At 43.0% G+C, this 144,179-nt stretch overlaps 3 protein-coding genes across 3 annotated transcripts; 1 reads left to right on the forward strand and 2 right to left on the reverse strand.

Annotated features, from left to right (window-relative positions):
* The first annotated feature begins 22,355 nt into the window (after window positions 1-22,355).
* On the forward strand, window positions 22,356-23,572 carry LOC147459768 (brefeldin A-inhibited guanine nucleotide-exchange protein 3-like). Its single transcript, XM_086509900.1, has 3 exons — window positions 22,356-22,761; window positions 22,873-22,905; window positions 22,998-23,572. Exons 1-3 carry the CDS (start codon window positions 22,616-22,618, stop codon window positions 23,146-23,148), a joined length of 330 nt encoding a protein of 109 aa, XP_086366026.1. The 5' UTR covers window positions 22,356-22,615; the 3' UTR covers window positions 23,149-23,572.
* An 18,336-nt stretch (window positions 23,573-41,908) lies between these two features.
* On the reverse strand, window positions 41,909-99,382 carry LOC147459769 (ATP sulfurylase 1, chloroplastic-like). The gene is made up of 6 exons (XM_086510976.1): window positions 99,124-99,382; window positions 98,464-99,022; window positions 97,732-98,137; window positions 97,272-97,532; window positions 43,034-43,120; window positions 41,909-42,626 (listed from the first exon to the last, which is right to left on the reverse strand). The coding sequence occupies exons 1-6, from the start codon at window positions 99,158-99,160 to the stop codon at window positions 42,489-42,491; spliced, it is 1,488 nt and encodes a 495-aa protein (XP_086367102.1). The 5' UTR covers window positions 99,161-99,382; the 3' UTR covers window positions 41,909-42,488.
* LOC147459770 (uncharacterized) lies at window positions 53,752-57,372 on the reverse strand. Its single transcript, XM_086509901.1, has 2 exons — window positions 53,960-57,372; window positions 53,752-53,885 (listed from the first exon to the last, which is right to left on the reverse strand). Exon 1 carries the CDS (start codon window positions 55,512-55,514, stop codon window positions 54,297-54,299), a length of 1,218 nt encoding a protein of 405 aa, XP_086366027.1. The 5' UTR covers window positions 55,515-57,372; the 3' UTR covers window positions 53,752-53,885; window positions 53,960-54,296.
* Window positions 99,383-144,179: the final 44,797 nt, after the last annotated feature.

Here is a 144,179-nt window from a genome sequence, read left to right on the forward strand (position 1 = left end):
AATAATCTTAATATGGGGTCTCCAACCTATAAATAGGCCCCTCTCCTTCTTGTAAAACAACCTCCAATATCTCACATAGCACCCCAACACTCTATGCGTGAGGAGAGACTTAGGTGTAGCAACCACTTGTGAGCTTCACTCTTGGTGTGAGAGAAGCCTTCAAGCTACACATTGCAAGTGAGAGAGCGTGAGTTCTAGAAATCTCAAAACCACTATTGTATATGCTCCTTCATCATCAATAAATTGAGGTTTGGTGCATCAAAGGCGTGATTCGATGTTCAAATCTTCGTCCTTCCATTTGTGCAATACGGTTTGGTGAATTCAAGGTGACTTGTGTATTTTGAGTTTTTATCAGTTGATCTTGATTTTAGGAAGTGTTTAGTGTGTTTTTCATTGTCAATTTTGTGTCCATTGTAAGAGGGTATTGTGGTGAGAGGTCTCCCACACCCTAAGACAGTGTGTGTGTGTTTTGGCAATGTTCAGCAATCACTAAGCATTGAGTGAGTTTTGTACAAATTCTACGATAGCAACCTAACGAACCATCTCCATTTGCAAGTCACAAATAAGGTATTATGCAAGATCCTTTTCTCTCTCTCTTACCTTTGCTCTAGCTCTCTCTGATCCATTTTGTGTGTGTCTTGGTGTGAGGTTGCTTGTATGTGTTGTGTGGTGCATCTTCTTGGTTGTACCAAAAATCTCTCTTGTGTCCTAGTTCGCATACCATAACTAGGTGGTGCCCCTATCTTGTTTGGGTTTGGCTGTGGGTTTGTTGTTTTGTTGTGCTTGTGGTTGCCCCAGCCCCAATTGAGCAGCACGGGAGCCTTGAGGGGTGTTTAGAGGCCGCCTTTCTTGTTGCCCGCCCCGGACCGCCTCAGCGCGTTGCAATCGAGACCTCCACTCTCGCTTTTTCTGCATCTGCCAAGATTCTCCTTCATTTTCTTTTTCTACAATTGGGTACCCCTTACTACCACAATATTGACACAGAATGGTAAAGAAGCTCAACTTAAGCTCCCTAGCCAAGTTTCATAAAGTTTGGATAATCCCTGTTCAAATGGTCAACAATTTTGTGTATGCAGACTGACGTTATGACTTTGGCCACAATTTTCACTTTAATGATCCAAATCTTACCAAATTTGATTTGTGGGCTCAATATAACATGCTAAAACTAGTAGTATGTTGAGTTTGTCAAAGAAGTTGAAAAATGAGACAAAAGTAAATAATTGCGTTTATTTACTCCTGTCAAATTTTTGTATCGTTTTGGTCAACTGAGCATATACACTTGTTGAACACTTTAATATAAGCCTCTAAGTCAAGTTTTTCTAAGTTTGAACAAAATTTTTCCAATTCACACTCAAGTTCTCGACAATCAGTATAGATTTCAGTTTTTACCAAGGTTTTGGTGAGTTTGGTGATCCAAATTCCATGGGCCCTTACAAAAGATGTTTGTACACATGCATGGAGTCTTTGGTATCAACCTTGGTCATTTTTGAGCTGAGAGTAAATAATTACAATTATTTACTTTTGGCCCAAAATGAGAACTTTTTTTAATTTTTTCAGTGGACAGTCTTTTTATGATCTATTTTAAGCCTCTGAGTCAAGTCAAAACTTAATTTGGCTTAAAATGTCAAGAAAAAGTAAATAATCGCTTTTTGCAAACTCTTAAAATTTTACTTCAAATGCATCCTTAAGCTTATCCGCTGGTTCATACAACTTTCAAAGCATAATCTCCAGTCGTATTCAATGGTTGACAGTCTTTTGGTGCTGTGTAGACCTGAAATTCTGCAACTTCACATAAACAACTCATAATTAATTCTTCTCGAGAGAGCAATGTTCTGAGATCCCCACCTTGGATTCTACTTACTCTACTCCTAGATTCTACTGCAATCGGGTTGTGAAAAGTGTCCACAAACACTCGTTTTCTTGTTTTTAATGGTTTTTTTGAGCCTTGATCTTAAGACTTGTCTTGTCCATCAATCATTCTCAAAATCCTAATCTAATCCTACAATCCTACAGTCCTAAAAGATACTTAGCAAGTACAACCTACTTCCAAGCTATCTCTACACAACAAAAGACGACAATCTTAAGCTATGCGATCTTAAAAAGAAAGGTTTTGACTCTAGGTGATCCTAAAGGAAGTTAAAGGAAAACTACACAAGACGCTCGTGTTTTTTCCTAGTTTAGGTCTCTTCGATCCCCGGCAGTGGCGCCGAATGTGGAACGGGTATCTAACCTCACTCCTATCTTATTGCAGACATAGCGAGAACCACGAATATAATTGTCAATCCATGGGACGAAGCTGACTCGACTAGTGCATAGAGGCTACAAGAGGTTGTCAATCTCTTGGAAAACAATAGATAACTTGCATCTATCTCAAGCTACACTCAAATGACAGAAATCACCAAAAGCTAGTCGCTAATCGACAAACAAATCATAACCGTTACAGCATCAAACGACATCCAAACGTTACAAAACTTCTAGGACATGTTTATAAGACCTAAGCATACATGCTTATGGTCTCAAATCTCACTTTAGGTCAAGTGCAAAAATTACGATTATTAATAGCAGCAGTGAGTTTTTGACCTAGTTGTTTTCGACCCAGAATGCATCTAAATGCTTAACAATGATGCCCCAATACCCCGCCTATACTTATTTTATGATTTTTAAGCTTAAATTTGATTTCCAATTTATCAAAATAATAAGTGTTTTCACAATAAAAGCTCCGAAAAATGTTACCCGAGTTAGATTGCTCCTAATATGGAGCTTGACCATGGTGATGATCTTCGACTGGTTGGCATTGCTCCACTCATTCAGATGCATGCACCACATGTTTCTACTCGCAGAATCCTCAAATGTTTGATTCAGCATACCAGCACTTTGCAATTCGCTATGGTTACATACATTACAATCATATTCAAAACGAGTGCACTGGGAGGATTCAAAGGAACATCTGGAATCACAAGTGTATGTCATTCATACTCATTTTGTCACTCCGTACAATAGGCTAGCAATATTGCTAGGGAATGCTTGCATCATCAGTTTAGTAGGCGTTCAAGCTATGTAAATGGCAACCAATCGAATAAGTTGAGACAACAAGCTAGTAATCTGATTGGAAGTTGGATCAATTGTCTTGTCACAACACTCTGGTCGGCACCAGATCAATTCCAAGCTCAAAATCAGATCAAAATTTGGCCACATCCACATTCATCAGGCATCTGGTTGTTTCAGAATTGAGTACCAACTTATGCTCCTCACAAGAGTTGGCACTGCATCGTGATTCTCTCTCTACCCTTGTAGTGCTTCAAATTTGGATCTGGTCTACATTAGACATTTGTCTGGCATCACGATCTGGTTGGCATTGGATCCTTACTGGGATCTCACCAAAAATTTGTTCATCACAAGCCAGCTGGGGAGGATCAGTGCTATTTGGACTGCTCGTAGTCAAATATCTGGGCTACAAGTCCGATGCAAGTTTGAGGATGCAATTGGATCAACATCATTTCATTGTCTTTGATTCTTGGTTGATAAGAATAGGGTAATTGGGTATGGTTATCATCCCAAAAGCAAAGCTACTGGTTCACCTTGGGTGTTTGATACAGACCAGTAGGGTTCAATATGGCTATCGAGATTTTTCAGACATCTGGTTTGGCATTCGCCAGTGGTTGCACCAACAAATTATTTTTTCAACTTAGCAGGTGTTCACATTGATGCACCAATCAGATCGCCTAAGAATCAAACCAAATCAAGTCACTTATCTGAAATCATACCATTAGCTGATATGTGATGGATCAACTTTAGAAATCGATGCACTACAGACCGTCAAATTGTCAAACGGCTCATCTGGGAATGTGTTGGCCATTTCAGATATCTAGTCAACAAGCCATCTGGAAAATAAAAGTAGTGAGTGAATGTGTATAATCGCTGAACTTGGTCCAGATTCACCTTATGTTTTTCAGTGCATTTCTAGGAATCAGCTTTGCGATATGATCGGGTACACATCATATGTGATAAACAATGGATCAGCTCATTCCTCTGGTCCATGACAACAAGCTCCTTCAATTACAGACAATTGGTTCACTTCCATCAAGCTGTTTGTGAGGACACAAGCACGTTCAAAAAACGGGGAGTAGATGGAAGTGGGACCATATGGTATTGTAAGGTGGCCGGACAAAGGAAAATGAGTATAAAAGGGAGCCTTGGTTAAATAATTGAAAGGGGGGGGGGGGACTTGACAAAGCGGAATGTTTACTATAAGGGAAGCCAGCTATGGGAACCTTCATGTACAGAGAGCAGTGGTGAATCTCGTAGTCAGAGAGAGTAGGACTTGGCTTTAGAGCTTGTACTCTCACTTCACCTTTAGGCTCATCTAAATACACTTGTGTTTTTCTGTCTCTTTTGACATTGTTGTGTTTTGAGTAATCAAGCAGACACCATTTGCACCTTCTACACTCTCTCTCTCTCTCTATCTCTCTCTCTTCTCTATTATCTCTCTTGTGTGTGAAAATTATATCTCTCTATTAAGTAAACCACTCCAATTTCTACTTACATACGTCTTTATTCCTAACAATACAATGTATAGGAGTAGACATCAGTTTGTGAAGGCTTTTGGTGTTTATCATCATTGGAACTGGTTTCCATTGAGAATGCAAAAATTTTACCTCAGAGTTTGCTTCATGCTCTCCTATGAAAGACGACAAAACATTCAATGTTTCAAGTTTACTCTCAGCAAATACTTTTGTTCCTTCATCACCGTATAGAGATTGTATATCTCCAAGATAGAACTCATGATCCTTGTTGATCTCTATGATAGGTGTAAACTTAAAAGTTTCAATATCATCTTTTCTATTCCGTATTGTTTTCCATAAGGCTTGTGGCCATGGCTCTTCCACCTCTACGATTGGAATCATCACCTATGACTTTGGCATCATCCATGGTATCAGCCAATACCCTTGTGTCCAATGGTGTTTTACTCTCAAGTTTCATTTGATCCATTGTGTCCAATGATGTTTTACTCTCAAGTTTCATTTGATCCATTGTTTTATTTCCTTAATACTCAAATTATCCATCCTTTTTTTGGATTAATACTTCTTGTTTGGGAATGTTTAGTTTATGTGGCTCCTTAGAGCTTGAGCTCTCTCTATGATCTATTTGCATATTTCTAATCTTTATTTCTCAACTTTGGGATGTGGATATGTCAACCATCTTTGTTTTAAGGTCTAGTTGGTCTTAAGTCTAGACTTGTCAGCTTGCAATAGATCCTCTAAATGTTCTAGAATTTTGTCTACCAGGGCCTATCCTCTTAATGATATTTTGCATACGACACTACTCTTTTCGCTCGTTTCTTGTTTTCTCTTTCATGTTTAAGTTGCTCTTTGGTTTGTTAAAGCTCTATTTTCAAGGTGGTATTCTCTTTTAGCCTTTTTGTTTTCATTCTATCTCTTTTGGATCTCCAAGATTTTCTTTGAGTCCTTAGCAACAAACTCTCAAATTTAGTTTGAATTGGCAGTTTTGTTCATCCTTGATCGGTGTGTTTATTGTAGCTTCTTGCACTTGATCTCTAGTCACCACATTTTTAGAATTGTTGGCTTGATTTCTAATCCACTCAAGCATGGTAGAATCCAATGATGTTTATTGTCGCTTTTCCTTTGTTGTCAAGATTTTAAGGATAGTTCAGAAGAAGATGATCAATTTCTCATCCATCAAAGAACCCAAAAATCTTCTTGCATGCCTTGTGTGGACAAACTCTTGGCCAATGATCACCTCCACATCCATAGCAAGGACCTTTCTTTTGGGATGCTTGTTGATCCCCCATTGGTTGTCCTGTCCTAGGAGGATATCCTCTAGGTTTATAGTTCTCATTTTCTATGAACATGAGTATATTTTTGTCTATCATATAGTGATTCTTTTTATAGTGAGCAATGTATGATGTATTTGTAGCATTCTTTATGCTTACCCAAGAAGGATAACCTTTGTTGGCATATGCAATACCCTCAGATTCTCTCTCATAAGTCTCAATTGATTCTTTGTAATATGAAGTTGGTGGCATCATTTGTTGGTTCGTGAGTGTTTCTATTGGTTTGTGTGTATCTAACAAATTCTTGATTCTCGTGAGGTAAATAAGGTTGTTGGCCAAACAATAGTTGGGTCTTATCTCCTCCTTGGCCACTTATTTGGGCCTATTTGGTACCTCGATGGTGGTGGCAAAGGTTGCACCCCAGACAGGCTATACGGCCTTTTTCTCATGTAATTCCTATTATTGAATCATTTGTTTGTCTCATGATTAGTATACTTTTTCTCCATAGCACACCACCTCAAGACTCGTGGTACATTTTCTATTGTTGCTAATGGTTGTTGTATACTTGGGTTTTGTAGATAGCTTTGGTTCATTCTTTTGATCACTTCCTCGACCATTTGATCAACAATTGACACATTTGTGGCTTGGATACTCCGCTTCATTGTGGACTCACTTATGGTAGAAGAGGCACTGTTGGTATTATTGTCAGCATCTTAAACTACCTCTCCGTAATCCTTACAATTGTCTACTAGATACAATGCTTCTCTAGTGACTTGCTCAAATGTGATTTTAAATGTAGATCATTTTTTTGGGTTTTGTTTCTCAATCCCTCTTTAAAGAAAATTGAATCTCTTGTCCTATGGTAGCTTGCATACAGGATATCTCTCTATGTACTGCTTGAAGTGAAACCTTATAACGGCCATGTTGGTGCTTTCTCCTCAAGACACCAGTCATTCTTGTCAGCTTGGTGGGCTGAGTTTGGAAACCTTGCGTCCCTTGGCTTGGCACTTGGCACACACCATGACCAAGGAAAGTTTGGGTGACATGTGCTTGTATTTGTTGAATGCTTCCTCTTGTTGACATCTCAATCTGCTTGGTGAAAGAGTATTTGCAAGGATCTATTTGAAAGTTGTTGCTCGAAGGCCTCATTCTAAGAAGAGCTATTCTCCTCTAGGCCACCTTCAATTTGTTGAAGAATATGTCAAACATCATTGATGCATATCAACACCTCACGTTGAGTGGTAGTGCTGCTAGAAAGGACCTCCTCATTAGGTTGCTCTTCCACTAAGGTTCCACAATGCTCCTCGCATACGGTGTCCACTTTGCTACACTAAAACGTACATGGTGAATCCGCAAATCAATTACACATTCTCTACATTCCATTCTTTGTTGCCCCTAACATCAAGCCATGCCCCCATAGGGAACGAGCAGCATTCACTTGGAAAAATGGTAAAGATATGTGATATACCAACCCACATTACAACAAAAATTGTGGCTTGGTGATATGGAGAATGGTGAGAGACGCTTTGATTTGGATCAAGAGAAAGGGGGGGGGGGGGGGGGTTTTTCTTTAAAGGTTATGGCTTCTCAATGGAGACTTTTAATTGTGTAATCCTAGTCATTTACATGCTCGAAAAAGGTTCCCCTCTCAAATTCCATCCCTCGTGATTACTTCACATTCACTTTAATGTTCACCATGTGTTTGCTTAGGTTCTTTTGTGGTTCACATGAGGATTACATCACTATGTATCCTTGGCCAATCTAGTGATCACTTGATAATCACATAAAGGATCACTTTTGCAACACTCAAATTTCACTACATGAATACTTGAGGATCACAACCCAGTGTATCAATGCCCACAAGGGTCCCCTCTTGGGTTCCATTCCTTTTGATCTCTTTAATGTCACTTCTAGTTCACCTTGTGATCACTTTTGGATCTTTTGTAGTTCACTTGTAATTGTTTTTGTATCACTAGTAGTTCACACAATTGATTACTTGGGATCACATAACTGTGAATCCTTGCTCACTTGGGTGACTTTTATTCCTTTAAATAGCTTGGAGTTCACAGTGATTTCACAGTTAGATCACCTGCAAATATCTTCTAGATCATTTGAGTGCCACTAATAGTTCACATGTAGATCATAGTAGAGGGAATCCTTGATCACTTAGAGTGATTTCACAGTTAGATCACTTGCAAATATATTTTAGATCATTTGAGTACCATTAATAGTTCACATGTAGATCATAGTAGAGGGAATCCTTGATCACTTAGATTTGCTATTAATTTCCATTCCTTTAGATCATAAATATTCACATAGAGATTACAATTAGGTCACTAGTAGATCTAACATAAAACACTTGAGCATCAGTAACAGCTCACATGGGGATCACATTTGGTAATTTCACTTGAAATCCACAAAGAGATCACTATTGGGACTCTTGTAGTAGTTGATTATCACTAATAGTTCACATGGGGATCACAATATTGTGAATCCTAGGTCCCTTGAGATTCTTCTATTTCCCCTTTGACAAAGATCACTTGGAGTCCACAAAGAGATCACTTTTTGAACTCTTGTACATTACTTGATTGTCACCAATAGCTCACATGGGGATCACATTATTGTGAATCATTGATCACTTGCATTTGTTCATGGGCCCCATTCCTTGGGATCACATGGGGTTCAAGAGGAGATCACTTTGGGATCTCTTGAACATCATCAGAAGATCACATGGGGATCACACTACTGTGAATCCCCGAGCACTTGAGTTCACAAAGTGCTGACCTCTACGTCATCATGGGGTCTTCTCAAAGTGCAATTTTAGATTATTATAGATTGTGTGATTATTGGTGTAGGTAGTTTCTAAAGGTATTGGTCATCTCAAGTCAAGGTTTGGCAAGTACTTAGAGCGATCAAGACTTGAGAAAGAGGCTCGCATTATATATCATCATGTTTGCATTATACAATGATGTTTGCAATGCCACAAAATCATTTGCAATGTTCTAAATTTGTATCCTTTGATCCAAAGAGGTTTGCATTATTCCAAGTGATGTTTGCATCATACTATGAGCAGGGAATTACACTATGTTTCAAAACAACGAATCACATTGAAAATGAAGGATGCAACATAGCACTCCGTTAAAGGTACTTCCACGTATGTTTACATCATAAAACATGATGTGAGACAAGAATGCCAATGCTGAAATGTGGCACTAGAAAAGGAATTGTGAAAGAAGATCTTGCAAAGTCCTAGACTTGTAAACGCATGCATTCAAAAGCATGCCCAATCCTTTCTCAAGCCTTTTTTTTTTATAATACTTGAGATAAAAAATAGTGTGATGAAAGCTAAAATCATAAAGTACAATAAAATTTTATACCGTAAACGAATTCTTTGCCATTAGAATCATCTATCACTTAAGAGCTTTGGGTCATTACTTAGCCCCAAAACAGCCTCCATGGCAATGGATACATTGGAGACGACCATGGTTAGTGGCACACTTGACGGGGTGAGTGGAGAGTCACCAACAATGTGTTGGGAGGACCAGCCCAACACTCCAATGCCACATCTGAAATTTACACATTGAGCAAACAAGGGGATACAAGAGACAATGTTCAGTTAGAGCAAACAAGGAAATTTATACCTTGATTGTATTTGACTTGGACAACGAAAGATTCAAAGCCGCCCTACAAGGATCCATTGTGCACACCAAAGGAGTGCCATCTAAGAACCTCTTTGGGATGATTTCCTTTTCGGGTGCTAATAATGGGCCATGATCATCTGGCATAGTACGATTTTTCTTCCATTGAAACAAGATCATACTTCAACTATGAATCCTTACCAAATATTAACATTTTTGAAAGAAAGAGTGGAGATACAGAAAAGACTCACTAGAGTGGCAAGCATTGCATCTTCTTGAGACATGCCATTTGGCGTTTTACCAATGCCCATTGGTGGACATTTCTATAACAATGCAAATTCAATCAATGGAAGAACTAAAATGTACATTTCAATGGAGGTTAACAATTGTAGTACAAATTTAAGTGCAGGTCATACCCCTTTGCAATCCTTTTATGAATGCGGGTCATTCGTGATTCTTTATCTTCTAAATAGTTCTTCGTAGCAGCTACCACCTTTTCTTTGATATAGCTATCTGTTGAGGGCACAAGAAAATTTTCTTCTTCCTTTAAATCTTCCCAATCTATTTCAGCCCTCCTCTTTTCTCTAGCTTTTTGTGCCTTAAAAATTCTTATTAAATTTGTGCTCCGCATTTGAGAATTTCGCACGGCATTGTTTTTCATATGATCTCGATGCCACTCCAATTTTGGGAGCTCCAAAGTGGATGCCTTGATTTCACTTGGGAATGGCCACCCTAAGGCGATGCACATCCCACATATGGTTGATAAGGTCGACCGGATTGATATAACGAACATTGCACTCATGGCACTCGGTGCTTGCAAGACATCTTCTAGATGTCCTACCATCCTCAAGGACAACATCTTTAGAGTATGTGTTGTTTTCATCGGCCAATTGAGCCACTATATAGTGAGTGTTCTAAATTTGTATCCTTTGATCCTTTGTTCTCTTGATTTCCAAACTTCATCGAAGGCCTTCAATTGCATTGAAAAAGCAGTTGTAGATCCCACCTTTAAAAGGGGGTGTCAAATAATCACAAGGGCTACACACACTCTCCATCTCCATGTTCAGACACACACACTCAATCAAGACTCAAGAGAATAAGTAAACAAAAAATTCATTGAAGGGAAACTCATGCAAAAGCTAGCTAAGCAGTTGTTGTCAATCAAATAAGTTTGTGATGCTCAAATTAGACTCAAAGGAGCACCTTAAGAAATGCAATGAATATATGTAAATTGAAGCTTGCAGCCACAAGAGAAGCAATTATTTTGCAAGGCAAAGGAAATGAAATTATATAGAGATGCAATTAGGCAAAAAAATAATGTAATGGAAATGGCCTATGAACTTTGAGAACAACAGAATTAAGAGAATTAGAGTGAGCGAAATTAAGAGAATTAGAGTGAGCGTTTTTGTGATATTACTTTGAGAACATAGAGGGTGAACTTAATTGATGGTAGCAACATAAATATAGTACTTAATTAACTTGGCATGAACAATACTTTTGCAAGAGAGAGTATTAGAGAACATGACAATAGTTGAGGACCGGTTTTACTTGGAGCCGGTCCCCCTCCATAAGACGTTTGTATTATAGATTCTCCCATCAAGAGAGACTTGGTACAATACAATCTTTGTGTTCCTTGTGACCTAGGAGATGCAATGAAGATGGAAAGCTTCATGCATCACAAGCATAACATAAACTTTACAAAAAGCATTAACTATCCCAAGCCTCAATTCCAAGGTCTCAAACACCTTCGAAGGTGGAGAGAGCTAGCGGGGAATGAGGGTAGGGAAGATGAAGAAGAATCATTCATAGGAGAAATAAATAGTTCCTCACTTATCATCACCCTTCTTGCTTAGCATAACATGATAGCATAATAATAAAGATGAAGAATATGGCAAGCTTAAGCATTGAAGCATGGATCTTGGTTGGATTTGCATTCCATAGCCAAGAGTGTTGGTGTAGGCTCTCAACTTCTCAAAAATCTTGGAGAAGGAGATGGAGCTCTTGCACTTTGCACTTCACACAATGAGAGAGAGAGTGCGTATGTGGAGAGTATACCGCCTCTCATGCTTGGTCCACCTCTCTCTCTCTCTCTCTTGTATTATTTAATTATATCATTTGGACATGCCTATTGCCATGGAGAAGATAACCATCGTGCAAGGTGAGTGGTTCCTCTTTCTTCCCCAAAGCAAAGGCTGACATTACATCTTTAAAGTTAGGGTCAGTAGTATACTCATCTATCAAAGAAGATAGATCATTGTGAGTTGTTATAGACACCGCATTAACTTTTGATCGTTGTAAAAGTGCATCGGCCACTTGATTGTGCTTACCAGTAATGTGAGCAATATGAAAATAAAATTGTGAAAGAGAATATGTCCACCTCATTTATTTGTCGGGAAAGCTTGGTTTTTGTCATGAAGTACTTGAGACTTTGGTGGTGTGTTCGTAAAATGAATGGAGTCCCCAATAAACAGTGCTTCCATGTGTCTAAAACATGTAGAATAGCTAAAAGCTCTTTCTCATAAATTCCCAAGACCCGTTCATCCGTATTGAGCCTTCGGCTCTCATATGCTATGGCATGCCCTTCTTGAAGCAAGGCTGCTCTAAGGCAATCACCTTAAGCATCACATTGGACCTCAAATGGCTTTGAGAGATCCGGAAGCATGACGATTGGTTGAGAGGTAAGCTTCTCTTTGATCTTGTCAAAATCATTTCGCTCCTTAGCAGTACATGAATACTTAACGTTCTTCTTTGTTAAGTCACGTAATGGTCCTACTATTTGAGAAAATTTTGCTATGAAGAGTCTATAGTATGCACACATACCAATAAAGCTTCTTAGCTCATGTAGATTCCTTGGATTAGGCCATGGTTTTATTATCTCTAACTTCGATGGATCCATACGGATACCATCTTGAGAGATAATATGACCTAAGTATTGAATCTCTTGAAGAAAAAATTCACTTTTCTTTTGGTTGAGAAAAAGCTTGTTCTCCCTCAATGCTTGAAAATCACTTTGAGATGTTGCTTGTGTTCCTCCAAGGACTTGGAGTAGATGATGATCAAAGAACACTCCAGTGAACTTATGGTAGGGTCTAAAGATTTTCTCCATCAAATGATTGAATGTGGCTGCTGGTGCATTGATCAAGCCAAAAGATCTTCATAAATACTAAATGTTGTACAAAACGCGGTCTTTAGTATATGTTCATCCACTATCTAAATTGATGATAGCCACTTTAAAGGTCAATCCTATTGAAGTAGGTAGAGCCTTGTAGCTTATCAAATAGATCTTCTACCCAAAGCACGAGAAATCTATTTTTGATAGTGATATGGTTTAGTGCTCGATAGTCCACACATATACGGTATGTACCATATTTCTTTTCCACTAAAAGAACTGGAGAACAAAAGGGAGAGGAGCTAGGCCTCACCTTCCCTTTGTCTACCAATTCTTGTACTTTCCTCATGATCTCCTCTTATTGAGCTTGGGAAACTCGATAAGGAGGCTTGTTAGGCGGTGAGATTCCTAGTAGGAGCTCATCATCATCCCCTCGTTTTGGAGGTAATTCCATAGGGATATCATCGATAAAAACATCTTGGAATCCATTTATAAAAGTAGACAAGTCTAACTCTTCTTGAGTCCTACCATTTTCATATGATAAATAATTAGCGTCATTAGTGGATTCTTTGACAAACATCATGTACGCAGAAACCGAGCTTTTCATTGACTTATCAAAAGCCGATGAATTTACAAGTGGTATAGTACGACCAGACACATTAGCATCTATATACATGCTCTTTTCCCTGTAGGTGAAGTAGATTCTCCTTTCAGGGAAATTTATGTTGGCGGTTGAACCACGGTGACCCTAGGATAGCATCCTCATGTTTTAGAGGGGAGATGAAAAAGTCTTCTTTGTTGACATAGATTTGGACATGAAGCCTCAACTTCCCAATCAAGGGAGTAATGGAGGCGTGTTGTCCCTTGAAAGCTGTGTCAACAGTTATAGTATCTCTTATCTCAAAAGCTGAATTCCCAACTTGGTTGCCAACTCCGTTGATATGAAGTTGTGAGTAGAGCCAGGGTCAAACAAGATGAAGGCATCATGTTCCCTTACCTTTCCCCAAGCATAGGAGAGAGGTGATCCTTTGCAATGAGCATCCTCTTTTGGAGCTTTGATGGTGGAAGCTCTAGGAGTCTCACTGCGGACATTTCTCTTGGGGCAAGAACGATAGCTATGTCCTTGCTCCCCACACTTAAAACACTTATGGTCCTTGTGAAAAGCTTCAACCTCTTCAGGAGAGAGTTTGTTTTTACCTTTGTAAACTCCCTTCTCCTTGGACCGATTTTTGTTGTTGTTGTTATTGGAATTGCCTTGGGAAGAATTTTGGGCATTGGTTTTCCCCTTTGCATCACTTTTGCCTTTGTTTTCCATGGGCTTGACATTCCGTCTAGCCCCTTGCTGGAAATTGATGCGGTAAGCAACCATGGTGTGGTGGATTACTTCGGTGATAGAACCAAGCCGTTGGGAGTTCACGTACTTGGCCATTTCTTCGGGTAATTCCACACAAAATTGTTGATTTTGCTCAACAAGGTCTATCTTTTGGAAGACAATAGCCTTGAGATGTAAATCCATAAACATGTAAATGTGTTTGTAAATAGACTCATGGGAGAGAAGCTTCAAATTGCACCATTTGCTAAGTACTTTGTCCTTTGCATCACTTGCAAAGAATTGCTTCATGATGGAAATTTGTAGAGTTTTCCATGTCTTTAAGGCTTCACCATTTCCATGAAGGCTAGCCCACCATTGACGAGCCAATTTCTGGAAGTGCATATCTACATGGCATAACTTGGACGACTCCGTGAAGCCCTCGTCTCCAAAGGCCACATCAAATTGTTGGATGAAGGCCAATACTTTGTCAGTGGTGTCAAAGGTGCCATCATTGGTAAGAAAATAGATACTCTTTCCTTCCTCTTTGAACTTCTTGAGCTTTTGTGACCTTCGCCATGCAGCGTATGATTTGTGATGTCCTCCCCTCTTGTATTCTCAAGGAGAATAGCCATAGCTTTCGTCGGAAGAGGAGGAAGGTGAAGAAGAAGGAGAAGACGGTGGCCTCTTTCTTGAACTTTTCTTCCTTTGTTTCTTCTCTTCCCTTTTGGAATGACAAAGAGAAGGACTATGTGTTGAGTGTTTCCTTTTCGGCGGCGATCATCTAGACCGCCATCTTTGTGGAGCCACATCTTCAGAGGAACTTAGGGATTCATTACTTTCTTGTTCTTTGGACTCCTCCTCTCGTATGGGAGAGAGTCTTCTTTTGGGGGTCTCATCAAGAGGCTGACATCATCATTAGCACCTTCATGTGCAAAATCAAAGTTATCAATGTTCATTCTACTCTCTTGGTTATTGTCAACCGTGCTAATTATACTTATGTATTTACTTAGTGTATTCTTTGGCAATTCAAAACCTTAGTTGCTACTCTTCTTAGCCTTTGAAAATCAGCACTTAAGTATCTACACCCACGGCTCAAATTGGTTAATTATAAAGAGTAGTGGAGTGGGTCTAATATTGAAAATTGAAAAATTATCGAGAGTTAGCTCCTTTTGGAATTCTTATGGCTCAATAACGGTAAAGCCGTAGGTAAGTCTAAAAAGACCCCATTATTAAGACCAAAGCTCCCGAGGTGTGCACCATATCCAACGTAGTGGGCTCAACAAAATTGATAATAGATCTCAGTCCCACTTACCCTAATATAATTAACAAAATCAACCATTCATAGACAGAGCATTTGCTTTCTCTTCTTAAGCAAGAAAAGAGAAACCAAATGCTCTAATAGCAATGTAATGGAAATGGCCTATGAACTTTGAAAATAGCGGAATTAAGAGAATTAAAGTGAGCATTTTTGTGAGATTACTTTGATAACATAGCAAGAGAGAGTATTAGATAACATGACAATAGTTGAGGACCGGATTTACTTGGAGCCGGTCCCCCCTCCAAAAGGTGTTTGTATTATAGATTCTCCCATCAAGAGAGACTCGGTACAATACAATCTTTGTGTTCCTTGTGACCTAGGTGATACAATGAAGATGGAAAGTTTCATGCATCATGAGCATAACATAAACTTTGCAAAAAGCATTAGCTATCCCAAGACTTCAAACACCTTCGAAGGTGGAGAAAGCTAGCGGGGAATGAGGGTAGGGAAGAGGAAGAAGAAACATTTTAGACGGAGCTCCAACTTTTCAACAAGCTTGGAGAAGGAGATGGAGCTCTTACACTTTGCACTTCACACAATGAGAGAGTGTGTGTGTGTGGGGGAGAGTATACCCCCTCTCATGCTTGGTCCACCCCCTCCCCCCCCCCCCCCCCCCCCCCCCCCTCTCTCTCTTGTATTATTTAATTATATCATTTGGACATGTGTCCTCTTTTTCCTCTTTGAGAGAAAGAACTTAATTATTTATTTTTATGCATTTAAATTCTCATTGGACCCCTTTAAAGCCTATCCAATAGGATTCCAACACATCATGAGGACCAAATGGGGAGGATCTTGACATGTGTCTTTTATGCTTCTTAAAATATCATGTTTAAATTGAACACTTCAAGCACCTTAGTCAGTTAAGCATGAAATTTGTTTATGCCTCTTGAGAGATTATGTTTGAATTGAACACTTCAAGAACCTTAGTCATTTAAGCATGAGAACCTTAGTCATTTAAGCATGAGAAACACCTCAAGCTTACAAAAGGTTTTCACAAACACCTTAAGCACCTTAGTTAGCAAGTACGATAAGCACCTCATGCTTGGATAGGATTCCCACCTCAAGGTCAGCCCTAGCTTGCCTAAGGTCAAAGGACTTTTTAACACTAACTTTTGGAGGTCTTTAAGCTCCATTAGGTAGCATTGTTCTTTAAGAGACCATCTCTCATTTGGAACCCTTTAACCTTAGTCCCAAGTTAAGGCAGATCCATAAGCACATGTCTATATTCTAACCTTGTTCCTGTTTATTCTCCCATATTAAATGATCAATTTAATATGAGAAAATCATTTGGGTCAGTTAGATATTAGATTTTATGACAATTAAATACTTAATTATAGATCTTACTAGACTAAGGATCTATTATTGACTAAGAAGTGCTAATCACATTTAGTGGCTTTGATATCATTTAAAAGCTTTAGGATGGAGGGAGTAATGAACCATTCATGTTGAAAATGAACATAGTGATTGCATTGAAAAGTGCATTGTGAATACAAAGGGTTGCTTTATACAAATTTGTCACATGACCCTTGCCTTCTAAGCATGCTTCACACACACACATCTTGTGTTTATCAATGGCACACACTATTCCACATGACTTCTAAGCTAGACGGTTTTCCCATGAGTATGAGTTGCTACAATGCCCGCACCCTAACATATGTTGTTGTCCTTGAGAAAGATATGACTTTACATGCCCCGCATCACTTTTTTTTTGGGGGGGGGGGGGGGGGGGGGGTAGGGGGTGGGGTGTGCAAATAGCTTTAGGTAGGCACACTTTAGAAATTTTTACTTCACCACATTTCATTGTGTGTTGTCTCCATGTTCAAAGAAGTAAAAAGAAGGTTATGCTACAACTAAGATAATGCTTAGATTTGTTTGGAAAGATCTTCTTTTTTAATTCCTTAAAGCTGGCTAATTGTGATACATTACATAGAATGGAATTGCAACCAAGATGTTTAATTTTGTGTACCTAATCTCATTGCTTATTCAAAACTTCGTTTGTTATGGATTTGTAGGATTTCTTACAAGAAGAAAGTTACCACAATTCCAACCATTTCTCCGAACTTGGATTTGCTCTTCTTCTTCATAATGGAATTTATAAATATTTTCTTATATGGATTTGTCTACCATTGCAAAAAACCACCATTCAATTCATACATTGAGATATATAATTTGACTAAACTTTTCAAAAAGTCATAAAAAAGTGTTTTAAAATATGCAAAGATACATAGCTTTACATAAAATTGAAGTTGTGATATAAAACACCTTGATGTGCCATTCCAAATGCAATCCTTAATCTTATTCATATTTTCTAGAATATATGCTCGTGATCATGAGCAATGTCTGCACTGACTGAGTTGGCTATATACAAGACAATCACTGGACACTTACCTTAAGAGCAAAATCATAAGCATATGAAGAGTTTCCATACCTTTGTGTTTCAAAAACATTTAACAATCCTTTGATACCATGTCCTTAGAGCCTATTTTGACTTATGCAATGCTTTAGTCAACTTGCATTCAAACCTATGGTAGCATCACAATCAAAGGACAAAGGATATTTTTCCTTGTTTAAAAATGTACTTATGTCTATAAGCTAACAACAGTACCTACTAAGTGTTATGCAAGTGAAACTTTTTAGAAGGATGAGTGTCCTTGAAAAATAAAATTGAAGAGCATGTACCATATATATATTTTTGAAAAAAAAGGACCTAATTAGTTAGAACACTAACAAATGTTTGGGTCGAGATCCAACTTTACAAGTCTTCAAACTCACATTAGAATTTCTCAAATGACAAAAATGACCCCATTTGACTTTCGGAACGTTGAAAACCATCAACATATGGCTTAAAATCGCCCCAACCTGCAGTTCAAAGTTATGACCCCAAGCTAGAGCTCGGATTGGGGTGATTGTAAACCCTATGTTAATGTTTTTCAACGTTGTGAACGTAGCGGCGCGGTCATTTTTCTCATTTGAGAAATTCTATTGTGAGTTGGAAGACTTCTAAAGTTAGAGACCCAAACATTTGTTAGTGTTCCAACTAATCCATATTAACTTATAAAGTATATTTGCAACAACAATTTTTGACCAATCTAAAAAAATATATTAACATCTTAAGCATATAAAATAATAGGCAAGTTATGACCCAAAAGACTGCCACAAAGTGGTGGTTGCACCACATGTGAGAGGGGGAGGAGTGATGGTTTCTCCCTCCCCTCGCATTGAGGCACGACCACCACTTTGTGTTACTTTAGTCTGAGTTATAATTTGAGCTCTAGGATTAAGTGCAAGTATGTTGGGTTTCTTTTACAAATGCCAAGAAAAATGCGGATAGGGAGCAAGCAATTGGATTGAAAAAAATGTTTCTAACGTTTAAAGGCAATAGCATATGGGAACTTTAGAAAAAGAAACAGAAAGAAAAATACACACATATCCAAATATATGAGCCAACGTGCTAATCCAAATACATTAATTTCCAAATATGAGTCAAATATGCTGATATTTGAAAATATTAAAAAGGAGAAGGGTTGGAAACTTCAAAACGTCATTTTTAGCCATTGAAATGGCATTTTTCGTGACCCATGCAAAACAAGCCAGAAATGAAATGGAAAAAAAGAAAAGGCCTTTGAAAAACACAAGATCCGAAAAAAATTAATACTAAGCTATGCTTTCAAAAAAGCTGCACGTAAATTAATATCATTTAAAATTAAAAAGTAGTTTTCTTTCACTATTGACAAAGAGAAGATTCATGTAATCTCAATGTTTAGGAGTCTTTCTGGTGCCATTTTTGAAGAAGAAGAAAATAAGATAGCAATAAAAAAGTTCGGAACCTCCGTTACGATGACTCGCCTCTCATTGGACCAATACCTTTCTGTCTCTACAACTAAAAGGCATGATTTTGAGTCAAAATTTTTCTAATGATTATGGCTTGCATGCAAGTGAAGTTAAAGATCCCATGTTGTTTTGTTGCTTTTACTATGCCAATGAGCTTGCTCAATAATTGGCATAGCAACTCTAACACAAGAACTCCTAAAAATTCCACCTTTATCTCAAATAGACGTATTCATACAAGGTAGACGTACATGACGACCTTGCACAATATTCCTTAAACCTTTGTAACAGGCCATTGTGGGTGGTTATCTCCATCAAAACTTATTCTTGATAGAAGACATGCAAAAACATCTTTGTTGTTGGCTATGGCCACTAACTTCACCTGATATAAAAGTTGTTTCTACATTAAAACTTCACAAACCAAAGTGTTCTTGTTAGCCAAAGCCCATGTAAGAATAAAAAGTGCTTGATTTGCAAACCTCTATGCGATTAAAATTTCTATCAAAAGGGACAAAATTGTCTGCAAACTACTACCTATAGTCAAACCAAGTTGGAAATGAACCCGTACAAAATTTTTGGGAACACCAAGCTCTACAAGCTACTCCTTTGGAACACTCACTAAACATTGCAGCTAGAATATTCTATGTGATGGCCTCAAAGGGTCAGGATGGATGAATGATCATAGATGCCATATGCCACTCTCTTCTCCTTCCAATCATGTACCAAAAAGAAATATGCCAATAATCAAGGTGGAACGACAATAGGCATAGTTGATGCAGCTGCAGGTAATAAACGACCCCACAAGCACAAGTCACAATATTTGGCTACATTGGAAAACCTCTCTCTCTCTCTCTCTCTCTCTCTCTCTCTCCTTCCTTTTTTCCTACGTGAATTGAAACTGATTGTAGCGAAGAAATCATGAGCTTCTATTGAAGAGAAGCTATGCAAGGAAAGGAATGGCCAACTACAATGGGGCCCATTTATTTAAAAGGTAACAATAGCTTGGAAAATCTAGTATCTAGGAGCGGCAGATTTAGTTTTCAAGACTCGGTAGAGACTTGTACAGTGAGTGTCGCGGGATAGCTTGAAACTGCAGCCGGAGATGGCGGCCAAGATGACGGGGCGATTGAGGAGGCCGAGCACGCCCAGCGGGATATTGTTGCACACGCATGGTAGCGATGACGATTTGATTACCTGACAACATGCACTCCCCAACACCGGCCTTGGTGGTGCCGCCCCCATCACGTAATTGACACACTTCATTCTTAGCCCCTTCAAGGTGGTCGAGCACAACGCTGCCCCCTGAACCACCTCCGCTCCCTACAAGGCTCCACAACAGGCCATGAACACAAGGACAAAAGCTATTCCCACTCTCAAGCTCGTCATATCTGCTTCGCCTCACCATGAAGTTTGCCTCATCTGCACCTGATTGCACTTAGATCTGGAGTTGATGATCCTCTCTCTCTCTCTCTCTCTCTCTCAAAATAAAACAACCCCTCCTGAAACAATTCGCACTAGCGTGGACCACTTCAAGAGTTTTTTTTTTAAAGTTTTTGGACGTCATCTTTTAATTTGCATCTACTATGCCGACACTCTTCTGACCTCTCTCTCGCTCGTGTACGTATCCCGTAGCAGGTAGATTGAGCTTCCTATGAGTCAATCTCTCTCTCTCTCTCTCTCTCTCTCTCTCTCTCTCTCTCTCTCTCTCTCTCTCTCTCTCTCTCCCCCTCCCAAAACCTTAAAAAAAACTGCTGGAAACAGTCCAGTAGTGGACTGTTTCCAGCAGTTTTTTTTAAGGTTTTGGGAGTATGTGTGCGCACATACTGGAAAAAGTGCTAAAACAAGGAATGAGTAAAAGATTCCATTAAATGTAAGGGAGAAGTGCGGCCAATTGGCAGGAGGGGAAGAGGCATGTGCCTTGACAGGTGGAGGACAGTTGTTGAGAATGTCTCGAGCGACTTCCACACCGACCTCGGGTCGATTTCATTCGATACAAACTCTCTCTCTCTTGCCCCAACCTGCGACTTGCTGAGCCTGCAGTCGATTGGTGTGCAGAGGGGCAAAAGGGCAAGCGGTGATGGTAGTACTTAGGTATGTGTGTGTGTGTGTGTGTGTGTGTGCGCGCGCGCTGTGGACAACGTTCAGACCTTGTCGTGTTTGCAGACATGGTCATCACAAGCCTTAGGTTGGGAGGCAGGACAAGGTGGGGGTGTGACAAAGGCGCATGAACATAGGGTGGGTCTACAGGTTCCGAGTTTGTCAGTGCCTATTGTGAGCGGGACGGAGGTTGCTAGGCAGGGGCACCGTTAATGTGATGAGCCACAGCCAGTTGACGAAGTAAGGGGGTGGCGACGAGGGAATCATGAAAAGTATTCAGTTTTCTTTAAAGTATGTCAAATATGTATGTATTACTGGGGGGGGGGGGGGAGAGAGAGAGAGAGAGAGAGAGAGAGAGAGAGAGACCAAAGCCTAAAAAAAAACTGCTGGAAACAGTCCTCACCCGTAAAAAAAAACTGCTGAAAACAGTCCGCGCCGGCGCGGACTGCGGACTATTTGCAGCAGTTTTTTTTAGGGAAAATTACCAAAATACCCTTCTAATTTGAGGAAATTCCCAAAATACCCTTGTATCTATTTTGGTTGGAATGTTCAAGATTTCTAATCTTCATTCGTTTTTGACTTGAGATCCATTTTTGGGTGCTCAGCATGTAATTTGTCACCAGTTACCATCGCAAAAAAGGCAATTATGTCTAAAAATAATGAAGCAATTCATCTCCAAAGCCTACGTAACCAACTCAAATTGTAGTTTTAGCATCTTGTACGATAGACAATCACTCTTCTTGTGAAGACCTACAGAAAAAATTATTTTTCGAGAAATTTAGTCTCACAACCAGGGGTATTTTGGGAATTTTGGAAAATTTGAAGGGCATTTTGGGAATTTATGACAAAATATCAGGGGCATTTTGGGAATTTTTGAAATTTGAGGGGTATTTTGGGAATTTCCTCAAATTAGAGGGGTATTTTGGTAATTTCCCCTTTTTTTGAAGGTTTTGGGAAGGGGGGAGAGAGAGAGAGAGAGAGAGACGTATTGGCAGGCGTTGAAATGAGCGGACTGTTTCCAGCAATTTTTTTAAAGGTTTTGGGAGAGAGAGAGAGAGAGAGAGAGAGAGAATGATTGGCAGGCGTTGAAATACCCATCACCGGGGCCGCTCCTCTTGACGAGCTACAAGAGAATCTGGTGTCTGATCCAACCACCTCACCCGTGAAGACGCCTCTCTCTCGACGGAGAATTTGGTGCCTGATCCAACCACCTAACCTGTGAAGACGTCTCTCTCTCTCTCTCTCTCTCTCCCTCCCTCTCTCCCTTCTCTCTGTGTGTCTCAAAACCTTAAAAAAAACTGCTGAAAATAGTCCGCACCGGTGCGGACTGTTTTCAGCCGTTTTTTTTTAAAGTTTATATTGACGGGTACCGGGGCCGCTCCTCTTGACGAGCTACGGGAGATATGGGCAGGCTCGGCCATATTTTGTAAGCTGCCACAACAGTAAGAAGAAGCAATGCTTCTGGAGTCGTTACTACAGAAAAAATGAACAATCTTGTAACCAACAAATTGGAAGGTTTGAGATGAATCAAATATTTACACCAAGTCAAAATCTCAACTGTGAAGCTATAGTTGATTTTGTAAAAGCATTATGTAAGGTCTCCATGGAGGAACTTCGATCTCCTACTGATCCCCGGGTCTTCAGTCTTACAAAGAGTGTGGAAATCGCGTATGAGACGTTAAACTCATCTTGTTGGTTTTCGATAGTGTTTCTGTCTCCAATTAGGAGCAGCAGCTTCTCCATGTTCTCACCTGTTCTTTTGTTTGATTGTTTGCACAGGCATTACAATATGAACAGAATCAGGCTGGTCTGGTCGTCAATTTGGCATGTGCTCTCAGAATTTTTTTATTAGTGTTGGCTGCTCTAAAAATCTTTCCATTGCCATATTTCTTTGAGCTCTGAAGGAAGCTGCAAATAGAGACATTACTTGATGTGAAAAAGGTTGTGGAAAGTGCAGAGGCACAAGCGGCACGAACTATGCATCAACATGGACTAAAGACTGGCTACGCAGAAAGAAATGACAGCATGGAACAGACTGCATTATACCGTGTCTGATATCAAGTCACGCATAGCTGTGCAGTTACTTCTTGTCCAGGTTAATTTTTGGCATCCTCCTGCCAGGTAGTGCTTCGTTGAGGTCTCACTATGGTTGTTCACTTTTGCAGCAAGAAAGAAAAATGTGCTTTCTTATGTAGCTTCCTGAAGCTTTTGTTGGCATAGCAAGGTATTTCAAAGAGATTTGAGTGATGTGAGACCAAAGATCCACGTTACAGGTTACCGACAGGGGCGGTCAGTCGTGTTGTTGCTACTTCTCTGCTTGCTGCTTCATCCCTTCAGTTGTTGCTACCACTTCAGTCTGCTGCAGACTCCCACAATACTCTCTCACGGCACCGTTGTTGCTACTCATTTTAAAGATTCCCTCGGATCCTGCAATCGTGAAACCTCATCTTGTTTAATTTAATTGGTAAGCTTAATGTGCCGTTGTTGCTACTCATTTTAAAAGATTCCCCGAATCCTGCAATCGTGAGACCCCATCTTGTTAATTTAATTGGTAAGCTTAATGCCCGTTCATCAGCAACACCACAAATGCACACCTTCAACGGTATAAATATCTTGATCCCGGGTGACAGATTGAGGCAATTGTTCATTCAAGCCAGCTTTCTGTTGATAGATTTTCGTTGCCACCAAAAAACGAGTAGTCATCTGAACCCGAGCAACAGAGCTGTGCCTCCAAGAAGTCAGACACTAGATTTGAGCTCGCAGGCGAGAGCACTGCTGTTGCAGTTGCCACAATCTTTGCTTTAGCGTTTAGTAGCTTCATGCTTTTGCATGTCATACATGATTTATTTTTGCAATGCTTGTCAGCTACCAATATCTCCTCAATTTCATTCTTGTACTCCTTGAGCATCAGACGCATGCACTCCATCAGCATTCCTGTCAATGGACTATTCTTGTTTTCAAGCAACCTGCATCCACCCAAAAAAAGGGATTGAAGTACCTTTCCTAGAGTAAGCTCTTGTTATGAATTTTACCTCTTGAGCTCAATGAAGATGGGTATTGCATTTTGTACAAGGTTTCTCTTGCCCAGTTGTGACACAACCCTTCCCTTGGCTGCTGCAAAAGCTGCTGCTCCATCTTCTTCTCCTTTAAAGTTCTTCGCAGTTGCAGCTCCTCTCAACTCATCGATTCACCTGTAGAGTCTAGACGAGAGAGAGAGAGAGAGAGAGAGAGAGAGAGAGAGAGAGAGAGAGAGAGAGTTGTGGAGCTTGCGATGGCTGTCGATCTTTCAGTGGACATGGTAGAGCTCTGCTCGACCAAGCTACACAACGCCGTCGCGACTCCATGTGCAGTCTTATATCCTCTGAGATATAGACATTAGAAACTGTAGCTGTTAATAACAAAGCTCAATGTTTGTGAGAAAGTAGCTCGGTTTTTTCTTTGCTCGCCTAGGTTCGCTCGCCGTTTGGTAAGACTCCCCCCCGACACACGACGGTCAGGAAAGGTCAATACATTGACCTTTCTCTGCAATGAAGCTCTCCCAAGATGGCTCGCAGCTCCCTCTGGTCACCATCTAGTCGCTTGCATCACAAGGAAAAGTCAATGCATGACCTTTTCCTACCCCTTAGCGACATAGGGAAAGGTCAGCCGATGACCTTTCCTTGTAATCGAGATGACTCATGGAGACCAACTGATGCCAGGATCCATGGGGAGCGTGGATTGAGGGAAAGGACAACCAATGACCTTTCTCGACCATCAATTGTCGAGAGGAGAGCAACAACCAAAATTTCACTTTTATGCAGTGCAACCTTGGGGGATGCACTACGTAATCATGTTAATGCACCACGTGAGTTCATTAGGAGGGGTTTTAAAATGCAAAAAGTTTAGGCAATTTAATAGTGATACATTAAATAGGTGCCTTTATATTCAATTTTACAAAAAAAAAAATCCTAAAATAAGGGTCATTTTATTCATTCAAGCATGTTGAAAAAGGGATTTTTTAATTACCTAATGAATGCCCGTTATATTTGGGGTACTTGTTGGAATTAGGGTTGCAGAGAAACACACACAGCTTGGAGAAGATGAAGAAAGCTCAAGACACACAATAGACTTAGTATGCAATAGAAAGATAGATAGCCCTAGAGTGATGGGCGTATATACAATGCTCGGGAGAAAAAACCTCCTAAAGAGGGAAAAAATGCCCCGGCGGTCCTAGTGTGTTCACACACATCACTACCACATGTATATGGTAAAAAATCCCCCCTGGAGTGCTGCGGTGAACGAGAACTGGCACATGAGTAAAGGGAAGTGCCATGCCCTGAGGACACGATCAATCCACAAAGGGGAGTAAGCCCAAAGCTTTGCGGAAAGCTTCAAGCTTCTCACGAGACAATGCCTTTGTGAAAAGATCTACAAGGTTGTCCTGTGTTGGCACATAAGCCAAGCCGATCTCTCCTCCTGAGAGCCTCTCCCTGACATAGTGGTAATGCACCTCAATGTGCTTTGTGCGAGCATGAAAAATTGGATTCCTCACAACTGTCAATGTGCTCTGATTGACAGTGTAGATAGTGTTGGCAATGTCCTGTCCAACATCCAAATCAGCCATAAGGCGTTTGAGCCATACACACTCAACCGTAGCTGTGAAGACTGCCCTGTACTCAGCCTCACAACTCGAAGTGGCCACAGTAGGTTTCTTCTTGCTCAACCATGATATACATGAACTGCCAAGCATGAAACAAAAACCACTTGTGGACACTCGCATGTCAAAACAACCAGCCCAATCTGAGTCCGAAAAAGCATGTAAGTCTGGCGGCAATGCTCCCCCCTTGGGATAAAACAAGCCAAGATGTAAAGTGCCACTAAGGTAGCGGAAAATCCTCTTGACAGCCCGCCAATGCTTAGACCCTAGGCTATGCATAAACCTGCTGACCTGTGAGACTGCAAACTGAATATCTGGCCTCGTGTTGCATACATAAATGAGGCAGCCAACAGCAGTTTGGTAAAGAGTGACATCAGCAGGATCGCCAGAATCATGTAGACTCAACTTCAAACCTGTTTCCATGGGAGTGGCAATAGGTTTGCAATCCTCAAGTCCAAACTTACATAGCAATGTCTCTATGTAACTTTTCTGACACAAGGCAATACTACCATCACACTGCTTAAACTGTATACCCAAGTAATGATGCAACAACCCCAAATATTTCATCTTGAAAGTAGCATTCAAATCAGCCTTAGATTCATCAATATGTCTCTCATTTGGTCCAGTGATCAACAAATCATCGACATAAAGAACCACAATGAGAGGTACATCACCCTCACGCTTTACATACAATGTGCTTTCTATTGGACTGTTACGAAAGCCTCGTTTAACCAAATGAGTGTCAGCTTTCTCATACCAAGCACGAGAAGATTGCTTCAACCCATACAAAGCCTTCTTACATCTGCACACTTTGTCCTCTTGTCCTTTTATGACAAAACCGCGAGGCTGCGTTACATAAACTTCCTCAAATATGTCACCATTCAAGAAAGCAGTAACAATGTCTGATTGATGTACATCCCAACCAAAATGAGCTGCCAATGCACATAGAAAAGGCACAGTAGTCATACGACAAGTGGGAGCAAACGTCTCTTCATAATCTATGCCTTTTTGTTGTGCATAACTCTTTGCAACAAGTTGAGCCTTATGGCGATCGATCTCACCATCCGGCTTGCGTTTCAACTTGTAAACCCACTTCGTACCAATGGCCTTTTTGCTAGGAGGCAAATCACATAAAGTCCATGTGTCATTTTCTATAAGTGCATCATATTCTAATTGCATGGCAACCATCCAATTTTTTGAATTTTGTGCTTCATCAAAAGACAGAGGCTCCTCAACATCATGTAAGCTAGACACAGCCAAAGCATAACAATCTGATGCATAAGACGCATGGCGAGAGCCTGAACGAGTACGACTAGACAAAGGTGCATCCAATTTACTGTCACGCAAAGTGTGCACCAGCCATTTTGGCATACCTCTAGCCTGCTCATTTTCAGCCCTTTCCTCATCAAGTACATCATGTACATCTGCATCAGCAATAGGCTGATCTGTACGTTTTCAGAAACCCCCATAGGTTGTACATTTGCCTCATTGGAACTTACATTCGTATTTCCACCACTGAACCTAAAGAGGGAACAAAGTGTCATAAATGTCCTGTGAGCTTACATTACTGTCTCTAGTACATGACAGCAAGGGCTGAACAGAATCTTCCACAAAACACTACATCCCGTGAAACCAAAATACGCTTTGTTTGCGGATGATATAACCTGTAACCTTTTCTTTCAGCACTATACCAACAAAAATACATTTGACAGCCTTATCATCCAATTTTGTGCATTGTGTTTGTGGCACTAAAGCATATGCCAAACAGCCAAAAATACGCATGTTCTCAATAGAAGGCTTTCTATCATGCCATGCTTCATATGGAGTAATAGACTGCAAAGCTTTCGTAGGACACCTGTTAAGTACATAAGTGGCACACATAATGGCCTCAAGCCAAAAAGAATGCACCAAAGCTTGACTTTTGACCATACATCGTGCCATTTCCGTCAGTGACCTGTTTTTCCTCTCATCAACACCATTTTGATGAGGTGTATAAAGCACTGTACATGGTGTTTTATCCCACGACTAGCCAAAAATGCATTAAATTCATGAGACATATACTCCCCCCCTCGATCGGAACGGAGGGTGCCCATAGTACATTTCGAGATATTTTCAACCATAGCCAGAAATTGTTTGAAGCACATAAAAACTTCGGACTTCGCTCTAAGCAGAAATACCCATGCATGCCTAGAGTAATCATCAACGAAAGTCACGAAGTAAAGGTAATTGCCCAAGGACGAAGTTTGCATGGGCCCACAAACATCACTATGCACAAGCTGTAACCTGCATGTGGCCCAAACTGAACCATCCTTTGAAAACTTAGAACGCTGCATCTTACCCAAAATACAGCCTTCAAACATGTTTGACCGGTGCTTCAAGAGGCGGCAAAGAAGCAACCATATCAGATTTCTATAAACGCAGCAAACTCGCAAATTCAGATGACCAAAACGTGCATGCCAAAGTTTTGCATCTGAAATAGCCTTTGAATCTACAACAGCATTTGCAAAATTTTGTCCACACTTGTCATACAGAGTGAGCTTATACAGCCCACGACACAAAAGGCCAGATGCAACAATTTCATCATCAAAACTAAGATCATGAATTGTACATCTGTCATCCACAAATTTGACTACAAGTCCAAGTCTAGCAAGTGCGGATACAGATGAGAGATTCTTCTTGATCCCAGGTACATAAAGTACATCAACAAGTGAAGGAGCTGCCATTTGCAGTAGTAAGCACAATCTTTCCAACTCTCTGAACTGGATAAGAGACATTGTTGGCACAAGTTACCGAATTCCCATGAGGGATAGACTCGAGAGAGGTAAACAATTCACGATGTGAGGTAATGTGCTTTGTAGCACCACTGTCGAAATACCACACATGTGAATCTGCAACAACTGACAAGCATGCGTCATAGAAAAGAAGATTGTAAGTGCACTCTACACTAAAAGCCCATTCTGCATCAACATTAGCAACACAGTCTCCTTTCACAGAAAGACTTAACAATGGCTGCTCTTGTAGTGGAACCAGCATTTGCAGTGGAACCACCCTCTTTCTTCTTAGCCTCTTTGGCCTTCAACTTAGGACACGGCTTGATGAAGTGATCATTAGCTTTACAATAATGGCAACGCATATTCTTTTTGCCCTTATCACCAGAATTTCCAGAAGAATTGCTGCCAGCAGAAGCATTAGGAACAAAAGTTTTGCCACTCGCAGCAGAACCATAAGAAGTGGGCGCATTGCTGTTACCACCCTTTCTTTGAGAAGCAATAAAAGCCTGTTCAACTGCACGCTGCCTAGTCGTGTTTTTTCTGGAAAGTGACTCTTGCCTATGCATAATACATCAAACTTGACAACTTCAGGATTTCCTTGGGTCATCAGTCTCTAAGTACTAGCAAAAGTCTGGTAGGAATCTGGTAAGGCATCAAGAACAGTTGCACAAGGGAACTGTTTGAAATGACTTCACCTGCAGAAATAAGTTGCTCATTGATATCCTTGACACCAGCAAGGAAAGTGTCCATATCATCTTCCTCATGCATAATCTTCGACTCCAGCTCTTTACGCAGCAAAGCAATTTTAGCCTCATTACGACTTGCATAAAGACCTGCTAGAATATCCCAAGCCTGTTTTGAAGATTTTGTTGAACGAATGTGAGGAACAAGGGTGCGCTTCACAGACAACGCAATCAATGCATGAGACTGCGCATCCTTTACATCCCAACAAGCTTGTTCTACCGTAGGCAAAACAACTCTAATAGCAGCAATCCTTGTAGCAAGACATGCAACATCCTCAACATCGCCTACATCCTCAGAACCAGGACGTACATCAATGCCCTGCAGAATGTTCCAGACGCCCTTTGACACAAGAACATGTTGCATCATATAAGCCCACATAGGGTAGTTGTCCCCATCCAACCTGTCCTCAGCAGCAAACATTTTGAACACATCTGTGTTGTTGTCAGCCATGGTAAATGCTGCACCTGATGTGAAAACTGCCAGAAAATAGGAGAAACGGAGCGGGAACAACACGTGCTATATAGCACAAACCATAGAAGACTATGAGGCACCTGTTATGCAAAAAACGGCACTGACAGAAATTTTGCACAAAATGACAAAATAGCCTGTGCAGTACTGCCTGTAGTGGAAACGGAGGCCGAAATGAGCCCGAATAAAAAAATCTGAGTAGACAAAGCTCTATGAGCCTACCTAAAAATTTTATCGACCTATGGAACGCTTGCCAAAGCTCACTGAAATCGGAGAAAGTGAGCAGGCGTGTGTTGGAGCTGCTGGTGACTAAGCCCAGGAGGATGCAACCTGATCTGATACCAGTTGTTGGAATTAGGGTTGCAGAGAAATGCAAAGCTTGGAGAAGACGAAGGAAGCTCAAGGCACACAATAGAGAGTGTGTTACTTAGTATGCAATGGAAAGATAGATAGCCCTAGAGTGATGGGCGTATATACAATGCTCCGGGGAAAAAACCTCCTAAAGAGGGAAAAAATGCCCCGATGGTCCTAGTGTGTTCACACACATCACTACCACATGTATATGGTAACAGTACTCAATAGTGCACCCCCGAGAGTGCAATGTACAAGGTTGATGCGATTTCTAGTGATATTTCAATGTCCAAGTTGTGATGTGGAGCTTGCTCAATCACGCAATTTGCGATTGAACGTTCTCAACGCTAACTTGTCGGCACCCTGGTCCATTTCCAACGTTGATTTTTGTCAACAAAAATCACACCATGATCCATTCCCAACATCAATACCAAGATGACTCTCAACGGCTTAGCCTCCACAGTCTATGCACTCATCATGACATCTCTGCTCGTTCTACGTCTGTGCTAACGTGTACAGCTCCCTACAAGCCTTCTTGAAAGGGTTTAGCCAAGGTGGAAGCATTGCTTGATTGATAGTTTAAATATCAATTGAGTTCAAGCAATTCAAGTTGTTACCTAGTTTTGTAGATGTATATAGAGTAAAGGAGCCAATTTCCATAGTAAGTGTTACCATATACATGTAGTACTGATGTGTGTGAACACACTAGGAGCGCCGGGGCATTTTTTCCTTGCAACCCTAATTTCAACAATTGGTATCAGAGCAGGTTGCGTCCTCCCGGGCTCAGTCGCCAGCAGCTCCAGCACACGCCTGCTCACTTTCTCCAATTTCTGTAAGCTTTGGCGAGCGTTCGCAGGTCGACAAATTTTTTGGGTAAGCTCATAGAGCTTAGTTAGCTCAAATTTTTGATTTGGGCTCATTTTGACCTCCGTTTCCACTACAGACAATACTGCACAGGCTATTTCATCATTTTGTGCAGAATTTTTGTCAGTGTTGTTTCTGCATAACAGGTGCCTTACAGTCTTCTATGGTTTGTGCTATATAGCACGTGTTGTTCCCGTTCCGTTTCTCTCTTTTTCGGACAATTTTCACATCAGGTGCAACATTTACCATGACTGACAATAACACAGATGTGTTCAAGATGTTTGCTATTGAGGAAAGATTGGATGGGGACAATTACCCTATGTGGGCTTACATGATCTTGTGTCAAAGGGCGTCTGGAATATTGTGAAGGGCATTGATGTACGTCCTGGTTCTGAGGATGTAGGAGATGTTGAGGATGTGGCAGGTCTTGCTGCAAGGATTGCTACTATTAGAGTTGTTTTGCCTATGGCAGAATAATCTCGTTGGGATGTAAAGGATGCACATGCTCATGCATTGAATGCGTTGCAGTTGCAGCTGCAGTTGTAAATGCTTTATGCATGTTGATAAAGAATCAAAGTTTAAAATAAAAAATCTGCTACAAAGGGCTTTACATATTTTTTGCAAATAAATTTGAAGTCTGAACCAATAAAGTCCATAGTCAAGAGGTAAGAGTGGGGACATTGCGACCTTACACAAGCTTCGAAAATTAAGTAGAAAGGTAGTGCTAATTTGCACATGTGTAAAGAGGAATTTTCTGCTAGAATCAGGCCTTAGAGAAGAGGTGCAAAGTGTGCACTACATGTGGATGGCCAAGCTTTTGCGATGCCATGTGCGGCCATCATTGCATTAACTTCAATTGCTCAGTGCTAAATTGATATGGTAGAGACTAGACATCACTAGAGTACTAGAATTCAACATTGCAAGCCCACCTCAATATAGGGATGAGGCCCTAAGGCTTTCTTTCTTGGACCTTCCAAGTTTCCAACATGTCTAGCTCTTCCTCTCCATCCCCCTTTGCTTTGAGCTCTATTAACCCCACCACTCGTCACCGCGTCCATCGTCCATATAATGGTAAGAGCCACCTCGTTCTTCGCAGTTGCAGCTCCTCTCAACTCATCGATTCACCTCTAGAGTCTAGACGAGAGAGAGAGAGAGAGAGTTGTGGAGCTTGCGATGGCTGTCGATCTTTCAGTGGACATGGTAGAGCTCTGCTCGACCAAGCTACACAACGCCGTCGCGACTCCATGTGCAGTCTTATATCCTCTGAGATATAGACATTAGAAACTGTAGCTGTTAATAACAAAGCTCAATGTTTGTGAGAAAGTAGCTCGGTTTTTTCTTTGCTCGCCTAGGTTCGCTCGCCGTTTGGTAAGACTCCCCCCCGACACATGACGGTCAGGAAAGGTCAATACATTGACCTTTCTCTGCAATGAAGCTCTCCCAAGATGGCTCGCAGCTCCCTCTGGTCACCATCTAGTCGCTTGCATCACAAGGAAAAGTCAATGCATGACCTTTTCCTACCCCTTAGCGACATAGGGAAAGGTTAGCCGATGACCTTTCCTTGTAATCGAGATGACTCATGGAGACCAACTGATGCCAGGATCCATGGGGAGCGTGGATTGAGGGAAAGGACAACCAATGACCTTTCTCGACCATCAATTGTCGAGAGGAGAGCAACAACCAAAATTTCACTTTTATGCAGTGCAACCTTGGGGGATGCACTACGTAATCATGTTAATGCACCACGTGAGTTCATTAGGAGGGGTTTTAAAATGCAAAAAGTTTAGGCAATTTAATAGTGATACATTAAATAAGGTGCCTTTATATTCAATTTTACAAAAAAAAAAATCCTAAAATAAGGGTCATTTTATTCATTCAAGCATGTTGAAAAAGGGATTTTTTAATTACCTCATGAATGCCCGTTATATTTGGGGTACTTGTTGGAATTAGGGTTGCAGAGAAACACACACAGCTTGGAGAAGATGAAGAAAGCTCAAGACACACAATAGACTTAGTATGCAATAGAAAGATAGATAGCCCTAGAGTGATGGGCGTATATACAATGCTCGGGAGAAAAAACCTCCTAAAGAGGGAAAAAATGCCCCGGCGGTCCTAGTGTGTTCACACACATCACTACCACATGTATATGGTAAAAAATCCCCCCTGGAGTGCTGCGGTGAACGAGAACTGGCACATGAGTAAAGGGAAGTGCCATGCCCTGAGGACACGATCAATCCACAAAGGGGAGTAAGCCCAAAGCTTTGCGGAAAGCTTCAAGCTTCTCACGAGACAATGCCTTTGTGAAAAGATCTACAAGGTTGTCCTGTGTTGGCACATAAGCCAAGCCGATCTCTCCTGCTGAGAGCCTCTCCCTGACATAGTGGTAATGCACCTCAATGTGCTTTGTGCGAGCATGAAAAATTGGATTCCTCACAACTGTCAATGTGCTCTGATTGACAGTGTAGATAGTGTTGGCAATGTCCTGTCCAACATCCAAATCAGCCATAAGGCGTCTGAGCCATACACACTCAACCGTAGCTGTGAAGACTGCCCTGTACTCAGCCTCACAACTCGAAGTGGCCACAGTAGGTTTCTTCTTGCTCAACCATGATATACATGAACTGCCAAGCATGAAACAAAAACCACTTGTGGACACTCGCATGTCAAAACAACCAGCCCAATCTGAGTCCGAAAAAGCATGTAAGTCTGGCGGCAATGCTCCCCCCTTGGGATAAAACAAGCCAAGATGTAAAGTGCCACTAAGGTAGCGGAAAATCCTCTTGACAGCCCGCCAATGCTTAGACCCTAGGCTATGCATAAACCTGCTGACCTGTGAGACTGCAAACTGAATATCTGGCCTCGTGTTGCATACATAAATGAGGCAGCCAACAGCAGTTTGGTAAAGAGTGACATCAGCAGGATCGCCAGAATCATGTAGACTCAACTTCAAACCTGTTTCCATGGGAGTGGCAATAGGTTTGCAATCCTCAAGTCCAAACTTACATAGCAATGTCTCTATGTAACTTTTCTGACACAAGGCAATACTACCATCACACTGCTTAAACTGTATACCCAAGTAATGATGCAACAACCCCAAATATTTCATCTTGAAAGTAGCATTCAAATCAGCCTTAGATTCATCAATATGTCTCTCATTTGGTCCAGTGATCAACAAATCATCGACATAAAGAACCACAATGAGAGGTACATCACCCTCACGCTTTACATACAATGTGCTTTCTATTGGACTGTTACGAAAGCCTCGTTTAACCAAATGAGTGTCAGCTTTCTCATACCAAGCACGAGAAGATTGCTTCAACCCATACAAAGCCTTCTTACATCTACACACTTTGTCCTCTTGTCCTTTTATGACAAAACCGCGAGGCTGCGTTACATAAACTTCCTCAAATATGTCACCATTCAAGAAAGCAGTAACAATGTCTGATTGATGTACATCCCAACCAAAATGAGCTGCCAATGCACATAGAAAAGGCACAGTAGTCATACGACAAGTGGGAGCAAACGTCTCTTCATAATCTATGCCTTTTTGTTGTGCATAACTCTTTGCAACAAGTTGAGCCTTATGGCGATCGATCTCACCATCTGGCTTGCGTTTCAACTTGTAAACCCACTTCGTACCAATGGCCTTTTTTCTAGGAGGCAAATCACATAAAGTCCATGTGTCATTTTCTATAAGTGCATCATATTCTAATTGCATGGCAACCATCCAATTTTTTGAATTTTGTGCTTCATCAAAAGACAGAGGCTCCTCAACATCATGTAAGCTAGACACAGCCAAAGCATAACAATCTGATGCATAAGACGCATGGCGAGAGCCTGAACGAGTACGACTAGACAAAGGTGCATCCAATTTACTGTCACGCAAAGTGTGCACCAGCCATTTTGGCATACCTCTAGCCTGCTCATTTTCAGCCCTTTCCTCATCAAGTACATCATGTACATCTGCATCAGCAATAGGCTGATCTGTACGTTTTCAGAAACCCCCATAGGTTGTACATTTGCCTCATTGGAACTTACATTCGTATTTCCACCACTGAACCTAAAGAGGGAAAAAATGCCCCGATGGTCCTAGTGTGTTCACACACATCACTACCACATGTATATGGTAACAGTACTCAATAGTGCACCCCCGAGAGTGCAATGTACAAGGTTGATGCGATTTCTAGTGATATTTCAATGTCCAAGTTGTGATGTGGAGCTTGCTCAATCACGCAATTTGCCATTGAACGTTCTCAACGCTAACTTGTCGGCACCCTGGTCCATTTCCAACGTTGATTTTTGTCAACAAAAATCACACCATGATCCATTCCCAACATCAATACCAAGATGACTCTCAACGGCTTAGCCTCCACAGTCTATGCACTCATCATGACATCTCTGCTCGTTCTACGTCTGTGCTAACGTGTACAGCTCCCTACAAGCCTTCTTGAAAGGGTTTAGCCAAGGTGGAAGTATTGCTTGATTGATAGTTTAAATATCAATTGAGTTCAAGCAATTCAAGTTGTTACCTAGTTTTGTAGATGTATATAGAGTAAAGGAGCCAATTTCCATAGTAAGTGTTACCATATACATGTAGTAGTGATGTGTGTGAACACACTAGGAGTGCCGGGGCATTTTTTCCTTGCAACCCTAATTTCAACAATTGGTATCAGAGCAGGTTGCGTCCTCCCGGGCTCAGTCGCCAGCAGCTCCAGCACACGCCTGCTCACTTTCTCCAATTTCTGTAAGCTTTGGCGAGCGTTCGCAGGTCGAATTTTTTTTTGGGTAAGCTCATAGAGCTTAGTTAGCTCAAATTTTTGATTTGGGCTCATTTTGACCTCCGTTTCCACTACAGACAATACTGCACAGGCTATTTCATCATTTTGTGTAGAATTTTTGTCAGTGTTGTTTCTGCATAACAGGTGCCTTACAGTCTTCTATGGTTTGTGCTATATAGCACGTGTTGTTCCCGTTCCGTTTCTCTCTTTTTCGGACAATTTTCACATCAGGTGCAACATTTACCATGACTGACAATAACACAGATGTGTTCAAGATGTTTGCTATTGAGGAAAGATTGGATGGGGACAATTACCCTATGTGGGCTTACATGATCTTGTGTCAAAGGGCGTCTGGAATATTGTGAAGGGCATTGATGTACGTCCTGGTTCTGAGGATGTAGGAGATATTGAGGATGTGGCAGGTCTTGCTGCAAGGATTGCTACTATTAGAGTTGTTTTGCCTATGGCAGAATAATCTCGTTGGGATGTAAAGGATGCACATGCTCATGCATTGAATGCGTTGTCTGTGAAGCGCACCATTGTTCCTCACATTCGTTCAACAAAATCTGCAAAACAAGCTTGGGATATTTTGGCTGGTCTTTATGCAAGTGGCAATGAGGCTAAAATTGCTTTGCTGCGTAAAGAGCTGGAGTTGAAGATTATGCATGAGGAAGATGATATGGACACTTTCCTTGCTGGCGCCATGAGCAACTTATTTCTACAGGTATAGTCATTTCAGACAGTTCCCTTGTGCAGACTGTTCTTGATGCCTTACCAGATTCTTACCAGAACTTCTGACCCAAGGAAATTTTGAAGTTGTCAAGTTTGATGCATTATGCACATTGCTGTTGCAAGAGTCACTTTCCAGGAAAAACAGGACTAGGCAGCGTTGCAACCATTGTTGAGTCTTCTGTGAAACGAGACTGTGATGCTGATGTTGATGCAGAATGGGCTTTTAGTGCAGAGTGCACTTACAATCCTGTTGTCCATGATGCATGCATGTCAGTTGCTGCAGATTCACATGTATGGTATTCCGACAGTGGTGCTACAAAGCACATTACCTCACATCTTGAATTGTTCACCTCTCTCGACTATGTCCCTCATGGGAATTCAGTCACTTGTGCCAACAATGCCTTTTATCCAGTTCAGGGAGTTGGAAAGATTGTGCTTACTGCTGTAAATGGCAGTTCTTTCACACTTGTTGATGCACTTCATGTTCTTGGGATCAAGAAGAATCTTTTGTCTGTATCTGCACTTGCTAGACTTGGACTTGTAGTCAAATTTGTGGATGACAGATGTACAATTCATGATCTCAGTTTTGATGATGACATTGTTGTATCTGGGCTTTTGTGTCGTGGATTGTATAAGCTCACTTTGTATGACAACTGTGGACAAAATTTTGCAAATGCAGTTGCTGATTCAAGGGCTATTTTAGATGCAAAACTTTGGCATGCACGTTTTGGTCATCTAAATTTTGCCAGTTTGCTACGTTTGCAGAAATTTGACATGGTTGCTTCTTTGCCGCCTCTTGAAGCACCTGTCAAACATGTTTGTGAAGGCTGTATTTTGGGTAAGATGCAGCGTTCGAAGTTTCAAAGGATGGTCAATTAGGGACACATGCAGGTTGCAGCTTGTGCATAGTGATGTTTGTGGGCCCATGCAAACTCCGTCCTTGGGCAATTACCGTTACTTAGTGACTTTCATTGATGATTACTCCAGGTATGCATGGATATTTTCGCTTAAAGCGAAGTTTGAAGTTTTTATGTACTTCAAACAATTTCTGGCTATGGCTGAAAATGTCTCGATATGTACTATGGGCATCCTCCGTTCCGATCGAGGGGGGGAGTATATGTCTCATGAATTCAATGCATTTCTGGCTAGTCGTGGGATAAAACACCAATGTACAGTGCCTTATACACCTCAGCAAAATGGTATTGCTGAGAGGAAAAATAGGTCACTGATGGAAATGGCACGATGTATGGTCAAAAGTCAAGCTTTGCCGCATTCTTTTTGGCTTGAGGCCATCATGTGTGCCACTCATGTACTTAACAAGTGTCCTACAAAAGCTTTGCAGTCTGTTACTCCATATGAAGCATGGCATGATAGAAAGCCTTCTATTGAGCACATGCGTGTTTTTGGCTGTTTGGCATATGCTTTGGTGCCACAAACACAGCAACGCAGAAAATTGGATGATAAGGCTGTCAAATGTATTTTTGTTGATTATAGTGCTGAAAGCAAAGGTTACAGATTATATCATCCGCAAACAAAGCGTATTCTGGTTTCATGGGATGTAGTGTTTGTGGAAAATTCTGTTCAGCCCTTGCTGTCATGTACTAGAGACAGTGATATAAGCTCACAAGACATTTATGACACTTTGTTGCATCTTTTCAGTGGTGGAAATACGAATGTAAATTCCAATGAGGCAAATGTACAGCCTATGGGGGTTTCTGAAAATGTTACAGATCAGCCTATTGTTGATGCAGATGTACATGATGTACTAGATGAGGAAAGGGCTGAAAATGAGCAGGCTAGAGGTATGCCAAAATGGCTAGTGCATACATTGCGTGATAGTAAATTGGATGCACCTTTGTCTAGTTGTACTCTTTCAAGCTCTCGCCATGCATCTTATGCATCAGATTGTTATGCTTTGGCTGTGTTTAGCTTACATGATGTTGAGGAACCTCTGTCTTTTGATGAAGCACAAAATTCAGAAAATTGGATGGCTGCCATGCAATCAAAATATGATGCACTAACAGAAAATGACACATGGACTTTATGTGATTTACCTCCTGGCAAAAAAGCCATTGGTACGAAGTGGGTTTACAAGTTGAAACGCAAGCCGGATGGTGAGATCGATCGCCATAAGGCTCGACTTGTTGCAAAGGGTTATGCACAGCAAAAAGGCATAGATTATGAAGAGACTTTTGCTCCCACGTTTTGTATGACTACTGTGCGTTTTCTATGTGCATTGGCAACTCATTTTGGTTGGGATGTATATCAATGAGACACTGTTACTGCTTTCTTGAATGGTGATATATTTGAGGAAGTTTATGTAACGCAGCCTCGTGGTTTTGTCAAGAAAGGACAAGAGGACAAAGAAGTGCAGATGTAAGAGGGTTTTGTATGGGTTGAAGCAATCTTCTCGTGCTTGGTATGAGAAAGCTGACACTCATTTGGTCAAACAAGGATTTCGTAACAGTCCAACAGAAAGCACATTGTATGTAAAGTGTGAGGGTGATGTACTTCTCATTGTGGTTCTTTATGTCGATGATTTGCTGATCACTGGACCAAATGAGAGACATATTGCTGAATTTAAGGCTGATTTGAATGCTACTTTCAAGATGAAAGATTGGGGGCTATTGCATCATTACTTGGGTATACAGTTTAAGCAGTGTGATGGTGGTATTGCCTTGTGTCAAAAAAGTTACATAGAGACATTGCTATGTAAGTTTGAACTTGACGATTGCAAACCTATTGCCACTCCCATGAAAACAGGTTTGAAATTGAGTCTTCATGATGTTGGTGATGCTGTAGATGTCACTCTTTATCAATAGATGCCTCATTTATGTATGCAAAATGAGGCCGGATATTCAGTTTGCAATCTCACAGGTCAATAGATTTATGCATAGCCCAAGGTCTTAGCATTGGCAGGCTGTCAAGAGGATTTTCCGCTACCTTAGTGGCTCTTTACATGTTGGCTTGTTTTATCCCAAGGGGGAATCATTGCCGCGAGACTTACATGCTTTTTCGGACTCAAATTACGTTGGTTGTTTTGACACTCGAGTATCCACAAGTGGTTTTCGTTTCATGCTTGGCGGTTCATGCATGTCATGGTTGAGCAAGAAGCAACCTACTGTGGCCACTTCTAGTTGTGAGGCCGAGTACAGACAGTCTTCACAGCTATGGTTGAGTGTGTATGGCTCAGACGTTTTATGGTTGATTTGGGTGTTGGACAAGACACTACCAACACTGTCTACACTGATAGTCAGAGCGCATTGGCAGTTGCGAGGAACCCAGTTTTTCATGCTCGCACAAAGCACATTGAAGTGCATTACCACTATGCCAGGGAGAGGCTCTCAACAAGAGAGATCAGCTTGGCTTGTGTGACAACACAGGACAACCTTACAGATCTGTTCACAAAGGCATTTGTCTCGTGAGAAGTGAGAAGCTTTCCGCAAAGCTTTGGGCGTGCTCCCCTTTGTGGATTGATGATGTCCTCAAGGAATGGCACTTCCCTTTACTCATGTGCCAGCTCTTGTTCACCGCATCACTTATACATGTGGTAGTGATGTGTGTTAACACACTAGGACCGCTGGGACATTTTTCCCCTCTTTAGGAGGTTTTTCCCCCGTGCATTGTATATACGCCCATCACTCTAGGGCTATTTATCTTTCCATTGCACCACTAAGTAACACACTCTCTTTGAGCTTCCTTCTATTCTCCCAGTTGTGCGTGTTTCCTTGCAACCCTAATTCTAACAGTAAGGAAACTCATGCATCCTCAATTTAGAGATTAAACTTGGGAATATGCATGGAATCTTACTTATGTGTCCTCTTGCGATTTGCTAAAAAAAAGTACCACTACTAGGACTTGAGTGTCTGTAAAATCTCAAGAAGCCTCAAACCAAGTTTTCTCACATAAAGCATTGTGGTTAAATATTAAACATATCGATTGCAATATTACTTGACCCATCTTTTCATGTCAAAGCTAATGCAATCCTCACATTTCAACAATCACTAGATATGCAAGGTCCCCCCCCCCCAAAAAAAATAAAATAAAATTAATATGTTTCAATTAGGGCTCAGACGTTTTATGGTTGATTTGGGTGTTGGACAAGACACTACCAACACTGTCTACACTGATAGTCAGAGCGCATTGGCAGTTGCGAGGAACCCAGTTTTTCATGCTCGCACAAAGCACATTGAAGTGCATTACCACTATGCCAGGGAGAGGCTCTCAACAAGAGAGATCAGCTTGGCTTGTGTGACAACACAGGACAACCTTACAGATCTGTTCACAAAGGCATTTGTCTCGTGAGAAGTGAGAAGCTTTCCGCAAAGCTTTGGGCGTGCTCCCCTTTGTGGATTGATGATGTCCTCAAGGAATGGCACTTCCCTTTACTCATGTGCCAGCTCTTGTTCACCGCATCACTTATACATGTGGTAGTGATGTGTGTTAACACACTAGGACCGCTGGGACATTTTTCCCCTCTTTAGGAGGTTTTTCCCCGTGCATTGTATATACGCCCATCACTCTAGGGCTATTTATCTTTCCATTGCACCACTAAGTAACACACTCTCTTTGAGCTTCCTTCTATTCTCCCAGTTGTGCGTGTTTCCTTGCAACCCTAATTCTAACAGTAAGGAAACTCATGCATCCTCAATTTAGAGATTAAACTTGGGAATATGCATGGAATCTTACTTATGTGTCCTCTTGCGATTTGCTAAAAAAAAGTACCACTACTAGGACTTGAGTGTCTGTAAAATCTCAAGAAGCCTCAAACCAAGTTTTCTCACATAAAGCATTGTGGTTAAATATTAAACATATCGATTGCAATATTACTTGACCCATCTTTTCATGTCAAAGCTAATGCAATCCTCACATTTCAACAATCACTAGATATGCAAGGTCCCCCCCCCCCAAAAAAAATAAAATAAAATTAATATGTTTCAATTAGGTGTCTATACTGGCTCCTCTAGCCTATATAGAGGCTTGATTCTTGGCATCATTTAAGTTGTGCGCCACAAAAAATGCAAATTGACTTACAATCATTGCTTGGATACAAATTTCCCAAATTTAAATATGAATTTGCCCAAATCTTTCCAATTCAGATGCAATTTCCCTTGCATATAGATAAGGTCACCTTGCCAATTTGAATGTAATCTTGCTCACCTTGCTTTGCTCATTTTTGTAGATTTTGCAAAGGTAGAATGTATTCACTATCATTGGCAAGAGAAGAACTCATGGGTAATCTGCTAATGCCTACAAAGAATGTGAAACCCAAAAGACAAAATGAAGGGTGTGTTTAACTATCCACTATCTATAGAGCTCTGCTTCCTCTTTCAATTCGAAGACGTGCGGCCACTTTACCCACCACATATCTCGGGACGAGATGCTTATTTAAACACGCCATGCCAACTTACAAGTCCAAACGAGAACGCATCGATCTTACTGCAGAAAGTCATGAAATGAAGGCATTGATCTCATAAAGACAATGAATTAATAAAAAAGGAAGGCACCAATCTTATCTTGGAAATTGATGAACCTTTGTTGACACAATGTATCATCTAAATTAGTTTGAAAAGGTCAAGAGAAGAGGCAAAGACTCAACAGATGGACAGGCGAGGTCCTCTCTGTTTCAGCAATGTGTTTCTTCTAGCAAAGATCATTGAGAGAGAGCACATGCTGAATAAGCAGCAATATTGCTACAGTTTCTTACTTGAGCTTGGATAAAAGAGTCGCAGCCTCGTAAGGATACCATGTTACGGCAAGGGCTGAGGCGTCAGTCATCCACTAGTTTCCAATCGCATGAATGATTTGATAATGATAAATAAATCTCACTGATTACGACAAGGCAAGTGTCTCCACTTGAGCTACGCTCCCGAAGAATCACAAAAAACAAAACTGCTTACAGGTTAAAAACAATGCTTATGCTAACAGCTACAGTCAGCAATTGTTGACTGGCTACTTATTGGGGGCAAGATTCTCTGCGCGAAGGCCCCCTCCATGATGTCTTCTCTGTTTGCAAGGGTAAGCCTGGCATTGCCCTTTTAAGGGGGGCATCTACACAACAAGGTGCTCTTTGGCGGCCTTCGATTCCTCTGCAGCCAGACTTTTATAATAATCAACCAATACCTGCCAGCCACCTGGACACATGAAACCATCTGGAGGATTCTCTCCATTTTTGGCAAAGTTTCGCATCTGTCAAAAAGGGCACCCATCAGCAAAATAAAATGAGGCCAGGTTCAGCAAACCCTCTGGCAAATAGAACTAAAGTGTATACTAGGGTAAAGAAGCCTCTAATCATTTTTGAGATTTGAAAATTGCTTTGGATTCCCATGACAAAGTGCATTAAATGACACCAAGATTAGTATTTTTCAGATTTTATCTTAGCACTCTAGTTTAGAGAATTCAATTTTTGAGGCTTCTTGAAGCATTAGAGAGACTCAAGCCCCAGTAATGGTACACTTTCAAGCTAATGACAAGAGGACACATAAGCAGCATATTCCATTATTTTCTCTCTAAATATGGGGTGTATCCATTTCCCTATTGGGGCATGTCTCACAATTGGTTCCTCTACCATATTGATAGCATGATACAAAATTTACCTTTGTTCCTGAGATAAAAATAAAATCCTCTGCTCTGCTAGGATCGAAAAAAGCCATCTTCCTCTGTGACTTGTCATAAGCAGCTACCTGTGGTATAAAACAACACATGAGAAACATTCCGATCAACGGACACAACAAATTTAAGCTGCACATCTTTCACTCCCTGCTTACCAAAACATGACTGCAACCGTGGCACAAAAAACTATGTACTCAACACAACGAATGCAAACTTAAGATAGCACTTGCCGGCGAGCACACGTGTCCCCAAAAAGAGAGGGCATAGAGAAACGTCTATTAGAGGCCAAAATCGGTCTATGAGACAAATCAAAGTACATGAGGTGGGTGTCCTCTGTGCATCCGTAAAGGATAAAAGGTACAAAAGTAAATGTAGTGTCCAGTGTAATGGCTGGGGAAGGAGGGGAGTGATACAAGGGTGGAGCTCTAAATCTAGGGGAAAGATGCAATCCTATATGCTAGGGTAAATACAATCATGAAAAATGCTATCATATCTCTAGCTCCATCCAATCCCATAATCAAGGTGTAAAACATAATGCATGGGGGGATAGGGTGTGAACAGTCCCGATGCTGCTGTGCCTCCAAGAGAAAGCGGCCCAATTGTCACTGGTCTCTAGACTCAAAAGATCTAACGTAGAGTGGGCTTAACTATGAACAAGTTCGGGTATTTGCCTCTAATCTCCTCATATGCTCTACATCTGCATACATAGTGCTCCTTGCTCTCAATCTCTGTTGTGCAAAGGCGGCATATCCTCTCTGCTCTGGGAACATATGCAGCTCTCCCAACCTCAATCTCTAGCTGGTGTGAGGATACTCTGAGCTGTCCAGTTGCAGCCCGTGCTCTATGTGGCATGTAGACATCCATGTATCTCGGTCTCTGGATGAAACCATCTCTAAGAATGGTCAGGAAGTGGTCTCTATAGTACTGCCTCTTTGTGGGGAGAGGCTCTCTGGGTGTGATCCATGTCTCCGAATATATAGCTGCCAGAGATCCTCGCTGTGAAATCTATTCGTCTCATTGTGTGAGAGGCGTGTGTGGGGAGAATCGGGGTCATACAGGAAAGGGAGCACTCTATGACCTGTGAGTACCATGCTCTCGTGTGCCCCTCCTGATGCAGCTGTATCCATGCCTCAAAAGCCTTGCGTGTGAGTCTGTCTGGTGGGAGCTCTCACATAGGCTGGATGAGGCAAACTATCTGAAATAGGGCCTCTACCAGCATTGGTGGCGCTTGGTGCGGGGCTCCTAGAAGCGGGCCTGGTGGCATCTGCTCTCTAGAGTGGCTAGCATTGCATATCCTCGTGTAAGCTGGTCTTTGGCTGCCTGAGTCATAGAAAATCTACCCGTGGTGCCAGTAAAAAGTCACCCCCAAATATACATATGAGTCTACCACCTCTACCTGTCCGCCTGCTGCGATGAGCACTGCCCTACTCCGGACCATCCTGGAGGTATGGAAGATCATGACCTTGGTCTTGCCAAGGTCACTGTGAGCCCTCTGTGTATGCAGATATCATCCAAAGCTCGTAGGTGGCTCTGTAGTCCCTCTTGAGTCATGGAAAATCTTCCTGTGGTGCCAATAAAAAGTCACCCCCAAATATACATATGAGTCGACCACCTCTACATGTCCGCCTGCTGCAGTGAGCACTACCCTACTCCGGACCATCCCGGAGGTATGGAAGATCATGACCTTGGTCTTGCCAAGGTTCACTGTGAGCGCTCTGTGTATGTAGAAATCATCCAAAGCTCGTAGGTGGCTCTGTAGTCCCTCCTGTGTCTCAGAAACTAGAATGATATCATCAGCATAAAGCATAATATGGACTAATAAACTTGCCGAGTCTAATCCCGCTCCTCCTGCTCGTAGACTGTAATTTGATATCTCGTCGATGTAGAGACCAAAAAGAGTCGGGGAGAGGGGGCATCCTTGCTTCACACCAATGGTGCTAGCAATGGGATCTAATAGTCCACCTGGGCATCGCATTCTTCTTGTGACCTGTGCATACAGGGAATGAATGGCCCATATCATCTCAGATGGTATTTGTAGCTCCCGAAGGCGCTGAAAGAGTCTTTCTCTGGGATAGTCTTGCGGAAATCCACAACGCAGCAGTAGAGCCTCCTCTACCATGCTTTCACTCTGTCGATCAAACAGCGAAGCACGAAGATGTGGTCAATAGTTGAGAAGGTGCGTCTAAAGCCCGCCTGTCAGGGTGCGCGTAGCCCCGATGCCTCAAATGTATGTGCTAAGCTCTGCCTCAAGAACTGCCCCATAGAGTTGTGGCCAATCATAATAGTCTTATAGTTCCCTGGATCTAGGGTGTTGCCAGATTTTTGGATAGGCACAATGGTGTGCATAGTCGACTCCTCTAGTAGTCCCTCAACCAAAGCTCCCTTGAAGAGACGTGCTATCAGGGGGGAGAGAGTGTCTGGTGCATAGATCACGTGCTCACTGTCTAGCCCGGTATGATCTGCTGAGCAACCATGCTGTAGACGTTGAATAGCCCTCTTCACCATACTAGATTTACGGCTAGTTCCGTACATTCCTTCTCCTTCCCTGAGAAATTTGTGGTTTTGTATGGAATCGTGGTAGTTGGACCACCCTGTGAACGCCCAAAAGCAGCAACCTACGTCCGCAGTTGCTGGAGATGGGTTTCACCCTCGGAAATACGCGCACTCGTCGATTGAGCTATATTTTCAAGAGCGGTAAGCCGATGTAAGGTGCAGCGGAAGTGAAAGTTGAACTTTGCTCAAGATGAGTGCTCCGAATTGTGCTCAAGGGTTCCTTTTAGTTAGGGAAGGGAGAGCCTTCCGTTCTTTAATGAGAGAGTGCAAGTGATCACAAACAAAGTGGATGAACACTGTGAATGAAGGTACTGAGACTGAGAGATAGAGAGAGAAGAATACGACACCAGAATGTTGTCAAACCCTCCTCCGAAGGCCCGACTCTCTATGGCAAGAGCGGTCTACCTATGATTGCACAAATCTCTACAATGCTTTGGACTCGACGACGATGAGGACGACGACGAGACGGTTGAAATCTGAAAATACTAATGGCTAAAATCTGCAGATCTTTATCTACTGTATTCTGACTCTATGTCGGTGACTATATCGATGACAACGATGCAACGAGACGCGTTGAAAACGCAGATGCTGAAATCTGCGTTTTCCGGGCTGAAACTGTAAACTTCGCGGGATCTGACCGACGGATTGCGGCGAGGATGTGCTGCAGGAAGGTGAGATCTGTGAGGTTCGGGGATGTGCGTAAATGCTGAAAACTGAAAACGCTGATGCTAGGGCTGATTTCGTCGCGAAGATCTGCAAAAACGCTGAGGTGTCTTGCGGATGCAAAAACGATAGGGCTGAAAATCTTTTGCTGCGGTGGAAATCTGCTAATTGCTGTAGAATCTACTACCGCTAGTGGATCTGCTGTCTGTTGTGGTCGTCGGGGCTGATCTGTTGTGCAAAAACGCCAGGGCTGGTCTATGGTGCAAAAACGCCAGGGCTGATGCTGTGTTACAAAAACGCTAGGCCTTACGGGGGGGGGGGGGGTCTTGCTGAGAAGTTGCCTGTTGAGCAAGGTGCTCCTGCTACCTCTTCTGCCAGAAAGTGCTAGCACTAGGTTTCTATATATACAAAATTAGTAAATTTGTCCTATCTAATTTCCAACAAAAGTCACTTAAAAATAATAAGTGAAAAATGTCAAAAACAGGGAAAATAGGTCTATGCACTGTAAAAATGCTCCTAATGGGTTCTGATGGAAATCTGATGCTCATGCTGTGTGCAACCAGAGGATATGCATCTACTCTAAGTATCTAGACATGCACAGTCTGCGAACAAACTCACAAAAGTGCCAGAACACTTCCTATTCTAGACTGACTTGACTGAACTGAACCCTGGTCATGTTGTAGCTTGTCCACGGACACATAGGGTTAGATGTGTCACGTGACATCCCCTCCTTTTCAAAGTGAGGTACTGGTACCGAACTGTATGGCGTCGAGGGAGATCGCCAATAGCATCCAGAATCCTGTGAAGGACTCTTCGCCGGCCCACTCTGATGCGTGGGTCATGCGGTACTTGAACTTCATAAAGGTCTGCAATGTCTTCTTCTTTGGGCCGCGCCGAAAGCGACAAAGTCATTTGTGGCTCCTTCAATGCTTCAACTTCGTCTATAGTCATGCGTCTATCTTCTTCAAGAATCTCCGAGGATGAAAATTCCCAAAACCGCTTCCAACACAAAAGCATGAACATACCCATTCCATGTAAAATGACTGGAAAAAATCTTGTCTTCCTCAAAGATTGTGCATGCAATGTAGATGAACAAATAGACGGAGTGCCAAACTGTTCACCACACACACGCAAACAATGAGATCCAATCTTGTTTTTCAGATCTACATCAATCAACTGTGGCAATTCACAACGGAAATGCCCATGCTTGGTGTTCATACTTTCTTGTGCTCTTTCTACGACTGTGGCATGCCAAGGAAGAGACATTGAATGTGACTTCCTTGACTGCAAACATTTCAGCTTTCCATGAACAATCCGCATACATCCGTGCTCATTCATGAGTGAAACGTGCTCAACGTGCAATATGTCATGCCTATGAAAAGGGATCACATAAGGACGGTGACTAAAATATAGGAAAGTGTCACGAATGAAACACTCGAACAATGCGTGCTGACTAATCATTCAAACACATAATACTTCCTAAGAGGGTTCGTTGGACCTACGCTCGAGAGACAAGATCGGTTCTTCGGGGATCTATCGAATCTTCCTGTGGGGGTTCTGTGGACCTCGACTCGAGAGCCAAGATCGGTTCTTCGTGATTGGTCGAATCTGCAATGAGATTAGCTTCACTAGAAACAGTATCAACTAACCCATCATTCTTGTGAACAATCACATCGTGGTCATACAAATCATCATGCTCGTGAGAAATCACATCTTGATCATGCAAACCATCATATGCTTGTCATTATGCTTAACCTTATCATGCAAATCCTGTATATCTTGCTTTGGAAAAGAAGAGACTGAGAGAGTCTCCTTTTCTCAAAGCTCTTGCATATGTGTCTACACTTGAGAAAAGAGTCACAATATCTCTTTCATGTGGATCGGTCGTTCATTGCTTGTCTTGCTTTGTTCTCGCGATCAAATGCTGCTTGTCTTGCTTTGTTCTCGCGATCGAATTCGGCTTCTCTTCCTTTGTTCTCGCGATCCAACTTTGCTTCTCGTGCTTTGGCTTCCAAGCGTGCTTGCTCGTGCTCACGCTCTATGGCTGCGTTCACGCTCTACTTCTGCTTTTCTTTTTGCGACCTCCAAGCATGCTTGCTCGCGCTCATGCTCAAAGTCGGCCATTCCTTCTGCTTTTCTTGCTTCGCGTTCTAACTTCCTTTCCATAAACAACTGCTTTTATAAAATCCTTGGCGTAGATGGGGAAGGGGGAGGGTCGGAAAACCCTCTTGGTGGGGAAAATTCTTCTTCGCCTCTCTCATGCTCATCACCTCCAAGCGAAGTATCCATTCCGCTTCGAGTGATGACCATCAACTTAAGTCGTGGATTCTTGTGGTCTTGGGTTCTTAAGTTCACAAGGAACTTGGATTCTTGAGTTCTTCAGGTTCTTGCAGGTCTTGAGGTTCTTGAAATTCTTTTTTAGCTTGCAATTTGTGTTAGAGAAGGATCGTCTCTTCACTCGAGTTCTGCTCTTTTTTGCGGGCGCACCCCTTGTCGGCCTTGCGCTCACACCAAGGTTGCTTTTTACCACCTCACATCGATTGGCGGGCCACTAAGTGCACGGTCCGCTCTCAATGAGTGAAAAGAGGCACAAGGGGAGGCTGGACAAACCCTTCTTTCTTGAGTTTCCTGTCACTCTTCAAAAACACGATTAGGAATCGACACGCCCAAGAGGACTTGGGTTACGTGCGACCTCAACAAGCAAAAAAATAAATTATGTGGTTCTTGTGGTTCTTTCCTTGAGGGATACAGAACACTGCCAGAGCTCTGATACCAATGTAAGGTGCAACGGAAGTGAAAGTTGAACTTTGCTCAAAATGAGTGCTCCGAACTGTGCTCAAGGGTTTCTTTTACTTAGGGAAGGGAGAGCCTTCCGTTCTTTAATGAGAGAGTGCAAGTGATTACAAACAAAGTGGATGAACACTGTGAATGAAGGTGCTGAGACAGAGAGATAGAGAGAGAAGAATACGACACCAGAATGGTATCAAACCCTCCCCGAAGGCCCCACTCTCTATGGCGAGAGCGATCTACTTATGATTGCACAAATCTCTACAATGCTTTGGACTTGCCGACGATGAGGACGACGAAGAGACGGGCTGAAATCTGAAAATGCTAATGGCTGAAATCTGCAAATCTTTATTTGCTGAATTTTGACTCTATGTCGGTGACGATGTCGATGACGACGATGCAACGACGATGCGCTGAAAACGCAGATGCTGAAATCTGCGTTTTCCGGGCTGAAACTGTAAACTTCGCGCGATCTGACCGTGCGGCGAGGATCTGCTGCGGGAAGGTGAGATCTACGAGGTTCAAGGGTCGTTCTGCTGTGCCTAAGTGCTGAAAACTGAAAACGTTGATGCTAGGGCTGATTCCGTCGCGAAGATCTGCAAAAACGCTTAGGTGTCTTGCAGATGCAAAAACGCTAGGGCTGAAAATCTTCTGCTGCAGTGGAAATCTGCTAACTACTATAGAATCTGCTACCGCTAGTGGATTTGTTGTCTGCTATGGTCGCCGGGGCTCATCTGCTGTGCAAAAACGCCAGGGCTGGTCTATGGTGCAAAAATGCTAGTGTTGATGTTGTGTTGCAAAAACGCTAGGCCTTGCTTGGGGGGGGGGGGGGGGGGGGGGGGGGGGGGGGGGGGGGGGGTGTCATGCTGAGAAGTTGCCTGTTAAGCAAGGTGCTCCTGCTGTGTAAGGTGCAGCGGAATGAATGTTGTATTTTCTCAAGATTAGTGATCTTTACTGCTCAAGGTTCCTTTTAGTTCTTAAGGAAAGAGAGAGCTTTCCGTCTTATAGAGAGTGCTGTGATCATGAACAAAGTGACTGGATCTTGTGCGTGCAAGTGAATGAGATTGAGAGAAGGAGAGAGAAGAGATACGACACCGAGAGGTTGTAAAACCCTCCTCCGAAGGCCCCACTCTCGTCGGTGAGAGTGGTCTACTTTGATTGCACAAAGGTGTACAATGCGTATGCAATGGACTGATGCAATGGGACTATGCCGGTGACGACGACGATGATGACGACGACAACTTGGGCTGAAACTGTGGATCTTCGATACGCTGAATTTCTTGGACTGTTTTGGGCTGAAATTGGACTGTTTTCGGGGCTGAAAATGGGCTTTTTCTTGCGGGTTTAATGGCTGCAAATGACTGCTGAAAAACGCTAGGTTACCTGTACCCTTAGGTTGCGTTTTTGGGGGAGAATCTTGACTGAGAAAACGCTGCCACAGCAGAGTCCTTCTTGCTGAAAATGAACTGTTTTGCAAGTGTCAAATTACCCTTACCGGCTGCGGATGGTCTGCTGCAACTGATGGTGAAAACGCTGCTCCTACTGAGGGTTTTCCTTGCGTTTGTACATGCTGATTTGCTGCAGATCTGCCATTGAATGCTAGCGTTAGTACTTGCTGGGTACTGCTGCCAATGGATAGCAAAAACGCTGAGTCTGCTGAGGAACTGCCTGGCGTTAGTAACTTGATGGAAAAAACGTTAAATCTTCAAGTTGCTGGCGATAGCTTCAAGGGGGGAAGCGCTAGGCAATGCAAGAAGATAGGGCAACACCAATAGGCTGGTGATGCGGGGGGATGGGCCTTACCAAGAAGCTTGGAGAGGGTCTTGCTGAGAGAGGGAGGGAACACCTGTCGCTTGGTAGCCTGCTGTGCTCCTTGGCTCATCTGCCAATTTGTGCTAACTTGGGTTTGCTTATAAATTTACTTACCCAATTTGCCCTACTGAGTACCCAACAAAAGTCACTTAATAAATAAGTGAAAAATGTCAAAAATAGGGAAAAATGGGATAAAGTTATCTGAAAAATCCCCAAACTGACTCTGATGGAATCTGATGGAAATGCTTATGCTTATGCAAGGTGCAACTAGAGGATATGCATCTACACTGAGTGACTGGGCATGCACGGTCTACGAATAGACTCACAAAAGTGCCAGATCACTTCTAATCTAACTTGACTGGACTTGACGGAAACCCTGCTATGGTGTAGCTTGTCCACGGACACATAGGGTTGGGATGTGTCACGTGACATCCCCTTCTTTTTAAAGTGAGGTACTGGTACCGAGCTGCATAGCTTCCTTGTAGTCAGCCAACAACTCTGGATAATCCTTGAAGAACTCTTCGTCTGCCCACACCGCTTCATGGGTTCCTTGATCTTTGAACTTCAAAAAATGCTGTCGTACTTGTTTCTTCGAACCATGGCGAAACCGATGCAACAAGACTTGCTCCGGCTCCATGACTTCTGCTTCATCGATGATCTCCGGTTCTTCTTCTTCCGAAACGTCCTTTGGAGGTGTTCCCTGAAACACTTTCAACCAAGAAACATAGAAAACGTTGTGCATTGACTATGAGTTATGCAACTTCAATTTCATTGAAACCTCATTGATCTTTTTGATGACTAGGAAATGGACCATACATACGAAAAGATAACTTAGGACATTTCTTTCCAACTTGCTTAAGACGCTGTTTCATAATTCGTAGATACACCCAATCTCCTTCCTTGATCGAGACCTCCTGACGATGCTTGTTAGCCTGTTGAGAATAAGATTCCTGAGCCTTGCTTAGCCGAAGCTTCACACTCTCAGAAATCTCATCCAATGATTGACTCTCAGCATTGGCATCTGGCATTTGACTGACCGATCGAGTCAACAATCACTGGAATCGACGGCCAAAAGCTGCCTCATATAGAGTTCGACGAATAGCAGAAGAGAAGGAATCATTGAGAATAGCCTGTACCAATGGGAGATAGAGCTCCCATTGAGACTGCTGATCATGAACATAAGATTTCAACACATCAAAAGCCAACTGATTATACATTTCCGTTTGACCATCTGACTGTGGATGAAAAGCGGATGAAAAATTCAACTTTGTGCCAAAATTTTCAAAGAGTGCATGCCAAAAGTTGGACGTAAACTTAACATCAACATCCCTATCTGAAACTTTGGCAAACCACAGAGGGGGTACCAATGCTTTATGAACAATCGTGCAACATCTTGTGCAATAACTGTGGCCTTACAAGGAATCAACATGCAAAATTTGCTGAAACAATCAACAATAGTTAAACATTGAGTGTTCCTTGAATGCTGACTTGGTGGTAAGTTAGTCACAAAATCCATAGAGATATCCTGAAAAGGTCCCTCGGGAATAGGCAATGGAAGCAAGAGGCCTTGCTGCTTACCCCGAGGAGCTTTTACTTTTTGACATATAGTGCAATGTGTGACATAACTAAACACATCTTTTCGCATTTTAGGCCAATAGAAAAATCGTTCAATCTTTTCCAATGTGGTGTTCATACCCCTGTGCCCACCCGTGAGAGAGTCATATGCATCATGCAATATGGCTAGCCTGAGAAAGAGCAACACATAGACGCTGACAAAAAAATAACAATCCATCACGAATGAAATAGTTGCTGGGCCCTTGGGAAGCAAGAGCCTGCAACCAATACTTACCAAACTCCGAATCTGCATACTGATTCTTCATGCTGTCAAAAGACTCACCCTGTATAGAAAATGTGGTTCTTGACTCGGGAGCCAAAATCTGTCCTTTGCGACTCAACGCATCTGCAACAGGGTTAGCTTACATACTCAATCAAACCTCCAAATTGCTCAAAAATTTGTGACCACCGCGCTTGGCGATCACTCCAATGTGCACTAGGCATAGACTGGAGCCACTTGAGGGCTTGATGATCTGTACGCACTGTAAACTCTCTATCATACAAAAAATGCTTCCAATGCTTAAGAGAGTGAATGACAGACAAAAGTTCTTTATCATAAACTGAATAATTCTTTTCCGCACTATTGAGCTTCCAACTAAGGAAAGCTACTGGGCGACCATGCTGCTGGAGCACAGCGCCTATGGCGACATTGCTCAGATCCGTCCATACCTCAAAGGGATCATCCCAAGAGGCAAGGATAAGATACGGTGCTTCTGTCACCGCAACCTTGAGAGCTGCGAAAGCCTCAATGACTGCCTCGGGCAAGTCTACGCGCTGACGGCGAGTCTTTACCCCTTTCAAAACATCAGTCATAGGTGCGGTGCAGCAATGCGTGCAAAATTCTCTATGTGCGAACTATATGCTTGACATAAACCAAGAAAAGAACGCACATCATATGCAGTTTTGGACAAATCCCAATTACGAACCTGTTCCACCTTCGCGGGGTCTAGCTTGACGCCTTCTGCAGAAATGATATAACCCAGATAAGTGACTTCAGTAAGAAAAAATTTAGACTTCTTAGCTGCAATGTACAACTGACACTCATCCAAACGAGTTAGTACCCTTTCAACATCTCTTTCATGTTGTTCCCACGATGCAGAAAAAATGAGAATATCATTTAAAAAGATGAACACACATACACCTACCATGTCGCCGAAACGACCTACCATGAGACGGTTGAATGTACCCACGGCTCCTGTCAATCCAAAAGGCATAACAATATACTCCCATTGTCCTCGCTCGGTGCGAAAGGCAGTCTTGAAAATGTCGCCTTTGAATACCCGTACCTGATGGTATCCACTTTCGAGATCGACCTTGCTGAAAACCTTTGCCCCATTGAGCCTATCCAAGATATACTCAATGCGAGGCATCGAAAACTTGTTCTTGACGGTCATCTTGTTTAATGCCCTGTAATCAACACACAAACGAGATGAACCATCCTTCTTGCGAACGAACAAAATAGGGACAGCAAAAGGACTCACACTAGGACGTATGAATCCTCTAGCCACCAACTCCGAGAGTTGTCGCTCTAATTCTTCCTCCTGTGACTTGTTTAAACGGTAGGGAGCCTTACTGACCGGCTGCGCTCCCTCCATAAGCTCGATGCGGTGGTCCTCCAACCACTCTGGTGGGAGACGAGGTGGAAGATCATCCTGCAAAAAGAGGTGTTTAAATTTCGTAAACAACTCCGAATACTTACCTGGAGCCTGTATGCTCTGGGAAACTGGAGCAGCATAAATGAATACCGCTTGTGCTCCTCGTCGTAATTCACGCTTTACCTGTACAGGCGAGATGAGAGGCAAAGAATGCAAGCTCTCCTCAGTACGAAAGACAATTTTTCTTAATGTGACCCTTAATGTGACATTGAAAACATCTACCTTCTTTAGCATAAATCACTTGTTCTTCCGCCGTGAAGTATCCTCCTATAATTCCTTGAGAGGCTTTTTCATCAGGGGTTAGCTTAGGTTTTGCAAGTGCTTTAGCTTTACCCTTAGATTCATTGTTAGAGTTCTTTTCCAAGGAATTAGAGAAAGAAGGGCTAGAAGAATTACCATTCTTACCATTCTGTGTGTTTTGAGAATTCTGAGATGTCCCTTGAGAAGACTTGTTCTCCTTAGGCTTTCTCTTGTGCTTCATCTCTTGGGCGAGAGCAATTGCTACCGCCTTGTTGAGATCTGCCGGGTCAAAGACTTCAACATCAAACTTGATGTATTCGTCTAACCCAAAGAGAAAAGCCTCTTTGCGCTCATCATCCGACTTGCGTAGTTGAGTGCCTAGTTGCAAAACACGGTTAGAAAAAGACATGACTGGCATACCATGTTGCTTGAGATTACGCCAATCCTCTTTCAAGCGTGCAAAATACTGAGGTGGTATAAACCGCGCCTTGAGCTTGTCTTGGAAATCAACCAAACTAAAAGAGAGGGGCGTGAAATCGTCGGCTGCCTCTAGGTGCGCGGCTAGCTGTGCCTCTTGCCATGCATGGTACCAATTAATGGCATCACCGGCAAGGTACATAGCTGCCGTCAAAACTTTGCTATTTCCTGTTTTCTTAGTTGTCGCAAAATAAGCATTAAATTGATGCAACCAAGAATGAATCACCGTAGCATCCATCTTACCATCATACTTACTGAAAGTCACTTTTTCGGTGACTGGGTTGTTGGAATCCGCATCATGGCTTGCACCACGAGAGAAACTCCCATGATCTTTGGGTGGTTCGGTCTTCGAGGCGAGAACTTGGGCAAGCAATTCTTGAGTGCGTAGCTCTCGTCGAACTTCACGCTCGGTCTCCAAAGACAATCTATGAGCGGCACGATCGGCCTCCAATGCTGCGTTTCGTGCTACCGCTTCTTCGTTCCTTAGTTCTTTTCTTTCTTTTCTTGCGTCGTGCTCGCGTTCTAAAGCAAGGCCCTTGTCTTCCTGTCTATCCATCGTGGCCATCATCTGCTTCATCATTGCCTCCATAGGGTCTGGCGTAGATGGCGAAGAGGGAGGGTAGGAAAAATCTCCTGGTGGGGAAAATCCTTCGTCACCTCTCATGCTCGTCACCTGAATGCGAAGTATCCATGCCGCTTCGGGTGACGACCATGCACTATGATCTTGGGGTCTTAAGCTCGCAAGGAACTTGGGTTCTTGAGGGTCTTGAGGTTCTTGAGGTCCTTGATTCGTGAGAATCTTGGGTTCTTGAGGTTCTTGAGGGGTTCTTTCGCTTGCAAATCGCGTTGGAGAAGGATCTTCTCTTCACCCGAGTTCTACTTCTTTCTACGGGGTGCACCCCTTGGCGGCCTTGCGCTCACACCAGGGTTGCTTTTTCCCACCTCACGTCGATTGGCCGGCCGCTAAGTGCACGGTCCGTTCTCAATGAGTGAAAAGAGACACAAGGGGAGGCTGGACAAGCCCTTCTTTCTTAGGATTCCTGTCACTCTTCAACAAAACACGATTAGGAATTGCGACGCCCAAGAAAACTTGGGTTTGTGCGATCACAACAAGCAAAAAAAATTATTGTGGTTCTTGTGGTTCTTCCCTTGAGTAATGCAGAACACTTCCAAAGCTCTGATACCAATGTAAGGTGCAGCGGAATGAATGTTGTATTTCTCAAGATTAGTGATCTTTACTGCTCAAGGTTCCTTTTAGTTCTTAGGGAAAGAGAGAGCTTTCCGTCTTATAGAGAGTGTTGTGATCATGAACAAAGTGAGTGGATCTTGTGCGTGCAAGTGAATGAGACTGAGAGAAGGAGAGAGAAGAGATACGACACCGAGAGGTTGTAAAACCCTCCTCCGAAGGCCCCACTCTCGTCGGCGAGAGTGGTCTACTTTGATTGCACAAAGGTGTACAATGCCTATGCAATGGACTGATGCAATGGGACTATGCCGGTGACGACGACGATGATGACGACGACGACTTGGGCTGAAACTGTGGATCTTCGATACACTGAATTTCTTGGACTGTTTCGGGCTGAAATTGGACTGTTTTCGGGGCTGAAAATGGGCTGTTTCTTGCGGGTTTAATGGCTGCAAATGACTGCTGAAAAACACTAGGGTACCTGTACCCTTAGGTTGCGTTTTTGGGGGAGAATCTTGACTGAGAAAATGCTGCCACAGCAGAGTCCTTCTTGCTGAAAATGAACTGTTTTGAAAGTGTCAAATTACCCTTACCGGCTGCGGATGGTCTGCTGCAACTGATGGTGAAAACGCTGCTCCTACTGAGGGTTTTCCTTGCGTTTGTACATGCTGATTTGCTGCAGATCTGCCACTGAATGCTAGCGTTAGTACTTGCTGGGTACTGCTGCCAATGGATAGCAAAAACGCTGAGTCTGCTGAGGAACTGCCTGGCGTTAGTAACTTGATGGAAAAAACGCTGAATCTTCAAGTTGCTGGCGATAGCTGCAAGGGGGGAAGCGCTAGGCAATGCAAGAAGATAGGGCGACACCAATAGGCTGGTGATGCAGGGGGATGGGCCTCACCAAGAAGCTTGGAGAGGGTCTTGCTGAGAGAGGGAGGGAACACCTGTCGCTTAGTAGCCTGTGCCAATTTGTGCTAACTTGGGTTTGCTTATAACTTTACTTACCCAATTTGCCCTACTGAGTACCCAACAAAAGTCACTTAATAAATAAGTGAAAAATGTCAAAAATAGGGAAAAATGGGATAAAGTTATCTGAAAAATCCCCAAACTGACTCTGATGGAATCTGATGGAAATGCTTATGCTTATGCAAGGTGCAACCAAAGGATATGCATCTACACTGTGTAACTAAGTCAGACTTTGTAAATAATTAATTTATTTACGAGACAAGAATTATCTAATTAGTTGTGTGCACATCAGAATAGATTTAGCAGTTCTAGGGCCTCAGGTGCGCCCAAGTTTGGGCCAGTGCACCTCAGGGAGACCCTAGCAGAAAATACCATGAAGCCCTAGCGATTGGGAAATCGGGTCTTCAATGAAGAGGTAGATAGTAGCCTCAGATTTCAGGCTCAGAAAATTACACGCGCTAGTGCAAGCACAGGAATGAGATGGGGTCCTTAGAATAATAACCCTCAGGCCTGATTATTTTACGGCCTTAGGATAAGTTAGTTAAAAGTATTCTTAAATGATTTGCGCTGGACCAAATGGCTGGACAAGTGCGAAGGTAATGCCAAAGCATTGCTGGTACGGCATGCGCTAGGGAGCAGATAAAGTTTTCATTTGTTGCATCTATGTGTGCAGTTGTACACTTAATTGCACATTTCATTAACTAGCATAGGATTTTTAAAGTCAAAAGGTGAATGGTTTAAAATTTTTAAAGTAAGTGTGCCACTTGGCACACTTTCCCATGCAATCTCTCTCTCTCTCTCCCTCACTCCCTCTCTTCATGCTAGCACCTCCTCTTCTGGGAGGCTATAAGAGAGCAGCCCCTCCCCCTCTTGCCAGGTTGACAGTGCACTACCCCCCCCCCCCCAAGTTGACCATCCTCTACGCAGTGAAGCTCTCCATTGAAGCTTGAGAGCAGCACCTTGTGGTGTATGTGGAGCCTCTCAGCACCTATCACCTAGAACAAGGCCTCTCATGGTTGCATGCAGCTTTAGGAGAAGTTTCATCGCCTAAAGTAGTAGAAAACTCTCTTTCTCCCTTGTCTAGCAGCTGCAAATTCCCTGTTTTTAGCCCCTAATCACTTGTATTAGGGTGAATTTCAGCAAAGTCTTAATAGAATCTTATTCCCCACTACCTACTCTACACATACACCAAGTTTGGAGCATTTCCATCGCGAAAAGAACCTCCATTTTGGCATTGGTACGCGCTCAGGTAACAATTTCTGGTTATGTGCAAAAAATTACAGCAAGCGTGTGTGTGTGTTTTGCATGTTTCTGTGGTTGGTTGATTGCAGGAATGATCACGTCCAAAGTGGCACAGTTAGCGGAAGATAGACCCTCATTCGTGAGAGCTTCCGATGAGTTTTGTGGAAGGTAGACTCTCCCCTACGAGAGCTTCCCAAAATCTCGCAGAAGAGGATAGATCCTCTTAGTAGTCAGAGAGCAGTTCTTCTACTCTCTCAGTCAGAAGCAGAAAAAGGCCAAGAAAGAATAGAGGACGGGCTTTCGCCCCGTTCCTGTGCTCTCCCTTAGTAATAAAGATATTCTCTTTATGGGGGGGGACTAGCCCATTTTCTGGTCCCCAATGAAGTGTCAAGCTTTCTCTCTCTCTAATTCTCTTGAGTATTTGAAGTACAATTAAACGTCAGTTTACGCTTCCGTATTTTTGTGACACACTGAGTGACTAGGCATGCACGGTCTACGAATAGACTCACAAAAGTGCCAGATCACTTCTAATCTAACTTGACTGGACTTGACGGAAACCCTGCTATGGTGTAGCTTGTCCATGGACACATAGGGTTGGGATGTGTCACGTGACATGCTGCCTCTTTTGCCAGAAAGTGCTAGCGCTAGGTTTCTATATATACAAACTTAGTAAATTTTCCCTACCTAGTTTCCAACAAAAGTCACTTAAAAATAATAAGTGAAAAATGTCAAAAATAGGGAAAATAGGTCTATGCACTGTAAAAATGCTCCTGATGGGTTCTGATGGAAATGTGATGATCATGATGTGTGCAACCAGAGGATATGCATCTACTCTAACTATCTGGACATACACGGTCTGCGAACAGACTCACAAAAGTGCCCGAACACTTCCTATTCTAGGCTGACTTGACTGAATTGAACCCTGGTCATGCTGTAGCTTGTCCACGGACACATAGGGTTGGATGTGTCACGTGACAGTCGGGAACTAAGCCAGTGCACGACCCCTTCGAGAGAGGCCAAGCCAATGTTCGTCTGAACGTTCGTGTTTTCCAGAGCGGTAACACGCTGGTCGAAGCTCTGGAAGGTACTTGTAATCCATGTGTATAGAGCATGCGTGAACGGAATTTGAACATTACCTGGTGTGTCGTCACGCTGCACATCCGACCTAGAGGAATCCATGGCAAAGTGCGTGAAAAACTAGAAGTTTCACGCGAAATTGGGCCTTTTTTGCACTTTTTGATCGCGAAAAGTTGAAACCGAAGAGCGCTACGCATCGGCGTACGCGTCCGAAGCCAAGCAGGTGATGGCGGAAGCGAAGCGCGGGAGTGCGAGTAGGTGAGAGAGAGCACGGTCGAGAGAGGAGCATGAGAGACAAAATCGAGTTCTCTGTAAGCTTCTGCAAGTCTCTGTAAGTGAGTTTTAAATAATTAAAGGTTTCAGACCATACTTTAAAAAACTCAAAATGTCCTGGTCATTTAAAATAAAAGGGCCAGGGTCCATCTGCACTCCTGTTGCTGCTGAAGGTTGCTTTGAGGACGTCGAGGCTCGCTCAGGACATGTATTGACGTATGCCCTGCTTGGAAACATTCGAAGCATCGGCCTTCTTGTAACAAGGCGTCTCGTTGACGATGTGTCAGATGAGGGTTGACGCTGGTTTTCATGAGATTCCCGATAATTTGTTCATTGTTGTCGGGAGTTCTGGTTAGTGGCAGGAGTTGCTTGCGTGGTAAACTTTCCTTTCATCATTTTGTAGCCGACCGCAGCATGGTCCATAAGCTCTTGCATCGTCGAAACTTGCTTGGAAAAACAATATTCCTACAATGGTGATCGTAATCCAATGGTGTAGCGCTCGCATTGGTCCTCCAAGGGAATGAACTTATAGAAGGACATCGGAAGGTAGACGTCGAGAAACCTTTGGTTATAGTCCTCCCTGGTCTGTTGCTAAATTGGCTTTATCTGACATAAAAATAATTCTAAATGAATTATTGGATTTATAAGTGAGAGGGTTTTCTCGCTTGGAAAACCAAGAAAAATAATTCTAAATGAATTATTGGAATTTTTAAGTGAGAGGGTTTTTCTCACTGGAGACATCCGAGTACAGAGTATTCCAAGTGCGTCATTCAAAGTAATGACGGGAGCACTGAGAACGGGAATATCTATAAGGCCACCAGGAACGGGTACTTCTGATGCGTCACATCGGATGGGTGACGGGGAGCATCGGAAAGAAGTATCCGACCATCCGAGAACGGACATCTTTGATGCGTCATAGGATGGGTGACAGAGCATCGTGAAGGAGATTGTACCGTAAGTTCGGAAGGAAAGGACTAGGTGATGGGTATTCTTGATGCGTCACAAGGTGGGTGATGAGTGCATCGGAAAGGAATTATCCATAGTCAGGAGGAAATTCCGAACTGTGTTAGAATTGTGCACAAGGAAAAAGCAAACACTTGAATAAAGATGGGTTCAGAGAAAACTTTGAGGAAAAACGGATGCTTTCTGAGAAAGCGGGATTGCTTTTCGGGAAAGCAAATGCTTTCCCCGAGGAAGTCTATGTCTGCATTGCAACTGTGCATGTGATTGCATCCAGGAACGCCTGGGAAGTGCTGTGAAAGCATTGCTTTTAACTTATAAGGTTTTATTGAGTTTTTGGGCAGATTCAGACTATTTTTAAAATACGCCGGCCGCCCATTTAATAAGTGGACAGCCACCTGATAAATAAGGCAACAGATCAGCCAACGTTTTCTCTCTCTCTTTTTCTGGCAGAACAGCGAAAAGAAAAAATGAAAAAAAAAACAAAAAAAAACCAAAAAAAAAAAAAAAACGGCCGCGATTTCTAATCGAGCAGCTATTCGTGCCCGTGGCCAGGAGCTATAAAAGCATCACATGCCCTCACTCAGAGGGGAGGATCAGTTTTTGCAAGAAGGAGATGCTGCTGCAGAGTTCACTAGCAAAGAAGACGTTTGCCGGTGATGCCCATGACTGTCCCAAGTGTACCCGATGTCGCCAAGACCCAGTGCGCGAGTTCCTTCGCGAAGAAGTGCCTACGGAGTGTATTTTCATCGCGACAAGCTGCTGATTTTCTCTGTTTTCAGCCCATAAACGTCGTAGACGGGGCTGATTTACGAGAAGGAACCCAAGAACACACCTCTTTTGTGTGTAGGATTGGAAGAGAGGATTTTCTATGCAGAGATCTCTTCCGGAAAATTGCTTTTTCGAGAACCGAGTTGCGTTACGAGCGTCACGACTTTGAAGGTACGATTTTTATGTTATGATCTCTAAGTATTTGATTGTAGGTGTACTTCCTCTTTGTGAGGGAGTAGGAGCAGAGGAAGGCATGAGCCTCTGCAAGATAAAAGCGCTCTGAGGAACTAGAGCCAGATCAGCCCAAGGGTTTCGTACCCAAGTTTGGGAAGCAGATCCACCGATCGAAGAGAGGTAGACTCTCGAGATGTGATCCGGAAGTTGAAATTCCCAAGGGAAGGCTTTCGTGTCCAAGAAAGCGGAGTTGTTCAACAAGAACAGGACTCTGGAAACAGAGTCGGAAAAGAGTTGCAGGGATGCCATGCCCTGAGTCTGGAAGGTGTGATCCAGAGGCGAGAACCTTGGTTCTCAATGATTTGGAATAAGGAACGGAAGTTCCTTGGAATAGGGTTTTGCCCTAGGAATCGGAAGCCGAGGCTTTCGGGAACCATCCAGTCTTATTCTAGAACGAACGTGGTAATACGTTCGGTTCAAGTGCTTGTATAGACTTCTGCTCAATAATAAAGATACTATTACGGGGGGGACCAGCCCATCTTCTGGTCCCCAGTACTGTGTCGATCTTCTCACTCTCTATCTCTCTCTATCTATTTCTCTCTATATCCTTTGGCTTCAGTATTAAGTGATAAATTCTATTTATCGGAGTATATTTTATATTGTTATGCGCTCCCGTTTGTGACAGTGGTATCAGAGCATGGTCTCCTCTCTTTCTCTGTAAAGAAGGACGACTCTGGGAAGATACGGGAAGAATCCATGACAAGCCAAGAGAGAAGTAAGCAGGCGGAAACCTAAGTCCTGCAAGGAAAAGCTCGCAAAGTTGGGAAAATTTTTCTCTCTGCAAAAAGTCGACACAAGACTTGGAATTCTCTGAGAAGGCGACAAGAGCAATGATGCTCAAGAACCTAGAGAATCTGAAAAGCGGAATGCTCGAGATACTTCAGAACCCAAAAGATATCCATGAACATCAATCCAGAACCATAGCCAAGAAATCCCGTCATTTCAGGAAGGATAGGAAGGTGTCTAGACCTAGGAACACTCCAATCAAGTTTGATACTTTTGACGGGAAGGGAAGATGTTCCGCAAGCTACGGCTTTCATTCGACAGTATGAAGTTGCCTTTGCAAACGGCAATTTCTGAGAAGCGTCGAAGGTGAGGCATGTGACCAAGCACCTCAAGGGGATTGCAAGTACTTGGTGGTATACCAAAGCTCTGCAAGGAACTTACAACAAGACTTGAATTCAATTCAAGGTTGAATTTTCCGGCAAAGTTTTTTTCCTCTACGCTTTGAGGAAGGCATCCAAGAAGATTGGGATCAGTTAGCCCAATAGGAACACGAGTGAGTCAAAGCAAGTAGTGGTTCACTCTTGCCAAGGTAGCTCCATTCTTGATCCTCTCTGAGAAAGAAAAGATGAACAAATTTAACGAAGGACTTTTGCTCGAATTTTGTAAACGCATCTGCAAGATACTTTGCAACAGATGGTGGAGTCAGCAATAAAGTGTACACCTCATTTGTACATAGAATACAATCCCCGCAGTGGGACAAGAACCATTGAACACAGAAACAACGAATTTTTGTTATTTCTCCTCGAAAAATACGTTGCTATCCGGAGAAAGTTTGGAGTAAGGGAATTCAATCTAACTCCTGAGTTCTTGAATAGAAGACCCTCGAACTTTAAGTGAGAGGCCAGGTTTTCGATCAAAGTTACATCTTTGCGGAAATCATAAAGTGCATTGTACTTGTTTGCTCTTTTGCACGAGGTATGGTTATGTCTAACCGGGACTACTCACTCTCGAGTGTTTATGAGAGCAGGATCAAATTGAAACATTGCTTTATGCAATGAATTGGTTTGCTCAACCATCCGGAAGGTCAACTATTGATCTCGTATCCAGTAGTTCACCAACAAATTACCTGCTATTGCGAGTAGGACGGCAGAAAGGAAGGAACCATTCCGAGATTTCAACCAAGAAAAACTTTCACTAAGCTTAAGTACCTTATGAACCAACACCCCCTACCCTGTTAGGTGCAGCGGAATGAATGTTGTATTTTCTCAAGATTAGTGATCCTTATTGCTCAAGGTTCCTTTTAGTTCTTAGGGAAAGAGAGAGCTTTCCGTCTTATGGAGAGTGTTGTGGTCACGAACAAAGTGAGTGGATATTGTGCGTGCAAGTGAATGAGACTGAGAGAAGGAGAGAGAAGAGATACGACACCGTGAGGTTGTAAAACCCTCCTCCGAAGGCCCCACTCTCGTCGGCGAGAGTGGTCTACTTTGATTGCACAAAGGTGTACAATGCGTATACAATGGACTGATGCAATGGGACTATGCCGATGACGACGACGGTGATGACAACGACAACTCGATGGCTGAAATCTGTAGGCTTCTAATCGCTGAATTCGGGGACTGTTTCGGTGGCTGAAAATGACTGTTTTGGCTGCGTTTTTATGGCTGAAAATGGGGGAGCATCTGCAACCAACTTTGGGGTGGTTCTGCTACTGTGCATGAGGCTGAAAACGCTGTGGATCTGAGGCGGTTTAGGGCTGAAAACTAAAACGCTGGCTGGTTCTGCCTCCTTACAAAAACGCTACTGCTGATCTGAATCTGCAAGCAAAAACGCTGATGGCTGATGTGGAAAAACGCTAGCAATGATGAGGAATCTTGCTAATTCTGCTACTTCTCGGGGATCGCCAATGGGGGGTCTGCAAGGCTGGGATGCTTCTTCAAAACGCAAAGGCTGAGATAACCAAAAACGCTAGAAGGCCTGAATCTGCAAAAACGCTGGGTAAGCTGTATCTGCTGGCGATGGTGCTGCGGGGGGGTACTGCTGAGAAGTTGCATGTTGAGCGGGAAGCTCCTACTGCCTCTTCTGCCAGAAAGTGCTAACTTGGGTTTGCTTATATATTAACTTAGCAAAATTGCCCTACCTACTTTTGTTGGAAAGTCACTTAAAAATAATATGTGAAAATCCCAATAAATAGGAAAATAGGCTAAATGCACTGGAAAATTCCCCTAACTGATGTTAATGGATTCTGATGGGAATTCCGATGATCATGTTGTGTGCAACCGGAGGATATGCATCTATGCTAAGTGACTGGGCATGCATGGTCTACGAATAGACTCACAAAAGTGCCAGATCACTGCTAATCTAACTTGATCGGACTGACTGAACCCTGCTATGGTGTAGCTTGTCCACGGACACATAGGGTTGGGATGTGTCACGTGACATCCCCTCCTTTTCAAAGTGAGGTACTGGTATCGAACTGTATGGCGTCGAGGGAGATCGCCAACAACATCCGGAATCCTGGAAGGGACTCTTCGCCGGCCCACTCTGCTGTGTGGGTCGAGCGGTACTTGAACTTCATAAAGGTCTGCAACGCTTGCTTCTTTGGGCCGCGCTGAAAGCGACTCAAAGTCTTCTGTGGCTCCTTCGATGATTCAACTTCGTCTAGAGTCCTGCTTCTTTCGTCTTCAAGAATCTCCATGGCTGAAAATTCCTGAAACCATCTCCAACACAAAACCATGAACATACCCATTCCATGTAAAGTGAAGAAAAAAAATCTTGTCTTCGCTAAAGACTGTGTATGCAATGTAGATGAACATAGATACGGAGTGACAACCCGTTCATCAAACACATGCAAACAATGCGCTCGAATCTTGTCTGTTTAATCAAAATCAATCAACTATGGCAAATCACTATGGAAGTGCCCATGCAAACAATGCGCTCGAATCTTGTCTGTTTTATCAAAATCAATCAACTATGGCAAATCACTATGGAAGTGCCCATGCCTGGTGCTCATACTATCATGTGCTCGTTCAGAAACTGTGTCATGCCAAGGAAGAGACATGAAATGCGACTTCCTGAAATACAAACTTTTCAATGAACAATCCGCATACATTCGTGCTCAACCATGAGAGAAACGTGCTCAACATGCAATATGTCATGCCTAGGAAAAGGGATCACATAATGATGCTGACTAAAATACAGGAAACCGTCACGAATGAAACACTCGAACAATGCGTGCGTATCAATCATGCAAACACATAATACTTCCTGTGATGGTTCTTTGGACCAAGGTTCGAGAGCCAAGATCGCTTCTTCAGGATCTATCGAATCTTCTTGTGGGGGATTTGTGAACCTCGACTCGAAAGCCAAGATCGATTCTTGGTGATTGATCGATTCTACAACGAGGTTGGCTTCACTAGAAAAAGCATCCACTAACACATCATCCTTGTGAACAAGCACATCTGGTTCATGCAATTCATCATGCTTGTGAGAAATCACATCTTGATCATGCAAATCATCATGCTTGTCATTGTCATCCAAATCATTATGCAAATCATTGGCATCCAAATCATCATGCTTATCATTGTCATTCAAAGCATCATCATGCTTCACACAATCATGCAAATCCTGTGGGTCATGCTTTGGAGAAGAAGAGGCTGAAAGAGTCTCCTTTTCCCGAATCCTTTCAACCTTGTCCTGCATATTAGCAATGAGAGATGGAGAAGGAGAAGTATCCACTCCATGAAGGACAGTAGAAGAATCACTTTTGGCATTGAGAGTTAAAGTGCTAGCCTCCCAATCAACGAGAGGATTTATTTCACGAAACCATTTCATGCTTAAAATCATATCACATCCTGAGAGAGAACAAACAACAAATCTTCTAGTGAAGGCAGTCTGTTGAATGGCAAACAACACATCAAGGCACTCCTTCGTGATGAGAGCATCCATACCAGGACGAAAGCCAGAGACCTCGATAGGAGATCTCGGACTAACTTCGAGGCGGGCTCTCTCAACAAGAGAGGGGCTGATCACATCATGCATACTACCTGGGTCAAACAATAGGACAAAACCGTACCCCGACGTACGACCATAACATTTAATGAGAGAATCATCAATGGGAGGGTCCTGAATAACTTTGGGCACAATCGTGTTATCATTCATTGCATTGACAGATGTAGTAGGTGTTGTGGGTTCTTTAGATTCATTCGACTCAAGCTTAGGACATGTTCTTTTTATGTGACCCTTAATGTGACAATGAAAACAACGACCTTCCTTAGAATACGTGCTTTGTTCTTCCGAAGAGATGTAACCTCCTACAATTCCTTGTGCTACCTTTTCATCTGGAGTAAGCTTAGGTTTAGCAATTGTGTTAGCCTTACCCTTAGATTCATTGGAAGAATTCTTTGATGAGAGACTATTGGAAGATTGGTTAGAAGAGTTATAATTCTTACCATTCTTACCGTTCTTACCGTTCTGCGGGTTTTGAGAAGTCTGCGAGCGAGGGACTTGTGGAAGTCTTGTTCTCCTTAGGCTTTCCTTTGTTGTGCTTCATCTCGTGGGCGAGAGCAATTGCTACCGCTTTGTTGAGATCGATTGGATGAAGTACCTCGACATCATACTTGATATACTCGTCCAATCTGTAAAGAAATGCCTCCTTGCGCTTCGCATCCAATTTGCGTAATTGAGTGCCAAGCTGCAAAACGCGATTAGAGAAAGACATAACCGGCATACCGTTTTGCTTGAGAGCTCGCCAATCGTCCTTCAGTCGTGCAAGGTACTGAGGTGGCATAAACCGCGCCTTGAGCTTGTCTTGGGAATCAGCCCAACTAAAAGAGAGGGGCGTGAAATCGTCGGCTGCCTCTAGGTGCACGGCTAGCTGTGCCTCTTGCCATGCCTGGTACCAATTTATGGCATCACCGGCAAGGTACATAGCTGCTGTCAAAACTTTGCTATTGCCTGCTTTCTTAGTTGTCGCAAAATAAGCATTAAATTGATGCAACCAAGAATGAATAACAGTAGCATCCATCTTACCGTCATACTTACTGAAAGTCAACTTCTCTGTGACTAGATTGTGTGAATCCGCATCGTGGCTTGCGCCACTTGACGAACTCCCACGATCTTTGGGTGGTTCAGTCTTCGAGGCTAGGATTTGGGCCATAAATTCTTGATTCCGAAGCTCCCTTTGAGCTTCACGCTCGGCCTCCTTTTCTGCTTTGCGTTCTTTTCGTTCAGCGCACTCGCGTTCGAGAGCAAGTCGCTGATCTTCTTGTTTTGCGGCAAGCGCAATGCGCTCACGTTCCTGAGCAAGTCGATTTTCTTCTTGTTTTGCAGCAAGTTTGTCGTCTCTTTCATCGCGCTCGCGGTCCTTGGCTTCTTGTGCACAGTCCATTGCTGCTTGTTCTTCTGCTTTGCTTGCCAGTTGTGCCAAGGCAACTCGATTCGTTTCTTGTTGTTGTGCCATCATGTCCAACATTGACTTGACCATCATCTCCATAGGAGTGAGAACAACTCATGGCGTAGATGGCGAAGGGGGAGGGTTGGAAAAATCTCCTAGTGGGGAGAATCCTTCGTCGCCTCTCTCATGCTCATCACCTGAATGCGAAGTATCCATGCCGCTTCGGGTGACGACCATGCACTAGGATCTTTGGTTCTTAAGTTCACGAGGAACTTGGGTCTTGAGGTTCTTGAGGGTTTCTTTCGCTTGCAAATCGCGTTGGAGAAGTATCTTCTCTTCACCCGAGTTCTACCCTTTTCTGCGGGCACACCCCTTGGCCGCCTTGCGCTCACACCAAGGTTGCTTTTTCCCACCTCACGTCGATTGGCCAGCCGCTAAGTGCACGGTCCGCTCTCAATGAGTGAAAAGAGACACAAGGGGAGGCTGGACAAGCCCTTCTTTCTTGGGATTCCTGTCACTCTTCAACAAAACACGATTAGGAATCGCCACGCCCAAGTAAACTTGGGTTCGTGCGACCGCAACAAGCAAAAAAAAATTCTTGTGGTTCTTTCCTTGAGTAATGCAGAACACTTCCAAAGCTCTGATACCAATGTTAGGTGCAGCGGAATGAATCTTGTATTTTCTCAAGATCAGTGATCCTTATTGCTCAAGGTTCCTTTTAGTTCTTGGGGAAAGAGAGAGCTTTCAGTCTTATGGAGAGTGCTGTGGTCAGTGGTCACGAACAAAGTGAGTGGATATTGTGCGTGCAAGTGAATGAGATTGAGAGGAGAGAGAAGAGATACGACACCGAGAGGTTGTAAAACCCTCCTCCGAAGGCCCCACTCTCGTCGGCGAGAGTGGTCTACTTTGATTGCACAAAGGTGTACAATGCGTATACAATGGACTGATGCAATGGGACTATGCCGATGACGACGACGGTGATGACAACGACAACTCGATGGCTGAAATCTGTAGGCTTCTAATCGCTGAATTCAGGGACTGTTTCGGTGGCTGAAAATGACTGTTTTGGCTGCGTTTTTATGGCTGAAAATGGGGGAGCATCTGCAACCAACTTTGGGGTGGTTCTGCTACTGTGCATGAGGCTGAAAACGCTGTGGATCTGAGGCGGTTTAGGGCTGAAAACTAAAACGCTGGCTGGTTCTGCCTCCTTACAAAAACGCTACTGCTGATCTGAATCTGCAAGCAAAAACGCTGATGGCTGATGTGGAAAAACGCTAGCAATGATGAGGAATCTTGCTAATTCTGCTACTTCTCGGGGATCGCCAATGGGGGGTCTGCAAGGCTGGGATGCTTCTTCAAAACGCAAAGGCTGAGATAACAAAAAACGCTAGAAGGCCTGAATCTGCAAAAACGCTGGGTAAGCTGTATCTGCTGGCGATGGTGCTGCGGGGGGGTACTGCTGAGAAGTTGCCTGTTGAGCGGGAAGCTCCTGCTGCCTCTTCTGCCAGAAAGTGCTAACTTGGGTTTGCTTATATATTAACTTAGCAAAATTGCCCTACCTACTTTTGTTGGAAAGTCACTTAAAAATAATAAGTGAAAATCCCAATAAATAGGAAAATAGGCTAAATGCACTGGAAAATTCCCCTAACTTATGCTAATGGATTCTGATGGGAATTCCGATGATCATGCTGTGTGCAACTGGAGGATATGCATCTATGTTAAGTGACTGGGCATGCACGATCTACGAATAGACTCACAAAAGTGCCAGATCACTGCTAATCTAACTTGATCGGACTGACGGAACCCTGCTGTGGTGTAGCTTGTCCACGGACACATAGGGTTGGGATGTGTCACGTGACATACCCGGTAAGGGAAGATATGGTAGGGCTTTACGCACAAGTGAATGAACACTCTTTACGAGGGAAGGAACAAGCGACGACTACGACCTGTGCTCGAGGAATCCAAGGATTGAAATCCTAGATTATTTGATGAGTGGGTTTTGCTCTAAGATCGAGCCAAGGGATCGTCAAGTTGAGCGTCTTTGCTGTAACGATCTTACAAAGGGAAGGTAATTTCCCAGGTTCATTGAAACTCTAACACAGCTTAAGAATTATGTACACTTTTAAGTACATGGATAACACACGAAGATGCAGACCTATGCCAAGGAACTGGACGAGAGTTTGTTATACTCTTTTAAGCGCCTTTTTGCGCGTAAGTATATTCCGACACGAGAATCTCTATTTGAGATGTGTTCGGTAGAAGGAATTTGAGTTTCTCTACGGAGAAGAGGTTTTCTGATGGTCGTTGATCATTGAGTACGCTATGTGCTTTTACCATTACAGTAGCAACTTTTGGTTGCGGTATATGTTTCTCCATGAGCAGATCAAGTAGCATTTACACGCTGCAGGAATAAATTCGAACTATTCTGTTCGTAAGAATATAATTCGCCAACCGTTTCAAAATGGTAAGAATCAAAGAGGATTCGCTCTATTGTGAACCGGGTTTGAACATACGTTTCGAAAATGCTATGGCTAGAATTCTATCTGCCTGAGATTTTGCAAGACGTCATTGATGCTCGCAAGGTGAATCATTTTTTATGATTTTGTAAGGAAGGACACTAATGGGCGTCAGGAAAACACTGCTGGTGGTAATAACTCGCAGGAGGAAAAGATTGAAAGGAAGTGCCGCCGTGCACAAGGAATCTTCGGATTGGAACCGTCCGCCTACGTTGAGCGACGGCCCGGAACAAGAACCTTCTTTAAGGTGATCGCAAACTTTGTTTGTGAAAGAAACACATTGAGCTTAATGCTCTCGACATGCCCTATGCGGGAGGACACAAGAGGTTTAATATCCTCAGGACTAATAGCGCAAGGTTATGCGCAAGGACATAGACCTAGATTGATTTCTAGGAGGATTATTCTTCTCGGAATTGAGAAGGTGGAATTGAGTCAATAGATTCTTGGATGAGGAAACTTCCGATCTGTTGGAAAGACGCGAATGACGAGTTCTTACATGGCTCGTAAGTTTGATGATTGGTGAAGGATATCCTCGAGGTACTAGAGGAAGGATATGAACCGGTAAGGTAAGTATTGAATTATTGAATTTTAGTTTAATTTAATTTCTAAGTTCTCTTTTGAGAAAGGACTAGCTCAACTCACCATTGAGCAAGATTTGAAATTTACCGGTTTCTCTCCGGTAGTTCACTTCGACCTCTACAGTTGAGGACAATTGTTTATAAGTGAGAGGGATGTTCCTAAATTGGCTTTATCTGACATAAAAATAATTCTAAATGAATTATTGGATTTATAAGTGAGAGGGTTTTCTCGCTTGGAACACCAGGAAAAATAATTCTAAATGAATTATTGGAATTTTAAGTGAGAGGGTTTTTCTCACTGGAGACATCCGAGTACAGAGTATTCCTAGTGCGTCATTCAAAGTAATGACGGGAGCACTGAGAATGGGAATATTTGTAAGGCCACCAGAAACGGGTACTTCTGATGCGTCACATCGGATGGGTGACGGGGAGCATCGGAAAGAAGTATCCGACCATCCGGGAACGGACATCTCTGATGCGTCATAAGATGGGTGACATAGAGCATCGTGAAGGAGATTGTACCGTAAGTTCGGTAGGAAAGGACTAGGTGATGGGTATTCCTGATGCGTCACAAGGTGGGTGATGAGTGCATCAGAAAGGGAATATCCATAGTCAGGAGGAAATTCCGAACTGTGTTAGAATTGTGCACAAGGAAAAAGCAAACACTTGAATGAAGATGGGTTCAGAGGAAACTTTGAGGAAAAACGGATGCTTTCTAAGAAAGCGAGATTGCTTTTCGGGAAAGCAAATGCTTTCCCGCGAGGAAGTCTATGTCTGCATTGCAACTGTGCATGTGATTGCATCCAGGGACGCCTGGGAAGTGCTGTGAAAGCATTGTTTTTAACTTATAAGGTTTTATTGAGTTTTTGGGCAGATTCAGACTATTTTTAAAATACGCCGGCCGCCCATTTAATAAGTGGACAGCCACCTGATAAATAAGGCAACAGATCAGCCAACGTTTTCTCTCTCTCTTTTTCTGGTAGAACAGCGAAAAGAAAAAATGAAAAAAAAACAAAACAAAACAAAAAACAAAAAAAAAACGGCCGCGATTTCTACGCGAGCAGCTATTCGTGCCCGTGGCCAGGAGCTATAAAAGCATCACATGCCCTCACTCAGAGGGGAGGATCAGTTTTTGCAAGAAGGAGATGCTGCTGCAGAGATCACTAGCAAAGAAGACATTTGCCGGTGATGCCCATGACTGTCCCAAGTGTACCCGATGTCGCCAAGACCCAGTGCGCGAGTTCCCTCGCGAAGAAGTGCCTACGGAGTGTATTTTCATCGCGACAAGCTGCTGATTTTCTCTGTTTTCAGCCCATAAACGTCGTAGACGGGGCTGATTTACGAGAAGGAACCCAAGAACACACCTCTTTTGTGTGTAGGATTGGAAGAGAGGATTTTCTATGCAGAGATCTCTTCCGGAAAATTGCTTTTTCGAGAACCGAGTTGCGTTACGAGCGTCGCGACCTTGAAGGTACGATTTTTATGTTATGATCTCTAAGTATTTGATTGCAGGTGTACTTCCTCTTCGTGAGGGAGTAGGAGCAGAGGAAGGCATGAGCCTCTGCAAGATAAAAGCGCTCTGAGGAACTAGAGCTAGATCAGCCCAAGGGTTTCGTACCCAAGTTTGGGAAGCAAATCCACGGATCGAAGAGAGGTAGACTCTCGAGATGTGATCCGGAAGCTGAAATTCCCAAGGGAAAGACTTCGTGTCCAAGAAAGCGGAGTTGTTCTACAAGAACATGACTCTGGAAACAGAGTCGGAAAAGAGTTGCAGGGATGCCATGCCCTGAGTCTGGAAGGTGTGATCCAGAGGCGAGAACCTTGGTTCTCAAGGATTTGGAATAAGGAACGGAAGTTCCTTGGAATAGGGTTTTGCCCTAGGAATCGGAAGCAGAGGCTTTCGGAAACCATCAAGTCTTATTCTAGAACGAACGTGGTAATACGTTCGGTTCAAGTGCTTGTATAGACTTCTCCTCAATAATAAAGATACTATTACGGGGGGGGGGGGGGGGACCAACCCATCTTCTGGTCCCCAGTACTGTGTCGATCTTCTCACTCTCTATCTCTCTCTATCTATTTCTCTCTATATCCTTTGGCTTCAGTATTAAGTGATAAATTCTATTTATCGGAGTATATTTTATATTGTTATGCGCTCCCGTTTGTGACATGGTCCCTGTGGCAAGCATTCTCAAGTTGCTCCATTCTAACCTAATTTGGACTGTGAACATAGAAGTCATGTAACTACGTGCAAAAACTATCTTGAAAGCTAGCAAGGTCCTTGGAGCATGCAGTTGTGTCGCGATTGAGCTCCACCATTGCATAGCATTATCTTTAAAAAATCCCGGTGCTCGAGAAATCTTAGATTCTTCTATATAGTTCCCCAAAGCATAGATGTTGTCGAATTGCTGTAGGAACTGCAATGCTTTCTTTCGATCTTTCACCCCGGAAAAAGCAAAAAATTTGACTGTCGTGCCGCCATCCTTGAAATCTTTGGGTTGGTTAGGCGCGTATCCCAGGTACGGATAATAAGGGTATCCATATGGGCTCCAACCATTGTAGCCTAGTGGCGGTGGTGGTGGGGGAGGTGGGGGCAAAGGCGGTGGCAAAAGCGATTGCACTGGATCAGGGTCAAATGGATGCACCATATTCTTGAAGACTCCCCCGATCGGCACAGACAGCTCGTCGGAAGCCCTCGTACTTTCTGGTGTCGGAGGAGGAGGTACCACCTAAGGCATCAGAGGGGGTAACATGTAATTCTAAGACAGCTGGGAAGGTTGCCGGTTGGAAGCCGTCGTACTTTCTAGTGTCGGAGGAGGAGGTACCACCTAAGGCATCAGAGGGGGTAACATGTAATTCAAAAATTGTTGAAAACTTTGCAGCATCGGAAGATTCTGCTGAGGATGCATGTTGTGAAGCTCTTCGAGAAGAAACTGCAAATATTTTGATGAATCCATGAACTCCATGTCTTGGGTTCTTTATGGCTTTATGCCCTGTAAGACAGAGCTATGAAGACGGGAGCGCACCCGATGCACGATGAAGGGTGGAGTGGCTAATAAGTACACGTTCAGGACCCGAAGATACTTCAAATAAAATTCCAGTAGTCTCTGGTTTGCTCTGTCTACTATTTTGTAGGACTGGTATGCTTTCAGAAAAGCACACGCTTGACGCTCTGATACCATTGTCACAAGATGGGCACCACGTGCCAATAGAAAAGAACAGACTGAACAACCTTTTAGCACTTCAATAACAACTGAACTGAAAGAGAGAGACGACCGCGACACAGAGTGACGGAATTTCACCTCAGAGAGTATTGGCCCCAAACCTTGGCGCCCCTTTCGGTATTTCTTTATATTGCATCAACACAGTACAAGCCGGTACTCCATGCTCTACACCTTCTCCCAGAAGAGTGCCAGAGAATGAGCCCTAGCCTCATATTTTAAGACCCTTGGCCATTAAAAGCAGTTTACAATGAAAAGCTTCAAACTCAAAAGCAATTGGCCCAAAAGCTAGCGCTGAAAATCAGCCAGCCCAAATCATGAAAATTTGTATAGGCTGTCAGCGTGAAACGCGGAAATCCGTACAAGCTGCCACGTCATCAGTTTCTACGTTGTCTTTTGTGTGTGTGTGAGGGTCCAACTAGACCCTAGGATATGCATAAATTTGCTCACTTGTTAGATTGCATAGTAAACATCTGGCCTCATAATGCGTACATAAATAAGGCAACCAACCTCCGGAAGTCCCGGCTGAATCCTTGTCTTTGGTGGCCTTTTCTGACCCCTATGACGCATCAGGAGCCGTTTTCACAAAGGGCTTCTTCGCTGAATTTTTCTTTTGCTGCCCTCCTTTGTCACTGCTCGGAAATCCATTGTCCTCTCCTTTCAACAAGGCAAGACCAGTGTTCGCAACTTCCATAAGCTGAGTAAGGGTAGCCACTCTGTTCTTTGTACACTAATCGCGAAGCCCTTTAGGCAGCCCACAACAGTACTTCTCTATCTGCTCTGTCAATGGCACAAATCTGTAGGAGGTCACTGAGAGTAATGCTTTACAAAACCTCCTATTGTACTCCAGCAAGCTCTTGCACGAAGCTGAAGTAAGCTTTTGCCAATCCGTCAGGACGTCAGCTTCAAATTCATTTGACACCCAGGCAGATGCAAACATTTGCTTGAAGTAAACCCAAGTGGCGGGTGCCTGTCCTTGCATTAACAATGTTGTCCACCATGTAAGCGCATTGTCCTTTAAGAAAGTGGCAGCTTTCCTGACCTTCGAGGCCTCTGTAAAATTCCCTCCCGCATAAGCTGTATCAAACTGCTGGTGGAGTTGAGTGCCTTTGTCTTATCCTCGAAACCACTCAAGGTACTGAACTTTACCACTGCACCATCTTCTTTGTAAGCCTTCAGCTTCTCTAGTGCCCCCAAGTTGTCATACGGAATGGTCTGCAACATGGGCACAATAGTAGGCATGATCGGCACATCTTGGCTATTCACATTTTGCGTCAGAGGTGAGATATCTTGCTGCTGTCCAAAAAAACCAGCCATGCCAAAATGACCCTGTGGCACCCCAAACTGGCCCTGGCTGTAGTGGAAACCTTGCTGCATGCCGATACTACCATACATGGGGTTTGGCATGATGCCTTGCATACCCCCGAACACTGTTCCTGGCATGTACGGCTGACTTCCAGGCGCATAACCAGCCATACTTTGGAACACTGATCCACCCCCGAAATACCCAGGATGTACCGTGGGTGGTGGAAAAACTGAGTGCATAGCCTGGTATCCAGCTCCCTGTCCATTCAAGACAGCATGCTGGCTCTGAAAGGTGGCGGGCTGAACTGGCATAACCTGTGGAATAGGCGTTCTAGCCACCTGTTCAAGCAAGGGAGGAACCTGCTTTGGAGCCCCCGACTCCGCAACATGCGAGTATTCCCTTTCCTCCTGCGCCACATGAAGTACCTGGGCTTGAGCATCAACAAGCTCCGTACGCGGCGTAGGTTGCCTATTGTGCTGTTGCACTGGTGGCGCTTGCAAGAATTTCATAAACCTCGGATTCTGCACCAATTGCGAAAAGACATTCACCGCGGCAACTAACTGAGTCTTGAACGCATCATCCTCAAGTTGCCCAGTCATAAAGCCCTGTAATACTAGAGGGACATTCACGTTGACAGGAGGTACAGACTGACTTGGCCATGAGCTCTCGCCAATCTCAAAAACCATAGGAATCTCCTGCCTGTCCTTTGAAGAGGACCCCTCTTCCATAATTCCCTTCCCCTTGTCGGCCATAGTGTAATCTCCGCGTTCCTGCACTCTATGTCTTTACCCAAAACAATCCAGGCTCACTCTTTAAGGAAAAAGTGATTGATGTCCCGGCAACGAAACCATGAAACCGGCCCGTAGGGTGGTAGGCGTTGGCTTTCACCCGAAATTCTTTACTTTAGACATACACACAGAGCACTTTGCAAAGGAAACCTGTAACGAGGATTAACACCTATGTACACACACGGCTCGGAAGCTAGAATGCTCCGAGCAGACGCCGACAACCTGAAGGCCCCAAAATTGGGGCCCCTTCCGGTATTTCTTTATTGTTTACAAAGGGAATAAAACCTGTGATCTCCTACAAGCTGCCCTGCACAGTGTAGGCTAAGAAACACCTGTTCTGGCCCGATTTCGACAGCATAACTGTACTAGGACGCTTCACAGTCAGTATCCCCACACAATAGGTGACTTGCCCAACGCATTATGACACTTTGCAAAACCTGGCGAGAATCTGCAGCACGCTGAATTCTCTGTTTTCTGCCCCGAAAATGCGCCAGTTCACCTGTACATCGGTCCCCTCGCGTCCCCGAACCTCCTGGGGGTATTAGGGTCCGTTTAGGGCCGAAACCCTAAACCTGCAAAAATACACAGCAGGCTGTAATTCCCTGTTTTGGGCTCCGTTTCGCGTGCCGGTCGCATCTGTAGCAAGACCTCGAGCTCCTGCACCTGTAGGGCTACTTGCCCTTTAAATCAGACGGGATTTCTAGCGTGAAACCTCTCCGAATTCACCTATACCTGCGAGGGATTAGCCGCTAGCTAATCCAGTACCTGTGCAAGAGGCTCTTGCCTCGGCAATCACGCATGAACCCACATAACTGTACATTGGTCAAATGAAAAGCCCACTAGTGGGGCATAACATACTGCTCGTAGGGGAGAGAGAGGGCAGTGCATAGCGTGCAGGGCATCACTCCTGGCACCGCACTGTACGTAAGAGGGAAAGGAAGCACTCCATAGCTCTTAACCTGTGACCAATTGCAAATGAAGGCCTCTCCCACCTTAAAAATCGCGCCCATTTTTTTGCAAGAGGAAAGTTCATGAAAAATCGACACTTGGCGTATTTACAAGCATTTGCCAGTTTCGGGTTCGCCGCTTAAAAATATCTCAACCGACGCGTCAGTTGACTTCGCGGCACAGTTGTGAAATGTTCCCCTAGTCATACCAGAGGTAATGACGTGAACACATTTCTCGGCCCAAAATAGCAGTTCCCTAAATTTTAGGAGATGCTTCCGTTGGGCTCCCACTGGTCTTCTGACCATCTATCCTCATTGGGACCGCATCCAAAAATGCAATGTGGCCCAACTATCAGATACTTTCAATTGGTAGTCACACCTTGACTTTAGGCCTTTATTGAGTTCACTTCCTAGTATCCACCAACTTGCTAAGTGCGACGGGGGGACCTATATGATCTTGCTCTGAGCCTAGACATCCTCTTACCATACGAATTCCAGTGCCGACCACTACTCATCTGCAGGTGAAACTACCGTTCACATTGGCCATGCAATGTCCGACCGTTTGCTACTTCAAGAAGAGGGTCTCAAAAATAAAACAAAACCCCTTGGAAAGAAACCAACAACTAAAGTTAGCAGTTGCCGCGTCCTCATGACATAGTTAACAGTTGCAACGTCCCCGTGACAGTTTACATGTGTTTGATGAACGGTTTGGCACTCCGTCTCTATGTTCATCTACATTGCATGCACAGTCTTTAGAGAAGACAAAAAAATTTCTAGTCACTTTACATGGAATGGGTATGTTCATGTTTCTGTGTTGGAGGTGGTTTTAGGAATTTTTAGCCTCGGAGATTCTTGAAGAAGGTAGACTCACGACCTTAGACGAAGTTGAAGCATTGAAGCAGCCACAGATGACTTTGTGTCGCTTTCGGCGCGGCCCAAAGAAGCAAGCGTTGCAGACCTTTATGAAGTTCAAGCATCGCAAGACCCACGCATCAGAGTGGGCCGACGAAGATTCTGGATGTTGTTGGCGATCTCCCTCGACGCCATACAGTTCGGTACCAATACCTCACTTTGAAAAGGAGGGGATGTCACGTGACACATCCAACCCTATGTGTCCGTGGACAAGCTATAGCATGACCAGGGTTCACTTCAGTCAAGTCAGTCTAGAATAGGAAGTGATCTGACACTTTTGTGAGTCTGTTCGCAGACCATGCATGTCCAGACACTTAAGAGTAGATGCATATCTTCCGGTAGCACACAGCATGATCATCAGATTTTACAGTGCATAGACCTCTTTTGCCTATTTTTGACATTTTTCACTTATTATTTTTAAGTGAGTTTTGTTGGAAAGTAGGTAGGGCAATTTTGCTAAGTTGTATATAAGAAAACCTAGCGCTAGCACTTTCTGGCAGAAGAGGCAGCAAGAGCACTCGCTCTACATGTTAGGTGCAACGGAATGATTGTTTGCGCTTTGCTCAAGATGAGTGCTCCGAACTGTGCTCAAGGTTCCTTTTAGTTCTTATGGAAGGGAGAGCCTTCCGTTCTTAGTAAATGCTATGACCACGAACAAGTGAATGGTCAATGTGCGTGCAAGTGTATGAGACTAAGAGATAGAGAGAGAAGAGAGATATGACACCAGAGACGTTGTAAAACCCTCCTCCGAAGGCCCCACTCGTCGGCGAGAGTGGTCTACTTTTGATTGCACAAAGTGGTACAATGCATATGCAATGGACTAATGCAACTTGGGACTATGCCGGTGACGACGACGGTGATGACGACGACAACTTTAGCGCTGAAATCTGTGGTCTTCTATCTGCTGATTTTCGGGACTGTTTCGGTGGCTGAAAATGACTGTTTTGGCTGCGTTTTCATGGGCTGAAATTGGGGGTTTTGCTGCAACCACTTAGGCTGAATTCTGCTGTGTTTCTATCTGCTGAAAAATCTGTGTTTTTCAATGCTGAAATTGCTGATCCAAAAACGCTGAAATTGCAGATCTGCTCCTGTGTTTTATGGCTGAACATGCTGGGTCAAAAACGCTAATGGGTTGACCTTGCAGGCGACCAAAACGCTGAGGATTGGGCTGTTGTAGGTGTACAAAAACGCTAAGGATGCTGACTTCTGGCGACGGCTGCAAGTGAGGAAAAACGCCAGGGAAGGGGGGTTGGCCTAGCGCTAGAAAACGCTAGGGGTGTTGAGGAGGGGAGTACTGCTGAGAAGTTGCTTGTTGAGCGGGAAGCTCCTGCTGCCTCTTCTGCCATTTAGTGCTAACTTGGGTTTGCTTATATATTAACTTAGCAAAATTGCCCTACCTACTTTTGTTGAGAAGTCACTTAAAAATAATAAGTGAAAATACCAAAAATAGGGAAATAGGCTAAATGCATTGGAAAATTCCCCTAACTGAATCTGATGGATTCTGAAGGGAATACTGATGATCATGCTGTGTGCAACCAGAAGATATGCATCTACACTCAGTGACTGGGTATGCACTGTCTACGAATAGACTCACAAAAGTGCCAAATCACTTCTAATCTAGACTGACTGGATTGACTGAACCCTGATCATGCTGTAGCTTGTCCACGGACACATAGGGTTGGATGTGTCACGTGACATCCCCTCCTTTTCAAAGTGAGGTACTGGTTCCGAACTGTATGGCATTGAGGGAGATCACCAATAGCATCCGAAATCTTGGAAGGGACTATTCGCCGGCCCACTCTGATATGTGGGTCGTGCGGTACTTGAACTTCATAAAGATCTGCAATGCTTGCTTCTTTGGGCCGCGCCGAAAGCGACAAAGTCTTCTGAGTTTCCTTTCTTGCTTCAACTTCGTTGAGAGTCATGCTTCTTTCTTCTTCAAGAATCTCCATGGCTGAAAATTCCTGAAACCATTTCCAACACAAAACCATGAACATACCCATTCCATGTAAAGTGAGTGGAAAAAATCTTGTCTTCGCTAAAGACACTGTATGCAATGTAGATGAACATAGATACGGAGTGACAACCTGGTCATCAAACACATGCAAACAATGAGATCGAATCTTTCTCTTATGATCTAGAGCAATCAACTGTGGCAAAACACAATGGAAATGCTCACACTTGGTGCTTATACTTTCATGTGCTCGTTCGGAAACTGTGTCATGCCAAGGAAGAGACATGGAATGTGACTTCCTAACATACATACTTTTCAGCTTTTCATGAAAAATCCGCATACATTCGTGCTCATCCATGAGAGAAACGTGCTCAACATACAATATTTCATGCCTAGGAAAAGGGATCACATAACGATGCTGACTAAAATACAAGAAACGATCACGAATGAAACACTCGAACAATGCGTGCGTATCAATCATGCGAACACATAATACTTCCTGTGAGGGTTCTTTGGACCTAGGCTCGAGAGCCAAGATCGCTTCTTCCCCAATGATCGAATCGTCCTGTGGGGGTTCTTTGGACCTCGACTCGAAAGCCAAGATCTGTTCTTCGTGATTGATCGAATCTACAACAAGGTTAGCTTCGCTAGAAAAAGCATCAACTAACACATCATCCTTGTGAACAATCACATCTTCATCATGCAAATCATCATGCTTGTCTTTATCATCCAAATCATCGTGCTTATCTTTGTCACCCAAATCATTGTGCTTATCATTGTCGTGCAAAACATCATGCAAGTCATTGTCAATCAAATCATCATCATGCTTCACACAATCAAGCAAATCTTGTAGGTCATGCTTTGGAGAAGAAGAGACTGAGAGAGTCTCCTTTCCCCAAATCTCTTGCATCTGTGCCTGAACTTGAGAATAGAGTCGCCAAAACTCTTTGTTGTGGTGGTCGCTCTTTTCTTTGAGGGCTTTGTTCTTACGATCAAATTCTGCTTGTCTTGCTTTGTTCTCTCGATCAAATTCTGCTTCTCTTGCTTTGGCTTCCAAGCGTGCTTGCTCGCTCTCACGCGCTATGGCTGCCATTCTTTCTTGGTACTGGCGCTCTATGGCTGCCATGTCTTCTTCGTAGGCTTTTCTTTCTGCTTCGCTTTCTTGGTCCAACTCCTCCATAGGAGTTAGCGCAATCCTTGACATAGATGGAAAACGGGGAGGGTCGGAAAAACCTCCTGGTGGGGAAAATTCTTCTTCGCCTCTCTCATGCTCATCACCTCCAAGCGAAGTATCCATTCCGCTTCGAGTGATGATCATTCTACAATTGCGGATTCTTGTGGGTTCTTAAGTTCACGAGGAACTTGGGTTCTTGGGAGTCTTGAGGTTCTTGAGGTTCTTGAGGTTTTCTTTCGCTTGCAAATCGCGTTTGAGAAGGATCTTCTCTTCACCCGAGTTCTACTCCTTTCTGCGGGCGCACCCCTTGGCGGCCTTGCGCTCACACCAAGGTTGCTTTTTCCCACCTCACGTCGATTGGCCGGCCGCGAAGTGTACGGTCCGCTCTCAATGAGTGAAAAGAGACACAAGGGGAGGCTGGACAAGCCCTTCTTTCTTGGGATTCCCGTCACTCTTCAACAAAACACGATTAGGAATCGACACGCCCAAGAGAACTTGGGTTCGTACGACCTCAACAAGCAAAAAAATTATGTGGTTCTTGTGGTTCTTTCCTTGAGTGATACAGAACACTGCCAAAGCTCTGATACCAATGTTAGGTGCAGCGGAATGATTGCTTGCGCTTTGCTCAAGATAAGTGCTCCGAACTGTGCTCAAGGTTCCTTTTAGTTCTTATGGAAGGGAGAGCTTCCGTTCTTAGTGGAAAATGCTATGATCACGAACAAGTGAATGGACAATGTGCGTGCAAGTGTATGAGACTGAGAGATAGAGAGAGAAGAGAGATACGACACCAGAGACGTAAAACCCTCCTCCGAAGGCCCCACTCTCGTCGGCGAGTGGTCTACTTTTGATTGCACAAAGTGGTACAATGCGTATGCAATGGACTGATGCAACTTGGGACTATGCCGGTGACGACGACGGTGATGACGACGACAACTTTAGGGCTGAAATATGTGGTCTTAACTTTAGGGCTGAAATCTGCGGTCTTCTATCTGCTGATTTTCGGGACTGTTTCGGTGGCTGAAAATGACTCTTTTGGCTGCGTTTTCATGGGCTGAAATTGGGGGTTCTGCTGCAACCACTTAGGCTGAATTCTTCTGCGTTTCTATCTGCTGAAAAATCTGCGTTTTTTCAATGCTGAAATTGCTGATCCAAAAACGCTGAAATTGCAGATCTGCTCCTGCGTTTTGTGGCTGGAAATGCTGGGTCAAAAACGCTAATGGGCTGACCTTGCAGGCGACCAAAACGCTGAGGATTGGGCTGCTGTAGGTGTACAAAAACGCTAAGGATGCTGACTTCTGGCGATGGCTACAAGTGAGGAAAAACGCCAGGGAAGGGGGGTTGGCCTAGCGCTAGAAAACGCTAGGGGTGCGGGGGAGGGGGGGGGGGGGGGGGGGGGGGGGGGGGGGGGAGTACTACTGAGAAGTTGCCTGTTGAGCGGGAAGCTCCTGCTGCCTCTTCTGCCATTTAGTGCTAACTTGGGTTTGCTTATATATTAACTTAGCAAAATTGCCTACCTACTTTTTGTTGGGAAGTCACTTAAAAATAATAAGTGAAAATACCAAAAATAGGGAAATAGGCTAAATGCACTGGAAAATTCCCCTAACTGAATCTGATGGATTCTGAAGGGAATACTGATGATCATGTTGTGTGCAACCGGAGGATATGCATCTACACTCAGTGACTGGGCATGCACGATCTACGAATAGACTCACAAAAGTGCCAGATCACTTCTAATCTGACTGACTGGACTGACTGAACCCTGATCATGCTGTAGCTTGTCCACGGACACATACGGCTGGATGTGTCACGTGACACTACAGGCAACTTCTCAACAGAACCCCCAGATGCCCTAGTGTTTTTGCTTCACAGCATAAAGCTAGAGTTTTTGCACCAGATCAGCCAGCGTTTTTGCACTTGCAGATTCCCGGCGACAGTAGACAACAAATCAGCCCTAGCGTCACCAGATTCCCCCACAACAGCAGATCGGCCCTAGCGTTAGCAGAATTCAGCCCTAGCGCTTTTGGAGCAGCAAGTGACCTAGCTTTTTGCAGTTCCTTCGTGACAGAATCCACAATAGCACCAGCGTTTTCAGTTTTCAACAGTCAAATCCCGCAGAAGAACCCTCGAACCTCGCAGATCTCACCATCCCACAACAGTTCCTCGCCGTACAGTGAGATTCCGCGAAGTTTACAGTTTCAGCCCGGAAAACGCAGATTTCAGCATCTGCGTTTTCAACGCGTTGTCGTCGCATCGTCGCCATCGATATCGTCATCGACATAGAATCAGAATTCAGCAGATAAAGATTTGCAGATTTCAGCCCTTAGCGTTTTCAGATTTCAGCCCGTCTCGTCGTCGTCCTCATCATCGTCGACATCGTCGGCAAGTCCAAGCGTTGTAGAGATTTGTGCAATCAATAGTAGACCGCTTTCGCCATAGAGAGTGGGGCCTTGGAGGAGGGTTTGACAACATCTCTGGTGTCGTATTCTCTTCTCTCTCTATCTCTCAGTCTCATGCACCTTCACGCACAGTGTCCATTCACTTTGTTTGTGTCCATTGCACTCTCTCATTAAAGAACGAAAGGCTTCCCCTTTCCCTTCCCTAGGCACAGTTTGGAGCACTCATCTTGAGCAAAGTTCATCTTTCACTTCCACTGCACCTTACATGACGTGGCAAAAACTGCACGGACGGGTTGACGTGGCAGTTGTACGACAGAGTGCCACGTGGCAGTTGTGCGGAGTTCCACAATTCACGCTGTCGGGGGATAATTGTGCAAAAGGTGAGCCGGAAAGGCATCAGGCCCCTGGCTGTGAGAGGTGAGGGAAAAAAGGTGCAACAGACGTGATTACCGACACAACAGTATTCAAAGCAAACAATTCACCTAATTCCAGTTAATCGACAGAATCCATGTTTAATCAATCACTAATGAAGCTTAAATGCTCTTTACAAGAAGAAACCTGGCTTAATCCAAGTGCTAAACACGAAAATTAATAAAATTCTGCTTACTCTGCCTTCTGCTTCCCGATTCGAGTGGTTAGTAACGGCCTAGAAGCTTGGGTTAGATAGGCACTGTTGACGGTTTGAGATTAGGCTTGATATGTAGAGCTTGGATCAAGCTTTTAAGATTAAGAAGCTTAGGAATTCGATTAGGCTTAGTTTTGGCTTACGGCTTGGCATCCAAGTAGGTTTAGGAAATTTGGCTTAAGAGTGAAATAGGTTAAGCTTCGGAGATTAGAGATGGCTTTCGGAAGACTTGAGGGCTTAAGCTTGAAGATTAAGCGAGCTTAAGAGCTTGTAGAGGTTAATAGGAATTCTCGAGCTTGAAGATATGAGAAGCTTAAGAATATTAAGAGCTCAAGACTTAAGGATAACCGTGATTAAGAGCTTAAGAGCTCAAGGATTCCGAGTGGCTTCCACGCTTTTGCTTATGATGTCGAGAAGAATTCCCGATGATGAGGTGAAGGACTCCGAGCTTAATGAGCTTTAGAGCTCGAAGGCATGAGGCTTAAGACTTTAATTAAGCGAGTTTAAGATATGGAGCTTAAGAATCCGGATTAAGCTTAAGAGCCTAAGGCTTTTGAAAGCATGAGGCCCAGTTTCCGAGCTTCCAAGCTTAACTTATAATGAGGAGAAGGAGAAGAGCTTAAGGCGATTTTGGTTATGAAGAGCTTAAGGAAATTATGAGGAGTAAAGAACTCACGATGATGAGGTGAATCCTCTACCAACCACACGTGTTTTCTTTTTATGGATGCATGTCCCCTCTTGCTAAATTTAGCTAGGCACCCATTAGCGACGTCACTAATGGGTCCTAGCTCTTGATGACGTGGCAGTCGAAGATTGACTTGCAAGGTTCGCGGCGGCAGTGGCACCAAGTTTGATCGCGCCGGCATTCTGATCATCTTTCGCTTTTGGAGCAAGCTCAACCGAGCATCCTACGAGCCAGCGCGAGTGGATCTCCCTCCAACACATCCGCCTGCTGCTGTTGAACGCCATGGTTTTTCTTAGCTTCACACTCGGTCCCCTTTAATTTATTGGGCGGCTTTTCTTTTCTTAGTTGCTTATGGCCTTGGGCGGCCGGTTTAAAGCTTTGGGCTTGGAGGGTTTTATGCCCTTGTAGGGCACCACATTTGGCATACATATCGGCAAAGGCCTTACCAGGCTCAACAATTTCTTTAGTAGCCCGTCCAACAATCTCATCAAGGATTCTCTCACCTTGGGATAGATCCCGCAGTCAATGCATTCCAAGTGATCACATTCCGAACACGAAGCTCTTCAAGCACTTTTTGTACTTTTACGAGAAGTACACCACATTTGGCGTACATGTAGACTATTGTAGTACCGTCTTTTGCATTCCAAAATCCCGGTTGCAGCTCATTGACCGAGCGGACCGGAGTGGTACGGAACCGGCCCCCGGTGAATATTTACTGGCCAATATCTTGGTAATCGGAACTCCGATCATTGATCTGAAAAGACCGACGCACTCCACAAAGTGAGCACTTCAACCCGATACATTCATTTCATTTTTGTTCCGTCAACTACTGTTGCCCAATCTGGCACGGATCTGCAATCGACTTGAACTTTAAACTGCCATAACTTCTTCATCGTAGCTCCAATCGACGAGCCGTAAAGACAGGCTGGTAGAGCACATCGAGCACTACAGTTCTCGGGCACAATACCCCATCCTTGTTCACTTCAAACATAACACTTTTTAGCATCATTAAGGCATGTTTTGGCCCTTTCAGCCGCATTTGACATACATTCAGCATTGAACTCGACCTGCAACGAGCCCTTAATCCCTGTTCATTAATCATATAAGCTTCAAACAAACTTAATGTGCATTTTCCTGACATCTTTCTTCGCATGGGAGCGGAGCTGCACGACATTCACCCCCTCTGAACCTGCACAGCCTCCGGTTTGTGCCAATTGCACTTAATCGGCTTCATTAATATCATCATCAAACATATCATCTGATGTATACATAACATGATCCTCTGGAGGCGGATCTCAATGAGAATCTTCAAAAACAATCTCGCCTTCTCGCTTCTTCAAACAGCTTGATTCTTTTTCTTGCTATAGGCACTTTAAGCATAGTACCATCTAGTTCACACAATTGATATGTCGCATTATCAAAAACATGTTGCACCACATATGGTCCAAACCACCTTTTCACCATTTTCTGCATAGCAGATTATTGGTTCTCCGAGCTATTGTCATAGACAAGTACCCAGCCACCTTCCTTGATAGCATGTGGTCGTAGTCTATGCTTTCCATCGAATGCTGCCTTGTTCTTCAATCTTGCCTCCTTAAGCTTCTCTTTAGCCTGCTCAATATCCTTCTGACGCCTCTCAAGCTGCCGAATACATAGAGCAAGCAAGTCTTCAGTAGACATACCTTCTTCCCATGGCATTATGGTCCAAGTTGTAACTGCTTCCTCCGTAGGCATAATGGGTTTCTGCTCATGCATCGATTCGAATCGCATAAATCCTGTAACTAAACTGTGAGTAGTGCGATCAACCCACAAAGCAAATGGCAAGAGTTTAGGCCAATCACCAATATGTCCTTCACATGCCTTTGCTAAAGCTTTAACAATAGGCGGATGTCCTCTTTCGCTCTTCCCGTTACCTTCTGGATTATATGCTGTGGTGAGGGCGAGTTTAATGCCCATACGAGCAAAAAAACTCTCGAGCTTCATCTGCATCCGGCTCTCCTCTATCTGCAGTAATTCTGCCAACACACCCATACCTAGAGATAACATCTTCAAGCAAGAACTTGAATACTGAACTGGTAGCTTTGGTACGCAAAGCTCTGCCTTCAACCTGGTTTGTAAGATCTTCCCTGGCAAGAACAATATATCTCATCTGCCACACTCCTACTGGCATTGTAATAAGGTCCACCACCCCCTTGTAGTGCATAGCCAGTGGATAGGTGGGATGCAACCCATCTCTATGTCGCACATTAGAGTACTGTTGACATATTAAGCATGATTCCACAAATTGAACCACATCTTTATACATACCTCTCCACCAATATCGGTCTTTAATTTTAACAAAGGTTGCCCAGGCTCCTCTTTGTCTAGCCCATAGACTTTCATGAAACTCTTTAATCACCTGTTGTTGGGTCGCTTTGTCGCAAATAATTCGTTGTGGTACCCCTCCTGGGCGCTTCAGTTGCTTCCATAAATGTCCGTCTTTCAGGAAATAGCCATAGGCCTTTTTCCTGATCTGCTTGAATTCTTGATCACTCCATCCTTCTTGTTTAGTGAGAGTACTTAGGTAGCGGCCAATCATAAGCCACTCTCCATCATAAAACTCTTCAGAAAAGACTTCAAAAACATGAGCAATACTACCACAGTTGGCATGTAGATAAGAAGACGTGTAGAACTTCAAGCCAACATCTTCACTCGTGGTCAGCATCTCTTCTTCATCTTCAAACCTGGCTCTTGATAACATATCTGCAACAGGGTTATCTCTACCTGCAATATGACAAAATTCAGGGTTAAGAGACTTGATATACCCTATCCATCGTAGCATGGCAATGTCCGGAGTAGAGCAATTTGCAATCATCCCTATCAGTGGCAAGCAATCTGTCTCTACCACAACAGAAGCTCCAATAAAGTATCTTTATCAGTCCTTAGAGCAGTAGCAACGTCCCAAAGTTCCCTCTTAACCTGTGGATATCCTCGTTGACGAGCATTGAGCACCTTGGCTCCAAATCTCACTGCATACCTGTGTCCTTCAGCATCATCTTGACCTATAGCCCATCCAATACCTGTCGGGCTAGTGTCAACTGTTAAAATAACTGGCCTGTCGCATTTATAATCAACTTTCCTCAAGGTCGGAGCCTCAAGAAGCATCTTCTTTAATTTCTTAATAGCTTGTGTGTGAACTTCTTCCCAAACAAACTTCTTACCTTTTCGTAGCAATTGATACAGCACCTCTGCAACATGGGCAAAGTGTGGCAGCCAAATACGATAGAACATCCACGCGCCTAAGAATCGACGAACCTCAGTAACTAAAGAACATGTGTCCTTCATCTTTTGGATTGCTTCAACTTTTGCGATACTTGGCCTTCTTCCTTCAGAACTGCACATGTGTCCCACAATTAAGACCTCCTTAGCTCCAAAAGTCGATTTTTGACATGAAAGTGTTAAGTTAACTTCTTCAAGCCTTGATAATATAGCATCACAGTCAGCAATATGTTGAGCAACAAACAGTCTGCACCCTCTCTGGTCTTTTGCTTTATCTTTTGAGCCTTCTTCACAGCCCTTAATTGGTAGATCATCAATGAAAGGCATGGTAACATGTGGGACAAATACCTTATTCATGCCGTTCATCATATGAGCTACTGAATTAGTAGCACCCTGTGGCAGAGTGCACATCCTTACCAAACCAAGAGGAGTACGCATTGTAGTAAGATCCCTGCTCTCCAAAGCTAACTGGAATTGATCATATCCTGAATAAAGATCGCCCATGGAGTAAATAGATCTACCTGCAAAGGCCTCAGCAAATTCATCCACAATTGGGCCAGTACCCACATTGCGGATTGTTACCTTGTTAACCGGTTGCACATCCTGAATGAACCTTAATGTACCATTTTTCTTCGGAACAGTAAACCATCGATTAGAATACGGAGCACATGACGGCTCCAAAATTCCCATTTGAATCTTTTCATTGAGCAAATTGATGAGCTTTGGCAAGTGAGCTTTAGGAACTGGAATAGGACGCAAGCTCCATGGCATGTATGGAACAGTGAAAATAACCATTGGTGAAACAACACTCGGATCCACACACCCTATCTCACTTGGCTCAAAAGCGAAAGCTTTACCGTGTTTTTCGAGCATACCTTGAAAACATTTGATCTCCTCTTCATTGAGGAAACCGTCTTCACCAACCTTCAGCTGTTGCAGTGTCTCCTTAGTAGACTTATGCCCTATGTTCTTTGGATCTCTGAGTATAGGCTGTCGAGAAGCCTCCTTGATCATCCCATCACTTCCTTCTGGCAGCGGTGTAGCCACTGGCCTCACTTTCTTTGCAACAGTCTTGTATTTGGTCTCTACCTGCGCTTCAACAGTTTCACCTGAATCATCTTCAATATGCATAAGGGCTTCATATGAACTTAACTCATCATACATGTCCATTGAATGGACCTTGACCACTTCAGTTCCGCTTTGTAACATGTTTTGCCTGATCTCTTCAAGCACTGACATAGTATCTTCATAAGATACCTCTTCAAAGACTCCTGAAATCACATCATCAGATTCAAGCACATCACAACCCTGCAATTCACTTTGAATACCTGAGACATACTGTTTTTCCCACTTCGGCAAATCGTTAAATTTTCTGAAAGAGACTGAACCTTCAGATGTTTACCCCAAAAACCCCGAAGAGAAAGCTTCTCTTTGCGAGAACTTCTCCTCACTTGTACCACCATAGTCCCGCTTTATAATAGCACTCCAAGAAAATCCTATGCAAACCTGTGTTCTCTAAACTCCTTGCGTATTTTCAGCATTGGATGATCACGTAACTGTCCTTATTCCTAGCATGGTCAACACATACAGTCAAGAATTGCACTGCTTTCTTACCATCACAGCTCCGAACCCTGGCATAGGCCGAGCCATCATCCAGCACTTTGGTTTCCATTCGCACAGCCGTAATGTATGGTTGCCCCAGAATTAAAGGATAAGAGGAATGCTCTTGTATAAAGAAGTTTTGCTCCTCACAGACATCCCCTACAGTTACCTTAACATTGGTACATGCACCATAGAGGTCGCCTGGAAGCATATTGGCAGCTCGAATCCGCCAACCATGGTCCACATCAATAGGCCATTTCCTCTTTTTGTGCAACCTTTTAGCCATCAAATTAATCTCCGATCCATGATCTATGAGTGCTAAGACCGGTTCTTCGATGTCGCCAAGCTTTACAACAATTTCGGTTGTTGCTCTTGCCCAATGAGTCCTTGAAAAGTGACTCCTTAGTATGCTTTCACTATCTTCATCTTCATTGAAATGAACATGCCTTACCTCAGGTACGGTTGGATTTGATACCACCAGAGACCTCGACTCTTCTTCTTCTTCAAGATTCGCCAAATACTCTTCATAGTCGTCTAGAATTGCTTCAATGTGGCGTACCGCCTGGCTCTTCACTAACTCCGGCTCCTGTTCACTTGGTATCTGCCGCTTCCTTTTTATGATATCTATTATCTCCTCATGAAACTCACGTTTGGCAATGCCCAATATATCACCCAATGTGAGCTCCACCTTGCTATTCAGAATTCGCTCTTCAAAGACTTTCTTTAAATCTGTAGCTAATTCAATGTCAGACTCGAGCTTATAAGAGGGTCCCCTGGGTTTACCTTGCTTTTTGTCCTTAGGTGCATCCTCCATCACCACTTCAGGAGCGGGCTTAGAAGCAGGACTTTCTTCTTTCTTGCCGTTGAACCTCGTTGTCCTCTTCGATGTCCCAGGAGCTTCTTCATCTCTTTTCCGCTTCTCCTCCACCATAGCCTCATTAGCTTGAGACTTCGCAATCAATGCATACACCGAGAGGGAATCCACTGGATCATCCCACCCTGTGGTTTCTCGAATTGAAGTCCCTACTTGCCGCAGCTTCCCATAAGTTACCTGTCCAATTTCTGATGTCTTCAAAGCATAAGGCCATAATTGACCCTTGGTACCTGCACCATCTTCATCACCCTTCCCGCAGACTTGCAGCCCATATGTAGCTGCCTCCACAAGAGCAACATTATGTTGAATCTCATCAACTATCTTCTTCATGCCGCCCCTACCGAAGTTCAGGCGGAGCATCTCACCTGTTGCCCTAAGGTGTATCTTCTTGTCCTTCCAGAACACCACATTCTTTTTATATGCTTCGTCAAAATCATCACATTCCTTGACATACTTGTGATCTTCACTGTCACACCACATGCATCGGTCCCAGCCTTTGCGTGGTGGCTGTTGCCTAGGCTCCGATGTAGACCCCTTTGCAACTAGACCATCAAATTTCACAGCTTTAAAATTCAAATTCAATTCTTCAATACCTTTTACCAATTCGTCAAGAACTGGCTCCTCCACTCTGGGTATTGCCGAGGTTGTTTTCTCTTTAGGTTCCTCCTCCGCAACATCCATGATGTCAGCCACGATCATCTTGTCGACTCTCATTTGTCGTTTCACAATCATGTTGACTGCTTCAGTGACTACCTTCCAATCGGATGTTAACCCCAATTCTCCAGTTAGATCCTCTAGCAACTGCACTAAACTCTTCTGAAGTCAAGGATCAGCAGCAAGGATGTTCGCCTAATTCCAATTAATCGACAAAATCCATGTTTAATCAATCACTAATGAAGCTTAAATGCTCTTTACAAGAAGAAACCTGGCTTAATCCAGGTACTAAACAGGAAAATTAATAAAATTCTGCTTACTCTGCCTTCTGCTTCCCGATTCGAGTGGTTAGTGACGGCCTAGAGGCTTGGGTTAGATAGGCACTGCAGACGGTTTGAGATTAGGCTTCATGTGTAGAGCTTGGATCAAGCTTTTAAGATTAAGAAGCTTAGGAATTCGATTAGGCTTAGTTTTGGCTTACGGCTTGGCATTCGAGTAGGTTTAGGAAATTTGGCTTAAGAGTGAAATAGGTTAAGCTTCGGAGATTAGAGATGGCTTTCGGAAGACTTGAGGGCTTAAGCTTGAAGATTAAGCGAGCTTAAGAGCTTGTAGAGGTTAATAGGAATTCTCGAGCTTGAAGATATGAGGAGCCTAAGAATATTAAGAGCTTAAGACTTAAGGATTACCGGGATTAAGAGCTTAAGAGCTCAAGGATTCCGAGTGGCTTCCACGCTTTTGCTTATGATGCCGAGAAGAATTCCCGATGATGAGGTGAAGGACTCCGAGCTAAATGAGCTTTAGAGCTCGAAGGCATGAGGCTTAAGACTTTAATTAAGCGAGCTTAAGATATGGAGTTTAAGAATCCGGATTAAGCTTAAGGCTTTTGAAGCATGAGGCCCAGCTTCCGAGCTTCCGAGCTTAAAGAAGAGCTTGAGGCGATTTTGGTTATGAAGAGCTTAAGGAAATTATGAGAAGCTTAAGGAAATTATGAGGAGCAGAGAACTCACGATGATGAGGTGAATCCTCTAACCAACCACACGTTTTTAATTTTTATGGATGCATGTCCCCTCTTGCTAAATTTAGCTAGGCACCCATAAGCGACGTCACTAATGGGTCCTAGCTCTTGATGACGTCGCAGTCGAAGATTGACTTGCACGGTTCGCGGCGGCAGTGGCACCAAGTTTGATCGCACCGGCATTCTGATCATCTTTCGCTTCTGGACCGAGCTCAACCAAGCATCCTACGAGTCAACGCGAGTGGATCTCCCTCCAGCGCATCCGCCTGCTGCTGTTGAACGCCATGGTTTTTCTTAGCTTCACACTTGGTCCCCTTTAATTTATTGGGCGGCTTTTCTTTTCTTAGTTGCTTATGGCCTTGGGCGGCCGGTTTAAAGCTTTGGGCTTGGAGGGTTTTATGTCCTTGTAGGGCACCACATTTGGCATACATATCGGCAAAGGCCTTACCAGGCTCAACAACTTCTTTAGTAGCCCGTCCAACAATCTCATCAAGGATTCTCTCACCTTGGGATAGATCCTGTAGTCAATGCATTCCAAGTGATCACATTCCGAACACGAAGCTCTTCAAGCACTTTTTGTACTTCTACGAGAAGTACACCACATTTGGCGTACATGTAGACTATTGTAGTACCGTCTTTTGCATTCCTAAATCCCGGCTGCATCTCATTGACCGAGCGGACCGGAGTGGTACGGAACCGGCCCCCGGTGAATATTTACCGGCCAATATCTTGGTAATAACTGGAACTCCGATCACTGATCTGAAAAGACCGACGAGCTCCACAAAGTGAGCACTTCAGCCCGATACAGTCATTTCATTTTTGTTCCGTCAGCTACTACTGTTGCCCAATCTGGCACGGATCTACAATCGACTTGAACTTTAAATTGCCATAACTTCTTCATCGTAGCTCCAATCGACGAGCCGTAAAGACAGGCCGATAGAGCACATCGAGCACTGCAGTTCTAGGGCACAATACCCCATCCGTGTTCACTTCAAGCATAACACTTTTTAGCATCATTAAGGCATGTTTTGGCCCTTTCAGCCGCATTTGACATACATTTAGCATTGAACTCGACCTGCAACCAGCCCTTAATCATTGTTCATTAATCATATAGGCTTCAAACAAACTTAATGTGCATTTTCATGGCATCTTTCTTTGCATGGGAGCGGAGCTGCATGACAGCGCAGACAGACTGACATGGCACATTGTACGGATTTTCGCATTTCACGTTGGCTGATGACCTGGCAAGGCTGTATGGAATTCTGTACTTTGCATTGGCTGCTTGTTGGCAATTTTTGGAGCCAGTTGCTTTTGGGATCCCTTGCTTTTGGGGCTTTGTTTTTGGCATCCCTTTGTAAGAATGAGGACTTTCCTTTCGCCGAACGCACCAACACCCTTTGGTCTAGGGCGATTGAACTAATTCAAACTCACCCCAAAAGGATCCAAGGGCCTCACTCTTCAGAGCATCTGGACACAGAGCCTGAGAGACGAGGACCCGCGGGAGTTGTACTCTGCAATGATTTATGAAAAAGAAATACCGAAAGGGGCGCCAATCTTTGGGGCCAATCTCTCTAGGCACGGAACTACGCCGGGCCATGTCGACTCTCTCTCTCTCTCTCTCTCTCTCTCTCTCTCTCTCTCTCTCTCTCTCTCTCTCTCTCTCTATTAAAGTGCAATGATTATGAAGTTTTGTTCGTGTGTTACTATCGATTTCTCGCTTGGAGTGTCCAAGTCTTTGGGGCCAATCTCTCTGGGCACGGAACTACGTCGGGCCGTGTCGACTCTCTCTCTCTCTCTCTCTCTCTCTCTCTCTCTCTCTCTCTCTCTCTCTCTCTCTCTCTCTCTCTCTCTCTCTCTCTATATATATATATATATATATATATATTAAAGTGCAGTGATTATGAAGTTTCTGTTTGTGTGTTGCTACCGATTTCTCCCTTGGAGTGTCCAAGCCTGTTTTAGTAGCAATAGGCTTGCAATCCTCAAGGCTAAACCTACGTAACAATATTTCGATATACTTTGTCTGACTCAAAGCAATACCTTCATCAACCATCTTAAACTCTATGCCTAAAAAATGATGCAAAAGCCCCAAATTTGACATCTCAAAAGGAGTATTCAAATCAGCATTAAAATCAACAATATATCCCTCATTTTGTTCAATGACCAACATGTCATCAACATAGAGCACAATGATAAAAAATACATCATCTACACAATTGACATACAAAGTGCTCTCAATTGGACTATTTAAAAACCATGTGTAGCCAAATAAGCATGAAACTTCACATACTTGCATTAAACCATACAATGCCTTCTTAAACCTACACACCTTGTTTTCCTACCCTTTTCGAACAAAACCGCAAAGTTGCAATATATTAACTCTCATACAAATCACAATTCAAAAAGGCGGTCCTTATGTCCAATTGATGTACTGTGTACATTTCAACCATTATGAGCTACCAATGCACAAATGCTACGAATGGTAGTCATACCACCGGTGGAAGTGAAAGTCTAATCAAAATCGATGCCCTTTTATGAAAGCATACCTTTAGCAGTGTCCTATAGTGTGCCTCTCTTACAGAGGTCAGGCAATCTAGTTTGCTCCCTGTATAAACAAAGGGGGTGCCCATCCTAGTTGTATTAGTTTTGTGCATTGCAGAGTTAGCTAGTGTTTTTGGTCTCTTTCTCTCTCCAATGTTTTCTCTCTCCGGTTCTAGTGTTTATTAGCATATTATGGTAGTGATGTTTAAGAACAAACTTAGGCCCATCGGGGCACTTTTTTCCCTCTTAAGGAGGTTTTCTTCCCTTCGCTTGTATATACACCCATCACTCTAGTGCAAGCCTTATCTTTGTATTGCCACAATCAGCGATACTACTTCATGTGTTATATGCTCTTGAGCTTCGTCATCTTCTCCATCTTAGAGGGCATTCCTACAACTGTATTTCCAACAAATGGTATTAGAGTAGGTTTCAACATCCAAGGCAACGTCGCCATCAAACCCTCCAACTCACGTTCTCTGATTGAGGTGATTTTTGGTGAGCGTTCGTAGGGCAACAAAACCTTCGGGCTAGGTCTTTGATCTTGAGGTTGTCAAAATTTTGAGTCGGGCTCATTTCAACCTCCAATTACACTACTTGCAATATTGTGCAAGCAATTTCATCCCTTTGTAAAGGTTTTTCAACAGTGCAGATTTCTACAGAATAGGCACTTTGTAGTCTGTCATGGGTTGTGCTATATAGCATACGGTTGGTTTTATGCAGATTTTCCTTGATACAGGTAATTTCGTCCCTTTGTAAAGGTTTTTCAACAGTGCAGATTTCTACAGAATAGGCACTTTGTAGTCTATCATGGGTTGTGCTATATAGCATACGGTTGGTTTTATGCAGATTTTCCTTGATATAGGCAAATTATTGCGTAAGTGCAATCACCAGCCATGGCTAACAATAATGATGTTTTCCGCATGTTGTATGTTGAGGACAAACTAGATGGGGACAACTACCCACTTTGAGCATACACAATGCAACATGTCCTTGTTGCAAAGGGCGTTTGGAACATTGTTCAGGGTTATGATGTAAGACTAGGTTCTATGGATGAAGGTCATGCCACATGTAGTAAACCAGGCCATCACCAAAACCTTATTTACCACGAGCTCTACCAGCCAAAGATAATTCCAAGAAAGAGCAATGGCACAGCTTCCTCCTAATAAATTGTAAAACTGGCTCAACCTATTGCTCATATGACACATCAATGCTAACATGAAAACCCAAAGATCTGCAAGTTTGTCTCTAGACAACAAAGTGAAATTCTCCTATACACCCCAGTGAAAGTCCTAAACTACTTCTAACAGAAAACCAAAGGACTTGTGCCAGCTGATGAGAGCACAACTGATAACAAGGTAGTGAGAGTATCCCGTAAACTATCGAAAGTAGGTGTGTAATATTGTGCAAAGAGTCGAGCGTCATCTGCATATGCCTGTTCTAACAAAGCTGGTGAGTCCACCAGATCGGAGGCCAGTCCATGTCTTCATCGCATCTTCCGCTGCCTATTCTGATATGGTATTAGAGCCTTGGCTGCATGGCATAGGTTAATCCAGAGCCGTATTGGACTTGATTGAGAGAAAAGGAGCTTGCTGTTTTCCCCAAGGCTGATTCGGGTATGTGGAGGCTATGGACTCTTGCCTATGACTTCACCGTCCTCTACCCTTGTTTACCCCAACCTCTTTTCACCGAGGAGAACCCTGTGGAGGGTTCAAGATGTGGAGCATTGCTAGATTGCTTTGGTTTTCCACTTGGAGGTATGGCGACATGCCTTCCCACAAGGGTAGCAAGCATGCAGCTTTCGGATCCAGAGGGGGAGACATCATTTCTGGCTTTCTTCTTCAGAAAGACAAGTGTTTGGACAGCAATGGGATCTTCTTCGACACTTGTGGAGCGGGTTCCTATGGATGTGTTTCTTCGAGGAGATGGATTGTTTGATTTGTTGTATCTTCTGCAATTGCACTTTTATGTTGGAGTTGTTGAAGGAGTTCTCCCTTCAAGAACTTGATGCAAGCTGATCTGGAGTTCCAACCTTTTCTTGTGCAGGCAGATGTGGAGTTTAGTGTTCTCTCCATCCCTCCCGCTGCCCTCCCGGCAAAAAAAGATCAACCTCATAGCCTAGCTACACAGAATTTAGGCTTTGCTAGGCCAATCGCCTTTCAAAATCAAACTAGAAGCAAATTCTAATGTTCTTGCACTATCTAAATATTTGACCTACTTACAAATTAAAAATGTCAATGATCTTCGCAATTATGGAAAAAGAAAAACCACGATACTAAAACAAGATCAAAAAATGAAAATTACACAACATGTGAGCCAACCATATTGTTAACATTGTAAGACACATTCATTGTACTAGTGCAAGCGTCTTTATTACATGAACAATTAATAGAATGTACATGTCGTTGTGCATACTACATACACACGTGCACAGTTTTCAAGTAAGCAAAACATCAGGACAAGCGCCCTCAATACAATTAAAGAAAAATGTACATGTAGTTGTACAAATACACATGAGTAAGCAAAACATATACATGTCCCTGTAGAGCATTACCCGGAACGGGAGAATGTTCAAACGCTCAAGCCCAGGAGCCATACTTAGCACCATTTTGCCATGGTCTGGATGATAAAGATCCCGCTTCTCTGTGGGATGGCCCATTCCAGCAGGATCACGGCCTACTATGTAGAAATCAGCACCTGCATTAATGCGGGCTTTGGCATGCCATTGAACTTCTGTGGGTCCTGCATAGTGCATGGGAGATGGAAAAATAGCCAATACTGTTGTTTCTGGATCAAGGACTCCTTCTCCAAGTACCTACATAAAGAAGTAACATCTAAGAATGAAAGTTCCTAAAAGTTTAATGTCAGCTCATGTTCCTCTGGTAAAGCTGTTGTACAAAACTATTTAATTTAGCAAACTAAATTCTACATAGCAACAAAATTCTACCAAAAATTCACCCGGCATAATGCAATCCTGCCAAGCACTTGACTTGTCATGCAGACATAAACCATACCTTGTCATGCTGCTTCATTCGCCATGCAAGAGGCACATCATCTGCCTTTGTATAGCCACCAAGGGGATGCAGTAGCAGCACTGGGTTCTTAAACCCCATTTCCAATAGTCGCCTGCGTGTGTCTGTCATCAAAAGGGCATGCCCATTATGCACTGGATTTCTGAGCTGGAAAGCAAAAACTGCATCAGCATTCCGGCGTTCAAACTCTTTGCGCAGTTCTGCTGGAGAGAGGCGATAATGGTCAAGGCCATCATTATATTTGATAGGCTCTAAGACCTCTAGGTCACCACCAACCAACCAATTCCCTGCCTGAGTTATTGCCTCTTCAACATAGGGCAGCCCAGGGGCAGTTGTCCCCCATGTTCTAGCAATGCGCTCCTCTTTATTGTGCTTATATGTTTCAATGCTGTAGGCAAAATTCAAAACATGAATCAGCATCACACATCCATTATGAGAGGGGGGATGCAGGGAGGGCAAAGCGCTGCATCGCTTGCCAACATGCAAAGGTAGAGTGCCACATTTATGAGGCTCTTGACCTCCTGTTTGCTAGCATGCAAAATGATATGTGCCTCACGTTAGGAAAGAGCACTTAACTTTCCCCAAAATGCAGTCTGAGCAACGTCTATTTGTGAGGTGACATGAAATCCCCTCTTACCTATTTCTGATGAGGTACACCTATTCAAAAACCTACATAAATCCTATCAGAAAGCACAGCAAGAAAGAAAGGCATACTTGCGGAGAATGGCCACGAGATTTCCACTGGGACCCACAAGTGTGATTGCAGAAGAAGGACCAAAAGACTCTTTCTGTGCATCGTCAATGGCCAAAACAATGGGAACAGACATGTTGACAATTGAGCCATCCTGGAGTCGAAGACAGTTGAAATGCAGAGATTGCAGGTACTCGGACTGACGCATGAAGCCACGGAGGGGGCTAGCCCAACCCTCGCTGACAACATGAACCCATTCAAGGTCGATGCGCGAGATGGACAGCTGAGGTAGGTGTTGGGCCTCAGCGAGCTTGGAGGCACGTTCTGCAGATGGAACCACCACATCAACAAGGAGGCCACCATCAGGCTGCAAGAGGGCAGCACGAGGGGGAGGTGATCTAACGAGAAAAGGGGGCGGGGGCATTGGTGGGTGATGGTGGTGGTGCAGGAAGCGCAGTGGTCTGCTGGAAAAAGAGAAGCGGGAAGCTAATTGAGAAGGAGAGGATGAAGCAGAGGAGGAGGAAGCGAAGGTCGCCGCTGCAGAAGCCGCTGCCCTGCTGGGAATGAGGGATGCGGCACCCACTGTTGTTGCCATTGCCATTTGCCCGAGTGGGCCTTTAGAAATTGCGCTTTATTCCAAGAAAAAACGCAAAAAAAAAGGCCGCTTCGGATACCTCGCTTACCTCGCAGTGCTGCTCTCCTAGCCTCTCGAGCCGCCATTACCAGGCCATCTCTGCTTGCCAAAAACCTTCATCTGCTCTGCTCTTGAAGGTGGGATTGAAGGAAGAGCAGCAGACAGCGGCTCTTCTGTCCCCACTAACAATTCACTAGCTTGCCACACTCCACTCCCTTCTAAGCTGCCAAGAAAGAAGCTACCATTCGAATTCTCTCTCAAAGTCTGTCTGTGTGCGCGTGTGTATATGTGCAGCACGCCCTCTAAAGTAGTTACCATCCTCCATGGAGCCCCAGGGAATGCATTTACTCGGAAAACGTAACTGTTCCAAAAGCAAATCTGTCACACCCAGTGACCCATGCAGTCGTGCTTGGTTGGCCTTTCCAAATTCTTAGCGATATTTATTTGTGAAATAGTTAGTCACAAAGGTAAATATTTAGGTTAAGTCTGTGAAAGTTATGGCATCTGAAGTGAACCTCACAAGAATTGTGATCCCAATATTTATTTTGACTTTAGGAATGTACGACTCACGAGCTTGCACAACCTGCTTACAGAGAGTCTCGTTCACTCTTATCAATGGACCATTACACGACCATTAACACGCTCATTTGCAAGGGCATGGTTGACCTTGCCTTGCATGCCACCACTTCCATGCTTTTGCTACTCTTCTTTGGACATCTTTTGATCCAGCACACAGGGTGCATCCTTGCCCATTTGCATTTGATATTAGGCAACAACATTTCTCCTTGATACATATGGAACATGTGCTTGAGAAAGAGATGAGACATAGATCGATTGACCTTGTCACCTTTGCTTCTCTTTGTTTCTAGAACCATTCAATTCTTCCCAATCTCATATGTGCTAAAGCGCAGGCCGAATGTACTGATCTAGACACTTCCCTTCATTGCTTTCCTCTCTTCAACCTCCTTTGAGAATACAACGCCGAGAAACCTCCTTTGAGAATACAATGCCGAGAAAAAGCTCTGAGGATCATAAAAGGGAGCAAAAGAGGGAGATCAAGAGAGAAAGATTGGGCTTGAAGCAAGAAGATGTTCATTGTTTTTTTTTTTTTTGAGGAAAGGTAATTTGTGAATGGCCTTCACTTAGCAACAATAAAAAAAGAAGACACATTTGAAAAAAAAAGATCACGCACTGAGTAATGTCTTGACTGGCCTCAAAAAAGGCTCTCCCTTCAATGCACATTACTACCTTTTGGTACTCAAAAACTGGAAACTATCTCCACCATTCCATTCCCATCATGTAGCTAAAAAATGTTGACTCAAGGCACCACCATAGCAGACATAGTGCACATCCTTCAACTCAGCTCGAGTATATGGTTCTCCATTGCACTACCTAGACTTATATGCATGCAAGTGAACCCCTACCTAGTTGCATGTATGTGTGCAAACTAACAGAAAACGTAAACACACAATCAAGATGGAGGAAAGCACTCACTTCTATGCAACTAATTTCTAGCATGGCCCATAAAAAAATAACTTGTCTCTTTACCCTTACCCTCAAGGTAGAAGTCTAAAGGCTCGTGCATTCATTTATGCAGTACTTACATCTTTTGAATATGAGTAAGGAAACAGCTTTGGGTGGTGCAATAACACAGGCCTAGGTTCATTATCTTAACAACAATAGGATTGACCTCAATTAGACACAATTGCACACAAGTACCACTTATATAAGTTGCATGAAGTGGAAAGGCTCAAATGCATTTACTCTACTAGAATGAGCTGGTCACTTCTGACAACAGATTTTGACCCTTGTGGCCCAGCAATGTTCCTTGCTCTCTAGAGTGCGGATGCTCTGTTGTCAAGAGCATCCTTCAGTCTTCATGAGGTCCACCATTGAATGGATGTGCTCGGCAAAATCATCGATGTCCTCCAAAGGAGCCATTTGGTTGGCCATAGATGTGCTAGCCTCCTCCCAAACTCCTCTTTACTTTCTCTTTGTCCTGTAGATTCCAACCGGTGGGGTTCACCTTGGAGCCGATACTTGTTGATCTTCTTGGTCATCTTCTTGTTGAGTGTGCTCTTGCAATGCAGCTTTAATCTCGATTTAGATGATTTAACTTCTGGTGTAGCCTCTAGTGTTTCCTCTTGGATTGTGGCTTCAATCTGAGGCTTTGGTGATATTGCTTCTTGTGTCTCCTCATGGATGGGAGAGAGCGGCTTGTGAGAGGTTTGAGGAGCTTCTATTTCCCCAGATCTGCCCACCGCTTTGTCTTTGTCAGTGCTTTTTGCTTTCTCCTCTTGCTCTTCTCACCCATAGATCTGTTCCAGCCAAAGGATCCATTTCCTCTATGTATAGTGGATACTTTGTACGTAACTTTTGAGGGTTAGGTTGCCAAAACTCTTCAAAATCTCCTCTGAGCCCTCTTTCTCTCTCAAAAGCTTCTTTTTCTTGTTGGAGGCAAGCTACCCTTTGTGCACGTTCTTCAATAATGATAGGTGGGGGCACTCGTGCTCTTTTGCTTGGTCTTTTGTCTATCTTTTGTTTACCTTTGGTTGTTCTTTTCTTTTCTTCTTCAAGGTATGTGCTTGGAGCACTTTCCTCAGAGGGCTAGTCCTCGGGCTCCTCCATTGGGCCCTCATCACTCTCTTCTTCATCTTCTACAGGTTATTGAACAATCTTTCTCTTTAATCTCCTGATAAGAGGTACTACGTCCTCCTCATCTTCTTGCTCCTCATTTTTTATGCCCCCCATTGTTGGGAATGGGATCGTGCTAGCTAGGATGGATGAAAGAGAACATAGTGCAAGTGTGTGAGTGTGTGTGTGTGTGCAAGATTATCACTTAAGTGAATTAGGTTCCAAGTTAGAATTGGCTTGGACTCATAAACACAATCTTGAGTATTGACTTAGCTTAGCACAGGCTCACCATAGACAAGCATGTAGTGCAATGGAATTTGCCTATTCAATTTGAGAGTAGCGGAATTTAATGAGAGTACTTTCAAGAAATGATTTTGTGAGCATAGCGGGTAGACATAATTGAAGATAGCAACATAATTATAGCAATTAGTTAACTTGGCATAGACAATACTTTTGCAAGAGAGAGAATTTAGAGAACATGACAACAGTTGAGGACCGGCTTTATGTGGAGTCGGTCCCCCCTCCAATAGGCATTTGTATTATGATTTCTCCCATAAAGAGAGACTTGTTACAATACATTCTTTGTGTTCCTTGTGACCTAGGTGAAGCAATGAAGATGGAAAGCTTCATGCATCACCATCATAACATAACCTAAACTTGAAGAAAGCTTTAACTATACCAAGCCTCAGTCCCAAGACCTCAAACACCTTCGAAGGTGGAGAGAGCTAGCAGGGAATGAGGGTAGGGAAGAGGAAGAAGAAACATTTCGTAGGAGAAAGAATTAGTTCCTCACTTATCATACTCTTGTTGCTAGCATACATAATAGCATAGTAATGAAGAAGAAGGAGATGGCAAGCTTAAGCATTGAAGCATGGCTCTTGGTTGGATTTGCACTCCATAGCCAAGAGTGTTGGTGTAGGCTCTCAACCTTTTCTTGCTTGGAGAGGGAGCTCTTCCACTTTGCATAGCACACAATGAGAGTGCTTGTGAGTGTGTGTGGGTGAGTATACCCCCTAAGCACCCCCCTAGCTTTCTTGGGTCGACCCCCCCTTGTAGCTCATGCTTGAAGCTCATTGGACCCCTCCAGGCCTAGCCAATCACAAGCAGAAGCCATTACAAGCAACAGGGATAGCCTTGGGACAAGTGTCCCCCTTTCCCCTTTGAGAGAGAGGACTTGATAAATGCAAAAACAATTAGATAATTCAAGTAATTTATCATTGGAACCCTTTGAAGCCTAGCCAATAGGCTTCAAACAACACATGTAGGTAACATGGGTAGGGACCTGACATGTGTCCTTGCTACCTCTTCAAGCTGGGGCTTCCCTTGTGAGTGTGAGTGTGTGTTCTCTCTCTAATCCCTAGGAAAAGGGCTCGCCCCCCCTCTTGTAGGGATGCTTTTGACTTTAGGAGCTCAAGCACCTTAGTCATCAAGCATGACAAAGCACTTGGACTAGGGGGTATTCCCACAAGCATCTCACGCAAGCATGTCAAGGCACCTCAAGCGGCAAGTCAAGCACCTCAAGCATGGAGTAAGTCAAGCACCTCAAGCACCTTAATCAAGCACCTCAAGCAGGACAAACACCTCAAGCACGACAAGCACCTCAAGCAGGTCAAGCACCTCGAGTTTGGGCCGGGTTCCCACCTCAAGCTCAGCCCTAGCTTACCTAAGGTCAAAGGACTTTTACACACATTATTGGAGGTCTTCAATGAAGCTAACCCTAAGGTCTTATGCTCCATTGGTTAGCCTTGCTCTTGATAGACCATCTCCCATTTGGGCCCCTTTACTATTGGCCCCGTGTTGAGATAGATCTATAAGCACATATCTATATCTTAACACTTGTTGCCGTTTATTCTCCCACATTAAGTGATCAATTTAATATGAGAAAATCATTTGGGTTGGTTAGATATTAGATTTTATGACATGTAGTGCAAAATAGAGTTGTGTTTATTCATTTATGAAATGAGCTTTAAGTAGCTCTACAGCCTTGCTCCACAGCATGTGGGATAATTCCACTCATCTCTCCTTGACTCATACTTTAGGAAGGTGGTAGTGCACTTAATAGTATGGCCACTTTGTCGTCTTCTGGTACTCCGACTTTGATGTAAGTGAGCCATGTGACAATGTTCTTAAGCCTATTCACTAAGCTAGCAATGTCCTCCCCTTTAATCATAGCGATCTTGTAAAGTTGTCTTTTGAGACTAACTTTACTTCTTTTGGCCTTGGCTCCAAAATTACTTTCTAGGACATTCCAAGCATCATGTGCATGCTTACATTCATCTATGAAATTCATATAGTTTTCATGCAGGGAGGTGATGATGATTCCTAACGCTTGTTTGTCTTTGGCCAAATTCTGTGCACTTGCTACTATGAGTGTAGATGCCCTACTGTACACTCCATCGAGTTCGGCTTGTTGCTCTAAGGTAGTGTTGATGATAGACCATAAACATTTTTTCATTAGGTATCCTCTTAACATTGTTTGCCAGTTGTGAAACCCCTCCCCGTTGATTTTTTTTACTCCCTTCTCCCCTATTTGTGCTAATAGAGGGGACTTAGCTTGGGAGACTCTCCTAGCCAGTGTCTACCTCTTTACACGAGCACCAAAAAAAATTTGATTTTTATTTGAAATTGTTGTGCTTGGTTAAATTTATTTCATTACAAGGTGTGTGTGTGTGTAGCTACTAAACTATATAAATAACACACCAATTGAACAAGATGTTCAAAAAGACGACTGGCTAAAGATGTCAAGGCAAAGATAAGTACATAAATAATTCAGTCTTTGAATCAAAACTGTACAATATAGTAAGAATGAAGTATCATTCCAAATGAACTTGTACAAATGTGTCAAAAACTATCCCAATTGCATCATTAAAATGCTTCCAAAGTCGGATTGCAGCAAGCTAAACCTCTTTAAGCCAAGATAGAATTCTCACCTGCATCCATATAGTCAAGACAATAGATATGTTAGACTTGTCTACGTATGGCAGGCTTCAAGGAATCTATTAGTTGTTATCCATGTCAAACTTAAAAATTATTAGACCAGCTACTGTCCTGTATAATAAAGTACGAAGGATTTTCTAGCATCATATTGCTGCTAGAGTGACTCCATTTGTTTTAGATTCTGCCATAAATCAGAGCAATCAACAACCAAACAAGGTATCCGTTATAAATTTGCTTCAGGTTGAGATCATCAAAACAGCTAGCAAAGGCCAGCCAAAGCCAGCAGATAGCCAGCATTCCTAGAGAAACTCATGTATCCAGTATTAACAGTCGAATTAGGTTGTGTTATAGCAATCTTGGTGATCACTCCTTCTAACCAGTAAAAATCAGTAAATAAACCAGTCAAAAACAGAGCAGTAGATCAAAGTAGGATCCAGTATGCAACACTCAAAAAAGCAACCATAAAGTAAGCTCAAGAAACTGCCAAAAATTAAAATATCGAGCAACACTTGTATCGGCAATTTACTTGTATCGGCTATACTCCAGCACAGCAGCAGAGGATCAGTCAGTACCAAATAAAGAAGCCCAAACAACATCATATGCTGATGTGAACAAAACTGAACCAGAAAATGGCAGCAAAACCAGTATACCACTTTGCAGTGTTCCTTAGATTAAGCTTGAAGATGTAAAGTCTAACCAGCTAGACCAGGCCAGGTATAAGCTCTCCCCTTTTTTTTTGGAGTGTAACATCACTAACTGCAACCATCAGAAACAAGCAGTATAACCAGTATAACCAAAACTAGTGTATCCTTTTGCTGCTCCCTTAACTCACTGATGTCATTCTTTAAGTCAAGCAAAAAAAAGCCTAAGGTGAGTATAGGTAATCAATGCTATGTAAGAAAGAAAGAAAGCCCCCCCGAAATGATCAGTTATCTCAGCCAGTGATATGAGCTAGTGAGCAGAAGAATACTCATGATAGTTTCCCAGAAGCCAAGATAGGTAAACATCCAATGAAAGCTACAATTATAAGTATCAGAATATGGTATCCCCCTTTGAAATCAAATTTCCAAGGTAAAAGCAAGAAGCGATCTGTGTAGAAACCAGCTAGACCAGGCCAGATCCTCAAGTATAAACTGCCCCTTTTTTTTCTTTGTGAATGTAACATAACCAATTGCAACCATCAGAATATGGCAGCATAACCAACAACTCACCTTCCAGTAATCAGAAAATACATGCATATCCAGCATCCCCACCAGGCATTCAGACTTTATACTCACCATTAGTGTAAAAAAAACCCAGAATAATACCCATATGCATGAAATATTTGATGTCATCTTCTAATAAGTATGCAGTCAATACCAATCAAGAAGCCAACAAAAAAATCCTTTATTAATGTGAAAAGACAGTATCCAGTTTCTCAAAAGAATCCCAAAAGACCAGTTCTTCCAAAGGGGTATGGATACCCAACAACTCACCAGGCTTTCAGCCTTAATATTCCCCATCAGTGTCAAAACACCAAAATAATCACCATATGAAAGATTCGATGCCATCTACTAGTATTACAACTTTAATAAGCCGTCAGATTTACAACAGTCCTACCTGTGAGGCACCGGGTGTCCAACATTATGTTTTTCAAGAGATGAATCAACAGCACCATTCCTTCCTCTCACTTTTTCTCAAGAAAAAACAACAAAGTCTAAGTGAGGGAGCAGAAGATTCCTCACCTCTTTATATATGGTCTTGAAGCACCAAGGAGGATCATCTAATGCACTCCTTAATGTGATAGCTGCCTGGTTTAGAGACAAAGTGAATGTAAGATTTCACAACAGAGGCAATCCCCAAAGAGATCCGGGCCGCGATGCAGTATGATAGCCGCGATGATTTGATGGAAACCAAGCAGAGTTAATGAACTCGAAAGCCGCCCAAAATACTCAAGAGGCCAAAGTATAAGTTAAGATATAGATTAGGGGGTAGTATCCATAGGGTAGCCCCAAAAGTTGGTAAAAATCACTAACTTCACCAGCAGTTGTACAACATTGGGTAGCAACTCAGTTTTACCAAGTGAGTGTGTGTGTGTGTGTGTGTGTAGCTATGGTCAGCTTGTTGTGACAAAGTGTGTGTGTGTGTGTGTGTGTGTGTGTGTGTGTACCCGCCCTAACCCAGGTGCCATACACAATGGGTCTTAGCAGTAGGCCCATTGTGTATGGGCCTACTGCCTCACCAGAAAGATGAGATTTTTAATTTCATGAGTATAGAAAAATTAAGAGTGACCCTCAAAAGGAAAGAAATGTCTGCAGATAAAAGTCCTCAAGGAAGACATTACTATGTAGGAGTTTTAAGGCTTTGTCAGCCAGTTTGAAGTAAGTATGGTTGTCATTGAGTAGCTGGTGGAAGAAAAACATAAGGCAAGTCATCTTGTTCCGAAAATTCATCTTGTTCAGCATATGAGTAGCATGTACCTGTAACAACAGTCAAGAAACCAATTTGCCAAAGCATAGGTAAGTAGAATTGGATTAACCTGCTACTTAACAACGACTGAGCCATAAAGACTATAATAGTCGTGGGAAGGAATCCAGTTTATAGTCAGGAGACCACCTAACACCTGTCAACCAGTAAAGGAATTACAGACAGTGGGTCACTCAAAGCCTACAGAGAAAAACATATCTAAAGCCAACATCCTAGTCCTCCCAGTTGCCTGGGAGGGCCTGGTGGTTAGAGGTGTGTGTGTAGCTGCTAAACTATATAAATAACACACCAATTGAACAAGATGTTCAAAAAGACGACTGGCTAAAGATGTCAAGGCAAAGATAAGTACAGAAATAATTTAGTCTTTGAATCAAAACTGTACAATATAGTAAGAATGAAGTATCATTCCAAATGAATTTATACAAAGGTGTCAAAAACTATCCCAATTGCATCATTAAAATGCTTCCAAAGTCGGACTGCAGCAAGCTAAACCTCTTTAAGCCAAGATAGAATTCTCACCTGCATCCATATAGTCACGACAACAGATATGTTAGACTTGTCTATGTATGGTAGGCTTCAAGGAATCTATCAGTTGTTATCCATGTCAAACTTAAAAATTATTAGACCAATTACTATCCTGTATAATAAAGTACGAAGGATTTTCTAGCATCATATTCCTGCTAGAGTTACTCCATTTGTTTTAACTTCTTCCATAAATCAACGCAATCAACAACCAAACAAGGTATGCGTTATAAATTTGCTTCAGGTTGAGATAATCAAAACAGCTAGCAAAGGCAAGCCAAAGCCAACAGATAGCCAGCATTCCTAGAGAAACTCATGTATCCAGTATTAACAGTCGAATTAGGTTGTGTTATAGCAATCTTGGTGATCACTCCTTCTAACCAGTAAAAATCAGTAAATAAACCAGTCAAAAACAGAGCAGTAGATCAAAGTAGGATCCAGTATGCAACACTCAAAAAAGCAACCATAAAGTAAGCTCAAGAAACTGTCAAAAATTAAAATATCGAGCAATACTTGTATCGGCTATACTTCAGCACAGTAGCTGAGGATCAATCAATACTAGATAAAGAAGCCCAAACAACATCATATGCTGATGTGAACAAAACTGAACCAGAAAATGGCAACAAAACCAATATACCACTTTGCAGTGTTCCTTAGATTAAGCTTGAAGATGTAAAGTCTAATCAGCTAGACCAAGCCAAGTATAAGCTCTCCCCTTTTTTTTGGAGCGTAACATCACTAACTGCAACCATCAGAAACAAGCAGTATAACCAGTATAACCAAAACTAGTGTATCTTTTTGCTGCTCCCTTAACTCACTGATGTCATTCTTTAAGTCAAGCAAAAAAAGCCTAAGGTGAGTATAGGTAATCAATGCTATGTAAGAAAGAAAGAAAATCCCCCCTGAAAGGATCATTTATCTCAACTAGTGATATGAGCTAGTAAGCAGAAGAATACTCATGATAGTTTCCCAGAAGCCAAGATAGGTAAACATCCAATGAAAGCTACAATTATAAGTATCAGAATATGGCATCCCCCTTTGCAATCAAATTTCCAAGGTAAAAGCAAGTAGCAGTCTGTGTAGAACCAGCTAGACCAGGCCAGATCCTCAAGTATAAACTCCCCCTTTTTTCCTTCTTTGTGAATGTAACATAACCAACTGCAACCATCAGAATATGGCAGCATAACCAACAACTCACCTTCTAGTAATCAGAAAATGCATGCATATCCAGCATCCCCACCAGGCATTTAGCCTTTATACTCACCATTAGTGTACAAAAAACCCAGAATAATACCCATATGCATAAATATTTGATGTCATCTTCTAATAAGTATGCAGTCAATACCAGTCAAGAAGCCAACAAAAAAATCCTTTATTAATGTGAAAAGACAGTATCCAGTTTCTCAAAAGAATCCCAAAAGACCAGTTCTTCCAAAGGGGTATGGATACCCAACAACTCACCAGGCTTTCAGCCTTAATATTCCCCATCAGTGTCAAAACACCAAAATAATCACCATATGAAAGATTCGATGCCATCTACTAGTATTACAACTTAACAAAGCCGTCAGATTTACAACGGTCCTACCTGTGAGGCACCGTGTGTCCAGCATTATGTTTTTCAAGAGATGAATCAACTGCACCATTCCTTCCTCTCACTTTTTCTCAAGAAAAAACAACAAAGTCTAAGTGAGGGAGCAGAAGATCCCTCACCTCTTTATATATGGTCTTGAAGCACCAAGGAGGATCATCTAATGCACTCCTTAATGTGATAGCTGCCTGGTTTAGAGACAGAGAGAATGTAAGATTTCGCAACAGAGGCAATCCCCAAAGAGATCCGGGCCGCGATGCAGTATGATAGCCGCGACGATTTGATGGAAACCAAGCAGAGTTAATGAACTCGAAAGCCGCCCAAAATACTCAAGAGGCCAAAGTATAAGTTAAGAGATAGATTAGGGGCTAGTATCCATAGGGTAGCCCCAAAAGTTGGTAAAAAGCACTAACTTCACCAGCATTTGTACAGCGCTGGGTAGCAACTTAGTTTTACCAAGTGAGTGTGTGTGTGTGTGTGTGTGTGTGTGTATGTGTGTGTAGCTATGGTCAGCTTGCTGTGACAAAGTGTGTGTGTGTGTGTGTGTGTGTGTGTGTGTGTGTGTGTGTGTGTGTGTGAGAGAGAGAGAGAGAGAGAGAGAGAGAGAGAGAGAGAGAGAGAGAGAGAGAGAGAGAGAGAGAAATTTCTTCCTTTGTGAGGCTCCTCTTCACCGAGGTGAAACCCCTCTTTGCAAAGAAGTAATGCTTCTCTGTTTTGCTTTGATATCTAGCCAAGCCGTCGTGGAGTGATCTACTTTTGAATGCTCGGTGCTAGTTTGATGGCCGCCTTTAAAATCCCTTGTTGAAGTCTTTGAAAAATTTGGAGTTTTAAGACCTCTGCTAGGTGCTCAAGGTTCCCTTTGTGTGCACACCTTTGTGGGACAACACGCTTAATATGGGAGCTAGCACCAGTAAGAAAAACCTTCGGGAACGATCGTGGGAAGGAGCCCCTTGTGGGAATAACCCCTTTATGGCTTGGGGCAGCAAAACTGGGGGAAGGGGGGCCTCTTGAGGATTGGCTTTTTGGGTGCACCAACACCGTGGGAAGGGGGCCCCCGTAGGGGCAGACCTGAAAAGGGCTTCAAGTACAGCCAAGTGGAGTCCGCGACAGCGCGCTTCGGCATGGGAATAGAAGCCTGGCGGACCCAACCTTGGCAAAAAGTTGGATTTTACCGCCTGCCAGAGATCCGCCTCGACTTGCTCGCTTAAGGGAGCCCACTTTGAACCCACAACCCACCAAAGACACAATAACTTTGAGTGTTTTTGCTAGACCAAGGGGTCCAATGGGCTCCACATGAGGTGTAAGCCAAAAATAAGATATTTCCTCTTGGTTCTACAGTGCTTCACCCGCAAAAACATACACACACACACACACACACACACACACACACACACACACACACACACACACACACACACACACACACACACACACACCTATTTTTAGGCACAAATTTGTGATGAGGTTTGAGGAGCTCCGGGTGTCGGATCCGTGGGCTTGAAAGCTCTATGGCAAGCTTGCAAGGATCTCTTTGAGAAGATGTGGGTAATGCAAAAGAAGGGATAGAAGTTGATGAAACTAACTAAGAGGAAGACTTAGAAAAAATCGACACAAAAGGGGCAATCTAAAATGCAACCATTGATACAAAAGTGCTTGTTTAGCAATTCTTGATGATGACTAATCCTCCATCATCAGCTCAATGTACGTGGGTAGTGGCACGTCCTTTCAAGGGTGCATATCCCATTGTTGATTAGCTTCAAAAGAGTGATTAGCATGTGATTAACACAAAAGGGAATCATGCAATGCAAAGGAATGCTAGTCCTACCAAGTGCTAATCACACTAACACAAATGCATGGTAATAACCTAGCTAGCACATCAAAGCTCTGATACCACTTGTTGGGAATGGGATCGTGCTAGCTAGGGTGGATGAAAGAGAAACATAGTGTGAGTGTGTGTGTAAGCAAGATCATTACTCAAGTGAATTAGGTTCCAAGATAGAATTAGCTTGGAATCATAAACACAATCTTGAGTTTGACTTAGCTTAGCACAGACTCACCATAGACAAGCATGTAGTGCAAAATAGAGTTGTGTTTATTCATTCATGAAATGAGCTTTAAGTAGCTCTACAGCCTTGCTCCACACCATGAGGGATAATTCCACTCTTCTCTCCTCGACTCGTACTTTAGGACAAAACTCACACTTTACACCCACAAGCCAAGCATTCTAGTCAAGGGCAGGTGGCAGGTTATTTGTCATTCCCACTGCATGATATGCAATTCTGGTTAAGAGCTATGGTGCTCCCAAGTAGCTGATTTTGTTGGATATCTTTGTGCTCTTGAGAGTGTTTAGCACATAGAAGGCATGGTTGATGTGCATGGGTAGCTTTGTCTTCAGAGCCATAGTAAAAGATGAGGCTACCACATGATTCGAGCAAGTTTAGTGGGGTGGGTCTCTTTGAAGTAAAGTGGAAATGTTTCTAGCAGAGATGGGTGGATTCTTCTGCTGGCTTGTGAATCATGTTTTGGAAGGTAGCAGTTGTCGCAGCAATTTGGGTGAAGACTCTCGTCTGCTTCTTTTCCTTGGATCTCATAGACTCTCCTTCAGTTGGAAGCTTCAATGCTTTAGCCACAATCTCTTTGGTGATGTTGACTTCGGTGGCTTGACCAGTGGAGTTTGAGATTCTTGCAATTTTGTCTTCTTAATTTGAGCTCAACAGCTCATAGGCCCTCTGCAAGTCCACTCCCTAAGGCTCCATCTGGTAGAATGGCAATAGGCCGAGCTTGCGGTGGGATTCCCTAATTTCTGGGATTTGTGTCACATCATAAATCTCCTTGGACAAAATATGCAACTCCACTGTCTGGTTGTCTGCACTCTTGAACTTGCTGTGGAATATGGCCACATGCTATCTTTCCATTAGTGTTTCCCAGCAAATGTATTCTTTGCTTTGTGGATAGACTCCTCTTTGAGCTGATACTCAAGCAGTTCTAGAAGCTTTTGCTTTTGAGTCTTCTTGTTTGGTGTTGCTGTTAAGTTTTGCACTGAACCTGGAGTCAATACAACATGATTTTTCATTGGGTACATTTCAAAATTGAAATTCTCTTATTAAGCCCCAAATGAGCTGTAGCGAATCAAATTTAAACTTGAAGCCAAATAATCACTACGACAACCAGTGAAAACAAAATCCAATCACTGAAAAACCAATCTGGCTAAAAAATTACATATGAGATAATAAGTACGCTTATTATCTAAGGCATGATTATGGCTCTAGATCTGAACTTTGGCTGTGCATATGGGTTGTAGGCATTGAAAATACGTAGGATTGGGATTTGGGAAAATTTGGATGCATGAATGCCAGGTTAGAGTCAATTCTTGGTTAGAAGGCTTTTGAAAATGACTGAGTGTTGGTGCAAATTTTTGGGATATCCAATTCGTCCCAAAAGTGATGTTTGGGTTTGTAATAACATGTTAAAGTTGATGGTGGCAAGATTTTGCAAAAATAGACTCATTCTGGCTCTAGATATAATAAGAGCGCTTGTTATCTATAGTGTCATTTTTGCAACTTTTTTGCATTTTCTCTTCATGGGTGGTTGACATTATGTCCCCTTGCCTTGAATGTGATTTTGCCTCTTTTTGGGTTTGTGATTGTTCCCTTGGGCTAAAAATTTGAAAATTGGAAAGTCAAGTGGGTTTTTTGGTGATAGGAACAATGTGGAGGTGATTTTTGTGATGTAAGGGGTTTTAGGGATGTAATGTAACATGCGGAAGAGGTATGTGATAAAATACTGCAAAAATGTGGTGTAATGTGGACCTGGAGATACTTAGCGCACTTATTATCTACCCTTTCACATTTTGGACCAAATTAACATTTAGTGGTACACACTTGTCCTATAGCCTAGTAAGTAACATTGAGCCCCTTCTTGAACTTGTTTTGATCCCTTGGGATTTTTCTCTCCACTTGGTCCTTTGACTTTGATGGTGTTGTACCCAACACCATTGGCAGTGGTCTTTTTCTTTACTATAGGCTTACAAACATGTTTTATAGGTTGTAAGGATCGATTGTGTCAAGTTTTGTCCTATTTGGAGTAGATTTGTGGTCGTGGATAAAAAATGACTCTTTGTAGCTCTCCAAGCCAATTCCTTATGCCATAGGCCCGGTACCCATGGGAGAGCCTTCCGCGAAGTCAGAACTTGATTCTGACACCGGGCCAAATTTGAGCTTATCATCTAAAGACCCCCCCCCCCCCCCCCCAAGCCCGCAATAAAATGATTTATTTGAGCTTGTGGAAAAGTTCTATATATCTATGCTATGGCTCCCTTCAAGTTTGGTTTGATTTGGTGCATTGAGTCAATCGTTACAATCAATTTTGCTTTCGTTCTCTCCCAAGAAGGTTCTGATAACCTAGAGTTTTTCTAAACTACCTTGATCCAGAAAGTACAATAAAAATTTTCATTGGTAGGTTAGGAACTTACCCCTCATGTCGAGTGAGTCAGTGTATTATGGAAGTCACTAGAGATCTCAAAAAGAGCACACAAAGAAGCCTTCGAGAGCTCTCTCCAAAAGAAGCAAGTGCAAATGAGATTGTTTTTAGTATGTCAACTAGGACTATACATACCTGGGCATCCTCATTTATTTTTTCTCAAATCCCCTGGTTAGTCCTACTAGATCATGAAGTATACTTCCCTTTCAAAAATTTCTTCATTTGAACTCTGATTGCCCCGTCTCTACAAATTCCTCCAAATCAGGCTTCGTGGGTCCAATTGAGGCGTCTCATTACCGTCGTTAGAATTGGACAAGATTTGACATACTCATTTGTCTCTTCTTCCTGATCACCAAGGTATCTTCCATTTCTCTATCAGAGCTTGCTTACTATTTATTTTTTATTTTTGACTCCTTTTATTAGAAAAATTAAAAGAAAATTACAAAACCAATTAAAAAAATTAAAACTATTCCAAAAATTTCCTAAACACTCATAAACACTACACTTGGGTCATATTTTTGTGGATTTCTCCAGTTTGATCACTTTTGGCGCAAAAACACGCAAAAAGAGTAAAAATTGTAATATTTTTGACTTTTTAATGATATTTACACACACCTAGGGGTTATCATAACACGTCATCCCCATTCTCTTTACTTATAAGGACATTTCTCATGGATTTTGCAAAAAAGTATCACACATTAATATGCATACCCTTCGAACATTGCCCTTTTTCTTGCCGATTTCATCCTTTTGGGTCCGCGTTTAAAATGCCTCCTCCCCCCCCCCCCCCCAATAACGGGAGTTCTACGGGACAACAATGTATAGCTCGGGTGTACAATGCATGGGTTGATAAATCGTGTCTATGCATAGCCATGATTGGGTCTACCATGCTTGTGAGGTCAATGCAATTCAAAACACTATATTGTGTAAGAGGAGGTTCTTGAGCAGATTGCTCAAGGGTTTTCGATGTCGAAGATTCCTGCTCATTAACTCTCATGAAGAATAGATCTTGGAGCAATTATGCTAGTTCTTTGATAATCCTTGGCAAACAACCATCTATTTTTGTTGGATCATTATGTAGGGATTATGTAGAGAGATTGGTTGTTGTTTATGTGATTGTTGATTCTATGGTAAATTAGTCCATTGGTCATGTGCACACAGATTTGTCAATTTAGGCAGTGTGTGTATGCTCATCCTGGTGTAGATTCGTCAATTTAAGCAACACTAATTAACTATGCAAATTTTCCAATTTAGGTAGTACTTGTGCATATTTTCCAATCTAGGCAGCACACCAACAAACAACAGATTCACGAGTTTAAACAATATCAGTGAAAATTCACCGGTTTAGGCAGCACAAGTGCCAATTTACCAATTTAGGCAGCACAACTCATTGGAGTCAATTCACCAATTTAGGCAACACCGATAACAAAATCATGTTGTTGTGGTTGGCCACCACTGCGCTTAGTGTGATATTGTTAACCTGGGTATATAATGAAAGTGATTTTGGATTTGAAATTGGACATGGATTTGGAATTGGTTTATGATGATTGATTTTGGACATTGTGTATAGAATTGGACTTGAAATCTATGAGAACTGATTATTGACCAATGATATCTTGATCCATCAGGATATGACAAATATTGCTTATTCTAGAATATGCAGTATGTGGCCGACAGGCATAGGCAAATCCATTTGTTTAAATTTAAGAATTTTATTTTTGACGCATAATTTTAACCATCATTTTTGAAGTATAATTTGGAGATTCTTAACTTAGCAATTGAGGATAGTTGCTTTCTAACGGAGTGGTATGTAATGGAAGTGGAAATATCTTTATTTATTGCAGCTCACAGGTGGCAAAAGAATAAGCGGTCAATGGATTATGTGAAAGGATAGCACATTTATGAATATTTTATTATTAAAGTTCTCTTTATGAGCTATGATCATTGTATGTCCGGGTGGATAGACTGTAATCATTTTTAGCATTCAAGAAATCTATAAATGAATACGTACAAGAGGAAAATGTTCACTCTTACACGGGGGGAGATTGCATCGAGTGTCTATGTTATTCTTCTCTCCTCTTCTCCCTTCTCTCTCACAGTGCCAGTGTAGCACTTCGCTCTAAGAGGTGCACTTGCACGTTCTCTTCCTCTCACTCTCTGTCGGTCTCGCAATAGTATCACTGTGGTTTCTATGTGTACATGATTGTTCATGTAATGGAAATGGCCTATGAACTTTGAGAAAAGCGAATTAAAAGAATTAGAGCGAGCATTTTTGTGAGATTACTTTGAGAACATAGAGGGTGAACTTAATTGATGGTAGCAACATGAACATAGTACTTAATTAACTTGGCATGAATAATACTTTTGCAAGAGAGAGAGTATTAGAGAACATGACAATAGCCGAGGACCGGATTTACTTGGAGCCGGTCCCCCCCTCCAAAAGGCGTTTGTATTATAGATTCTCCCATCAAGAGAGACTTGGTACAATCTTTGTGTTCCTTGTGACCTTGGTGATGCTATGAAGATGGAAAACTTCATGCATCACGAGCATAACATAAACTTTGCAAAAAGCATTAACTATCCCAAGCCTCAGTCCCAAGGCCTCAAGCATCTTTGAAGGTGGAGAGAGCTAGCGCAGAATGACGATAGGGAAGAGGAAGAGGAAGAAGAATCATCCATAGGAGAAAGAAATAGTTCCTCACTTATCATCACTCTTCTTGATTAGCATAGCAGAATAGAATAGTAATGAAGATGAAGAAGATGGCAAGATTAAGCATTAAAGCATGGCTCTTGGTTGGATTTGCATTTCATAGCCAAGAGTGTTGGTGCATGCTCTCCACTTCTCAACAAGCTTGGAGAAGGAGATGGAGCTGATGCACTTTGGACTCCACATAATGAGAGAATGTGTGTGTGTGTGGGAGAGTATACCCCCCTCTCATGCTTGGATATGTGGAGAATTTTGCCATGTGTCTTCTATGCTTCTTAAGTCATTTGGTTTGAATTGAACACTTCAAGCACTTAATCAATCAAGCATGGAAACCGTTTATGCCTCTTGAGAGTTTATCTTTAAATTGAACACTTCAATAACTTTAGTCATTTTAAGCATAAAAATCACCTCAAGCTTTGGGCAAGATTCCCACAAACACTTTAAGCACTTTAGTTAGCAAGCCGACAAGCACCTCATGCTTGGGTAGGATTCCCACCTCAAGGTTAGCCCTAGCTTGCCTAAGGTCTTGCCTAAGGTCAAATGACTTTTTAACACTAACTTTTAGAGGTTTTTAATGAAGCTAACCCTAATGTCTTTTAAGCTCCATTAGATGCACGTTGCTCTTTGATAGACTACCTCCTTTTGAACTCCTATTGAGATGCAACCATTTCTCCTTTTGGTCCTGTCAGGACACCGGCAAGGCTAGGGACTAGACAAGGGCAGGGCCCGGCTAGGCAGTGTGGAACGGGGAGTCCAACTACGGTAAAGGGCCAGGGGCTTGCCTATATAATGGGTTGTTGGGTGGTGGACTCTCAGGCTCTAGCTTCCCTTGGCTTACACTGGTATTAGAGCTTAGGTCTATTTTTGGGAAAGGGGGAAGGGAGTGGACCTTTCTAGCCACTCAAGGCTTGCATGTCGGGGTCATACACAGTGGGGAGCACCCCTTAGCAAGGGAGACGACCAAGCCGCAGCGCGTGGGTACGCGATCTTGGCAAGGGAGGACCGCCGGGTACAATAGCGTCAAAGCGCTGCAGGCGCTTAAGCTCGTTAGCGGCGCGAGGCTGAGCTAGGAACTTTACTCAGAGGGCCGAAGCCCCTTGGGCATTGCATTGACCGCCCCAAGTCTCAAGGCCTCTGCGCGCTGCCCGTTAGGCGTCATAGCCGACAGTGAAGCTACGTTTCTCACTGGAAGGGCGTCCACCCCCTTAGGGGTAGTGTCCATACCCAATAAATTTAATCTTAAGGGGTGGTACCCACAGTGGGTATCCCACCCCCCCTACTCCACTACGTGCGAGTACGGCAAGGCCGAGCTAGGCGGCATCAACAAAGCCGGCACGGATTTCGACGACAATTTCTTGCGTATTACGCAGAAACTCAAAAATTTCAAGACAACCGAATTGGTGAAGTTCCAGTACAAGTTTTTGTCGGCATTGATTACCGCTTTCAAGTCTAAGTGATTCGACTATCAAGAGCTAGTGGAATTCGATATACGACAAACAATCCAAATCATTTTCCACTGGATTACTCTCGATTTTGACGGAGTTAGCAAGGCTTCTATACTTTGCGAGTGCTCTCACTATCATGTATTTTTTTCTGAGTACTTCTTTCACCGCACTGTGTAGCCATGGATTCAGATATCAATATGACATTAAATTTTGAGCAAAGTACTCTTGATCCTACCAATAATGGCCCGCGGCCGGATCCTCTCAAGGAGAGTACCCGCGATGCTATGGCAGGAGAAAATACTTACGAATTGCTCAATATTCAAGAATTTTGTGCACTTCAGACACGCATGACAATCATGGATGAAAATTTTAAAGCTTTAAATGAAAATGTTACTAAACTATCCACATTAGTAATTCAATTAATCCATCAGCAGTCTAAGAGTCGTGCTGACACCCACATGCATGAGCACGTTGCCACACAAGGGCAGGGCATTTCTAATCTAGGGCAAGGCCCAACTGTTGATACGTTGCATACTTTCACTGCCAAAGAGGTGGATGAATTGTTAAAGAACACTAAACCACCAATTTTTAAGGGAGAAGATTGAGACCACAATAAGGATGCAGTGAATATCTTTCTCAGCAAGTGGGATGGAATTCACGCCTTACGGTGTACTCTAGATGCAGTCAGAGCTCTACAAATGAGCTTAACTCTGGAAGGCAAGTTCTACAAATGGTGGATGTCTCTCAAGGAGAAGAACATCATACCACAGAGTTGGGCAGCTTTTGAAGCAATGTTTAGCAAGGAATTTTTGCCTACAAACGAGGCCAATCAGAATTGGACGGCTTGGGACACATGTTCCATGCGCCAATACCCATCACTCCTTGAATATATCTCTCACTATTGGGACGTTATCCTCAAGTTGGAAGGATTGGATACCTTTCAACAAGTACGGGGGTTCATACGAGGTCTAACACCCGAGCTTAAGAAGTATGTCAAGACCCAAGACCCTAAAACACTTGAGGAAGCCATAGTGAAAGCACATATTCATGATGATCCTGATGAGAAGAAAACACATAATAGTCACCTACCTGCTAGCATACATGGTAATACACGCACTCAGTATGGGCACAATAAAAGAAAATTTATAGTTGCTAATTCAGATGCATCTAAAAAACCAGGGGTCCTCTTTCTCTTGAGAATTTTGATAAAGCCAAGAAAGAAAGGTTATGTTTTCAATGTTTAGGAAGAGGTCATGGCAAAAAGGATTGTCCCAAGGGCAAATCTGCTGCTCAGGAAAAGGAGAAAGCGGTGCACACGGTGCAATTGCTGCCTCTCGAGTCTTTCTCAAGATTCTCTATAGTGGAAGTAACACACACGGAGGTGGTGCATGAATGCTGTCTCACAGCTTCCATGTGGCAACCAACCTTTGGACCACATGAGTTAGTACGTATGCACGGATATCTGCAAGGGCACAAGGTGCGCATCTTGGTAGATGATGGTGCTATGCACAATTTCATCAATTACGGATTGGTGAAAAAGCTCAAACTACCTCAAACTCCGTGTACCCACTGCTACAAGGTAGCAATGATGAATGGACATGATACTGAAATATGGGATACTCAATGCCGAGCTGTTCCATTGGAAGTACAAGGGTACTCTACTTGCTTGGATTTTTAGGTTATGAACATGGAAAGGGCTGATGTGGTTCTTGGTAGGGAGTGGTTGCATAGCCTAGGACCATCACTGAAGCGTAGCTATGAGCACAACAGCTTGATATTTGAGTCCCATGGCGCACATGTGTTGTTGTTAGGAGAAAAAGATATACCTTCATCACCACTGATTTGTACCATTGAGCTTATGTAGCTCGTTTCTGGTAATGAAATAGATCAGGTTTTCCTATGTTACTCACTGTCTCATTTTCTTTCTAACATTGAGTTTGTTGAACATTCCTCAAACGCCGCATGCTTCTCTCTCCTCTATTCCACCAATTGCTAATTCTAAACAAGCAAACGTTGCTAGTCAATTACAAAAATTATTAAAGGAATTTCAAGATGTATTTCCTTATGATTTTCCATCAGGATTACCGCCGACACGTTCAGTACAACATAGCATTGACGTGGGTGCAGGCTGTAAACCTGTTATTAGTAAACCACTGTACCGTATGAGTTATTCAGAGGCTGTTGAGGTGGAATGTCAGCTTGCTGACTACCTTAGCAGAGGGTTTATACAACCCAGTTCTTCACCATGGGCTTTGTCTATCCTCTTAGTGAAGAAAAAGGACAATAGTATGCGCATGTGCATAGACTACCGGGGCTTAAATGTGGTTACAGTTAAGAACAAATACCCATTTTCGAGAGTAGATGAGTTGTTTGATAAGCTTACTCATGCTCGCATTTTGACGAAAATAGGCTTGTGGTCAGGATATCATCAAGTCCGTATTCGACTTGCCGATATACCTAAAACTGCATTCTGAACACGGTTTGGACACTATGAGTTTTTGGTAATGCCCTTTGGGTTAACCAATGCGCCCGTAACATTCATGACACTTATGGATAGTGTCTTGAAGCCATATTTGGGCAAATTTATCATTGTTTTCCTTGATGACATCCTAGTCTATAGTGCTTCCGAAGAAGATCACTTACAACATCTCAGGCAGGTGTTTGAGTTGTTACGCACAAACTGGTTATATGACAAGGAATCTAAATGTGATTTTCTAAAGGATGAAATTCATTATTTAGGGCATGTTATTTCAGCTAATGGCCTATACATGGATCAATCCAAAGTGGATACCATAAGGAAATGGCCTCCTCCTAAAAATCTGAAAGAATCACATATATTTTTAGGATTTGCAGGTTTTTACCGAAGGTTCGTTAAAAACTATGCTCGAATTGCTGTTCCTATGACGGATGAACTAAAAGGAAAAGGTAAAGCTTTTCAATGGGGATCTGCTCAACAGCAGAGTTTCAATACGCTCAAGGATGCATTTGCTACAACTCCTATACTGGCTATTGTAGATCCTTTGAAACCATTTGTTTTGGAAACGGATACCAACAGCCGTGCTATTGGAGCAGTCTTGTTTCAAGACGAACGACCGATTGCATTTGAAAGCAAGAAGCTTGATGCAACTCAGCAGAACTATTCTGCTTACAAACACAAACTCTATGCAATAGTGTCTACCTTAAAAACATGGCGGCATTATCTGTATGGTGCTCAGTTCGAGATTGTGTTTGACCATGAAAGCATCAAATGGTTTACATAACAAACAGATTTAAAGGGTCGAAAAGCTAGGTGGGCCAAGATCCTTCAGGAATATAACGCCAAGCTAAGGTATCGCAAAGGCCGATACAATGTAGTGGTAGACGCTCTAAGTCGAATGCCAGAGATCAATTCACTCTTGTTTACAGAACCTCGTAGTGAATTTTTAGATTCTCTCAAGGGCAAATATGAGCATGATGAAGCATATTCCAAAGTGTGTAGCCATGTTCAAAAGAGGGATGCTTCTCACTCCAATGACGGTAGTGTACAGTTAACCTCCACACCTAGTTCTTCTTTATCAAGTGATGAACTATAGCGATGGAAGCATTTTACCATCGACAATGGGTACCTACTCCACAAGGGGAGAGTTTGTGTACCGATGGACACAGACATTCGGCGCCAAATTATTTATGAATGTCATGATAGTCCAAGTGCAGGGCACCCGAGGATTAGAAAAACTTATGCTCTCGTACGATGACAGTTTTACTAGCCAGGCCTACATGGCTTTGTTCAAGCTTATGTCTTGCACTGCCAAAAATGTCAAGTTAACAAAGCAAAGTGCCTGAAAGTAGGAGGACTCTTACATCCTTTGGAGATTCCCAATGGAAAATGGGAAAGCATCTCTATGGATTTTATTGTAGGTTTACCAACCACTATACGAGGTCATGACTCAGTATGGGTGGTTGTAGACAGGTTGTGTAAACTATGTAAGTTTATTTCGACCAAATCAACGGTTAAGAAACCAGAACTAGCCAAGTTATTTGTGGACAATCTTTACAAATTGTATGGTTTGCCAAGTAACATTGTTAGTGACCATGATCCCAAGTTTAACAGTCACTTTTGGAGAGCTGTATTTAAATGATTGGGTACACAACTAAACCTTAGTACAACTGATCATGCGGAAACAAATGGTCAAACAGAACGGGTTAACCAGGTGCTAGAGGATATGCTAAGAGCATACATTAGCAAGAAACAGTCGGACTAGGAAGAATACTTACCTATTTTTGAGTTTGCCTACAATAGTGCTAAGCATGTCACAACAAGTTTTAGTCCTTTCATGCTCATGTACGGGTTTCAGGCTAAGTCACCAGTTACAGTGGGGTTAGCAACCGAAAAACTCCAATAGGTTAAGGATTTTCTCCAAGACCACATGGATATGCTGAAACTTGCTCGTCAGAATGTCCGGCAAGCATAGGATCGGTATAAGAAGTACACTGATGAGAAACGTCAGCAAGTTACCTTTGAAGAAGGGGAAGAAGTATTTTTACGTGTGCCAGAACATTCAGAAAGTCTGAAAACTGGGCCGACGCCTAAATTATCTCCATGATATTGTGGGCCTTTCAAAATACTCAAGCGAGTAGGTGATCGTGCCTACAAATTATTACTATCTTCACATTCTCGCATTCATCCGGTGTTTCATGTAAGCCGTTTATGTAAGCGGTTACATTTGGACGACAATGTCATTGACCAATAGGTTTTGGTTGATTTCATTGAACCTCCTACCCTACCGCATGAACCTGAACGTGTTCTTGATTATCATGTGTTGCGTACACGTCATCACGTACGCCAACAAGTCTTAATCAAGTGGAAAGACCGACTTGAAGAAGGTGCCACTTGGGAAAACATTAGTGTTCTTAAGAAGAAGTTCCCCACTTTTGTTTTTGAGGACGAAAACTCTTCTTAAGGGGGGAGTAATGTCAGGACACCGGCAAGGCCAGACTAGACAAGGGCAGGGTCGGGCTAGGTGGTGTGGAACGGGGAGTCCAAATAGGGCAAAGGGCCAGGGGCTTGCCTATATAATGGGTGGTTGGGTGGTGGACTCTCAGGCTCTAGCTTCCCTTGGCTTACAGGTCCCCTGGTGAGATAGGTCTAGAAGCACATATCTATATCCTAAATCGCCATGTAGCTATGCACTTCCAGAAATCTTCTCATCAATGGTGGGCTAGCCTTCGTGGCAACGGCAAGGCCCTAAAGACAACTCTAGAGTTTCCATCATGAAGCAATTCCTTGCAAGCGATGCAAAGGACAGAGTTTGAATGGTAAAGTTTGAAGCTACTCTTGAACGAGTCTATCCACAAATATGTAGACAACTTTGGGATTTACATCTCAAAGCTACATTCTTTCAAAGGATAGGCTTCGCCGAACAAAAGCAACAATTTTGTATAAGATTACCTGCAGAAATGGCCGAGTATGTCAACTCACAACATCCTAGCACTATCACCGGTCCACTAGACTATGGTTGCTTCAAGGATCAATTTCCAATAAGGGGCGAGAAGAAATTTCAAGCCCATGGAAAACAAGGATCGAAATGAAGCTGAAGGGAAGAGCAATGGTCAAAACTCTTCTCAAGGCAACACCAACACCAACAACAATAAGGCCAAGGAGAAAGGAGTTTGCAAAGGTAAAAATAAGCTCTCTCCCAAAGAATTAGAGGCCTTTCATAAATACCATAAATGCTTTAAGTGTGGGGAGCAAGGACATGGTTATCGTTCTTGCCCCAAAAGAAACGTACGCAATAACACTCCTAGAGCTTCCATGGTTGAAGCTCCAAAAGAGGATACTCATTGCAAAGGCTCATCACTCTCCTATGCTTGGGGAAAAGTAAGGGAGCATGATGCCTTCATCTTGTTTGATCCTAGCTCTAATCACAACTTCATGTCAATGGAGTTGGCCACCAAGTTGGGCATTCAAGCTTATGAGATGGGAGATATTGTAACTACTGACATAGCTTTCAAGGGATAGCAAGTCTCTGTTACTCCCTTGATTGGGGTGTTGAGGCTTCATGTCCAAAGCTACGTCGTCAAAGAAGACTTTTTTTTCTCTCCTCTCCAACATGAGGATGTTATCCTAAGGGCATCATGGTTTAACCGCATGGTTGCCAACATGAAGTTCCCTGAAAGGAGAATCTACTTCACCTATAGAGAAAAGAGCATGTACATAGATGCTAACGAGTCAAGAAACACCATATCCCTAGTAAATACGCTTGCTTTTGATAAGTCAATGAAAAGCTCTATTTTTGCGTGTATGATTTTTGTTAGAGAATCTGTAAACGAGTCTAATGTTTTACAAGTAGCAGTAAAGGAAACAGTGAGCTACCTCCAAAACGAGGGGATGATGACCATGCAATAGAGCTTCTACTAGGAAGCTGTCCGCCTAATAAACCTCCTTGTTGAGTTTCACAAGCTCAACAAAAGGAGATCATGAGGCAAGTGCATAAATTGGTGGAAAAAGGGATGGTGAGGCCTAGCTCCTCTCCATTCTGTTCACTAGTACTTTTAGTGCAAAAGAAAGATGACATATATCATATGTGTGTCAACTATGGAGCACTAAATAGGATCACTATATTAAAAAAAAAAGATTTCTTGTGCCGCGAGTAGAAGATCTATTTGATAAGTTACAAGTTTTGGCTTGGCAAATATCCATCCACATACAAACTCACGATGGACAAAAATCTTCAGGCCACTCAAATTCTCTTGAGGAGTACAAGTGACACCTCCAGGTAATCTTTCAAGTTGTGAGAGAGAATAAGATTTTCATTAATCAAAAGAAAAGGGATTTTACAAGAGATTCAATATTTACGTCACAATATCTCTCAAGATGGTATCAGTATGGATCCATCAAAGTTGGAGGTAATAAAAGCATGGCCTAATCCAAGGAATCTACATGAGCTAAGAAGCTTTATTGGTATGTCTGCATACTATAGACACATCATAGCAAAATTCTCTCAAATAACAGGACCATTGCATGACTTAACAAAGAATAACGTTAAGTACTCATGGATTGCTAAAGAATAAAATGCTTTTGACAAGCTCAAAGAGAAGCTTATCTCTCAACCAGTCCTCATGCTTCCAGATCTCTCAAAGCCATTTGAGGTCCAATGTGATTCTTGTGGTGATTTCCTTGGAGCAGTCTTGCTTCAAGAAGGGCATGCCATAGCATATGAGAGCCGACGGCTCAATGCCGATCAACGGGTCTTGGGCATATACAAAAAAGTGTTTGTAGCTATTCTACATGCCCTAGTAGACATGGAAGAACTATCTCTTGAGGGCTCCATGCATCCTACGAATGGATCACAAAGCCTCAATAACTTCATAACGCAAACCAAGCTTTCCGCCAAACAAGTGAGGTGGGTAAATTTTCTTTCGCAATTTAAATTTCATATTGCTCACATTGATGGCATGCACAATCAAGCGGTCGATGCACTTTCACAATGGCCAAGGATAAATGTGATGTCTTTTATGATAGATGAGTATGTTACTGACCGAGACTTTAAGTATGTAATTAAAGCCTTTGCATTAGGGAAGAAAAAAAAGAACCATTCACCTTGGAGGATGGCTATCTTCCAAACGGCAATAGGCTATGTGTTTCTCACCCATGCAATAAGAAAGTCATGTATAAATCCCATGCTTCTCTTTATGCGGGGTAAAGAGGGATTCTCTAATTTACTCTTCGAGGAGTAGAAATGTATTTATGTTGGTCTACCATGAAAAGTAAACATACAAGAGTAGATTCAAGAATTGTTAGATTAGTTATTTCACTTTGGTCATGTGTTTGTGGATGATAGGCCGAAAGAAATCTACTTCCTAGATTCTCAAAGAGACCCTTCTAGAAATTACTGGTCATTCTAGGATCTTTGTCTGAAACTATGGATGTTGGCAAGCCATAATACTTGAAACTTTGAGATCTAAAGAGGTTTTCCGCTTAATGTGGCCTTAATAGGATTTTGTGACAAGCATAGAGTGTGTTTTCTTGCTAAGCCAGTCGACTGAAACAATCCAAGTTGCTTCCCTCGATCAAATTTCAATTTTCGATATACCACGCATTTTGAAACATACAGCAAGTATAATAAGTAGAGGATAGGGCTCTCAGTTCTAGCAGAAGAGCAACAGAAGGAGTTCCAACAACTTGCAGTGCACCTTCTCAGCAAGAACGGTAGAGAGCCCTAGCATTTTCAGCCAACAAGATCAACCTAGCATTTTCTGTTTTGCAGATCAGCCCTAGCATTTTCTTTTGCAGATAAAGCATGACATTTTGTAGTTTACCGTCGCCAGATCAGCCAAGTTAGTTAGCATTTTCAATTTTCAGCCTTTAGCCATTGTCTAAAAGCCTATGCCATGGAAGTAGATCAATGTTCTCAATGAGAGAAGTATCTACCTCTTATAGAGTATGCATACAATGACATTGTACATAATTTTATGGGGAAAGCACCTTTCAGGGTTAAAAAGGGAAGATCCAAAAGTCCCTTACTACTTAAAGTACATGGGAAGATCTTCGCTGTTGATGAATATAGCTGAGACTCACAAGAATCTTTTCCAAATATTAAAGAGGTTATATCCATCTCAAAGCAAAGGCAAAAAGGGTTGTTGTGCTAATAAGCACAGAAGAGCCTTAGCCTTTAAGGAAAATGATTGGGTCTTGCTAAAGTTTCTCAAGGCTCGTCTAAGGCATACTACGAGCAAGAATCCTACGAGCCACCAAGAATATTATGCTAAACTAGCAAAAACATACGATGGTCCTTTCTTTTAAAAATTATTAAGCCAATCAATGAGATGGCTTATTAGTTAAAGTTTCCCAACCATTGGCTCATTCACAATGCTAACCATGTGAGTCTACTTAAGCCTTATAAAGGAGCACCACCAAAAGAAGCAATAGTTGCAAAACCTCCAAAAATCAAAGATCAAGAAGAAGTACTAAGGGATGCAAGAAACCTAGCTTAAGGATAATATGAACCTTGTCAATGCTTACAATGCTACACTAGAGTAATCAAATGAAAATGCATTTTAAATGCACAATGTTTTTGTCTTATAAGAGTCATTCTCTTTCTTTTATTGTGCACAAAATTTAAGAAGTATGCATGCTTAGGATCATATTTGTGGTGACGACGTCTCCCAAACACCAAGTAGAACTTGTCACTCTACTTTGGTAGTATGATATGGACTAAAGAGCAGACATGCTTGCCACAGCTAAGTCTCGCGAGCACCAAATGGATTAGTCGTCCATTTTGGAATGATGTCGTAGGGTAAAAAGGGATTTTCTACCCGACTAAGAAACATGGACTAATGACTACGCTTTATCTTCTCTACCTCATAGTTGAGGACGACTATGATTTCAAGAGAGAGGTAATGTCATATAATATAATATCTAACTTTACCAAATGATTTTCTCATATTAAACTGGTCATTTAATATGAGAAGATAAAAGGGGAGCAAGTGTTAGGATATGGATATTTTCTTCTAGACCTATCTCAACAGGGGACCAAAAGGAGAAATGGTTACATCTCAATGGGGGTCCAAAAGGAGACGGTCTACCAAAGAGCAATGTGCAATAAGTGCTTTTAGATTTACCTCAACAAGGGACCAAGAGGAGAGATGGTTACATCTCAATAGGGGTCCAAAAGGAGGTAGTCTATCAAAAGAGCTACGTGTATCTAATGGAGCTTAAAAGACCTTAGGGTTAGCTTCATTAAAGACCTCTAGTGTTAGTGTTAAAAAGTTCTTTGACCTTAGGCAAGCTAAGACTGACCTTGAGGTGGGAATCCTACCCAAGCATGAGGTGCTTGTCGACGTAGCTTTGGACATGAAGCCTCAACTTCCCAATCAAGGGAGTAACGGAGGCTTGCTATCCCTTGAAAGCTGTGTTAGTAGTTACAATATCTCCCATCTCATAAGCTTGAATGCCCAACTTGGTGGCCAACTCTGTTGATATGAAGTTGTGATTAGAGCCAGGGTCAAAAAGGATGAAGACATCATGCTCCCTTACTTTTCCCCAAGCATAGGAAAGTGATGAGCCTTTGCAATGAGTATGCTTCAACCATGAAAGCCCTGGGAGTATTATTGTGTACATTTCTTTTGGGGCAAGAACGATAACCATGTCCTTGCTTCCCACACTTAAAGCATTTATGGTCTTTATGAAAGACCTCTAATTCTTTGGGAGAGAGCTTATTTTTACCTTTGTAAGCTTGTTTCTCCTTGGACTTGTTGTTGTTGGTGATGGTGTTGCCTTGGGAAGAGTTTTGAGCATTGCTCTTCCCTTTAGCTTCATTTCGATCCTTGTTTTCCATGGGCTTGAAATTTCATCTCGCCCCTTGTTGGAAATTGATCCTTGAAGCAACCATAGTCTGGTGGATGACTTTGGTGATAGTGCTAGGCCGTTGTGAGTTGACATCCTCGACCATTTCTTCAGGTAATCTTGCACCAAATTGTTGCTTTTTTGGTAAAGTCTATCCTTTGAAAGACTGTAGCTTTGAGATGTAAATCCCAAAACTTGTGTACATATTTGTGGATAGACTTGTTGAAGAGTAGCTTCAAACTTTTCCATTTGGTGAGCACTTTGTCCTTTGCATCGCTTGCAAGAAATTGCTTCATGATGGAAACTTGTAGAGTTTTCCATGTCTTTGGGGCCTTGCCGTTGCCACAAAGGCTAGCCCACCATGGACGAGAAGATTTATGGAAGTGCATAACTACATGGCGTAGCTTGGAGGACTCCATGAAGCTCTCGTCTCCAAAGGCCGCATCAAATTGTTGGATGAAGGCCAATACTTTGTCGGTGGCACCAAAGGTTCCTTCCTCTTTGAACTTCTTGAGCTTTTGTGATCTTTGCCATGCAGGGTATGATTTGTGATGTCCTCCCCTCTTGTATTCTCTAGGAGAATAGCCATTGCTTTCATCGGAAGATGAGGAAGGCGAAGAAGAAGGAGAAGAGGGTGACCTCTTTCTTGCCATTTTCTTCCTTTGTTTCCTCTCTTCCCTTTCAGAATGACGAGGAGGAAGACTATGGGTTGACCGTTTCCTCTTGGGAGGAGTTGGCAACAGTCTAGACGGCCGTCTATGTGGAGCCACATCTTCAGAGGAACTTATGGATTTACTTCTTTCTCGTTCTTTGGGTTCCTCCTCTCTTATGGAGAGAGTCTTCTTTTGGGAGTCTCATCAAGAGGCCTAATAAACTCTCTCTCCTCTTGTAGAGGAAGGGACTTAATTATTTATTTTTATGCATCTAAATTTGCATTGGACCCCTTTAAAGCCTATCCAATAGGATTCAAGCACATCACAAGGGCCACATGTGGAGAATTTTTCCATGTGTCTTTTATTCTTCTTAAGTCATTTGGTTTGAATTGGACACTTCAAGCACTTAGTCAATCAAACATGGAAACCGTTTATGCCTCTTGAGAGTTTATCTTTGAAATGAACACTTCAAGAACCTTAGTCATTTTAAGCATAAAAATCACCTCAAGCTTCAGGAAAGTTTTCCACAAACACTTTAAGCACTTTAGTTATCAAGCCGACAACCAACCTCATGCTTGGGTAGGATTTCCACCTCAAGGTCATCCCTTGCATCAAAGGACTTTTTAACGCTAACTTTTGGAGGTCTTTAATGAAGCTAACCCTAAGATCTTTTAAGCTCCATTAGATGCACATTGATCTTCGATAGACTACCTCCTTTTGGACCCCTATTGAGATGTAACCATCTCTCCTCTTGGTCCCTTACTGAGGTAAATCTAGAAGCACTTATTGCACATTGCTACTTGGTAGACCGTCTCCTTTTGGACCCCTATTGAGATGCAACCATTTCTCCTTTTGGTCCCCTGTTGAAATAGGTGTAAAAGCACATATCTATATCCTAACTCTTGTTCCCCTTTTAACTTCCCATATTAAATGATTAGTTTAATATGAGAAAATCATTTGGTAAAGTTAGATATTATATTTTATGACATTTCAGATATGCAGATCTATTGTTTTATGGCTTGTAGCACGTTATTTTTGGTATTTTGTAGGCCCTTTTCACTCTCGACTATTGCAATGGTATCAAAGCTTAGGCTACATTTGGATGTCTACAAAAATCATCACAACTATCAAAGCTAAGTCCTTTTTTCTTCTTGAACCTCTTCCTTTATATTTATACTTATAAATGAGATGCACGAGCATGGTTTGATTGCTTAGATCCTTTTGTTCTCATAATTGCATGAGTTAGTTATGTTAACTAATGATAATTGTTTTAACCATGTTATAAGCTATGTATGTAATAGAAGAAATATATCCTTAAGGGTAGAAGTGCTATCAAACAAGCATAGTAAAACTGGTATACTTAAAATTTCATGGCTCCCTCTAGTCATAGGAAGCAACCCCTTGAGAAAGCATGTATAGAAGGTGATAATACTTTATAGAAATTTGACATAATCAAGAGGGAAATAGGATGACCAATCTACCACACTTGGTGATTTTTGAAAAAAGGAGTAGAAGTACTAGAAGAAGAAGGCATAAAATATTATAGGTAGTGAGGAAAAGGGGTAGAAGGAGGGGGATAGGATTGTAGAGTAAAGAAATCTTAGTAAACTTGAAGAAGAGAAACAAGAAGAAGGAGAGAATTAGATCATGTTTTAGGAATAGTCCCAAGAGACCTTTGACCTTGAATCATCAAAGAGCTTCATCCTTGTGGTAAACTACCCCTATAATTTTCTTTGTGGCTCAAAATAATGTGTCAAGATGAGCAAGTGATCAAGGCACAACGTGGCGGGCCATGGCATAATGTTTGCAATTGCCAACACAACTCAATGCTGGTACAGTTCTGCCTTTGACAACTAGAGTACTGTAGCAACGTCGTCAATAAGGTCATCGCTTACTGTGGCTGGCACACTAGAAACACCAATAGCACCCAAACCATATAAGCAAAGAAATTTTCCGCATGCACGGTAGGTAGGATATCGTAGGACTCTATATGTCACTAACTTAATTGCTGTTGCAAATCTCACTGGACCTGATAAAGGTGAGCCCTTAACATGATTTTCATTGTGCCTTGCGAGTGATTGTTGTTGCTGTGTGTAACCTATCTCTATGAAGTACACAAATTTACTGTTAGGAAATAAGACGTAGCTAAATAGATAATTGAGTAGATTACTTAATGGAGAGAGACAGATTTATATACATGAGATTATAGAGTAGAGAGAGAGAGAGAGAGAGAGAGAGAGAGAGAGAGAGAGAGAGAGAGTACACACGATATACGTGGTTCACCCAATGTGGGCTACGTCCACGGGAAAGCATCCACTCAATGGCTTTAGTACTTCAAAACAAGAAGTAGTTTACAAAGGGATTATACCCTTAATGGAGCTCCCGCCTTGCTTCACTCTCACCACCTCACACTCACCTTGTTGCATCAACTTCACACTATGAAATGTGTGTAGAAATGGCCTCCTTTTATAGGCCAAAAGGGCTGCCCTCTCTTATGAGAGACAACCATGTGTAACCGCCCTTGTGCGAATAAGTCCAAATCGGACCCTCCAATCCGCCCATGTGTGGCCGCCCTTGAGAAGACAAGTCCGCTTTTGAATTCGGCCACCGGCCACCGGCCATTGACTTCCGACCACCGGCCATCGGCCATTGACTACCGGCCACCGGCCAACCGACCGGTTGTTTTCCGACCACTTTCCGGTCGTCGTCCGGCCATAATATTCCGGCGAAAAAAAAAGTCTTGGGGGCCTCTGCCCCCCAGGCCTTCAAAGTTGCCCCTGATTCTTGTCCGTGAAAATTTTGGTTTCCGGTGAGTGATTTTCCTTCACGCACGATGGCTTCTCCTCATAATGGGGGCCTTACAAATGTGCGCTTTTACCACAGAAAATTACAAGGGTAAATCAGGCTCCATACTTAACAATCTCCCACTTGGAGACTGATCTCCAAACCAAACCTGTGACTGCTTTGCATTCTGACTTCTTATCCTTGAATGTCGATTGAAGATGAGCAAAAGCTCAACTTCTCGTTGTTGACCACCTTTGTAAACATGTCTGCATGATTTTCACTTGTATGCACCTTTCCTAGCTTTAGTTGTCCCTCTTCCAAAAGAGTGCGTATGAAGTGATATCTCACCTCAATGTGCTTTGTCCTTGAATGAAAGGCTGAGTTCTTTGCAAGATGGATAGCGCTGTGAGTGGGATGAAAACACACACAGCGCCTCTATAACGACCCGACACACACTCTTGGGAAGATACACACACACACTATGGGGCACCACTCGGCTTACACAACACACCTGGCCGAGACAAGGAACACACCTCTGGAGTGAGAGGAGAGAGACTATCCACTTGCCCACTCCACACAGACACACACACACACACACACACACACACACACACACACACACACACACACACACACACACACACACACACACACACAAAAACTCAGCTCAAAAGAGGAGAACTTCTGATGTTTAGATACAAATGAGCTTGGGCCAACACCAAAGGGGCAAATAGCTCACACAATATGGGTAAAAGATACCAGATACAATCACAAATTGGAGAAGAAGCTTCACTCACCGGAGAAGATTACACAGAAAAACAGCAGAAAAAGAGTGAGGAATTTGGCAAAATGGACAGCGCCATCGCGTTCGGAACGGCCCAAAACCCCAGTCTACAATGTCAAAGTGCTCAAATCCGACCTCGGATGAGCAGTTTACGGCCAAAACAGGCTCCAAAATGAGCAAAAACACACCTGCAGCTGTTCCTCCTCTCTTCTCCACGTTTTTTTTGGTATTCTCTCTGTTTTCTCAGTTCCCACATTTAGCTTTTTTAGTTGGGCACCCTTGGCCTTTTAGATGACCTCAAACGGACCCCGAACAGGCCAAAAACTGACCTCGCAGTGCATAGTTGTCACCTTTTTTCATCATTTGCACACCTGGCACTCAGCTTTTTTCCAATAATGCATCTTGCCACCACGTGAAGTGGCCCCAAAAAGTGGTCCTAATGATGACCTTTCTGCATAACTCTCACAAGAAAACACCCACGTTGTGTCCGTCCTCATCCGCGTGCAAATATTGACCTCGTTCGCCCTCCTGACGCCACTAGATGCCATCTGACGCACTTGCTGACCTCACGTCGTCGGCCCGCGGATAGCTTCCTCGAGAAGTTTTACGTGCTACCAAATCCTCCTTATTGTAGAAAAAACACAGTGGTACTGGTAATAGTGAAAATCGATGCACTATGTACACCCTGTCCTACCTGTACACATGTGGGCCCCACGTAACCACCTGGCTCTGAAAAATGGGCAATCCTTTATTTGATGCACCATGCATGTATATGTACATATGCGCAATCCCTTGCTCAAAAAAACTCCTGACATAATTTGCCCATCCCCTAGCCTGCTAGATCATTCATGATCAACAGCAGCAAAGAGAGATATGAGACTTGCCGCATCACAGGTCTCCTCATCCTTCACCAACATTGGTTGCTCCACAGACAGCTCATCTTGCTCCACCATCATCAATCTAGCATGATACAATTTAAGACGCAATCCATTTACCCTTGACTTATGTAGAACACCATCCAGGTTAGCTAGCTGATATGTGCCATTTGGAAAACACTCCACTACCTTGAAAGGGCCTTCCCACTTAATTTGAAACTTCTTTTGGAAGGTGTTGTCCAGCTTACTGTTGTAGCGCAAAACCAAGTCATGTTTCTTGATACCCTTACTTTTAACCTTTTCATTTATCTTTGCCAAAGCCTTATCCTGCATCTGCCCATAATGCTCCAATGCGCTCATCCTATCCAACTGGACCTCTTGTAACTGCAAGAGCCTCTCTTTGAATGCATCACTAGGCGACCCAAGCAACTTCTCTAACATCTTGACCGCAGGCAACTCTACCTCCACAGGCAATAGTGCTTCCTTTCCATACACCAAATGAAATGGAGTAAACCCTGTACCTGTCTTCACCGAAGTACGGTAAGCCCATAATGCACTAGGCAATTCCAAATCCCAATTCTTTCCTTGGTGCTCTGTCACTTTAGAAAGAATTTGTACCAACTCACCATTGAACCTTTCATTTAAGCCATTACACTGCGGGTAATAAGGAGTGGTATGCCGGTGCCTAATCTTCATCTTTGTGCATAAGAAGTCTAGCAGTTTAGCTCTAAATCCTGGCCCCTTATCTGAAAGTAGCTCTAATGGCACCCCAAACTTGCAACATATTTCATCATACACAAATTTTGCCACATCCTTTGCAGTGATCTGTTTTACTGCTATAGCCTCTGCCCATCTAGAAAGATAGTCCACTGCCGTCAAAATATAGCTTTTGCCCCTGCTTGTGATAGGTAACGGGCCTATTGCATCAATCCCCCACTTTTCAAACACATCAAACGCCATAATGGTTTTTCGTAGCTCTGGCTTCAACACTCTCTTCCCAAACGCTTGACACCTATTGCAAGACCTACACCAATGGTGAACATCCTTGTGCAAACTAGGCCATACATACCCCTCTTGCAAAATCTTATGCAAGGTGATCTTTAGAGCAAAATGGCCACCACATGCGCCTTCATGATTCTCTTCCAACACTCTGTAAAGCTCCTCCCGCCAAGGTACACGTCTCAACACGAGATCAGCCCCTTTCATGTATAAGACATCACCAATCAATTTGTACCTGTATTCTCTACGCACAAAGCCATACTTCTTAGACTTCTGAATCTCCTTTGGAATGATTCCTGTTAGCAAAAACTCCTCTTCTTGAGCCAAACTTTCCCGGCCATGATAAAGAGGTAAATTGGTCCTCAACACGAATAGCTCCCCAATCATGCCTTGAGCTGCTTCATGTGCCTCTCCATTTAGAGCACGTTCAATGTGTCTGATGCTCCATGCTTCGAACTTTTTTAACAGGCCTTTAATTCTGAAGCACATTTCCTTCAATGAGGTGTTCTTGCTCTTCCACACACCCAACACTTGCTTCACCACTAACAAGGCATCACCTTTTATGCTCAACCTTCGAACCCCATGCTTCAAACAAATGTGTATTCCGGCTTCCAATGTAGCATATTCAGCCTCATTGTTACTATGCGCATCCAATTTGAACCCTCTCTTGCATACTAGCTTCCCCTCTGGATCATAAAGTGCTATCCCCCCTGAAGCTGCATCATGGTTCTTTCTGTATGAACCATCAAAGAACAACACATGTGCATTGCTGATCTGTGGCACTTCTTTAACTACCTTTCTCACCACCTCTTCCTTAACAATAAGGGGATTCTCCTTGTAGGTCAACAAATCAGCTAGGGTAGCCCTTGTACTATCTTCCACTAGAAAACAGAACTCAAACTCTTGCAGCTCAATTACCCATTTCTTCACCACATTTGACATGTTAATACCATTAATTAACTGTGGCAAAAAGGCATAACTCGTCAAGAAAACAAAAGGCCGTGGTAGCAAGTAATGACGAAATCGTCGACAAGAAAATATTACACTGGCCATCACTAGCTCTACTTCTGATAACTTTCTCTCCGCTACCAACTTCACTCGGCTTGCACAATACACTGGCCTCATATAATGGCTGCCCTTCCCCTTTTGCAATAGCATGGCTCCAATGGCATCATCCCCTACTGATGGATTTACATAAAAAACTTTCTCCCAATCAGGAGCCTGCATGGCTGACAACCCCCCTAACACCTCTTTCACCTCTTGAAACACTTCTTCACACTTGTCATCCCATTGCAATGGATCATGCTTTGCCACTTGCTGTAATGGATAAAGAAGCTACGAAGACAATGAAATAAACCGTGCCATGTACTTCACTTTGTGTATAAAGGTTGCCAATTGCTTCGTACTCATAGGTGATGGAAGAAGAATAATAGACTTCACCTTATCGGGATCAGCCTCAATGCCATTTTCTGACACCATATGGCCCAATAACTTCACCCTTGGCTGTGCTAGATGACATTTCTTTGGATTTAGTTGTCCTCCACATTCATCATATCGAGCCAATACCATCTGCAGCTTCTCATGGTGATTAGCCCTACTGCTATAGACACAGAAGTCATCCCTAAAAGCTTTAACACAACTACCAATGAATGGTTCCAACACCCAATTTGCTCTCTCTTGATAGAAGGAAGGTCCATTTGACAACCCAAATGGCAATACTGTGTAGCAATAGCAGCCCCATGGCGTAATAAAAGTTGTCTTTGTGCGGTCTTTAAGAGCAATCTTCAATTGAAAATAGCTTGAAAAACCATCACACACACTGTACCTCTCATAACCTGCCACTGAATCTAAGATCTGATCGATGAATGGAAGAGGATATGGGTTCTTCTTAGTGGCTGCGTTTAAGGGTTTAAAATCCACACAAATTCTCCACTTCCCATCCTTCTTTGGACTGACTACAACTGGACTCACCCATTCTGTGGTATCCACTGGAACTATGAACCGTGCCTTCAATAACTTGTCCACCTCTACCCGCAAGGCTTCCATTTGCTCTTGACCCATCCTTCTTAGCCTTTGCCGCACTGGCTTAGCACCTTCTTTCAGCTCTATATGCATCTCTTCACCCTTGAACCCTCTGATCTCTTCATATGAAGTAATGAACAAATCAGGAAAACTAGCCAGCATATGCAAATATATATCCTTCTCCATAGCTGAGAGGTCTCCACTAATCATTTGCGTCATTAATTCCTGCTTCTTTGACAACTCAACCTTGGTTTGCATCAACCCTTCAATCACTTCATAAGGCCCTTCACTTTCATCTTCAACTTCATTCGCAAATGCGACTAAACCACACTCCTGGATTTCTTTATCCATCAAAAGAAATGCAACATCAGCATCCTCATCACTGCTGGTAGTGCTATCACTGTCCTCATCTGTCACCGTGGAAGAGTCTTCATCACTAGACTCATCCTCATCTTCATAAATCTCCTCTAATCGTTTCCTTGTGTCCATATTATAAAGCTTCTTGGTACCTGTCTTTCCATAGAGGCTAATCGTACCATGTCGCCAATCTTGAACGGCTCCCACTGCATGTAACCATGGTCTGCCCAGTATAATAGGATATGCTCCCAACCCTGCTGGCATCACATGAAAATCAACCACCGCCTTTGCATCATATGCCTCCACTTCTAAGCTCTTTACAACACCCAAGCATTTTACTTTTTGATGGTTTGCCAATCTGATCCGAAAACCTGACACCCCAGCCACTGTGAGACCCATCTTCTCAACACATGAGTGTGTTATGACGCATATTTGGGCTTCGCCATCCACATAACCTTGTCCCAAATTTTTCCTTTTATGCCACACATCTACTATTGGACAAATGTCTGGTAGCTCGTCCATTGCCAACACCTTCACTGAACCTCTCTCTGGCTCTTTCTCCATTGGGTTAACCATCCTCTTCCACTGTCGCTTTAGCTTAGGCACCATCTCTATAAGCTGCCCAAAAGTAACATATGCCTTCCTGCTCGTCAGATCCTCCTTCAAGTCATAGCTTAATTGCCCATCCCCTAGTGGAAAATCTGAAACATGAAACTTTCGACGAGCTCTCCTTTTCCTCTTGGCCTTGACATCCTCGCCTTCATGGCTCTTTCCTTTCTTCTTACTAGGACCTGGGGCACTCCTTCCTTCCTTATCCTCTGTGGTCCTCTTCCCAATAGGCATCACTAATGTATCCTCTAGCTTTGATGCCTTCTCCAAGGTGACTACACTTAGCACTTTTGTCTTTCCCTTTTCCTCCTGGGTCAGTCCACTGGTTCCTTCATCTCCCTTAATTTCGATGCCATAATCATTTGACCTAGTTAGCACCTGTCTTGGCAATGGATACATGTCTCCCCCCACCCTTGGTGGCTTATCACATTGCGGGCTGATGTGACCCAACTCTCCACAATTATAACATGTGGGCGTCTGCCTCCAAAGCCTACCATTGCTTTGTCCAACACCATTCCTAGGCCTTTCTTCACCTCTTGGCTGATTTGCAAACCTCCCTCGACCTCGATTATTTTCCACTTGACCTAGCATGTTTAGGCTGAGATTCTTCATCAAATCTACCATTTGCCTCATGTCTTGCCTTAGCCCATCATCTTGCACTGCTCTAGTGACCACTGCTGGCATAACCTGAGTAGTAACAGGAACTACTGGTTCATGATGAACCCCTGACATGCGCCCTTGTAAAGACTCTATAGGCTGAAATTCAGACCTCATTGGCAAAGACTCCACCCCTAACTGGCTCATTTTCCTCAGCTTCCACTCTTTGTTCCTTGCTACCTCTAGTGCATCCTCATATGTCCTAGGCTTCTTTAGCTCCACTCTCCAACGTATATTCTCCCAAAGACCAGCTAAGAACCTGTCCTTCTTCATCATGTCAGGCGGGGGTACCTATGGTGCTAAAGCCTTGCACATTCGCTCCCATGCCAATGAAAACTTACGTATGTACGCATCTACTGGCTCACCTTCCTTCTGCACCAAACCTTGTACTTCTTGCCACACTTTGTCAGGATCTTCTATCTTCACAAACTCCACTTCCAACCCATGTCGTAGATTGTCCCAACTCAACCTTACAGGTGGATCAGCCACACGCAACTCCTCTTCAAATGCTTTGGACCAAGCTCGTGCATCACTCTTCAAATAAATTTGGAGAAGGCGTAACATTTGCGTAGGGTCATGAATCTGGTTGCTAATGCAGGCAACCTCCATCTTTTCCAAAAATTCTTCCACATCTTCATCACTTCTTCCATGAAACTCGGGATAAGAGAAAGCCATGGCTACCCAAGTTACAATGCTTTGAGAACCCCTTCGAACACACGTGCCAGAACCCAAGACTTTTGACTACCCAATCCCCAGAAACTTCAATGGAGCTCAACTTTAGATAAGGACAAACACATGCACATCAAATGAGTTTTCATAGTTAATCATCGGAATGACAACAGGCAAAGGACATTCCAGGATCTCTCTCAATCTTCTTGGCCCAAACATAAAGACTATGTGCTGCTGGAAAAAGATCTTCCTGGACACATGAACATTAATCTGAATTCTTTGAGTTAAATGAAAAGGAGTGAACTGAGGGCCATTTTGATCATCCATTAAAGCCAACCATGAAGCTCCCAAGAAGGCACACCTGACTCAACCTCTGATTTTGCCAAAATTTCAGCAGCATAACAGCATAAATGGCTCAAAATACCAAAAAACCAGCCATCAGAACTTGGGAAAGTTTCGACAGAGTTTCCCCAGAAGTAGAGCAGTAGGAACCCAAAATATAGACTGTAACTGTATGCATAAACTGCCAACAATAGAACCCGAGCATCAAATAGGACTCACTAGTACATAGCCTATGGCGAGGTCACAAAAAGGGTGCTCCAGCTACCTGTATCACCGAAAGGATCTCTACATTTGAGAATCCCCCAGCTCAATAAAAACCTCACGCTATCGACCCTCACACGAAGGCTAATGTAAATCGCATATAGTCAAGTCTCAGAAATGACTATCTTCCAGACCAAGTCTCAGAAATGGCTGGGACTGCCAAATACAACCAAGTATGGCTCCACAAATGCGTACAATGGCAGTTTCCACAAGTAACGTACAATCCAGCAGACAATGCGCTCAAATAGGCGCCAAGTGATGCATTCCCACAACAACTGCAAGTGACATCACTGCTAGTATATCACTGTACTCCAGCTACCTGTACCTGTGTGAATCACCTGTACCTGTAACCTATAATCTGCAACCTGCAACCTGTAATCCCGAAGCTCGAAGCTCGAAGCTCGAAGCTCGAAGCAGAAGGTACTCGAAGAAGATCCTCAGTGGGGGCACCAAAAGAATGTGAGCGGGATGAAAACACACACAGCGCCTCTATAATGACCCGACACACACTCTTGGGAAGATACACACATACACTATGGGGCACCACTCGGCTTACACAACACACCTGGCCGAGACAAGGAACACACCTCTGGAGTGAGAGGAGAGAGACTATCCACTTGCCCACTCACACACACACACACACACACACACACACACACACACACACACACACACACACACACACACACACACACACAAAAACTCAGCTCAAAAGAGGAGAACTTCTGATGTTTAGATACAAATGAGCTTGGGCCAACACCAATGGGGCAAATAGCTCACACAATATGGGTAAAAGATACCAGATACAATCACAAATTGGAGAAGAAGCTTCACTCACCGGAGAAGATTACACAGAAAAACAACAGAAAAAGAGTGAGGAATTTGGCAAAATGGACAGCGCCATCGCGTTCGGAACGGCCCAAAACCCCAGTCTACAATGTCAAAGTGCTCAAATCCGACCTCGGATGAGCAGTTTACGGCCAAAACAGGCTCCAAAATGAGCAAAAACACACCTGCAGCTGTTCCTCCTCTCTTCTCCACGTTTTTTTTGGTATTCTCTCTGTTTTCTCAGTTCCCACACTTAGCTTTTTTAGTTGGGCACCCTTGGCCTTTTAGATGACCTCAAACGGACCCCGAACAGGCCAAAAACTGACCTCGCAGTGCATAGTTGTCACCTTTTTTCATCATTTGCACACCTGGCACTCAGCTTTTTTCCAATAATGCATCTCGCCACCACATGAAGTGGCCCCAAAAAATAGTCCTAATGATGACCTTTCTGCATAACTCTCACAAGAAAACACCCACGTTGTGTCCGTCCTCATCCGCGTGCAAATATTGACCTCGTTCGCCCTCCTGACGCCACTAGATGCCATCTGACGCACTTGCTGACCTCACGTCGTCGGCCCGCGGATAGCTTCCTCGAGAAGTTTTACATGCTACCAACTCCTCCTTATTGTAGAAAAAACACAGTGGTACTGGTAATAGTGAAAATCGATGCACTATGTACACCCTGTCCTACCTGTACACATGTGGGCCCCACGTAACCACCTGGCTCTGAAAAATGGGCAATCCTTTATTTGATGCACCATGCATGTATATGTACATATGCGCAATCCCTTGCTCAAAAAAACTCCTGACAGCGCTTTGGCTATCACTGTACAAGACACAATTGTCTTGTTTGAATCCAAGCTCTTCTAAGAATCTGTGAAGCCACATAATTTCTTTGCTTGCCTCCGTCATTGCTACATACTCTGCTTCCGTGGTAGAAAGTGAAACCACTTTCTGCAGCTTTGAAGCCCAGCTTACTGCTGTGCCTTCAACCGTGAACACATAGCCAGTAGTGCTCCTTCAAGTATCTTTGTCACCTGCCATATCTGCATCAGCATACCCTTCTAGAAAAATATCAGTTCCTCCAAAATACAAAGCATTTGTTGTTGTCCCTTTTAGATACCTAAGTATCCACTTCACAGCTTGCCAATGCTCTTTACCTGGGTTGTCCATGAACCTACTCACAACTCCCACTGCATGTGCAATGTCTGGCCTTGTCCAGACCATAGCATACATTAGAGAACCTACCGCTGCAGCATATGGAACTTTAGACATATAGGCTATCTCCTCTTGTGTCTTTGAACACATATCCTTCGTTAGTTTAAAATGACCAGCCAAAGGTGTAGAAACTGTTTTTGCATTTTGCATTGCAAACCTTTCTAGTACCTTCTTGATGTAATCTTCTTGAGATAGCTTTATTGTCTTCTTCGTCCTGTCCCTTGATATTTTCATACCAAGTATCCTCTTTGCAGCACCTAAATCTTTCATTGAAAAAGATTTGGACAGCTCCTCTTTTAGGTCTTTGATGTCCTGCATGTTAGCACTTGCAATCAACATGTCATCAACATACAACATTAGGATGATGAATTTCCCATCTCCCAAATTCTCCGTGTAGACGCAGTGATCCGAGTTGCATCTTGTGAATCCATGATTCAACATCCATCGATCAAACTTCAAGTACCATTGTCTTGATGCTTGCTTTAAATCATACAAGCTCTTCTTTAATCTGCAAACCATTTTCTCCTTACCTTTTACTTCGTACCCCTTTGGTTGAAGCATGTAGATTTCCTCCTCTAAGTCACCGTGAGGGAATGCCGTATTTACATCCATTTGCTCGAGATTTAGATCATGAGCAGCCACAAGGCTTAAGACAAGCCTAATTGAGTTCATTTTTACAACACGAGAAAATATTTCATTGAAGTCAATACTTTTCTTTTGAGAAAAACCTTTTACCACAAGCCTAGACTTGTACCTTTTCTTCCCACCTTCTTCTTCCTTTAGCTTGTACACCCATTTGTTTTGAAGTGCCCGCTTACCTTTAGGCAACTCAACCAACTCCCATGTTTGGTTGCGATGTAGTGAGTCCATCTCCACTTGCATGCTCTTCGTCCATTCTTCTTTGGATTCATGTTGCATAGCTTCTTCATATGATTCCGGCTCTCCAGAATCTGAGATCAAGAGATGGTTGAAGGAAGGAACAAACCTTTCTGGAGGTCTACTTGCTCTTGTAGATCTTCGGGGAATAGGTTGAGGCTCTTCATTTGGTTGACGTTGTTGCACATTGTCACCGTTTGCAGTCCTTGAGTCTTCACCGTCCTCAAGCTCCATGTACTCATCACCTGTTTCTTTTGTTTGTTTTCTTTCCAAGTAATCTTTGTACATATTTTGTTCGTTAAAAATTACATCCCTACTCCTTAAGATTTTACCATCTTCAGGATTCCATAGGCGATACCCAAAGTCTCCTTCTCCATAGCCAATGAAGAAACACTTTTTGGACTTTGCATCTAATTTTGATCTTAGGCTTCTATCTATGTGCATGAAAGCCTCACACCCAAACACTTTGAGAAATGTATAATTTACCGGTTTACCTGTCCATGCCTCTTCTGGAACTCCCCCATCCAATGCCGTTGAGGGTGACCGATTGATTAAGTACACAGACGTACTTACAGCTTCCGCCCAAAGCTCAAGCCGTAGGCCTGCATGTAGCCGCATGCTTCGTGCTCGTTCCATGATTGTCCTGTTCATCCTTTCCGAAATCCCATTTTGTTGAGGTGTCCTTGGGGTTGTCCTTTGCCTCCGAATGCCATTGCTAGCACAAAAGCTTTCAAAAGCTTGGCTGCAATATTCGTCTCCATTGTCGGATCTGAGGCATTTAACCTTGGTACCTGTTTCATTCTCCACAAAGGCTTTCCACCTTTGAAATATGGAAAATACATCGGATTTATTCTTCATGACATAAACCCATGTTTTTCTAGTCGCATCGTCTATGAATGTTACATAGTACAATGAGCCACCAAGTGATGGTGTACTTGCAGGACCCCAAACATCAGAATGAACCAACTCAAGTTTTTTATTTTTTCTTTCATTTCCTGATTTTTGAAATTTTACCCTCTTTTGTTTACCATAAACACAATCTTCACAGAACTCTAAGTCCACTTCTTTCAAACCTGGTAGAAGATTCTTTGTTTGAAGGATTTGCATTCCTTTGGCACTCATATGCCCAAGTCGGTAGTGCCACACCGCACTATCAACTTCTGTAGTTGCTGCACAAGCTGAAGGTTGCGTGCTAACAGTACAGAAGTAAAGTGTACCGACTTTTTCACCCTTGGCAACCACCAAAGATCCCTTTGAGATCTTCCACCGTTTGTTTCCGAATGCAATGTTGTGACCTTCATCATCCAATTGTCCTGTAGAGATCAAATTTTTGCGAAGAGAAGGAACATGCCTCACATCTTTAAGCTTCCATTCATTTCCGTTAGCAGTTTTGACAAAAACTGTACCTTTGCCGACAATCTCACAAGCTTCATCATCTCCCAAGTATACATACCCAAAATTACCTTTGGTGTAGTCTTGGAAATGTTGCTTGTGTGGTGTCGCATGGAATGAAGCCCCGGAATCTACTATCCAGGAATTAGACACATTGTCTAATGAGAGAATTAGAGCATCCTGCTCTACTTTACCTGCCACATTGGCCTCCGATGTTGGCTTGTTGTCTTGAGACTCTGTCTCCTTCTTCTTCTTGGACCAGCAATCCTTCTTGACGTGGCCCTTCTTGCCGCAGTTCCAACATTCAAGAACTGACTTTGTGCGTGACTTGCTCCGCCTTGAGCGATCACGACCCTTTTGGTTTTTGAACCTCTCCTTAAGCCTTCCTCTTGTTTCCACTGATAGTGCAGCACTTGATGATTCTCCTGTGCTTCTCCTTCGCATTTCCTCGCTTAGGAGAACACCCACAACATCATCAAACTTAAGAGTATTTGTGCCAGAGATAGAATTACTTACAGCCATCACAAGGCTGTCCCAACTATCCGGTAGAGATGATAGTATAAGGAGAGCTCGCACATCGTCATCGAAATTGATTTTCACTGATCGAAGTTGACTTATGTTTGTGTTAAAGTCATTTAGGTGTTCTGCAACTGAACCATTCTCTGCCATCTTTAGAT

Source organism: Adiantum capillus-veneris, chromosome 4 (assembly GCF_014529385.1).
Source record: "Adiantum capillus-veneris isolate H3 chromosome 4, ASM1452938v2, whole genome shotgun sequence".
NCBI lineage: Eukaryota > Viridiplantae > Streptophyta > Polypodiopsida > Polypodiales > Pteridaceae > Adiantum > Adiantum capillus-veneris.

Coding starts and splice junctions, on each gene's coding strand:
- LOC147459768 (XM_086509900.1), top strand. CDS start 22,616: ATGAATCAAATATTTACACCAAGTCAAAATCTCAACTGTGAAGCTATA. Junction 22,762..22,872: donor ACAAAGAGTGTGGAAATCGC/GTATGAGACGTT, acceptor TTGTTTGCACAG/GCATTACAATATGAACAGAA. Junction 22,906..22,997: donor AACAGAATCAGGCTGGTCTG/GTCGTCAATTTG, acceptor TGAGCTCTGAAG/GAAGCTGCAAATAGAGACAT.
- LOC147459770 (XM_086509901.1), bottom strand. CDS start 55,514: ATGAGAGGTGACGAAGGATTTTCCCCACCAGGAGATTTTTCCTACCCT.
- LOC147459769 (XM_086510976.1), bottom strand. CDS start 99,160: ATGGCGGCTCGAGAGGCTAGGAGAGCAGCACTGCGAG. Junction 99,023..99,123: donor TAGGAGAGCAGCACTGCGAG/GTAAGCGAGGTA, acceptor TGGCAACAACAG/TGGGTGCCGCATCCCTCATT. Junction 42,627..43,033: donor TTTTTATCTCAGGAACAAAG/GTAAATTTTGTA, acceptor CCTTTTTGACAG/ATGCGAAACTTTGCCAAAAA.